The sequence below is a fragment of the Ostrea edulis genome, chromosome 1 (assembly GCF_947568905.1).
Source record: "Ostrea edulis chromosome 1, xbOstEdul1.1, whole genome shotgun sequence".
Taxonomy (NCBI): domain Eukaryota; kingdom Metazoa; phylum Mollusca; class Bivalvia; order Ostreida; family Ostreidae; genus Ostrea; species Ostrea edulis.
The window spans coordinates 74,643,446-74,753,162 of NC_079164.1; the positions used below are offsets into that span (position 1 = coordinate 74,643,446).

The 109,717-nt window shown below is 35.3% G+C and overlaps 5 protein-coding genes across 10 annotated transcripts in view; 2 read left to right on the forward strand and 3 right to left on the reverse strand.

Annotated features, from left to right (window-relative positions):
- Positions 1-9,053: 9,053 nt before the first annotated feature.
- Positions 9,054-47,726, forward strand: LOC125681461 (tyrosine-protein phosphatase non-receptor type 11-like). Of its 6 annotated transcripts, none has more exons than XM_056160439.1 (16): positions 9,054-9,210; positions 16,820-17,002; positions 25,493-25,615; positions 27,498-27,692; positions 28,232-28,400; positions 28,638-28,754; positions 32,694-32,810; positions 34,603-34,699; positions 36,543-36,622; positions 37,364-37,513; positions 38,486-38,653; positions 39,625-39,779; positions 40,298-40,365; positions 43,516-43,667; positions 44,359-44,498; positions 45,193-47,726. In XM_056160439.1, the coding sequence occupies exons 2-16, from the start codon at positions 16,923-16,925 to the stop codon at positions 45,254-45,256; spliced, it is 1,875 nt and encodes a 624-aa protein (XP_056016414.1). In that variant the 5' UTR covers positions 9,054-9,210; positions 16,820-16,922; the 3' UTR covers positions 45,257-47,726. The 6 variants fall into 6 exon arrangements, 5 of the variants coding, with proteins under 5 accessions (XP_056016414.1, XP_048777560.1, XP_056016421.1 ...); XM_056160446.1 differs by having other exon boundaries at positions 9,081-9,210; positions 16,820-25,012; XM_056160443.1 differs by lacking the exon at positions 9,054-9,210 and adding an exon at positions 10,973-13,840 and having other exon boundaries at positions 16,820-25,012.
- Positions 47,727-50,539: 2,813 nt separating this feature from the next.
- Positions 50,540-55,192, reverse strand: LOC125674374 (neurogenic protein mastermind-like). Its single transcript, XM_048911547.2, has 5 exons — positions 55,127-55,192; positions 53,910-54,932; positions 53,735-53,767; positions 50,918-53,605; positions 50,540-50,783 (listed from the first exon to the last, which is right to left on the reverse strand). The coding sequence occupies exons 1-5, from the start codon at positions 55,185-55,187 to the stop codon at positions 50,776-50,778; spliced, it is 3,813 nt and encodes a 1,270-aa protein (XP_048767504.2). The 5' UTR covers positions 55,188-55,192; the 3' UTR covers positions 50,540-50,775.
- A 4,435-nt stretch (positions 55,193-59,627) lies between these two features.
- On the reverse strand, positions 59,628-64,353 carry LOC125681482 (neuferricin-like). Its single transcript, XM_048921616.2, has 4 exons — positions 63,797-64,353; positions 63,241-63,381; positions 60,337-60,523; positions 59,628-59,849 (listed from the first exon to the last, which is right to left on the reverse strand). The coding sequence occupies exons 1-4, from the start codon at positions 64,101-64,103 to the stop codon at positions 59,645-59,647; spliced, it is 840 nt and encodes a 279-aa protein (XP_048777573.1). The 5' UTR covers positions 64,104-64,353; the 3' UTR covers positions 59,628-59,644.
- Positions 64,354-67,840: 3,487 nt separating this feature from the next.
- On the reverse strand, positions 67,841-83,503 carry LOC125681430 (uncharacterized). Its single transcript, XM_048921525.2, has 11 exons — positions 83,430-83,503; positions 81,437-81,503; positions 79,798-79,890; positions 78,935-79,483; positions 78,101-78,415; positions 75,689-77,329; positions 71,085-71,240; positions 70,253-70,599; positions 69,761-69,851; positions 68,978-69,060; positions 67,841-67,997 (listed from the first exon to the last, which is right to left on the reverse strand). The coding sequence occupies exons 3-11, from the start codon at positions 79,850-79,852 to the stop codon at positions 67,953-67,955; spliced, it is 3,282 nt and encodes a 1,093-aa protein (XP_048777482.2). The 5' UTR covers positions 79,853-79,890; positions 81,437-81,503; positions 83,430-83,503; the 3' UTR covers positions 67,841-67,952.
- Positions 83,504-107,564: 24,061 nt separating this feature from the next.
- LOC125681490 (voltage-gated hydrogen channel 1-like) overlaps positions 107,565-109,717 on the forward strand; it is a 7,994-nt gene continuing 5,841 nt past the window's right edge. Inside the window, exons 1-2 of the mRNA XM_048921627.2 lie at positions 107,565-107,750; positions 108,541-109,048. Coding sequence (XP_048777584.2) covers positions 107,745-107,750; positions 108,541-109,048 — 514 coding nt within the window. The 5' untranslated portion in view covers positions 107,565-107,744. The remainder of the gene's footprint in view (positions 107,751-108,540; positions 109,049-109,717) is intronic.

Genomic DNA, 109,717 nt, shown 5'->3' on the forward strand with positions numbered 1-109,717 from the left:
TAGAAGGAGAAGCGATAGAAAATCCCCGTTCGACACTGATTACAATTCAGCCAGCGCAAGGGCGGATCCGGGAATTATTGTTACGGGGGTGCAACTTTATGAGGCAGGGAGTCTGGGGGCCGCCTGGAAGCCCCAGGGGATCCAGGGCTAAGCCTTGGTGGCCGTGGGGGCCCAAGGGCAAAGCCCCCGGAAGCTCCTGGATTTTACAGGTTTTATAGGGCTTGAAATATCTCCTATTTTGTCATTTGTACTATTTTCTATCAATTTTAATATGGTGAAATTTATAAAATGACGCAAATTTTAAGGGTTTTCGAAAAAATTAAGTTCTCCCAATAAAGTAATTCAAGAAATCAAAAGATTTTGCCATTCATTTCTCCGGGAGTGGAAGAAATTATTGGGTTTTTATTTTTTATTTTTTTATCGTTTAGTACAAGAGACCACGATTTACCTTAATTTTGAAAATTTGCCCCCCCCCCCCCTTAAATCTGCCACTGCACTGGTGCTCGGCCATAAATTGAAGAGATGCCGTCGTATGTGTCCGAGAATATCTACCCGTCAAACAGGTTTATCAATCAGTCAGATCGGTTCGATGACAATAGCCACTTTGAAGATCCGCCACAACGCGGTATCATTTCAGATAAAGCACAATACTCCTAGACAAACAAGTCGAACATTATTCAATGATAACTATAGTTTCGTAGATCCGCCACGGCGCAGGATCGGCACGTGGAGTACAATATTTCTATGCAAATTAACCATCTTCACAAGTCAACGGTTATTGATTCGTCACCTCGCACAAGGTGAGAAACCCGGAAGTCGAAAGCGCATGTGTTCAAACGTTTGTATAATATGCACTTATACCATAGCATAGTGCGAGGTAACGAATCAATAACCAAGTCGAACACTTTTCAATGGTACCAATAGATTTGTAGATTCATCGCTTTATACAGATACTAATAGATTACTTAGTACTTATCATGTAATTGTTCTAATTTATTGAAGATTTTTAATTTTATTTATATATCTATTATTTAATTACAAGCCCTAGCTCACTCTATGCGGACTCAAACTTACTTGGAAATATCTTTCATTCATTTTATTCGCTAAAACCACAATGGAAATGGTACATGAGGTTCAATACAGAAATTTCATGTATCGATACAAGTAATGTCAGAGGAATGTATATTCATGTTCTTATTCGACCAGTCTCAAACGAACATAAAATATTTACTACCTGATTCAAAATCATAACACTTTTTATGGGTAATTGCTCCAAGACTTGCACATTTATTCGTGATAAGTACATATATCACGCGATCTGCCTTACTGCCTTGAGGAATAATATCTTCCAATATCTACAATGACATATACATGCATCTATAAATTAGTATCATGTACATTATATACCTGTATGATAATATACATTACACCACAATATCAATGTGTATGTAGAGGGTGGGTGGGTGGGTGTACAGCGTGTGAACAGCGCAAAGTCTTGCGCTCGAATGACTGAGAAACAGAACCTGCTAATCATGCTCTACATAACTGGTCTTACTGGTATGACACGCCTGAATCCCTTTACAAACTATAAATAGCAACCACGTGTTCGACGTAACAGGTTAGATTTATCAACCTGCAATAAATATGTAGGTATGCAAATAACCTACCTACCTACCTATCCTCTTCGCTCCAGTCGGAGCATAAGGTCAATACAAGACTTCGCCACTCAGCTCTGTTTTTTTGCTTTTGCCTCTGCTTCTCCCCAAGTTAAGGTATGCAAATAAACAAAGTGGAATATATACATAAATATGTACAAAAATTTGAAGTTAAGTGTTAGGAGAACAGACTAATTCGTATATCTTTAAAATAAACATGCATTGTAGGTTATTAAGGTTTTTAACATTATTTGTTGACATGATTTAATTACATTTGGTCTCGTACAATATTTTCTGTGTAGGTATTCTTTTCTTATACCGGATAAATACAAAATGATATTCATTTATCATTTTGTTTTCCTCTATATTTTGTCATATATATGTAATTGCATGTAATTAATATATCTATATTCAATCCCATAATGGGGAAATAAAGAATGAATGAATGAATGTGGTACGAAATTTCAAAAAGATGCTACTGACACTACATACTGAGTTTCTAAAGAAGAGCTAAAAACATCACTTGACCAAGTCTGGACAAATTGATCTATAAGACTTTGTTTTACAGCATTTGTTATCCATTTTTCATTTACAGTACCTTGTTCATACCATATATTACAGAGTCCACATATGTTCAAAATTCTATGAATACATTCAAACCATGGATTTTTAAATATGCCATTATAATACTGTGTATATAAATATTTGTAAAGAATATTTACTATCTTGTTTTCATGACTAAATGTTAATTTGGCCCAATAACAAATCATTCTAGTATACACATTAATATAAACAGGGAAACGTCCCGTTTCGCCATATACCATAAATGACGGCGTGGAGCTTTTTAAACGAAAAACATGTTTCAAAAATTAAAAGTTCTAAAAGGTTAAATACTTTACCACCGATTTTCACATGTATAAGCGTGAGATTCCCTCTATAGACTATAATACCGTCAGACGAAAGAAATATAATTGATCATCAATTCAAAGGATTGATACATGTCTAAGGAATAGATTTCCCAAGCGTTATACACTATTGCTCTAAAAATACCCTGTTTTGAATTCAAACCCAATGTAACTTACAAGTCTGTGACACTTGTACATTTGTATAAATAAAGTATAAAACTATATGTGTGGAATAATAAAACAATTGAATTTGCTACTAAACCTCTTTTTAAAAGATATAAGCTTATTAACTGAATTTATCATAGTACAATAACTTAAATAAACTCGGTGCTCAATATGCAAGTTCTAATAATCTACGGGACAAAACATTGTAATATACAGGACAGGATCTGTAAGTTTTTTCACGTGTGATGCCTGCGTGATTTCTCATTACACACACAATGATATAATAAATTTATATCCTCATTTGATTTATATGTATACATAAGTGCATAGTTCTTATGTGCAATAAAAACACAAATAACGGAGAGAAAAATCGCGTTACATATCTTGAAGTTTTCTGTCGACGATAACAAGGCAGTGATACTGTCATATATATATATACATTTAAACTCCGCCGCCATGAAACTTTTGATGCATACACGTGATCTATTTTGAATCTTTACGTATGTTTCACTCCATTTCCTCATATTCTCCCTTTAGCTAAAGTAATGGTTTCGTAGTTTACGTCCCGTAAATTAATTTTCAGCTTCAGTTTGTAAGTGTTTATCCCTCACTGTTCATCATTCAGTTCTCGGTTTTCATAAAGTTTTGATAATGTTAGGAGGAAAATGTAGAATCAATAGTTTCGGTGATATAAGTGTTCCGCATAATTACAATCTTATTGAACTTTATAAAGGACAAGGTACGGTTTTAGCCAAATTCTGCCCGGCGTTTATGGAGGAAAATTATTTTGCGTTGCAGATATTTTCCTGTCAAATTCCTAAAAGAGTAACTTATAGTAACTCTCAAAAGCATATGGAAATCAACTCATCTACGCGCATGCGTAGTACATAATCAAATAAAGTAAGGGCTTTCAGGCTATTTGTGGTGTTTTCATGGTTTTTGTATTGATAAACTTGTGAAATTGAACACCTCTTCCCTCGTCGCCCGGAATAATTTTTATATGGATTAAAAATTTACTAAATAACTTACAATTCCTCTTAGTTTCATCCCGGGCGACGATGGAAGAGGGGTTAAAATATCAGTTGAAAGATGCTAACAAATTCGCCATCGTGACGCAATTTGCGTTGATCGTGGCGGTTGAAGAGGAAACAAGAATCATTTGAGTAGTAAATATATTTTCAAATAATATATGCTCATATAGTTATTTATTTAAACACATTGACATTTATTAAAATCATCATAATAATAATAAAAATCCGGATAAATTTAAGCCTATCTTACAGACCGGATGCCATTTTTGTTGTTATGACTATAGTGTAAACAGAACGGTATATAGGTATCACACCGGTAATTATTTTCACTATATATTACTACAGAGGGGAAAAAATCATTAAAAATCAGTTTACAAAATTGATGCCGAATAACGCAGTCAGACACGTTCTATGTTGCCTATCTCGTCTGCCGACACCAGAAAAACAACACCCTACGCGGCATTTTCGAAAAAAAATTACCCGCAAACAAGACTACCCTCAAATCCACGTGTTTTTCACATGTGTGTAAACAGCCGGAGTGCACCTCAGGAAGTAGCCTCAGCTACCAACAGCAAATAGTTCCTTTGTATACACTTGATTATTTCTACAAATTACACAAAATTTCCTAATCAGGGGTACAAAAATTAAGAGAAAAGACGAAGAGGAAATGAGAAAAATCGCGCAAGGAAAAAAAAATATTTCTTTAAATATATGGAACTACAATTGACTAAGTTCATTTTGATTGGACAATTACCGGTGTGATACCTTATAGTTTAACTACATTTAAATAGTTTATATAACGATGGACAATTCTTTTAATAAATAATATATTCCTTGAAGATTCAAGCATTATTTTTTACCATTCACATTCATTTGATTAAATGGGAAACGGCATGTAACAGCAGACGACAATATCCACCTAGGTACGTACGTACATCAGTGACGTATTTAGCGCGAGTGTAACATTTTATATTTTTCAAAGACAACAATTTATGTCAGAAAGTTTACGATGGTTATTCAGAAATATAAAATTTTAAGCACACTATTTGTAAATTTACACCACCGCGGTGGCCGAGCGGTTAGAGCGTTTGCCTCGCAAGCGGAAGGCCCGGGGGTTCGAATCCCGGCCGCGACAGACCGAAGTCGTTAAAACAGGTAGTGACAGTTTCATCGCCAAAATGCTCGGCATCAAGTGTGAATGTCACGGGTCCTTGGAGATGACCAGTGCTCGAGCTGAGCTTCGCCATTTTCGCCAATGGCGAATTATTTTCAAAAATGGCGAAAAAAAATTGAAAGTGGCGAAAATCCCTTTTTGCAATAAATTGTATTTTAAATCCTTTGTCAGTGACGCATTATCGCCTATTTGTTTATGCAGTCAAAATCTGTTTATTCAGTCAACGCGTGCGACCGGAAATCTTGCGTCGCTCCAGTGCACACAGAGCTGGTCACAACCTCAGGTAATTTATGGCTGCAAAAAAGTCGGTGATTATGTAATAAAGTACATCGGACAGCTGTTTACCCTGCTGTGGTCAATTGTTTAACATTTAAAGTCTTATTCATTATCGTGTTATCATCTCCACATTAATGTCAATTCTTAACCAGAGAACCGACCGGTAATTAAATTGGCCTTATTATTGTGTATAATGAATATATGAATACATCAATTGTTTGTTTTTGCGGCCAAACTCGTTGATTACAAGATTTTGATGTGTTTGATTTTAGTTTGAATATTTCATGAACAATTATGTGGTCGGTCACCATTGATATGGACATAGCAATTTTAATAAATAATTTTCTTTGAAGTTCGGTGCGCAACAGTATAAAAATGCTAATCTCCTAAGACTATGCACCCCATTCTATTTTGACACTAAACTTGTAGCTTCTGACCCTAGTCAGTCTAAAATTAAAAAATAACTATGTTTGGCTTTACAGTCAACCCCACCTGCTCAAACATCTGATTCTGTCCAAATTGCAAAATCTTCCATACAAAAACGGAAATTTAATAGGGAATGGTTGAGATACGACTTTAAATTGGGTTTGATGTTTTGTGACATCTGCATTTCGGGCAATGTACACAATGTTTTCACTGAGGGGTGTAGCATCATGAAGTTTATATTTTTATGATTTATTATCTGAATTTTGATTTCCATAATAGAATTTATCAAACAAATCAACTTCTTATTATTTCAGAAAGAAGTGTTTAGGTATGGTAGCTGGATATGATTAAGTAATGTAACTGATTCAATGCTAAAATAAGTGTAATAAATAAAATAATATATAATATGATGGAAATAATTGTAAAGCATGTGATTATTTGTGCCGCGCCGCTCCCCGAAAAAGTGGCGAAAGGGAATTCTGGTCCAGTGGGAGCACTGGAGATGACCTTAACACCGGATGACCGGTGTCACAATATGGCACTGGGGGTCTTCAGTGTTCTTCTATATCTGCAATGGTTACAAAACTATTTCGTTGTTTGGGGAACACTAATTCACTTTCATTTTTGAAAACACAATACAAAACAAAAAATTTTTGTGTAGCTAAGATAGGGATTAATATACATTTCTTGCAAGGCACTTTTTACTAAGGAATATATGTTACTCATTAAAATTATTTTTAAATTGAGGTGCCTGAAAGATAATTTGCTCCATATGTGTTACTTGGATCGTATTAGGCCTACTATATGCATTTTAATTTACAATGATTGAAATAGGTTATAGGCGCATAGATCGTTTTTTGGTTTTTTTTTAAAAGGGGGGGGGGTTGACTTCTCGAAAACATTGACAAACACAAAAATAGGGATTTTGGTATCATTGGAGTGGGTTGATTACATGTATCCAATGTATCACTTACAATTACATTTCATCTATCTTTCTCTACTACTATTTAAAGTGCAGTCCGGGGGAGGGGGGGGGGTTACACAAAGCGAATACACAACATATGAATAGATCTATATATAAATATAATATTGAGACTCGCAGTATTGAGCATTCCGTCAAAATTTTGTTTTTCTCCATTCGAGATGAATATACGATGTATGTATATACTTGCATAATGAGAAAATGCAGTTTAGATTTGAATGGTTTTCTTTTATCATGGGGCAGGGGTTGGTTAGCAAGTCTTAAGTTTTATTTCTCTTGTATAAACTATCGAATGATTTTTGTATTTAACAACTTTTAAGAGGGTTTCTTTGAGCAAAAGTGGATACAATGACACTAAATTGCGCAAACCAAGTGTTGGGGTGTACCAGCTTTGTATCGCTCAGTTGTACAGTACCGAACACATTGACGATTTTTTGTGGAGAAGCGTGATAGTGGAGAGAGAGAGAGAGAGAGAGAGAGAGAGAGAGAGAGAGAAGAGAGAGAGAAGAGAGAGAGTTTTGTTTGTTTATTTATTTTACGTCCTTTCGAGAACTTTTCTCTCAAATTGAGAAATCATCAGCTGTATGTGAAGTACCACATATAAAACCTATGATTAGCATTTAAGGCTATAGCATTGATTTTTTTTTAACGTGCCAATACCTGTTGTGACACAGGACCTCCTTTTTTAAGGTCACGAAAAGCTGAAGATATTGAATAGTGATGAATTCGAATTTGCGTAATTTCTATAAAGAATACAAAATAAAGAGTAGGGCAAACACGGACCCCTGGACACAGTCGAGGTGGCATCAGGTGCCTATCTGAAAGACCCGTGATTCTCACTTTTGTCGAGCGTTTGTCGAAGAGCATATGTATGTCTACGTCTCAGGTTCGACGTGGCATGTCATGAGCGGGGTTCAAACACACTATACCTCCCGGTCACGAAGCGATGGCCATACCACTGATAACCCTAACCGTTTCATAATTATCTTCCCTTTGAAGTTGTGTTTCTAGTTTCTCAGAAACACTGCGTTTTTTCCTGAGTATACCTATGAAATGACATTTTGCTCCAACTTAATACCACGCATATAATATTGAGAATATACATATATGGAATATTGCGTATGCCAATTAAAAACAAATACCGTTGAATTCTATTGTGTTCCGATTCGTGAAGAATTACATTGGTGATAACCCAAACTTCGCATAAAATTCAGTGATTTGAATTTGAGCTGCCTTTGATGTCATCATTTTTTTCCGAATGCACGCGAGACTCTAACAAATATAAAAAAAAAATCTTAAAATTCGCCACAATAAAAGAAGTTGGAGACAGAAATAAGAAATCACTGTTACCAGCATATAACTGTTTCTTTAATTAATTTGGTGTTCAAACCATTATATTTCTGCACCAGAAAAGCTTTCCGCGAATACCTGCAGTTTTTGCCCCTGTGCGGCATATCTGATGTGGTTTCAATTTCCATTTAATACCCATTCAAATCAGTACAAAAACCAATAATTTCTCATTTATTAAGAATTAATAGTTCTATGTGTGATACAGTTTTTATTTCCTACTCAAAACATCACTTGGGGAGAACTCTCGTATATTACGTCAAAATTAACGTCAAAGTTGGTGACGTCGTCAGGTTAATATAAAGTTTTCCGTTGAATATATTACAGCTACTATTGTAGATAAAGAATAACAATGCTCATTTTCATAAATGGCACATTCTCAAATACCAGATTTAGTATTTTGGTGAATTTCCTTGACAGGGCAGATTTTGGCTAAAACCGTACCTTGTTCTTAAAAACTCATCTAATCCGTGTTTCTAGCTAGCTTTTTATTAAATTACCAAACGAAAAAAAAAAAAAAAACCCAACAACTATCATTCCATTTTGTTACACTTGGCGTTTACTATGTGACAAATTTATTGTACATTTTTATGATGATGCGACGTGCAGTTATGCCCCATTGAATTATTTTTATTAGAGACAAATAACCTACTTCAATGTAAAAGAAAAACACCATTCTGATCTTTTATGACCTAAATATTACGGTTATGTGAAAATCAGTGTTTAAACGTATTTAACATACAATACTTGGTCATAAATATTTTCCCAAAGAAAATTTCCTCTATATAATTCATACAAAACTATATATTTTAACATTTAAGAGTACTTACTTATGTGTAATTTTGGAATTTAAAAAAATCAACACGATGAACAAATTGTTATCTCATTGCAATATTTCATGACCATGTGATTTAACCCCAACCCCCCCGCGCTGACAATGTGTGCATACGGGGGGATTATGATACAATACAAAATGATATAGGCTAGCAAACCATACTACATTTTGCACTTTGAGTCTACATAAATACATGTGCACACACACAGAAAACAGGTTTCCAAAGCGAGATAACTCCAAATTCTACAATTGGAAACGAGGCTGAAAAACAAATGTACTTCCGGTATAAATCTCGAAGACACTTGGATGAATGAAGAAATTTAAATTAAGTCCACTTTGGACAGAATATGACATCAAGACGGTAAGCAGAATACATCTCCATGAATTGTAGATTTTATACTGCAGCAGTGTCTGGTGAGTCTTAACGAATGAAAAAAGAAATTTGAGGTTTGACAAACTGAATTCCTACAGGTTGTCGGACGTAAGGTGTTTTGAACAAAGGTTCATTATTTGATATATTGAGTTATTGTGCATAGAAATAAAGGAAAGTCGTGAAGAATATAGAGAGCAGTACAGCTTGTCTCTGCATAATTTCTTGGTGTGACAATTTAGTGTTCGACAGGCAGTTTCTATTCTGTGTCGGCAGTGCAGTACTTCCCACCCTTTCTGACACAGTGACAGCACAGGAAACGATACTATTGTCTGTAAAAAAAAATTATTATGGGATGCTATGGTATAGACCCCTAATATTATCATTACAGACAAAATTCAATACCGGTTCCTGTGCTGGCTGTCTAAACAATAACAGAATGTTGACCGAAATAGGATTATTATTACTTTGAACAGTCTTTTAAAAACACATATGAAATCAGTTTTTTAAAAAGGTTTCAGGAAAATATCTTGGGGTACAACCCCTTAAATATGCCAGTTTCGAGATAGAGCTCTTCTGAATAGGAGGTACATTTAGTGGAACTTTGAATGCCTAAGTAGAAGGGTTACAACGGGTACCCGAAATAACCGAAAACCGCGGATTGTGTTATTCTGGTCGGGATTGGGGGAATTTGGGTCCATATTTCGGTTCGGGTCTGTTTTTTAAAATAGAATAATTATTAGAAATCTGTGTAAACGAAATGTCATCAAAATCCTCAAAGATGGCTGTATTTTGATCAATTGTCAAATGATGGCATTTTAGACAAAACTGTATACAATAACAGTATGTAAGATATGTCAGACTCATTTAAAATACGCCACAGGATCAACGTCGTCAATGACAAAACATTGAAAGCATGGAATGGAAACGAGTAGAAGTGACAATGCTGTTTCTAGTACCATGGATGTCTAGTCTAAACCACAGTCCACCTCCCCGAGTAATTATTGTAACAAAATATAATGAAGGTTTTTGATTTTAACTGTATATTAGATTTTTTAAATAAGTTATATAGACCCGAACCGAAATACCCGAACCCGAAGTTAAAAATTTAGAACCAACCCGACCCGAAAATTTTTGGAACCATGACAGCCCTACAAAGTAGGACAAAGTAGGCAGTGAGAAAGATGATGAAATGCATTAAAAGAGGCTTCTGTTTAAATATGTAAATGAAGGGAATACTAAATACTATCGGAAAAAATGTTTTTCTAAAGTGGAAACAGAAAAATAATGTCATATTTGTAAGCAATATGGCTATTTGTATATGGTGTGCCCGCACGACAATCGTGGTCAGTGTATCAACTGCTGGTCAGCGTGTCGACTACTGATCTGTAGATCGCAGATTGGAGTCCAGCAGGGGTTTTAAATTTTTTCCAGATTACTTTCTCCTAAAATGCATTTTTTAAAAAAAAAACTACGGTAAAAATGAAACTTTTCAATTTCAAAATATTACTGTAAATATTATAATATTGTACATATCCTTCACTTTCCCTATCAGAATATTACTGTAAATATTATAATATTGTACATATCCTTCACTTTCCCTATCAGATTTCTCTGGTGTGTTATTCTTCCTTTAAACTATGTATTACAATTCTTACTTTCAGGATGTACTATGATACATAATCCTGGTCTGATACTTGCATGTATACACACCATAACTTAGTATTGTTGATATCAAGTAAATTAGGAAAGTAGGTGTAAAATTCTTTTTTATGCCCCGAAGATCGGGGGGGGGGGGGGGGGGGGGGGGGATACTGTTTTTGTCCTGTATGTCATTCTGCAATTCTGTCATTCTGTCTGAAACTTTAACCTTGCTACTAACTTTTGAACAGTAAGTGCTAGAGCTTTGATATTTCACATGAGTATTCCTTGTGACAAGACCTTTCCATTGGTACTAAACCTTTTGACCTTGACATTTGACCTACTTTATAAAAAAATTTGACATTGGTCATAACTTCTAAATGGTAAATGTTAGAGCTTTCATATTGCACATGAGCATTTCTTGTGACAAGATCTATCTACTGGTAGCAAGATATTTGTCCTTGTGACCTTGGCCATCTTCGGAATTGGCCATTATCAGGGGCATTTGTGTTTCACAAACCAAAAAAAAATTCATGTATATGTAAATATATTAGTTATTTATGTCAAGTTCAAAGGTCAGTGCTGTTATTGAGAAATGAAATATATTGAAACAGCTTAGATTTATTACTTACAAAACATTGTCAGATTTAGTGTCCTCAGTTTCCTTAACCAACCCAGGCCTACTTTTTTTCACTTCATGAAGTTATAGATCCCCTGACAACTTACAATGACCCGAAGAAATTTCTCCCTCTATTGACAGACAAAAACCTGTTCTTATATCTTACAATCACAAACGTTGCAGGTACTGAAACCTATCTCAGGTTTGTGAGAGGTTACATATTTGGATACATTCTTAATTTGAGGACAGCGGGTTACATATTCAGTAAGGCTTGACAGTATTATCTCCTGAACCACACAGGAAAATAATCATCAGATAATGGTTATGTATATTTTAGATTAAAATAACTGCACTTATTAGGTTCTTATGTCACCAGTCCAGCTGGACTGATGGGGTATAATTTCAACCAGTCCGCAGAAAAAATTGCCAGTCCAAGAGAGTTTTCCAGAAATAATTAAACATATTTCGTTAATGTTATTGAAATGAAATTAACTCAATATGCCTCAGACAATATCGAACACTTATGTGGGATTTATATTTACGAATCAGATTCGTCTAATATCTACAGAGCATGCCAAATGTGTTTATAATATTTCATAAGTATATTTTCCAAAATGATGCTTTAGAAAATTAACATTAACAAGTCCCATCGGACTGACTAAAACAAATGTCAGTCAGTCTGCCAGACTTATAACCAGTCACAGACTGATGGGAATATGTTAATTTCGAGCCCTGACTTATTTTGTTTTATTAATTGTTTGGTTTGAACATTTTTTATTGTGACTGGGTTCTCAAAACTTAGAATGCACTCTCCCAGTTGTTTGTTAATATTTCAGGGATGAAGGAAATGAATTATGAAAGTTTGATACACAGATTTTATTTATGTAACTGCGTAGCCATGCAATATGAATTATTACAAAGTAGAAACTCGTGCATTTTATAATTTGACATTTCTTAAAGGGGCATGAACACAATTTTTAATCGATTGAAATCGGGGTGGGTTTTTTTCTTTTTTCTTTTTGGTTATAAGAATAAAGGTCTTTTATAAATAAGTAGATAAAAAATATTTTTACACAGAATATATTCTTTGTATTTACATAAAATCTGGCTCCCAAAATCATATTTGTCAACACTCTTATCGTAGCCAGGAAAGTGCAAGCGCGAAGGTGAGAGCACAAGATTTCTAAAAAGTATGTCAAAAGCTTTCAAAGTTTCAGCACATGTTAAATCAATTTAGGGAGCAAACAGGAGAAAGAACGAAAAAAAAAAATTGTTATAAAAGCTTTTTACACCAAAAGCTGTCAACTTTGGTGACATGCTGATAGTTGAGTCATGTTGCAGGTTTTGTGCCTCGTTTTGAAAATGAAGTTTATATGTCTCAAATACATCTTTGTGTTAGTGTATGAAATTGAGGTTTGTTGCTATGTTTTACATGAATATGATACTATCATATTATCAATTATCAATTTAAATCATTTTTTGCACCAAAATCGTTTCCGTGCCCCTTTAATGCCATAATTAAGCTTAGATGTTAGATTCACTCACATGCAACACAACACAAGCATGTAAATGAAGGTCACTTTCTGGTGACAAGTCAATGCATGGCTAAATTCAAAAGTTGAAGAGGTTCACTTTCAGTTTTCACATGTATGCATTTTATATCCAACTCATGTATTTAAAAATATGTCTTGGCCATTAAAAGCTCATGCTTGCCACAATCCATAGGTATATCATTCCAGATAAGACATATCCTGTTTGGGACCACTATAAATTATCTAGCTAGATCTAAATGGAAATTCATCAATATCCATAGGTATGTTAGTCCAGTTAAGACATATCCTGTTTGGGACCACTATAAATTATGTAGCTAGATCTAGATGGAAATTAATATCTCTACATCCAGCTATTTGGACTATTTTTCATAACTTGTTTTGAAACTCCTTGCAATGTTTAAGATTAAAATGTTACCCTGTATTTCAACAAGTCAGGGCTGATAAAAAGTAAACTCTGAGTTTTTTTTCCCCTGGACATAGGTGTATGTTTATGCTGTTGTCACGAGTGTAATATACAATTATGGTATATGAACTTGAGAAAATACTGTATACCAGTGTTAAAGAGTGTCTTGAGTGTTTCATCTGTTTAGATGTTGCCGACAGGAAAGAGAGGCTGTTCATGTAAATATATGAACATACATACTCAGTATTAAGACATAAAGAATCTATCTAAGATGTACAAGTTCAGTATTCGACACATACATATATAAGGACTTAAATCTGTAAACTGACATAACAGTGGTTAAGACTTCCTGGTTGTGTAGAGAAGATACCACATAAGGTTTATCACATTACTCTGAGTTTCGTGATGAGTGAATTAATTTGTTCTTGAATTCAAACATGGAAAATTCATTTACCTAGGTAAACTTTTAACATGATTTTTTGTTGCTTTTCTTTCTGTGAAAGTTTTTTTTTTATGTATGGGATAAAAAATGGTCAAAGTGAATGTGGTTTTCTGATAGAGGGTCAACCTGTACACAAGTAGGTCATGGGGAAGGAGGAGCCTCGTAAAATGAGCATTATTTACAGTCATGTAGGAAGCATGTTGATGGAAATAGCTTGCTTTTTGTAAATATAAACCTTCATTTGTGCAGAATTTTATTTAGAGATTTTAGTGGTACATGTCTTGTATATGTGTTTTAAACATTGTAAATTGTTACAAAGGAATGAAGTTATCATGAGTTATCAAGTCAGTTTACATATTACATAATGATTTAATGTAATTTCATCAATAAAGTTAAGATATTCTGCATCAGAAGCAGATGTATGAGGGAATGTTCATTTTATGATCCAATATGTATCCTTTAGTATATGTATATCAGGTTAAAATATTTCATGCATACATGTGCATAAATGTACATACATATGTATATAGTTTGTCATTCATACGGTAACAAGTACATGTAAATAGCCCAGAGTAAATGTAAATTTTGATGACCCATTTTGAAGTAGGAGACGGACTACTTTGTGAGTTGTCTGTTGAAGTGGGCATGTGTGTTTTCCATGGTTCTACAAAATCTCCTCATGTGCTCCTCTTAGATATATACACAGACAGGTACTTAATTATCAACTGTAGTTTGCACGAGAATGCAAGTGTTTCCGACCGTCGAGTATGTGATGTAGAAAGCGAAAGAGAGGTTTGGAAATAAAATACATGTAGTAATGCAGATTTAGATGGAAACTTTGCAAACTCTAGTTATCTTGGCCAATCAGAGACTGGTAGTTTGTGACTCAATTTTTTATGAGCTTTCACCAAGCACCTGCTACATGTATTATGACAGATTCTCACACCATGACTAAGGAACACTGGAAATCATGTTTATTTCAGCAGTAACACTAGGCTTGTTGAACTGAAAGCTAGCATAACAAAATACATGTATATATATATATATATATATATATATATATATATATATATATATATATATATACTTGAATCAATATGGCATACAATGAAATAAATGTGAAAATTACAGTTTTAAAGATAAAATACCATTAATTTATTTTTATTTTTTTATTAAGGCAAGTGTTACCATGCTTAAGGTGTAAGTTTAATGAAAACCACCTCACCCACCCATCCATGTTTTTTTTAAACACTTAAATTGTTCATATCATTTGTTAATTGAATGGTACAGAATTCTTCATTCTTATGAAGAGGGGTGCTGTTTTGAAAGTTTGGGAGCAGACCTAGTGGGTTGGGGATTGGAAAAAGTATGTCCATTATCATACCCCCTACAAATGAAGTTTGGGTGTACATTAGTATATTGGAATCAGCACGTCTGTCTGTAGACATGATTTTGTCCGTGCATTTCTAAGAAAGCAGGGCATGGATTTTTCTGAAAAAATTTCCACTCATTACTCACCATATTAGGATGTACACCTGCAATTTTTAAACCATGTACTTAATATAATAAACAATTAGATTCTCTGAAAATCCTATTTACTGGTATAGTGCCATATTAAGCATCACTGGAAATATTTTGATGTTTGATTCATGGATTTTTTTTAAAGCAACATTTTCAAAAAAAAAAGAGCAATATACTAGCTAGATGACCATTTGATTAGACAACTTCTGGTTTGATCTGAAGAAGTCTGTTTTTATCCATTATATAGTGCTATAGTGTGTCCCGCAGGGGGAGGGCGGGGTATTAGTCCCGAAAGGACAGTTCTAGTTTAAAGTTTGGGAGTAGATCCAGTGGATTGGGAAATAAAAAGAATGCCCATTATTGAAAGTTTGGATGTGGATCAAGTAGAAAAAGAAGGTACTAATAAAGATTCGATAGCAAATCCAGATGTTTAAGAGGCAGGGGGAAAAGTCTCAAATCGTCTGTATTAAATAAGCCTATTGCTCAACATGCCAAATGCTTACATTACTGCAAATGTTTGAGTATGTGATTGATAAACAAGTGGGCGGGCAAAAACTTGTCAACCAACGAAATGCCATCTAGGTAAATTTTATGTTATTTGATATTATACATTTGTCCACTGTTAATTCTGAAGAAACATCAAATAATTAAATTCTACCCTATATGTGGAAGGTAGTTTTGTAAAATGAGCATTGTGTTTTGTGTTTTAGATTATTCAAAACTTTTGTTTTTATGCGCCCATATTGGAGATTTGGGGGCATGTAGTTTTTGGTCTGTCCGTTTGTTTAACTTCAAGAAATTTAACCATGGCCGTAACTTTTGAATGGATGGTGATAGGGCTTTCATATTCCACACGTGTATTTCTTGTGACAAGACCTTTCTTTTATAGTACCAAACATTTTGACTTTGTGACTTTTTCCTCAGAGTTTGACCTCCTTTTAACCCTTGCCATAACTTTTGAATTGTTAGTGATAGGCCATTCGTATTTGACGTGTGTATTCCTTTTGACAAGACATTTCTTTCTTTAGCAGAATTTTGATCTGATGACCTTTACATTGAAGTTTGACCTTCATTTGAAAAACATTAACCTTGACCATAACTTTTGAAGAATTAGTGCTTGAGCTTTCATATTTCATGTATTCTTTGTGACAAGACATTTTTTTTCAAACCCAAAAGTTTTTACCTCAAGACCATGACCTTGGAGTTTAGCTATTAGGGGGAGGGGGGGGGGGGGTCAGTGTTTCACAAACTCATCTTGTTAGACATTAGAGATTGGAGTCCCAGAACAGTTCGAACATGGCTGTACTATGAAACAGAACAAGTGGGTCAAAGTACTGATGATTATAGGAGCAGTCTGAACAGTAAGCATAGCTTTGTCAGGCGATACATGTTGTAGGGAGTCTGTTTTATATTCATGTAAAGAATAACTTGTACGTATTTATGAATATTGACTGTTTATGTTTTATGTCTACAGGATAACTTCAACAGTTTGTGATGAGTGAGAGATAGGTTTTCCTTCCTTGGATGATCCTTCCATATATTGTAATGACTTATTAATTCATAAAGTCTTAACAAATATGTCTGAAAGGAGAAGTGTCACTACGCTTCCAAAAGCAGAGGCTGAAAGAATCGCTAAGTTGATTGGTCAGCAGAGAAGGCAAGTCCACCAATCACATGGAAGCTAGAAATCTTTCTCTTGTACTCTTTATCAACAAATGCATTCTTCACAACTGCTTGCTACATGTATCAGACTCGCCATAAGGACTGTAAAGAGTTCAAAAATTCTTTCTTTCTGTAAAATGTGAGATGAACTATTAATTCATTCCCTGGATGCTAGAACTTCGTTTTTGCATTTGTGATACTCAGATGACACTATAACTTTTCGATACACTATATCATATACCAGAACTGTAAAATTTTGCTGCATGTGAGCACATTGCGTAATCTCAATTTCAGACATGGCAAATACTTCAGAAGTATAGGGTAGTGGGTAGGGGTGGGGGGGGGGGGGGGGGTATCACTGTATGCCATATTTCAAACATAGGGAATTTTGTTTCAGAATCAAATTCTATATTTGGTAAATTTCACTTCTATATCTTGTAAATTTCACTTTGATCTATACATATTAATGTTTCTGCATGATATATATTTGGTATATAATGATTATATCTTTTTGAATGAATAATTGTTTTTAGAATATCCAAAGACAGTGCATGGTTATTGATAAGACTATTTTGATTTTTTTGTGTAATCAAATAACATTACGGTACATTACAAACCCAGGAATCAGAATAAGACACCTGTCTGAAGCAGGTAAAGTGATGAATTTTCAAGCTTGCATAGATGAAAATTTTCAAATACAGAAATGCTGTTTGTAAAGGACAACACAAACCTATACTTGCTCATAAAACGCTTTTTATCCATCTCAATGTTTGTGTTACTTATGATATATAGAGGTGTACCTGGGAAATACTGCTTTCTTATTTGGTTATTGCAGGTTATCGGAATGCAATTTTATATTGCCTTCATCTATATGTGTGTGTATGTTTTTTGGTTTGTCTAATCTAAGACCCCATTATTTTAGCCTGTGGTTTATACCTGAGAAGTAGGTGTGGTCTGTTCAGTTTTGGTGTTATCTACCTGGAGTGTTCAAGGTCCAGAGAGAACACACTTATTACATGTGTTTAAAGATCTGTATCAGTTATAGAATACAAAGGACCTTTTGTTAGACAGCACAGGAATATTTGTTGAATTAAGCAATCAAAATGAACATTGAAATTACAATGTAATTTAATTACATTACGAAATTAAAGCAGGTTGAATTTTATTTCGTTCAAAATCATACTTTTATTGACTTTTTTTCAAAATAAGTAGTATTTGAAATAACAAATTTTATTTGGGACTAATATTAATCAACAAATTATTTGATGGCCTTATTACTCAAGAAGTATTTTCAGACTATGTGCTGAATGGTCGGTTTAATATTGGCATCAAAGATGTCAATGGGTATGCAAGACACATCATATGAAATTATTTTGAAGGCCCATTTCGAATGATTGCCCGTGAGCTGCATTAGAATAATTTTGCATAATTCATGAAAAATGCTGAAACAGAAGATGCTCTGTCAACTTGTAAGCATTTTACAGCTAGAAATTCTGTTTCGTGTAGGTAGTACTGACTTATGACAAATAAGAAACATACACATTGGTTTTTTAAAATTATTTTTGATCGAGAGATTACTGGTTTTTTCATTACGGATATCTACTAATTCTTGACCCTAATTCAAATTGTTTTCTAATTATAACATTCCTTATTCATAATTATGGACTTCTAGATTGAAATAACTTTAATCATAGTATTAATTCGTTAACAGATCAATCTAATGGGGGGAAAGTTACAGCAGACATGTAAATGTCAACAAAACACGGGTAACCCTCGCTGCCTCATGATCTAAGAATGCCGGCTGATAATTGTCAGCTTCTTCTGTTGTCAAAACACCACGATTAGACTGTCAATCAAACTGAGCTCTATTGTTGAAAGTTTGACTGGTGGCTGAACGTTGATCTCAATGCTGATAAATTTTTGGGGCGGTGACTAAAAATTGGGTCGTTTAACCCATCTTGTGAAATATTACATTTGTACTTATTTTAGCATCTTCAGACTTTAGCACAATTCAAGCTGCACTGTGTGGTGTAATCACAAATTAGTTCCTCTGTCCTATATGATTTTGTATAAGTAGGGAATAACAGGATCCCATTGGAACACTTCTGAAAATAATTAATCTTTGTGTAAGTTTCAAAGGCGAGAGGATATGAGTCCTGCTAGAATATAAGTATGCTTTTAGAATAAATACAGAATAATATTCCTGTTGGTTAAACAGCGAACAGGAATTAACTGGATTGTTACACGAACTTGGTACTTGGTTGTTAAATATTGGTTGTTATACTTGGGACAGTATTTAAAGGGGCATTAGTTGTGAAAGTGATAGCAACCATTATTTTTCTCAAAATCTCTCAATAGACAAGAGAAACCTAATAAACTATTTTTAGATAACCACTTTTAATGTAAAGAAATGTATAAAGAAGAATTCTTGACTTGCAAGACAATAATTATTTAATCACCAAAATTCATTGAATTAAATTTTTGGTGACAAAATTACAGATAATGTCCCTTTAAGTTTGATATTGATTCACGAATATTTTATTCACCCCTTCAAAGTGGACGAGCATACTGATTTGCATCTGTTGGTCGCTTGGTATGTTTATAATCAGTTGGTAGAAATAAAAATTCTGATTAAGAAACAATGAGATCCTTTTGTCCTGTTGTCCTGAAACTTTGGTGACTGGGGCCCTGTTGATTTTCAGGTCAAAGGGTCATTTAGCATTCTAGTAGAGAATACTCATTGAAGTCTGTAAACAGAGCTGTGTTCAACAGTGTAGCAGCTAGCCTAGCTATTCAATGTAGGAATTAATGCTTGTTATCCCTACAAAGGGCTAGATTAGATGTTCGTTCAACTTCATAGCACTATCTAGCACTACATAGCCACTAAGATTTTGAATGCAGCCCTGATTGGTTATGGCAATGAGACAGCTTTTATTATTGGTCAAATGTGACTTATATCATGAGATTTCTAGCATACAGTACATGTAGCATTAGTTGTCTTACATAACTAGAGAATCCTTTGGTTATTAAATGTCATATTAGGCAGGTTGGTCATATCTAGGAGATGACCCCATTTGATCTGTTAAGGTAGTACTCTACATCGTCATAATGGCTGACTTCCTTTAAAAACATGGATGAAGAAATCGATATCAGCAATATTTGACTTTTCCTTTTCCATTTAAATACCTAGCCGAGTAGCTCAGTAGATTAGAATACTGACTGATGAACTGTAGGTCGCAGGTTCGAGTCCAGCAGGGGTTTTAATTTTTTTCTTCAGATTACTTTCCACTAAAACTGCATTTTTGACAAAATAAAGTAAATTTGAAAATTTTCAACTTCAAAATATTGTTGTATATATCCTCCACTTTTCATCTAAATCAAATTTCTCTAGTGTAGCATACCTCCTTAACCAAAATGTCAATGGTCATGGTATTTTCTTACATTCACATAGCAATGTTGCCCAACAACTAGGGAATATTTAAAATGATTTTAATTATGAAATTTCATCGAAAAGTTTGTCAAATATAGTCAATCATAAGGTCACTTTCTTTAAGAATGCATACCATAATTTTTGTCTGCAAGAACCTTTTACTAAATTGCTATCAAACTTCACTGGCAAATTGAGAATCAATAGTAAATAACCCAAATTGGTTTTTCAAGTTGAAAGGTTACCATGTTTCAAGTGAAACTTAGGGAAGCATACATGTATTGCAAACATACTGTGTTTAGGAGTTCTTTTATTGAAGTTGCCACAGCTAGGGCCATTTATAACTTGACATATAAGGGCATCTAAATATCAATGGGAGTTAATGAAATATTATTCCTCTTTTAGAAAGGGAGATAATTATGAAAAAAATTCCCTTGCTTTTAATCTACAATATTTATTGAAAATGAATACATTTTGTGTTATATTTCCATAGTAATGATCAATGTATATTGCAGTATTATACGATTATTCTCTTTTTTTTTTAAGGTTATTATGTTGTTTTTAAAAGCTAACTGTCGTGAGAAGTATAATAATGACTTAGCCTAGAGGGCAAGATGAATATTGTACTTCTTAGCTAGTTAATGCATCTTATTGACCTAACAAATGTCAACAATTGTTTTATTATATGGTTAAATGATTTAATACATTTAAAATGGCTACTAGAGTCTATGATACTATACCTGGTAGACCTTTGTTTAAAGCTAGAGTGAATAGTGTTAAATCTAGGATCTAGAGAGGGCACACATATCATATGTTCAAAAGGGCATTTTTCGTCGCGGCAAGACAATTTCGGGGCACTTTCATTGTATCATATTACTATCATGATAGTAATAAAATAATCATTTAGCCTCTTTAAAAGTTAATACCTACTGCCTTGATTTTAAACTTTTCAATCAACCTTGTGAAAGAAAGAACAAATGTTTATGTTAAAGGACACATCTCGTGTTTTCAAAGTATACAGAATTATATGCATTTTGTCTTCCTTATGCTGATAGAAATTAATTGTAATAGTTCGTTCGCTGAAGTATTGCGATAATTAGCCACAATACGGATTTAAATCTAAGCCCTGATTTCAAAAAGCCTAGTTAATTAGATAGGTAGTCACGTGGTACAGTGACGTCATATGCGACCTTCTTCGATCAACTTGTTGTAAAAGTAGTGTTAGATATGTTTAAAAACTCGGGTTTTAGGGGCCTAATTTATCTACCATGGATAACATTTATTTCGATGTTGACAAATTCCCCGAGTCTTATATCTTTTAGCCACCAGTGCATACAAATAGCGACCCAAATGTAGCGAGGAAAGCGAGTATGAAATCTGCATAGATTTGCGAGTAAATGATGTTTACATGGGATCACTGTCTAAACGCTATTTGGTAATGCCATTTCTGTAAACAACTATAATTAGCGTTGTTGCTTTTCTAAAATAAACAGTGCAATTATTATTAAATTTATTTTTGGAGAAGTTAGATAGGCCTAAATTATGATACGATTATGTATCATTGACAACTAGGCCTACTGTCACGGGTGCATTTCGGGAAAAAATATATAATAAAAATGATCAAACTTATTGTGAAAATCACAATACTTTTCAATTATTTTATTCAAGCAATTTTATTAATCATTATTATTTTTTATCTACTTAGGAAGTGGGAGCGCGACATGCTGTTGTTGTAAACACACATGTACGAGTTCCTTAAAAACAACAAATTAAAGCATTATATAATTCAATTCAAAGCTGGGAAATATCATATTTTATTATTTATAATTGACAGTTCAATTATCTTTTATCTTTGAATTTCTTTTTTTAAACTACCAGTTGGTAGACACTGCTAGCAAAGTTCTGCCTATATGTTGTTACAAGGTGAAGGTCAGTTGGTGCGAGTGTGTATTGAATTTGAGAGCAGAACGAAAAGCATATGCCGTAGGCCTATATGTAATAGTGCGTAGCTTCGATAGAACCATTTTCTCGCAGTTTATCTACGTCTTTGTCCAAGTGCTTGTTTGAAAAAGTACAGGGACAAATTCTACTGGGGTTTTTTATGGCAAAGTCGTTGTGCCGACAAAAAATATTCACGTCTTGTCCCTCATACCTTCCATCGAAAATTGAAAAAAACACAGTCCAAATCCTCTCTACTGACAGCAAGTACACCCTTAAACGGCACAAAACACCCTAATGCAGTGTTATTTACAAGCCATTAATGTGATAATTGTTTGTTTGTCAATTAAATCTAATCTGTTTATGAAATGGCTAACAACTGTTTTCAAATCTTCAGGCTCGAGGTCGCATATGACGTCACAGATAATGGCACGTAAAATATCGAAGAAAATATGCATATCGCAAGATTTGAATTTCATTGCTTGCAAACTCGAAAACTACGCAAACTGTTTCATTTAAAACACATGTAAAGTAGTTTTAGGCATGAAATGAATTAATTTTGCTGAAAAAATCAAAAAGTTTAAAAACATGCGATATGTGTCCTTTAATTAACAAATATTTCTAAAAAATTTAAAGAGAAAAAAGGGCATGGTGCAATTAAAAAGGGCATGGCGTGGCGCCATGCTAGTTTGCTTTAGATTTAACACTAGTGAAAGACTTCGTCGGAAGTGAATAGAGAAGTGAATTGTTTGTTTATTATATGACTGAATAATTCGAAACATCAAAACTGGCTACTAGAACTAACCAGACTATACCAGATCAACCATCTTTGTTTACATCTATAGAGCAAGACTAGGTTGAAAGTGATTAGAGGTGCGTTTTCATTGGATGATCAGAAAATGATAACCAGTTGTATCAGTTTCAATATTCCCAATTTATTTCTGGTCCAATGTTGGAAAAATGTAAGGGTGATTTAATTTTGTGTCTCTTTTTTTTCAAATGACCTATAAAAAATGCCCTGACTCAAAATTTGTATTTGCTCTTGCTAAAAAAAATATGAAGTACGAAAAATTTTCTAGCACAAGATGACCCAAATTTTAGTGCATGCTCGATCATACACTGAACAAATTTATTAGAGTGCTATTTTCTTATGAATATCATTATTTTGAAGAAAAAAATTATAATGATATTTGTGCATTTTTCCTACCTTGATACCCATCAATAAGTAGAAATAGTACATTATAAAGGGGAGACAAAATACTGGGTACAGGTACTTTGATTTATTTGTGTATTGATAATGCCAAGGCATAGAAACTCTGACAACTAAGATTTTAAATACCATGTCATTTACCTGCGTTTTATTTGCCAAAAAAGAAAAGATAAGGGGGCCTGCATAGATTATGTATACCTAACAAACTTCATTGATTATATGTAGACTGTTCAAACTTCCGTGTTTCGGCTATTCTGGGTCCTTTTATTTTTTTAAAAGTATAACTGATAGAGATTTATTATTTCCTTTGTGTTAGCCATGTATATGGTTATACATGAACAAAATAATCCTTCACTTGATCTGTCTTCAGAAATTTCATCACCAGGAAATTGCTTGCCGGGTTTTATTTGTGTGTACTTTGTGTCACTACTTAATGGAGAAGATTGCTAGTTTGTTACTTCGGATTTTTCAATATCATAAATTGGAGGGGTTTTTAGTTGTGTGTACATGCAAGTGAAGCATATGTAGTCCTTTCCAAAAATAAAAAAAAAGCCGCAGATGAGTCAGTTGATTTGTTTGGGTTATTTGGATGAAAATATTTCTTCAATCTGTGTCATTCATGCATGATGATCTCGAACTTGTGTGGTGTTCATGTGCTGTTCTTATGAAATTTAAAGTCAGCTGATTTGTGTGTAACATTTTGGATTTAAATGATTTTCATATCTTCATATGCTATATGTGATGGTGATTTGCAATCAAAGGAGCTTAAAGGAAGAATTCGTCATATAGAGAAGTTTTTTTTTTGATATTGCAGAAAGAGGTAGAACCCTTTATGACTTGTTAGCAAATCAAGATTTTTATTTTAAAATTGGTTGTGGTTTATACAAGAATTTGCATAGAATTTAATTGTGGCAACTGTGTAATCAGTTCAGAGATACAACGATTATTAAAGTGTTGTGACTGAGACGGTGTTCTGGTTTCAATGCCATATCTTCTACACCTTTATTTCCCTGAAGAAGAAAAAAGAACTTTGATATATTGACATACTTACATTGCATTTATGGGGTTATTTGACAACAGATAACGTCGGAGTTGTGGACAGAAGGAGGAAGTCGGGGAAGTTTAATGAAGAGTGAGTTGGGTATTCCAAGTAACATTGACGATATGTAGTGAGGATTTGTTGACGTTGACAGATTTCTGTTATACTGAGTCAAGTTAGTACGAACTGAAAAAGAAACTGTGCAGCTTCCTTTCACTACAGTTGTGTTTCCTCCTTCCAGTCTTGTGAGGGAATTTCTAGGGAAGGCGCAAACCATTTATTATTCTTTTTGTGTCGAGGGTGGAATTATCAACTTTGTAGAGGTCTCACAGTTGTTTTAAACTATGAAAAGAGGTAACCCAAAGGAAGAAGCTCTTCCGATACAGAGGAGGTGAGAGCTTACCACCTGGAAATATTTGAAAGAAAATATTGCTCTTAGATATTTGTTGTATCACAGATGGCAGGAGTAGCGAGAAGTTGGCTGATAGCACATCTTTAAAAATTTACTGTCGTACAAATGAAATGGAGAATTTTAAATTTGGAATTAGAAAGTGGTTAAGTATGAGAACAGAAAGTAATGTTCATGATATCTTGATTCGAAATGAAAAGAATGGGATTCATTTTATGAGACAAAATTTTGAATATTTTGTGAAGTATTTGTATGTACACCAGATGGTTTTAGCTTCTGGATTTGATCAAATGATTTCGTGACATGTGCTTAAATAAAATGTTATTTGCTCTTTTTAGGACACTTATTAACATTAAACCTCCTCCTATGTGTAACAAATTTCTTCACTATTAAATGTATTATTCACTGATTTTTGTCAAATGACAATGGAGTTGATTGAAAGACTGCTTGATGACATTGTAGATGGTTTCATCCCCACATTTCGGGTGTGAAGGCTGAGGAGTTACTAAAGGAGCGGGGTTACGATGGCAGCTTTCTAGCTCGGCACAGCACAAGTAGTCCTAGTGATTTCACGCTCTCCGTCAGGTAAGTCTGCCATGGTCTTCTGGTATTTATATATGCATAAAATTTGCTTAATCTGATTTAAATCATAACTGATTTTAAAACAAAAAAAATCTTACTGTTCCACACTTGTAAACATAGAAGTCCTTAATCTCACGTAATGTAGATTAACCTACCTAGATTGGAATTAAGCAGCGAAGATTTGGAAAGTGAGTTGAAAGTCCAAACTTCATTTTTTCCCTGTATTTTAGCCTCAAACCCTTGGATATCTTTGAAAGTTTTTTCTTGGCTCCATTGAATTCAAAATAATGAGATTTGACTACACATAAAAAAAAATTGAAGTTGATACATGTACCATTGAAAATAGTTTTTTTTTTGTATGGAATAGTAGATGAAAGCATAGTGTTATAAAAAAAAAATTAAAAATTTATTATCATCTAAGCTGTCAATGCATGATACTCAAATTCAATGGGTCTAGAATTCAAAATAAGAAAATATTTGAATGTTTTTTAAAAAATTAATTAATTAATTATAAGGAAGACAATGTACATTAGATGAGGAATAGATGAAGTATGAATATTAAAGGATATGGAATGAAGTGGGTGACAATATATATTCAATTTACAAAGTTGGTAAGCAGAAGAGCCCTCAATACGAGCTGTTTCCTGTACTGTCCTGTAGATTTAATTTCTCCGCCGGCAATTTCAAATTGACTTCCTGTCAGTATGTGTTAGCCTGGGACGGGGTTATATGAAAGGATATAGTCAGATGGAGAGGGATGATGAAGTTAGAAACACACTTAACTAGTTGTTAAAACTCACCAATTTTAGTGATGAATTTTTACTGTGTTAGATAAAGTAAGGGTATGATAAAATTAGAAAGGTAGACTAATGCAATTACAGGTATTCCTCAAATGCATCCCCTTAACTGAATTCAGATATTATTATGAATTAACAGGTATATGATATTCTGTCACTTCTTGGTATAAAAAGCATATTAAGAAAAAACTTTAGAATTCCTTGCTGACCATATTTGGAAATCTCTGACTTAAAGTTTTATTATTTTCTGCTGCTCCATATTTCCTCAGAAATCTTAGTTCAGAAAGTAGCAAGTCCTGGATATTTGATGTTAAGTGTGGTGGCCCAATGGTTTCCATCTCCATTGTCAGATAGCTCTATTGATAGAGGTTCAGGGGGGTCAAATCCTGGTCGTATTCTTCTCCTCCTGCTATGTGTTTGGTGTTGCAGACCTATCTTGTTCCCAGAATTGAAAGAGGGGACAGATCATGGAATAATGTCTTGGAGACATGAAGACAATTTAAAAGGAGGAGGAATGTGGTGGTCAGATATGTTTGATTTCCCATGCAGCGATGCCAAATAGTGTTTTATTGTAGGACACTTATCCAGAGATTCAATCTAGTGACCATATTTCCCCCTTTTTTGCTGCACATGAACAGACCTACATTTCATATAAAGCACTTTTCTTAATTGACATTCAAAAATGAGATTCCTATCTAATGGCCATATTTTATTTTATCTGCAACTTTAAAAAAAAAGATTGTATCACTGCATGATTAAATATTTACACCCCAAAAAAAGCATGATTGAGAGATCATCCCAAGTACGGAAGTCTCCTTGTACAAAGTCTCTCTTACATGTACCAGCATAGCAAAGTTACTTACTACATGCACTGATCAAAAAAACAAAAAAAGCACCAGAAACAAGGTCATCTAGAGTTACTAGAACAAGTGCATGATATGCCAAAGAAATTAAAAGCTAGATTTACATTGTGTAAATGACAGCCCTTATATCAGATATTAAAGCAGAGAAAGAATCAAATATCATATTTGTAATAATAATCTTAATTTAGGAACAACTAGTGATGTTTTTGGTCTTTATCTACACAGGAGAAAAACTGAGGTGACCCACATAAAGATACAAAACAATGGTGAGTATTATGATCTCTATGGAGGGGAGAAATTTGCTACTCTGGCAGAACTGGTGCAGTATTACATGGAAAATCAGGGGCAGCTCAAGGAGAGGAATGGAGTGGTGATAGAGCTCAAATATCCCCTCAACTCAGAAGACCCTACCACAGAAAGGTCTGTAGAAGAAGTATTTCAAAAATAGTGTAAAAGCGCTATATTTATTATTGCTAAGTAATTAAAATGTTGCATGCTGTGTTGAGCTCTACATACTTGGGACTAATGGTTAAGACAGGCATCAGTCTGAAATTTCTTGTACATATTACCTGGTAGCTGCAGGACAGTAGCTCTTTGGAAATATAATGGGATAGATCAGATTACTAGTCTTTCCCATTCTCCCCCCCCCCCCCCCCCCCCCCATTTTTTCCCCAGAGAGCTACAGTTTTGCAGTTAATATACATGTTACAGTTCTGCAGTTAATACACATGTTACAGTTCTGCAGTTGATATACATGTTACAGTTCTGCAGCTAATATACATGTTTGTTAGCAATGGTAAATGAGTCCAGTCTTGTACAAAGTCATGGATGATAAAGTTTGAATTGTTGGACATTTTAGTACATGTAATACATATGTTCATGTATACCTAAAATGAATTTTGAATCAGGTGATATATATTGTGGTAAAAAAAAAATTAATGAGCACTTTTCTGTCTTAGATGGTTCCATGGCCATATATCTGGGAAAGAGGCAGAAAAGGTGCTTGTGGAGAAAGGAAAAAATGGTAGCTATTTAGTCAGGGAGAGTCAGAGCAAACCGGGAGATTTTGTCTTGTCGGTGAGGACAGAAGACAAAGTGACACATGTCATGATCTGCTTCCACGATAAAGTGAGTTTGAAATATCACAAAAAACATTGACCACAAGTGGATTCAAAGTATACATGTATGTTATTGAAATTAGATGCACAAAGGACACTGAAAATCTAAAATCTTTTAAAATTAAAGGATCACAAATACGGATTTCTGCTTTACAGTTTATTAATTTGTGTTGACCATGATAAATTGTGATATCTTGGTGTATTACCAGATATTTTCAATTTGTGATATATTGTTCTTGTTCAACAGGATGAAACATATGATGTTGGTGGTGGAGAGAAATTCAAAAGTTTGACAGATCTCGTGGAGCATTATAAAAAGAATCCCATGGTGGAAAAACTTGGAACTGTGGTGCATTTAAAAACTGTAAGTGTTCGAGACAGAAATCGTATTTCAGGCAGATCTACTTAGAATTTTTGGAACAGGTTTTTAAAAATAGAAAATGTCAGTTGTAACATAGCAGAGAATTATATGTCCTTGATTTGGTGTCCAGAACTTTAAACGTGGAAATTTTGCACCAAGTTATTTTTGTACAATGGACATTGCTCCTTTATTGCACTCTACATACATTTTAATGCACATCACAATTGGTCCAGCTGGTTCCAATAAAGACAAAAGGAAGTAATGTATATATACAATGTATGCTATTTTGAGATGTACCAATAATGTGTCATGACAAGGAGGCTTTGAACAAACTTAACATTACAACATAATAATCATAATGATAACATGGGTAAGTAAACACCTGTGGAGGTAAACTTCCTCCTAGAAAATAATCCATTCTGTCCTGGTTACTGACATCCATTAAAACTCCATTTCTTAAAACTTCTGATATTCTTCCAAGTCTTATCATTGATTATTGATTAAGTTTGGTTGGGTAAACAATTGAGACTTTTCCTTCAGTGGGAGGGAAAGACTTTGTGAAATTGAGAAAATGCTTGGGAAATCTCCATATGAATCAGTAAAACTTGCGTTTAAGTGAGTAAAGCTTAAATCAGTGTGTTATGAATAGAAGTAGTGAAGACATAAATAGTTAATATCTTTCTTTTTTCCAGACTGATCTAGTAAAGACCACAATTAGTCAGATAATTCCCAAACACAGTCACTGTGAATCATTTAACAATTTCTTTCCTGCATTCAAGTGGTAACACGACAGTAAATACTTTTCTCTATCATTGTAGATATGTTTGACATATTTTTAAGCAATAAATTTCCTGGATGTTTTGTAATGTTGACTTAACACACCCATAAAATGACAGTTTTTATGGTATTGTATTGCATGCTGATTAAAGTGAAATCTGCTGTAATAATATTAAGTTAGTATGAAATTGCTGATCTCAAGTGAGCTTTTCTGATCACCATTTGTCTCCGTCTGTCCATCAGTTTGTCCATAAACTTTTAACATTTTCTTCTTCCCCACAATCGCAGGGCTAATGTCAACCAAATTTGCCACAAAGCATGCTTGGATAAAGATAATTTAAGAAGTGCCACACCCTTTTAAAGTGAAGATAATTAAAAATTAGTGAAAATTTTGTGGCATGTTTTAAAAAAAATCACAAGACCAATTTCAATCAAACTTAATATGAATCATTTATGGGTAAAGGGAATTCAAGTTTGTTCAAATGAGGTGCCATGCTCCTTCTCAAAGGGGAGATAATCAAGAAAATGCAAAAATAGGGTAAGGTCATTTAAAAATCTTCTCAAGAACCACTGGGCCAGAGAAGTTAAAATGAACATGAAAGTTTCTGGATATAGAATAGATTTAAGTTTGTTTAAATCATGGCCTCCAGGGGTAGGGTGAGGATCAAAGTTTTACACATGAATGTATAGGAAAATCTTTTTAAAAAATTCTCAGGAACCACTGAGCCGGAAAAGTTTAAATTTGCATGAATGCTTCCTAACATACAATAGATTCAAGCTTGTTCAAATCATGACACCTCCCTTTATTGGGTGTAAGGTGGGGCCACAATAGGAGATCAAATTTTTATATGGGAATATGGAGAAACAATTTTAAAAAATCTTTTCAAGAACAAAATGGCCATGATTAGTCATATCTATATGCAAACATTTTCGAGGTAGTGCAATTTCAAGTTTGTTCAATTCAGAGGTACGGTGGGAACACAATTAAAGATATGTGGGAATATTCAGGAAAATACTTAAAACAAATTCTTTTCAAAAGTAGCAGGGCCATACTTCATCATCAAAATGCAAACGTTCCAAGTTGTATGGATTTATTTTCACCTTGTGACCTTAACCTTGGAATTCAATCTACTTTTAAAGAAAACCTAATCTAGGCCCCTGAACTATTTAAGGTAGGGCTCTCATATTTTTTATATGATACCTTATGGCAAGACCTTTCTTTTGATACCATGATGTTTGACCTTGTGATCTTGACCTTTGATTTTCACCCAAATTTCAAAATTTTCAACTTTGTGCAACTAGTTGTGAAGGAGATGTAGTATCACTAATAATATGTCTAATAATATGTGTGTGAGTGTGTGTGCAAGATTGTGGGCAAGATTCAAAGAGAACCATTAAACTGATGATAATCACAGTTTGCATATTACTTCTTTAACATTGAATAAGGAAGAACCCTATTGATTTTCAAGGTCACTTATGAAATATTTGGAGGGCTAACTTCGTGTATTTTGGCATTTTTTAAAAGTAGTATGTGCATAAATCTTTAGGCATTGCGTATTATTTTCTAACTTGAATTTGCAAGTGTCTAAACAGTGCAGAAGTTAACTTTTGACTTTCATAATTTTTACAACATACATTTTGAGGACTTATCATAAAGTTTGTGTGTATGTTGCAGTATAACTAAATGTTAGCATACATTAATCTTCATGCATTCTTCAGTATTTTGAAATCTTAAGTGATATTAGTCAACAGAAAATTATATGACGTTTCATAAAACATTGATATTTTTTTTAGAGCATCACAGTTACAGCTCGTACTGATAAGTTGTCACAAATCATAGACCTCTTAGTGCATCAATAAAATGTTTAGTATCCATCTGTATGTCGATAAAATCTCATTCTGTGATACAAAAAACTTATTCAGAGAGAGAGAGAGAGTTACTTTGTAAATTCATAACACATCTGGACTAATTTGAAACTAAACCTAACTCATATTTCATATTAGTAGTCCTTGTGACAATGCCTTTCTTTGAAAGTTTTTGACCTCATTTCCTTAACCTTGGATTTCGACCTACTTTTTTAAAAAAGTGACCAAAGCAATAGCTCTTGAACTGTTTAAGGTAAGGCCTTCATATTTTGTAAATGACAAGACCTTACATTTCATACCATGGTTTTTGACAATGTTACCTTGTATCATGGTTATGCTGTGATCTTTTTGGGCTATGTTAGGGCCACAACATGGGGTCAAAATTTTACCCAGAAATAAAGATTTTTAAAAATTTGTAAAAAAAAAAAAAAAAAAAAAAAAAAAAAAAAAATCACAACAGCATGGCCAAGTTGACTCAGGTGAGCAATGTGGCCCATGGACCTTGTGTGCTATATAGATTGAATGCACAAAACTTTACCAAATTCATTATATTTTATTTGTGATATGTTGCAAATTGGGCCACACCCAATGAATTCTCATTTATTAATAACTTTTGAGTGTAGATACACATGTTGTCAGCTAACTGAGAACTAGATAAATGCTTCCTTGTTTTTTGGGGGTTTTTTTTTTTTGTAAACTTACTTTATTTCACATACTATGTTTATATCCTAGACAATAATCTGTTCACAAGTACCTCTGACTCAATACAGTGAAAAGAGTTATTTCCCTTCCTTTGACTGGGAGCCAAGAAAAATCTAGATTTTTCTCCTCGGGAAGCTCATGAATACCTTACAATCAATATTTCAGAGAATTGTCAGTAAATTTTGAGCATTTAAGTAACAGAAGTATGATAATTCTATGTGAAAATTGCCAAACTTACATGTAGCTTGCATGTATGTACATAATAAGTCATAAAACCTAATGGGGAATATGAAGCGTATTTCCACAAAGTGTTGTCCAAGAGACTCGTAAACTTTATACACTGTATTATATACACAGGCACTTTATCAAACATATATAGAATAACCAAAAAATGAATTACATGCTTACTGATTGGTATAAAATGTGCAGGTACTTTGTAAGAACAGAACTTATGTTTGGGCAAGAGAAAGAAAACATGGCAAAAAATGTTTAGAATAGACATATTGAGGTATATGATGAACTTGTACATACATGTTAAAGAAGCTGACAAGCACTTCAGGAAATAGCTTATTGGTTGTTTTTTTTTCTATCCTCTAGCCTTTTAATGCCACAAGAATTTCTGCATCTGGTTTGGAAAACCGAGTCAAGCAGTTAGAGAAAGAGAAAGACAGTGCCAACACGAAAAGCAAAGGTGGATTCTGGGATGAATTTGAGGTAAACTCCTATACAGTTATTTCATGGAGATTTTCTATTTTGTCTACAAGCAAACATTATGGATCAGAATTAATATTCTACTGAGTGGCAACAATGTAGTAGTGGTCATTTTTCAGTTTATAACACCAACTTGGTGAAGGTATGGAATGCTGGAATATTAAGGAAGCATAACACATTTAATGGTCATGGATGTAAAGTGTAAGATACATATATATAATGTAATGGTATTAGAAATGAAAATCAGAAGAGTATATCTCATTTAGTGAAATACTGCTTTTTTGATATAAATCACTGTTCTAAAAATTAAAATCATTTGCAAGACCTGCTGATCTGTAGATTAGCAGCCTAAACTAATGACAAAGAGTGTGAGACATTGAATCACGACAAAGTCCAGCTTATATTTACTGCAATTTAGGAGTTATAATTATCCAGTATTTTGTAAGGCACTCATGACAGTATCATGTGAAGTTGATACATGTATTTAAGTGACATAAAACATAATGTCTTATGATAGAGCTGAGAAAACGACATCGATGTCTGTTCATTACTATTGATGGCACATCCTCCTTAAACCTTGTAAGCAACCAATACTATTCAAACATCACTGTAAAGTACTGATTTTTTTACTATGCTTTACTCGCCATCAAACAAAAATATTGATAAATTGTGATGAACAGTGTAAGAGGAGAGCGTCGTACATTTTGCCTGTGGTGTGAGATGATGAATTTATGAGCTGAAATGATTCGCCGAAATATTGATACTGATTAGTATCAATGCTCAGTTCAATGGTCGATTTTATGGACTCAATTTTTGTTTTGATACTATTTGAAAAATCAGGTTAGGATAAATAATTTGAACTCTGTATGTATTATTTTTACATGCATGAGGAACCAAATGTTGGCTGAAAATGCCCAGGCTGTTGTTAGCCGTGACTCTTGACACAAACAATTATGAACTTAAACAATTTAAACTACTGAACCCTACAGTATCTTACTGTGTGGAAACGTTTTGATTGTGACAGAATCTTTGGAATTAAATCTTTCTTCAATGTAATTACTTGTTTCTTCTATGAAATACATTGTATTGAAAATATTGAATTGTGCCACAAATATTGCAATCGTATCGTGAAGGGGTGTATTGTTTCAGTCTGGAATTGGATGTGTAATTGATTTTATATATGCATTTGTGACATACATGTACTACCTTTCAAAATAGAGTTATTAGTCACGAAGGACAGATTAAATTAAAACAACCATCACTCTCGTGTTGTAGTGGTTTTAATAGCTCACTTTGTTAGATCCTGAAATTAAAGTATGTGTGATGAATTGTACAGCCAGTCCTGAGAGTCATCTGCTACTGTGCATCACTTCTTCTGACATGTAGTACAGGAGGAAATGAACATAACAGCTGCAGAATTATGCGAGATATAAGTCTTGTGAAGGTTTATATCAGTGTAGATAATTCTCCACCTTTAAGACTCGTCTTCCCACAATCTTTGTCCATTTAATTACCGTAGCAAGACACAAATTTAGCAATTTCTCTTTAGAAATGAGTATGTATATTTAGTGAGAGATAATTTTAGCGACTTTATAATTCCAGGAAAGATAACTTTTACTTCGGATATGGAGTAAATTGTTAGCGATATTCAATTTGAGCGATCTCATTAATCTCGATAAAAATGCCGAAATTAAATCCTCACTGAAAGTTCTGCTTCTGTGGTATATCCTTTTGTTTCCTTGGCAAACATTAAAATACTTCAACTTTGAAGAATGTGTTTGGATTTATTTTTCAGCAATTACAACAGATGGAAGTCCGTCATTTGTACAGTAGGAAAGAGGGGCAGAGGATAGAGAACAAACCTCGAAACAGATACAAGAATATCTTGCCATGTAAGATGCTTTATAATATTCATCAGTTATTCAGTAGACATTGTGTTGTATATCGGGCCAAAGAATCCTTCACTTAATTGTCATCAAACTTGTAAGTCTGTGGGGGCTCTACTGTGTGTGTATGCAGGATTCTGTACAAGTTGTAAGTCTGTGGGGACTCTCTACTGTGTGTGTATGCAGGATTCTGTACAAGTTGTAAGTCTGTGGGGGCTCTACTGTGTGTGTATGCAGGATTCTGTACAAGTTGTAAGTCTGTGGGGACTCTCTACTGTGTGTGTATGCAGGATTCTGTACAAGTTGTAAGTCTGTGGGGGCTCTACTGTGTGTGTATGCAGGATTCTGTACAAGTTGTAAGTCTGTGGGGGGCTTTCTACTGTGTGTGTATGCAGGATTCTGTACAAGTTGTAAGTCTGTGGGGGGCTTTCTACTGTGTGTGTATGCAGGATTCTGTACAAGTTGTAAGTCTGTGGGGGGCTTTCTACTGTGTGTGTACGCAGGATTCTGTACAAGTTGCAAGTCTGTGGGGGCTCTACTGTGTGTGTACGCAGGATTCTGTACAAGTTGTAAGTCTGTGGGGGCTCTCTACTGTGTGTGTACGCTGGATTCTGTACAAGTTGTAAGTCTGTGGGGGGCTCTCTACTGTGTGTGTACGCAGGATTCTGAACAAGTTGCAAGTCTGTGGGGGCTCTACTGTGTGTGTACGCAGGATTCTGTACAAGTTGTAAGTCTGTGGGGACTCTCTACTGTGTGTGTACGCAGGATTCTGTACAAGTTGTAAGTCTGTAGGGGGCTTTCTACTGTGTGTGTATGCAGGATTCTGTACAAGTTGTAAGTCTGTAGGGGGCTTTCTACTGTGTGTGTATGCAGGATTCTGTACAAGTTGTAAGTCTGTAGGGGGCTTTCTACTGTGTGTGTATGCAGGATTCTGTACAAGTTGTAAGTCTGTGGGGGCTCTTAAGTCTGTGGGGACTCTCTACTGTGTGTGTACGCAGGATTCTGTACAAGTTGTAAGTCTGTGGGGGCTCTACTGTGTGTGTATGCAGGATTCTGTACAAGTTGTAAGTCTGTGGGGACTCTCTACTGTGTGTGTATGCAGGATTCTGTACAAGTTGTAAGTCTGCGGGGGCTCTCTACTGTGTGTGTATGCAGGATTCTGTACAAGTTGTAAGTCTGTGGGGGGCTTTCTACTGTGTGTGTATGCAGGATTCTGTACAAGTTGTAAGTCTGTGGGGGCTCTCTACTGTGTGTGTATGCAGGATTCTGTACAAGTAGTAAGTCTGTGGGGGGCTTTCTACTGTGTGTGTACGCAGGATTCTGTACAAGTTGTAAGTCTGTGGGGGCTCTCTACTGTGTGTGTACGCAGGATTCTGTACAAGTTGTAAGTCTGTGGGGGCTCTACTGTGTGTGTACGCAGGATTCTGTACAAGTTGTAAGTCTGGGGGCTTTCTACTGTGTGTGTATGCAGGATTCTGTACAAGTTGTAAGTCTGTGGGGGCTCTACTGTGTGTGTACGCAGGATTTGTACAAGTTGTAAGTCTGTGGGGGCTCTCTACTGTGTGTGTATGTCGGATTCTGTACAAGTTGAAACTGATTTTTAAACAAATTCTGTACATTGTCAAGTTGTAACTTGTGCAAGTCAAATTTAGATGGGTTATAATTTTTGTTTTTTGTATTGTACAAGTCTTATCGTACATAACAATTAAAGAGTTTATAACTCAAAATGAACTACTTGTACAGTACTGTTTTCTGTCTCAATAATTGGGGAAAATTAAAGTTGATCTACATGTAGACAGAAAGAGCATTACATTTAAAACCTTAGAAATACTTGTGATTTCTTTTTCAGTTGATCACACACGAGTTGTATTGAAGGATGGGGATCCAAATGTCATAGGATCTGACTATATAAATGCCAACTTCATCACAGTACGTAATGGGAAAATTCAATATTATTGCTAATCTCATTCTCAAGTGCTGCAAATGCAGTTTATTTAACAACTGTGCACATTTCAAAATTGTTTTACATCTCTGAACTGGTTTTGCAGCCAATGAAGAAATAAATTTCAGTTTTGAGAATACATGAGGATATGAAGTGCAAAGCTTCTCACTGGAATACTTCTCATGTTCACAAGCTTCTCAATGGAATACTTCTCATGTTAACAAGCTTCTCACTGGAATACTTCTCATGTTAACAAGCTTCTCACTGGAATACTTCTCATGTTAACAAGCTTCTCACTGGAATACTTCTCATGTTAACAAGCTTCTCACTGGAATACTTCTCATGTTAACAAGCTTCTCACAGAAATACTTCTCATATTAACAAGCGCTTCATGAAAAGTATGCCGTCATGAAGCGAGGCACTTCATACCCTCATGTATATTCAAAAATGACAATTATTTCTTATATTTACATTCTACTTTAATTGCTGTCAGAATTACCAGGCATTAAAATAAATGCATTATATTTATCTGTATGTGTGCACGCTTTGTTTACAACTGCAACACATCCGTTCAAACTTGCAGAAATGGTATCTTGCATTGATATGGTGGGATCTGTAGATTTACAAACTTTATAGGAGAATGTTATGATAACATGATTACAGTATGTAATTGACAATTAAGATTTGTCTATAATACATATATTAAGAACCTGAGGGTGTATTGTTAGATGGATGAAGACTCGGCCGAACCAAACAAGAAGAGTTTTATAGCAACACAGGGTTGTCTCCCTGGAACTGTCAGCGATTTCTGGAGAATGATCTGGCAGGAAAACACCAGTGTCATTGTCATGACAACAAAAGAAGTGGAGAGAGGGAAGGTATGGCTGTTTATTTTTGTATGATTGCTTCCTGTTCGAAGTCTTAAGAAGTTTATTTTTGATTATTATTGGTTCTATAAATAATGTTCGTGATTGTATCCCCTCCCCTTACCTCTCCCAAAAGGGAGATCCCCTACCTCTTCCAAAAGGGAGATAATTAGGAAAAAGATGATATAGACAGGAGGGGGTGTTTTAAAAATCTCAAGAACTACTGATCAGAAAATTACTGTAAATCAACTCTTATTTGCAAATCAATGCTTGGAAATTCAATCACACAGCAGTTTTACAGAACTATATCACAGTTTTGTATTAAGTGGTTGTTCTTATGCAGTTAAAGTATATCATTGAGGGAGTTGGCAAGATTCCAATTTCCAGAAGCCAGGGCAATTTCCTGAAGCAATGGTATCTTGTTAACTCCCTCAATGATTATAATTTAACTGTTTTATTATGCCGATACAAATTGAAAATATAAATAACAAATGTTTAAATCATCAAACCCTGTGGTTGAAGTTGTGACCATATTCAATCACTGAATCAGTGTTGTTGTTTGTAAAATTAGAAATGACATGCTGCACATCGTGATTTTTATTGGCTGAAAAACAATGGAGAGCATTTCGGGTCTTTTTCTATATTCCAAAGTAAAATCTTGAGGATTACGGATAACAGGGAATTATTGACTAACACACTTCAGAATGGGAATTAGTCCCACATCTAACGATCAATTTTATGTAGTGAAAAATGAGTATAGGTATGATAATTTGATATAAGATTGATGGATTATGTACTAAAGTCTTCACTCCAGGAAGGGGCAAATACTGCAATAGTTAAAGTCCTGTGAAGATTTCAACTGTGTTTTTGCGTTGAGATTTATATGAGTGACAGTTCTCGGTATTTTTGTGTTTAAATTTATATGAGTGACAATTCTCCATATTTTTGTGTTGAGATTTACATGAGTGACAATTCTCCACCTAGGTTAAAGCTGTGAGGTACTGGCCCTCTCCTGATGACCCTGATGATATTTTAGAAAGAATGTTTGAGACCTATGATGGGAAAATATTTGTCAAATTCATCTCTCAAAAGAATGAGTCGGATTACATCATCAGGGAACTGGAAGTCTGGAAAATTAACAAGGACAACAAGGTAATAGAGTGACAGTGATGGTCAAGGTGTGTAACTCTAGATGTAACAAGGTAATAGAGTGACAGTGATGGTCAGGGTGTGTAACTCTAGATGTAACAAGGTAATAGAGTGACAGTGATGGTCAAGGTGTGTAACTCTAGATGTAACAAGGTAATAGAGTGACAGTGATGGTCAGGGTGTGTAGCTCTAGATGTAACAAGGTAATAGAGTGACAGTGATGGTCAGGGTGTGTAACTCTAGATGTAACAAGGTAATAGAGTGACAGTGATGGTCAGGGTGTGTAACTCTAGATGTAACAAGGTAATAGAGTGACAGTGATGGTCAAGGTGTGTAACTCTAGATGTAACAAGGTAATAGAGTGACAGTGATGGTCAGGGTGTGTAACTCTAGATGTAACAAGGTAATAGAGTGACAGTGATGGTCGAAGTGTGTAACTCTAGATGTAACAAGGTAATAGAGTGACAGTGATGGTCAGGGTGTGTAACTCTATCAAAGGTATGGTATCATTTTAAGATATGTAAGAGTTGTCACATGGTCTTCAACTGTGTGTGTCCTAAAACAAAAGGGTAACACAGGAAGCCTTGCAATTACCCATTTGGGTTCTTTATTGATGAATGGTTTATGCATTTAGAGAACTCTTTTATTGTCTATGGTTAAAAGATAATATAATTATATTGACCCCCTGCATAAGTCTGCTCTATAACTGTTGTGAATATGATAAGGATAATCAGGTCAACACCAAATTACTACTGTCCATGAAGTTGATGATGGTAATGAATGTTATGCTTATTGCAACTTTGATATTGGAAATCCATTGTAGTGTATTCAATGATTGTGAAAATTATCACACTCATTGAGTAAAAAAAAAAAAAAACCCACCAACATTCATATAGTTTCCATACAAATTTACAAAGTCTTTTTTCATCCCCCAAAGTCACCACTTAGAGTCATCAAGTGCCCGTCTTTTTCAGAGGGAGGAGACCAGACCCGTGTTTCAGTTCCACTTTCTGACCTGGCCTGACTATGGTGTACCCAGTGACCCAGGCTGTGTCCTCAACTTCCTCAATGTGGTCAATGCCCAGCAAGAGAAGATCAAGGATGCTGGTCCTATTGTAGTTCACTGCAGGTACTGATCAATGTAGAATTGTTTTTTAGGTCACCTGAGTCAATCAGGGATGACCCACTGCTATCAGTCTGCATCCATCATCATGCGTCCATTGTGCGTTAACAACTGAACATTTTTAACTTCTTAATAACTACACATCCAATTTTTTTCAAATTTGGCATGAATCATCAATTTGGGACATAAGTTATAAATTTCAGGATTCCTGAATTCCTGGGGCCTTAGGGTCAAGGCAAAAACTGCCAAAAATTGGCAAATTTTCAAACAATCTTATTCTCTACAACATAACATCTGTAAGAAAAACTAAATGCATAGTGATGTACATGTAAAACAAAATATAGCTGGGGTATGGTGAGGCCAAATTAGGGGATCAAAGTTTTACATTGAAGTATATAGGAAAAATCTTCTCAACAATAACAACAGGACCGTGGATACTCATATTAATATGCAAGCATCATTTAGGAAAAGTTGATCATTGCTTATGTATCGGAATAAAATGTAGCTGATGTTTTGCTTTGTAGTGCTGGCATTGGTCGAACAGGGACTTTCATCGTTATAGACATAATACTCAACCAGATCAAGATGTATGGTAAGTCGCTGATAAGGAAATGCTTTCTTTTGCTTTTTAAACGAGAAATGAAGGTTGCAAACATTGCAGAGAAAAGGCATAACCTGCTATCAAAGGTTGTGCATTTTTTCTGTTATGTTTGTGACCTTCATATCCCATTTAAGGAGGTACTCTACATCATCATAATGGCTGACTTCCTTTAAAAACATGGATGAAAAAATCAATATTAGCAATATTTGAATTTCCCTTTTCAATTTGAATACCTACCCGAGTAGCTCAGTAGATTAGCATACCGATTGCTGACCTGTAGGTCGCAGGTTCGATTCCAGCAGGGGTTTTAATTTTTTTAAAGATTACTTTCTACTAAAACTGTATTATTTGACAAAATAAGTAAATTTGAAAATTTTAATTTCAAAATATTGTTGTACATATCCTCCACTTTTCATCTACATCAAATTTCTCTGGTGTAGCATACCTCCTTGACACATTAAAGAAAGGTATTTTATTATTTATGATTTTCTTTATTTTCTATATAAATACTTTCAAGTACGTAAAATATAAATACTATTGACCTCCAAGTTATTTAAATGTAACAGCTGAAAATCACCTGATCATGACTCGTCTCCATATTTTATAATCATTTCGATATTTGAACAATGATAAATGGAAATAGTCCAAGAAGGACAAACTCTAAACTCATAAAGTAAACCGTCATAAAGTACAGGTATAAGCATTATTTATTTTCCTAAATTCAAAGAAAAGGTGAATAGTAAACAGTAAAACTTATTTTGAAACGATTTCAAAAATGCCGTGAAATAGGTTGCAAAGTTCATGATATGTATATATTTACACATGGACAGAAGACACTAAAAAATTATCTTTTTAGATTGAAACAAAATGTGTTTTCATAGTTGCAAATGACAAGCAATAGATTTCAATAGGTCTTTCCGAAAACGTGAGTTATCTCTCTTTGTATTCTTACATTTAGTGTGAATATGACAACTTCCGGGTAGTAACACAGTCAGACTGCGCATATATTATATATATAGTTATATTAGTATGGGCGCTGTTCAAAATCGAGAACAGTTGAAATCATTTGTACGAGAGAGTAAGAAAATGTTAATGGAAAAAAAGAAGAAGAATCGAGTCGGGAGTGATTTTCGGGGGGAGGGGGGATTTTAAAAATTAAATTGGAAATCACCCAGACATTCATTTGTTTACATATGTCTCCAATAACGACTGACATAATTATTTTGTAGCAATTTTTTTTTATTATAGATATTTAAAACGTCGAGTGTCTGTGGTGAGAAGATCTTGCATACATGTAAAATGCCCCCCCCCCCCTCTTTTCAAAATAAAAAAAATCAATTAAATTAGGAAATCAACGCTTTCATTGTTTTATCAGGGCTAAATTTATTCCACCACCACCAATCGACTCTTTCAAAAATAAACCAGATTGCAATCATTGGGTAACTTTCTCCAAAGTACCTGGACGTGCAAATCATTTTGTACACTGCAGCATGAAGCTAGGATTGTTAATATCAACTGATATGTTTAAAATGCAGTAAAATAGGTAACTAAATAATATTTTTTATTAATTTTGTTGAATATTGCTAGACTGATATAAATTATTTTTCATAGACCTGTGTGATCCCGGAGGGGGGGGGGGGGTGTATTCTCAAATGTACTCTCCGGGGGATAGGTAAGTTTTACCCCCCCCCCCCCCCCCCCCCCCCCTAATACAATGCTTTTGACATCTCTGTATCTTCCCTCTTTTATTCGTTTTAGCCCCCTTGAAATCTACTTGATTATGTATAGGCACGTATCGCGTCATAAAAGAAATTGCAATGACAAATTTAGACACCCCCTTTATCCACAAATTTACAAAATAATTTGAGTAAAACTCCAAATATTTTACTCAAAATGGCTGTATTTTCAGGTACATACTCTTGCCGACTATAAATTCAGGGTGTTCAATTATACGTTATTTTATTTTCAAAGCATTGCATGTCTAAATGTCAGTTTAAAGATGGTTTGTGACGACGAATTTCTTTATGGTTATACTTGTATTTGAAACTGTATAAAATTTGTGGGCAGACAGCTGGAAATCTGTCAGTGGCCTCTGTTTCATTTACAAGTAGGCCAACAGGCTGGGTTAAATTTTACTCACCAATCGAAGGAGATGAACATTTTCAGAATCCAGATGTGTCAGTCCGACATACCTAGACGTACATCGTGGCAGAACTTTCATCACTGAATGTACATGTACTACATTGATATTGAACAAGTAACTTCTGATATTTTATTATAAATCTGACTGTATTAAAACACGGGCTAAAGATCCTGAGGAAACGTATGCAATATATGATATATACTAATTTTAGTTATAAAACACGTGAAATCCTGGAAAATGGGGGGGGGGGGGGGTTGTTAGTTAGAATAATCTTACTGCGTCTCGGGACAGGCCCGTCGTAGGAAATTACATCAGTTTAACGATAGAACATCCTATCGGAGAGGGGGGGGGGGGGGTGTCCTCCTCTACTTACAACATTAATTTTCTATCATTTTTACAGACGAAGTTGGTTATTTTCATGTGTATGAAGTAAACCTATGCAATGAGATCTTTTATTAACGTTAACATATTTGTTGGCGTGATTGCTGTAAAATTATACAGCAATATATATGCGGCCTTCTGCACTGTTGATAATGGCGCTTCTCGAATATACTACCCGGAAGTCTTAAACTACTGTTACGCAAGCGTACTACGTTCCGGATCAAGGAAAGATAACTCATGTTTTCGGATTGGCCTATAGAAATAAAACAGAATACACACAATATAAAGTAAATAAATTCTTGGAAAATAAGTTGGACATTTAGTTTTTGAAAGAAATGGAGAAGATGAGGACAGACGATAAGAAAAAAGTTCTGAATGAGTCGAGGAGATTTCCTCTATGAATTGTAGTTATATTTAGCCTGGCAGTACAATGTGTCTGGGAGATTTCCTCTGTGAATTGTAGCTATATTTAGCCTGGCAGAACAATGTGTCTGGGAGATTTCCTCTATGAATTGTAGCTATATTTAGCCTGGTAGTACAATGTGTCTGGGAGATTTCCTCTGTGAATTGTAGCTATATTTAGCCTGGCAGTACAATGTGTCTGGGTTTTTGTACAGGTCTGGAGTGTGAAATTGACATCCAGAAGACGATACAGATGGTGAGGTCACAGAGATCAGGCATGGTGCAGACTGAGGCACAGTACAAATTTGTCTATATGGCTGTGCTGCACTACCTGGAAACTGAGCAACAGCGCAAACGGGCAGAAGAAGTATGTACCAGGGTTTGTTAGAATGAGTCATTTAACAGTAGTCTTTAATATTTAGTAGTATGAGGTACTGCTTTGCCAATACTTGACCCTGAAAAGATTTAAGCTTCAGAAGGACTATTAAAAATGGAATTCTTTTCCCATAATGTAAATGTCCTTATGAGATCTTTTCCCACGATTTAAAAATACAAGGTCTGCAGAGTGTGTGATAAAAAAGCATCCTGCTATCAATCATGTATTTTACGTCTGTGATAACACAGCATCCTGCTATCGATCATGTATTTTATGTCTGATAACACAGCATCCTGTTGTAATGCTTGTATAGTATGTGTATGACATAATTTGGACAAATTTCTCATATTTTTTTGAGAAGGCGAGATAAGGAACAATTTCATCACAAGTGCTGCTTTAGAAAAAAGGACAAACACTTGTGTCAAGCATACAACATGATATTGATATATACATGTAATGTTCAAACTATGTAAATATCCTTTTGCTTAGCACTGTGCTCTCAATTTTGAATGTAGAAAATACTTCACATTGGCAAAACTCTTTTAGTCAATTTTGAACAAATTATAGCATGACTGGCGTATATTTGACATCTTAATTAAAGAAATTCACAGATACAGAGAGAAGTGCTGGTACAATAAATTTGAAATAGTTTGTGTTAACTTTAAAACAATGCATATTGTAGCAATCTGTGGGCAGGGAATACACAAACATACGATACACAGCCAACATGGAGTCTGCTAACAAGTCCCTGTCTGCCAGTACTAAAGCAGCCCCGCCACCCTTACAGCAGTCCTCAAGGCGAAAGGAAAAGGATCTACCCAAGTAAGACCTTCTATAAAATTATTTCATCAAGTGCAGATCCAGGAATTGTGGTTAGGGGGCACAACATTATGAGGCAGGGGGTCTGGGGGCAAAGCTCCTGGATTTTACAGATTTTATAGGGCTTGAAATATGTTTCCTATCTACTAATTTTTACTATTTTCTGTTATTTTTTATAAGAAGAAATTAATAAAATGATGCAAATTTTAAGGGTTTTTGGAAGTTTTTTTTTAAAAATTATTGCTTTAATCGTTTACATTTTTCTAAACAAGAGACCATGATTTACCTTAAATTTGGGGGGGGGGGGGGGGGGGGGGGCACTGGCTGTTTCCCCTTTTAAATCCGCCACTGTTCCTCCTGTAACATTTACTGCTGTTTCTACATAGAATGAAGAAAATTTGATTTTCAAGCAATTTTAGCTTTGCTCTTCATATCGTTTGATCTGATGATCCGCTCCTGTCAACTTGATGTGATCCGACTCATCAGATCTAGTTACTGTAGTGATGATATAATAAGTATCGCATGAACAGATATGAAATTATGTCCTTTTCAAGTCTTGGTTTTGCGGACCATACAAATATTTAGATGCGGTGCACTGTTTTTGAAACTATTACAGTATTTACCTTGTGACATTCTTAAACTTTTAAATTTTCGGACAAAAGAATCATGGTAAAGAAATTGATACATTTTTTTTCAGACTGCCACCAGCAGAAGATGCTAGACAGATCTACCAAAACATAGGCTCTGTGGGATCAAAATAGCGGATCTGTCATTCTACAGGTCAAAGTGGCTTCTCAGTAGCAGTGAAACTGCCATGTGATAAAAGTCAGAAGTGAATCGTTCCTCATACGTCATTTATCATCAAACTGATGAAAAACAAGCAGGTCTTTACTTGACTCAAGTCTACAACTGTGTATTTTCTTGACATTTTTCCAATGCAGAAAATATGCTTTCTTCAGATCAGTCTCAGCTGGCAAATATGCCATGATATATATATAAGATTGAAGACTTAGCATGTAATTGTGCTACTGAATCCAGATATGTTTACATGTTTGTATATAATAGTGCATCAGAGGTGAATTTGAAGCATTTTCATCCAGCCGCTGTTGTAATCCACAGAAAGGTTCAGCATTTGTTTTTGTCGAAAAAAATTCTATGTTGCAGATCTTTTCTAATTAATGATAGGTTGATAAAAATATATGGAATAGGTCACGTGTACAAATGCAATTTACTTTAAAAATATTGATGATTCCAGTTAATGTCAAATATTACTATAAGTGATGAAAATTTCATATGTAATAGTGTATATACATTGTGGTTTTTTTTTTAAGATTCAAAATACATGTATTCATAATTTTGAGAGTGGGGTGTCAAATATTGTGCTGCAATGAAAGAAAAAAATCTGTTTTTAAGTTTTGGCTTTTTATTTGGATATGAATTGGCTGATCGTAATTTAAAATTGAATGTGGAGACATGTTATATTACTGTTACTTATGTACATTTTAAATGTTTGATGTTATACAATTCCTTTGTCAAAATATGGTTATATTGTGTGTGTTATTTATATATTGTTTTCACTATACATGTACTTGTGCTACTAGAAAGAATTGCTTTTGGTATAATTTGGTGTATTTTTTTTTTTTTTTAGAGATCCTCTTCTGTTTTCTCCATGCCCTAACCCCTACTAGTTTTGTCTCAGACTGATATCTTACAATGGTCTTTCATAGGAAAGAGTTAACAGCTGATGAAAAAAGTTGCATGTATTTTGACAAATTGGAAATAACTCATTTTACCCATGTAACTTGTAAGTACAACTAGTATTAATATATTAATCAAACTTTAAAAGCTTTCAATTTTTGTCTGAAATTGTTGAAGACATATGTCATCATTTAGTACTATCATAAGATTTTTTGTGATCCTATTTTGCTGAATTCTGAAACAGATCTTCATCCACATTGTCTGTTAAACAGAGGTTATCTAAAAAAAGAGGGAGAGAGAAAAAGAAAAACTAGATACATTTGGTATGGATTTGGGTATATAGGTTTGCTTGCAGTAAATGAAAATTAGCTGTAGCTGCATTTGTTAATACCTGATTGAAATAATAGGCTTTCAAGTTTGTGCTTGGTCTCTTTTTTACGTAGTGGGTTTTTTTATATAGAGATTACAAACACCATGCTGCTGATTACTAAGAGATACATGTAAAGTGAAAGTAAAGCCAGGAATCTTATAGAGGCTGCTGATTACTAAGAGATACATGTAAAGTGAAAGTAAAGCCAGGAATCTTGTAGAGGCTGCTGAATACTAAGATACAATATTGTAGGATACATTTGAAATGAAAGTAAACCCAGGAATCGCCCACTAATAATTCAGTAACTGGCCAAAATTGTAAAATCATGCAATTCTGGCATTTTATGAAGATCACCACGTACAGTATATCTCTGTCTTAAAAAGATTTCTTAAGATATTTCATTCATAATTTTTTCACAGCAACAGGGTTGGAAGAGATATAGTAATTTAACTATGAAAGATGATGTGGGATAATGTGAAAAAGCATGCTTAGCTCTACTTGAAGATACACTGGTACATTGGGTTTGCTTGAAATTGCAAGTGCCCGTGTTGCAAGGGGATGTTCCCCTTCATGGAGTCCTTGATTTCCATTGCTTTGGAGAATTATCCTAGATTACTTGTAAAATTTGAAAGCACACAAAAGAATGAAATTGTAGATATGTAAAATAATTCCCATTTTTTTGTATATGTGTTCATTTGTAATCACATGATAAAAATGGCAGTAAATTATATGTACTTAGTAATTTCAAGGGAAGTAATATATGACTTATATTTGATGGTTCAATAAATCTGTTATATTTCAATTGTTGCATCAGGTAATTTACGTGTACATATTTTCTTGCATATTAAGAACACTATGTCAATTGTTAATACCTGTTTAATATATAAGTTGTTGGGCTATATTACATGTTACTTGCTTTTGGGATATAGACAGAAACTCTCGTTGAAATTTACTGATATTAAAGAAAATTCGGGGAATATTCCCACTTTCACTTCCAAATTGTATTTAATGTTAAATTCATGCTTTGAAATGATTTAGTGTGACTACTGTTGTCTAAACAGAAATGGTGTCTATTTCATTGCTTCAAAAATTGTCTTGTGATTTTGAGTTTGTCACCATCTGTCACTACTTATATCATCAATAAATGTTACATTGAAGTAGTAGAACTTATTTAACTTTTTTATTCTTAGGTCACCTGAGTCACTCAGGTGGCCTGTTGCTTCTGTTTTTGTCCATCGCAGTTAGTCGTGTGTCAGTCACAACTTTTGAGCATTTTCAGCTTCTTCTCTGGTATGGATGAACCAATTTCAACTACCAAAATTCAAGACTATAGGGTGGGGCTAGGTTTGTCCTGTACTTTGTCTATTGAATCTGCAGTAGAAAATCCTTACTACTGGACATCAAGTAGACAAACTTTCGATGATTATAATGAGCGACATAAAATTAATGACCCCCGGTTTCAGGCCTCGGGATGGGGCTTAGTTGATCATACATGTATAATGAAAATGCAATATACTTCTGTAGTTTAGATAATCTTTACTCTTGGAAACCAAGCAGTCAAACTATATTTGCATGATTATAATGAGCAATGTGAGATTTTAGGCCCCAAGGTGGACCTTAGTTGATCATATGTTGAAAATTTAGTATGTGTTAGAAAATCCTATTTACTCCTGAACCACTATTGCCATTAACTGTTCTGCATTTCTTCAATAAAATAATATTAAACAAAAAGTTTTCTTTTGAAAAAGAATTCATTGGCGAGTTTCATTCAACAATTGATCTTGTAGAACTCGAATAGATATATGTAATTGCATTTTTCTGTGATATGATAAAACTTGCTCTCCTCTACATGAAGTGTAAATTATTATGTATGATGGTTATACCAATACATCTATCATCTAGTATAAGTATGAAAATGGAGAAGCATAAAAAGGTAATGCAATGATTTCTAAAGATCAATAGTGTGCATACACACATGGCCATTAAGGCTCTCTTCAAATAAATTGATGATATCAACAAGGGATTGGATGCACGCCACAATTCAATTGAAGAGAGCAATAATTCAATTTGTGTGTGCAATAATCAAATTATTGCTCTCTTCAGTTGAAAGAATATTAATTCAATTAGTGTGCACAATAATTCTTTTAGAGAGAGTAACTATCTAATCAGAGATATCCTCAGTTCAACATATCCACAATTGAATTAATGATTTTTTAGCTCACCTGAGCTGAAAGCTCAAGTGAGCTTTTCTGGTTGTCCATTGTCTGGAAACTTTTTACATCTTCAGAACCACTGGGCCAATTTTAACCAAACTTGGCAAAAAGCATTCTTGGGTTAAGGGCTTTCAAGTTTGTTCAAATGAAGGGCCATGTTCTTTTCAAAAGGGAGATAATCGAAAAAATAGGGTGGGGTCATTTAAAATCTTCTTCACAAGAACCACTGGACCAGAAGAGGTGAAATTTACATGAAAGCTTCCTGACATAGTGCACATTCAAGTTTGTAAAAATGATGATCCCTGGGGGTAGGATGGGGCCACAATAGGGGATCAAAGTTTTACATACAAATATACAGGGAAAATCTTTAAAACTCTTCTTTTCAAGAACCACTGGGCTAGGAAAGTAGAATTTTACATGAAGGCTTCCGACATAGTGCCGATTGAACTTTGTAAAAATCACGACCCCCGGGAATAGGATGGGGCCACAATAGGGGATCAAAGTTTTACATACAAATATATCGGGGAAAATCATAAAAAATCTTCTGAAGAATCACTGGGCCAAAAAAGTTTACGTTTTCATGAAAGCTTCCTGACATAGCGCAGTTTTAAGTTTGTAAAAGCCATGACCCCCGGGGTGAGGTTAGTGCAACAATAGGGATCAACGTTTTACATGCTAATACAGTATATAGAGAAAATCTTTAAATATAAGCCAAGGTAACTGAGGTGAGCAATGTGGCCCATGGGCCTCTTGTTAATCGAACTGTTGCTCTCTTTAAAGAAATCGATGCGCATATTAATTCCGTATACAATATCGTTGTAGATTATTAGAAATATTTCCAAATTGAATTAAAGGGATCATCAGATCTTTTATATAGAGTTGCAAGCAATAATTTCACTACATTGATGCGCACATCAATTGAAATGATGGGAGCAATAATTGATTTGATGCGCAATAATTGCGAGTAATAATTGAATTGACGATATCTTCAAGAATCAAATATATCTTCAATTATTTGAGTTCGTGGTAATATGGCGCTCCGTGAAGTTTTACGCAGCCCTGGCTTGAGCGGAACTCGAACTCACAACCTTCCGGTCTATCCTTAAGGAATTGACAGTGTCCGGGCAGCGCAGAGGTAGTGCTCTTGCTTCTCACCGCTGCGACCCGAGTTCAATCCCCGTAATCAGCAGTGGTTGTATGTGAGAGGTTATGGCGGTCGGCTGCTCGGACACGTGGGTTTCCTCCCACATAAATGACCCTCTAGCGCAAACATCCGTGCATCAAAGGACCCCATTGGAAATAAGCTTTCGAGCTTTCATGGGTTATCCTTGGTATTTATACATGTATGTTTGCATGTATATACCGAATAAAGATTTATTTATTTCATTTACCACAAAATGGTACCTGTATTTTAATTTTTACAAGGGATATTTTGGGAAAATCTTTTAACGGATTTTCAAGAACCACCAAGGTTTTCAAATTAGATTCAAGCATACATGTCATCTTCGCTAGCCAAGGGTGACGATAAACGGTGGTTCCTCTTTCAGGACCACCGTGTATCGTCACCCTTGGCTAGCGAAGATGATGTATAGCCAGACCCAAAATACTAGATACAATATATAAAACTTTAACCTTTTTTTTACTTTGCTAGACCCATGACGTCATAGCAAGAAGAAACTTGAATCCTCGCTACATAAGGATGCTTTCATATTAATTTGTTTTCATTTATCGAACACTATTGCCTGGAATAAAGAAGAACGCTATTTGTACACAAGGATAACAAACTTCATTTAATCACAAAAGCCACATTTCCAGTAAATGAACAACAGGCGACAGCACACAAGGTAGGCAATCACAGTTTTTGCACATTGATTGGCACAAATGGGATGAATTCACTAAACTCGAGAGCACACAAGTCACTCTCCTATGACGGAATCGTTCTGAAGTGTTTGTAGATCTGCTGAAAGCTCTATGGTATCTGCCACGTACACTCTTATCTCTAATATACTGAAAAATCAAACGTTCATTCATTAACGTACTGAAGATTAATTACACACTCATTTTCTTTTTAAATGATTACGAAGTTTTAAAAAGTTTCAAGAAAGTTTTTAGGCTAGTTTTAAAAACAAAGTACTACATACCAGCTTTTCGTTGTGCATTGTTTGGCATACCGTTCATTGAAGATTGCTTTGTTCCCATATTTCCCATGTTACCAGGCTGGGGCATGTTATTCATTACCAATGAAACTGACTTAGGAAGCATCATATTTCCGTTAGATGACATCATTCCCATCATTTCCATAACACCCGCATTATTTCCATTCATGGATGACGGCGCTCCGTTTGATGGGGCCGGTTCAGGCATTGCTGGTTTGGGGGCTGGCATCATTCCCATGTTGCCCATATTCATTCCGTTCATCGATGGCGGCATGGCATTCATTGGCCCTGGCATACCATTCATTGCTCCAGACATACCATTCATATTTGAAGGCATACCATTCATTGCTCCAGACATACCATTCATATTTGAAGGCATACCATTCATTGCTCCAGACATACCATTCATTGCTCCAGACATACCATTCATATTTGAAGGCATACCATTCATTGCTCCAGACATACCATTCATGTTTGAAGGCATGTTGACAGGCATGGGCTCTGGCATTGGAGACAAATTATTTTTTTGTGGTGCCGGCATCATTCCCATATTACCCATGTTTACTCCATTAATTGGCATCGGCTCTGGGACTGCGGGCATCATGTTTGAATTTGGCACTGGCATCATATTATTCATTGGAGATGGCATCATTTCCATATTACCCATATTCATTCCGTTCATCGATGGCGGCATGGCATTCATTGGCCCTGGCATACCATTCATTGCTCCAGACATACCATTCATATTTGAAGGCATACCATTCATTGGCCCTGGCATACCATTCATTGCTCCAGACATACCATTCATATTTGAAGGCATACCATTCATTGGCCCTGGCATACCATTCATTGCTCCAGACATACCATTCATTGCTCCAGACATACCATTCACGTTTGAAGGCATGTTGTTTATAGGCATGGGCTCTGGCATTGGAGACAAATTATTTTCTTGCGGTGCTGACATCATATTATTCATTGGAGATGCCATCATTCCCATGTTGCCCATGTTCATCGATGGAGGCATTGGCCGGGGCTGAGGCATACTATTAATGTTGGAAGGCATGTTGTTCATTGGCATGCCCATGTTATTATTGTTAATTGGCGTTGGTTCGGGCATTGAAGGGGTGTCATGTTTGGGGGCTGGCATCATACCATTCATAGGAGAAGGCATCATTCCCATGTTCATTCCATTCATAGATGATGGCATATTGTTCACGGACAGTGGCTCTGGTACTGTTGGCATCATTTCTTGATTGGGTGCTGGCATATTCATTCCATTCATATTATTCATAGCACCCATATTACCAGCACTTGGCATTGGTTCAGGCATTGGGGACGCCATACCGTTCATATCTGCCATTCTCATACCATTCACTGGAGCCGGTTCTGGCATCTCCATTCCCATACTGCCCATCTGCATACCGTTCATTGGTGAGGGCATACCGTTCATTGGTGAGGGCATACCATTCATTGGTGAGGGCATACCGTTCATTGGTGAGGGCATACCGTTCATTGGTGATGGCATATTATTTGTTTGCACTGGTTCAGGCATTGGAGGCATCATGTCAACGTTAGGTAATAGTTTCGTATTACCCGAATTCACTCCATTCACAATATTCATACAAGCCCTCAAAATAGCGTCCATAGCTCCGTTTCCCATGTTATTTTGTTGTGTTGGCATATTCATCATATTCATGGCATTTTTCGTCAAATCTGCAGCCATATTAGCATTCATCACATTATTCATCTTTTGAGAATTTTGAGCATTTTTCATCATATTGGCCATGTCCATCATGGCATTCATGTTTGCTTGAGCGTTTGCTGCATTCATCATATCATCCATTTGTTTTTTCTGGGAATTTTGAGCATTTTTCATCATATTAGTCATGTCCATCATGGCATTCATGTTCGCTTGAGCGTTTGCTGCATTCATCATATCATCCATTTGTTTTTTCTGGGAATTTTGAGCATTTTTCATCATATTGGCCATGTCCATCATGGCATTCATGTTTGCTTGAGCGTTTGCTGCATTCGTCATATCATCCATTTGTTTTTTCTGGGAATTTTGAGCATTTTTCATCATATTGGCAATGTCCATCATGGCATTCATGTTTGCTTGAGCGTTTGCTGCATTCATCATATCATCCATTTGTTTTTTCTGGGAATTTTGAGCATTTTTCATCATATTAGTCATGCCCATCATGGCATTCATGTTTGCTTGAGCGTTTGCTGCATTCATCATATCATCCATTTGTTTTTTCTGGGAATTTTGAGCATTTTTCATCATATTAGTCATGCCCATCATGGCATTCATGTTTGCTTGTGCGTTTGCTGCATTCATCATATCATCCATTCCTTTCATTTGGGACATTTTCATAGCATCATCCATCGCTGCATTCATCATATCATCCCTGATCTGTTGACCTTTAGCAGCATTCACCATATTGTTCATATGTTTCATCATGTCGTCCATTCGATTCGTCTGGGACATTTTCATCATGTCATCCATATTCATCATGTTGGCCCTGTTCTGGTTTCCCATTGATCCCTTCATCATATTCATTGAAGCCATGTTGCCATTAGGAGAAGCCATGTTGCCATTAGGAGAAGCCATGTTGCCATTAGGGGCACCCATCATATCACCCATGTTCACTCCTTGAATTGGAGCGTATCCTACATATGTATACATGAAATGAAAAGAGAAAGTTGTGAGCAACAGTAGATAGTCAATAATACCAGTAATTAATATTCATAAATAAATTCTTAAATTTTTCACTTTCAAGTCATGAATCAAAACCTAACCGTTTCCGGATGCCGCTCTTCGAGCTCTGTACCCTGTAAATGAAAGGTAAAGATAACGAACAGTGATTAATCTTATAACTCCTATAAGGAATTCAAAATACAGAGTTGGGCAAATAGCGTTTAGAAAGGCAATGAATAATGCTATAAAGCGATCGAATGTTAATAAGGTATTTACGTCTTTTGTGCGGTGATGCGTTTCTCCCCATTGGCATCATTCCCGTACCCGCAGGCATCATCCCCATTCCAATGTTTGCGCCCATCACGCCTGCAGCAACAGTATTCATTCCGGCGCCCATTCTTGCAGCTACTGGCATCATTACCATTGGCATCCCACTGTTTCCACCCATCGCAGCAGAGGGAACAGGTTTCATTCCACCTGCTGGGGGCTGTGAATTTACTCCTGCTGGCATCATCACCATAACAGGCATCATCATGGCACCTGCAGCAGGATTCATAGCTCCAGCGCCAGGCGTCATTCCAGGTGCTGGCATCATCGGCATTCCCATGGCAGCTCCGTTATTGGCGCCCATCATGGCAGCTCCGTTATTGGCGCCCATCATGGCAGCTCCGTTATTGGCGCCCATCATGGCAGCTCCGTTATTGGCGCCCATCATGGCAGCTCCTTTATTGGCGCCCATCATGGCAACTGGCATTGTCATCATATTCATTGGGGTCATCATTGGAGCTGGGATCATAATCATTGGTGTTGGCATTCTCGGCATGGAAGCCTTAGCCTGGGATCCAGATCCTGCTGAAGGTGGGAGAGGGTCATCAGGCGAAATACCAGCAGCGACAGCAGCTGCGATGGCGGCCATTCCTTCGATATCGTCGGGGGGAGGTGGACCACCAGCGGAGGCACCTTCTCCACCAGCTGCTCCAGCACCTTCACCACCAGCTGTGGCTCCCTTTGCTCCTCCTTTTCCTGGCATTGGTTTACCTGGGTTAGACATAGACGGCGCCATTGGAACGTTCATCATTGGCATTTGCCTCATGGCACCCATTTGCATGTTCATTGGAGCTGCACCCATAGGCATCATTCTCATTGGTGATACACCGTTTTGATTTCTCGAAGGAACCATACCCATAGGCTTAGGTCTTTCTGGTCTAGGATAAGGGTATGCCATTACGTTTCCAGATGGCATTGGCTCTGCTGCTGGACCTGGTTCTGGCATAGCCCATACTCTACTATGAGGTAAGGCTAAAACGAAACATTTCAAATGATTAAGAAAATGATTCTATCGAACAATCCGAATAAACGCATTCCACATTCATTTGAAATTAAATATCTATCACTTTTGAAAAGCATTAATAGTGACTGTATCCGATTAAAGAACCTTGTTCATTTGTTCTGCTATTTACTGATATAAAGATAGTTTATTACATCACACGTACCTGTCACAAACACCGACGAAGTTGCGGCTAAAACCAAAACGAGGCTACAGTGGGGAAGCATCCTGCCTATTAAAGAAGCAAAAAAGAAATGCGCTCAGAATTTAGAAAATTCGAAAATTGAAATCGTTATACATGATAATTAATTAATAAAATCAAAGTCGTCGTTGAAAACGGTTTCTAGTATATTTAATCATTTTCATGCACTCTTTAGAACATTTCTTCTGAACTTGAAAATTGAATATTCCGAAGTGAATTGTCAACCACTACCTTATACCGGCAAATTTGACGTTGAGGATATTTCTAAAACAGTATTTTGAAATATTGGCGATAGATACATTTTTTTGTTTTTGTGGATTTACAATTTTACACAATTATATTAACAATTCATATAAATGGTGCATTCGTTTTTTTGGCAAATGTTCATCCTTCGCCAAAAACCGCAGCATTCCAAGTGCGCCATCATTACCCGATATACGACATTTCACTCAACGTGAAAATGTTTACGACTATATCAACCTTAAAATGTGAAATTTACTACAACTCTACCAATCTGACATGTATCCTTTTTACGCTTTGATATTATATAGCTTCCTACCTTTTAGATTTGTTCTTTGGCAAAGTGTGGCTTAGAATTGCGTCGTCTTAGGAGCAGTTCCACTGTTTTATAATCACTCCCGCCGGATAACGTGATCCTCTGACCAGCCCACAAAATGCTCAAACGTGCCAGTAACCAAACTACACACTGTCGGATGTGTACTGACATGTTGAAACACATTTTCACTGCTGGAATTAACTTTTTGATTGTTAGTGTAACTTTTCTTGCCAGAGGTGAAATTGTTACGAACATTTCATGATAGGTATTCTGTTGTTTTGCCTGTTTTCGCTGAGGGTTGGTGCACTTTGACCATGTCAAAGTGTTTGACTTTTGTTAAAAAACTGTGATTCATTCCATTATCGTTCCGTTCTTGTACAGACATCTTGATGCTTGTGTCACAAATTCTGATGCAAGAAAAACGGAATAAGAAAGACGTCTAAAGATGTATTCTACGCTTACGATAACCTTCACTCTTTCAGAATTTAAATTATGACTGATAATGTATTGCTGAAATCGGTAAAGATATCAAAGGAATCCTGGAAGACTTTTCATCTTATCTTATTTCAATGTAAGTGAACACTATAATAACTTGCGTTTACTGTATAATATTAATACATTTAATTTAGTAAGGAATCGTGGGTAACCCGTATTGACTGTATAGTATTAATACATGTACATTTGATTTAGTAAGGAATCGTGGGATGTCCATGCTGATCTTAATTAGTATTTCTTTAATTACATATTAATTTGTAATACAAGCCTGGAGACAAAGCATATGATGTATAACCACTGTGGAGTTTTCAAAAGGTCACATGAGACAGAGAATATATATATATTTATTTACATTAACATCGTTAATTATGCAGCGTGTTCACTACTTGTAAAAATTTACCTGTTCAATTTGACATGTTTCTTCAAAGGCTACAAGAAAAGGAACATGTGGTAACCTGAGAAGTGTGTGTTTGGAATTCAGATCAGCTCATTACGCACACAACTTTAGGCTCTCTTCTAAATTAATTTTATTACTGGTTCCCGGAAAGTCAATAAATAAACTGTTAAAAGTCGAATGTTTTGCATAATGCATGTATTTACCCCGATAAGCCATGTACATGTAGACCTGTAGTCAAAGTGTACTTCCAAATTTTATTCAATTGGAGTTTTATCTAATGTACATTTTCTGCTATTCAAATTCATCAAAAACAAGACTTATGATTTTTTTTAAAAAGTTGTTCTAAAAGGAAGTATCAAATTTTGTGCTCTTTAAATAACAAAATAACATTTTCAAACGCTGTTCAATGGCAAAAGACCTATCTAAATGGAGTCTAGTTTGCTGTTGAGTCGTAAGATGTAGTCATCCTTCTGGACGGTTTTTTTTTTTCACGTGTTGATATCAAGGCCCCGGACTTCAGCAATTGGGGGAAAATAGCTACATTTGCTTGAAATTGGGAAAAACGTTTCATAGAGTAAGGAATACCCAAACCATTGCATTAAGGTAAAAAAAGGACTCCTTCTGACTTTCAATTTGGTCAAAGCTTATCTCATTTAACTGTATTGGTAGAAGACATGATTATGTATCTATTTTATGTCATGATTGATTTCTGTTGCTAATATTGTATTGACACCAACAGACAAATCAAGTTTAAGTGAATAAATTTTAAGTGCAAAAAGGTCATGTTCAGAACACTGTAGCTCAATAAGCATTGCGACCCCAGTTTTTCTTTTCGATTTCCTAATTCTCCTTCAGCGTTGAAATAAAAATACACTTCCCAAAAAATTGACATTACTCCAAATGTAAGGTGCGAACCTCTTTAAGGTAAAATAGGACTCCTTCTGACTTTCAATTTGGTCAAAGCTTACCGCATTTAAATAATGAGAAGCCAAACAAATTAGGTTTACTTCACAGTTTTAATCCAAAATTATAATATGTGGGCCTGTGAAGGAGTTTATGAACAATTGGGCTACCCTGCTTTGATTTGTTTTCATTGTTTATGAATTTTAAAGCAAAAATTAGGTGAAATACCTGCTTTTTAGCATAAGGAATGGGGCCTTATTTTAGGCCCCCTGCAGACCCTATAAACACTGCTTTATTGCATCAAGACTTGTGTTTTTTAAAATTTGTTTTCGTACCATACAGAAATTTTTATTTATTCAAGTGCATTGACATGACATTGATAAATATTTTTTTTAAATTCAGTGGCGTTGCAAAGTAAGTAGGCATGATTTTTTTAATGTAGCTCCCTGGTAGGAAGAACCGAGGTGTATCTGATCTATCCCTATACCACCACCCAAGAGAAATATAATTCTACACAAATATACTATATCAATGATGAATATACACATAGATGGGTTTTGTCTGAGTATATCTTTAATGCGTTTATTTCTCCATTTTCAGGCATCTTAGTTTCTTCCCTTTCCCTGTGATTATGTTTCGTGAGAAAGAGTTAGTCCAATGCGCTCAACATTGCCTCCAAAAAGACTGCCAAAAATGGATGAACATTTAGGTAAACTGGTGTCTTAAAAATATGATAGATAGGTCATGCTGGTTTAAACATTAAACAATATTTACATTCACTCCAATTTTCCCTTAACAGTCTTGTTAACTAAACTGACGGTTAAAATCTCGTAAACTTTCTAGTTTTAAAATAGGCGAATCACTGCGTATGAATACACTTTAACCAAATAGTACCTCCGTGGCCGAGTGGTTAGAGCATCGCGCTCAAAATCACACGTCCTCTCACCTCTGTCGGCGCGGGTTCGAATCCTGCTCGCGCCGGTAAGTGAGAAACTTTCCCAGTTTACTTGCGGAAGGTCGGTGGTCTCTTCCTAGGTACCTTGTATCTGGGTTCTCTCTTCCACCAATAAAACTGGGCGCCACCAGATAACTGAAAAAATGTTGAGTGTGGCGGAAAACATCAACCAATCAACCAAAGAGTACTACACGCTCCATTCGATATCCTTCAGGTTTATTGTGTCATATATACCTTCAAAAAGTGAAAGATGTTTCTCAAATAACTGACCTATACGAAAACATCATTGATTTATTTTGCATTTTCATTTATTCATGTTTATGCTCCATCATCTTGCAAGTTCACATCTCTAGTCAGGAAATTGTATGTTAGGATAAAATTTGTTCGTACAGAACAATGTTACTATCTGTACACGTGACCGGGAGATTACGAGTTCAAGCCCCTCTAATACCCTGACTACGTCAAACTTAGGACCTGATGATAGGTATAGGAGTACGAGTCATTATTCCTTCGCCAAACGCTCTCGGCATTTAGAAGCGAGATATTCCATAGGGGCTCGTCTTCCGGATTGTGAATTTTTAAAGAAATTAAATAAAGATATGAACCTCTTTAAAATCACCTTTGAAGTGGTTTTCATAAAGATGACGACATATACATCATTCAAATTACATCCCATGCAAGGGACGAAAGTCTCCATCTTGGAGAACTATTACAATTCCAAGTTCAGAGTACAGAAACGGGTGCTGAACTGAATGGGGGGATTTTTTTCAAGATGGCTACTTTCGTCCCTTGTATTGATATGATAATAGTCTACTTGCAAGCGGTGTAGTTTGAACGGTGTATTAGGTGTATTATTTACCAATATGTGTCGGCATCTTTATCAAACGACTTCAAAGGTGATTTTGAAGAGGATTCATATTTTTATTGATTTATTTTCCACAATCCGGAAGACAAGCTCATGTGAGATATACATGTCTTTTGGATGAGACCTTTAAGATTTAGGTCCCGCGTCAAGACAGGCATTGGTATGATAAAGAACTCCGCTGCTACAAACCTGAGCATCAATCAAAGTTATATTTGTGGCACTTTACCTACAGCTGATGACGTCTGATAGAAGTAAAATAATAAAACAATAAAATCATTTATACAGAACAAAGGCTAATTTTGAGTTTTCTTTTAATCTTTGAAATTACATGATGTTGCAGTTGGTTCACATCCATCGTACACCTTCATGTTTGGATTATCTAAGTCGCCATTGTTGGAAGCACTGGTACCGAAAGATGGAGGACCTTTATCTCTCACGCATGCGCAACGTGCTTGTGAATGTCCTGGTTGAAAATATTGCCTTGGTACTCCGGTCCAATCTCGTTTTATGCCACCACTTGAAAAACAAATTTTGAAAATTAAGTTGAATAATGGTAGAGACAGGAATAAAACGATCGGAACATCGACCAAAGCGGGAAAACATCTCCATCTAAAAGTACTTCTACAGTAAGGGGTCACCTTTCAATAATCTACATTTATACCGTACCGTGAATCACATTTTCAAAACCAAAATATTTTAACTTGTAATAAAAAAAAAATACGCGACATGGAAGCTCCAAATATATTAACACGCGGCATAGAATCTCTAAATATATTTTCTCAGCTGAGAACGCCAATATTTGTTATAAAGTTAAAGACCAGCAAGGTGGATATATGTAAATTTGAAGAAAACTCTTAGATATAAGTTTTTGATAGAAAGATCAATTGATACCAATAAAATAAAAGATCAATTAATACCAGCAAAATAAATTATCAATTAAACCAGCAAAATAAATTATCAATTAATACCAGCAAAATAAATTAAGATGTTGCTCTAGCGTTACCTATTCTCCGTACACCACAGTCGTCTGCTGATGCCGACTTTGTTCTCCGAGTTGCATGGTGGGAATTTTCTCAGATCCTCGTTCTCCTCCTTCTGTTTCTGTAGTGCTTCCTCGTGTTTTCGCTTGAATTCCGCCATGGCTTCGGTGGGGTTGCCATTTTCGTCATAAAAATGTCCAATTAATTTCCCTGTAAAAATATCAATTGTCACATGTCAAGTCTATTGCTTGTCTTTAGAAATAATTGCATATAGAGTCTACACTACTGATTTCTTCAAACCTACATTTATGGTTTATGAAGGATTTATGGATTTTAGGAAATCGTAAAAAAAATATATATGAAAATCTGTAATCACCGATAACATGTAAAATGAATGGGTCACCGATCTGGAATAAATAAACTATCTACAACTTTTGATTGGATGCCGTGATACTGAATAGTAATATGGGAAATGATATCTACCTGTCTATAGGTTTAGTGTCATCAAATCGACGGCTTTCTCTCTTAAAATGTCGTTTTGTATATAAGTTTGTACATATGTTCATTTTGCAACTAAAAATTCCAATTCATGTGAACAAGTTCAGAAGATAAATTTATTTGATATTTTCTTATAGATCCTTTAAATTACATCCCTAAAGTGTAGAACTAATGCCAAATATAGATAACTCATAATCATATTTTACAAAAACCCCGTCATTTCGCTGACAATTCGTCTTCCCTATCCTTAACAAACCTGGCCTGTTGGATAAGAACACTGTGTCTATATAAATTTTTAAGTTGGTCATAGAAACACAATTTGCACTAAACTCGGGATATGTCGTACCATCCGTCCTTGGGTTCGGTTTTTATCTTTTATTTTCCTCATATTTGCACTGAATGGTTTAAAGGAAACCTGTCAGATTATTTCGATGGAAGACAAGTTCTACATTGAGAATTTGTGTACTTTCTAGAGATCATTTGAAAAGCTTACTATTTACCTGAAGGTTTTGCTACTAGACAGAACACTGGTTTTCTACATCGAATTCTATTTCTGAGTCTATTTGAAAGATTTACAAATATCTGAACTTGCCTTTTCTACAAAGCAACATGTTTTAAAAAGCTACTTTGATTTCATTTTGAGCACAATTCAAAAAAATTCTTACGGTAATACCGTGAAAATTTATCATGTAATGTTTTTGAAAATCGTGATTCGTTATGCAATGCCCTTTTGTACTGCATACATTTTCACGTATCACAATATAAGAACACGAAATGACGCTTACGATAGAATGACGCTTACGTTAGAATGACGCTTATGTTAGATTCACCGTTTGTTATGAGAAGGACGCTTATGTTAGAATGACGCTTCGCCGTTTGGTTTTAGAATGACGCTTGCTGTTAGAATGACGCTTGCTGTTCTGATATGCCGTGATGTCTACAAATATTTAAAATATGTTCAATGTATACGGTATCTTATATTTATAGCCATATTTCCTTACTAATGTGACCATGAAGAAAATATAATAATGCTTCAATATCAGATTATTATAGGATTAAACATTCTTTTTGAAGAATTTATCGATGTGTAAACTCCGGACATTTTACTCACAAACTGAATAAAAGTGCGAAGCACTTGCTTCAATATCAGATTATTATAGGATTAAACATTCTTTTTGAAGAATTTATCGATGTGTAAACTCCGGACATTTTACTCACAAACTGAATAAAAGTGCGAAGCACTTTTATGTTAAGTTTGTAAGTAAAATGGCCGGAGTTTACACATCGATAAATTCTTCAAAAAGAATGTTTGATTCTTATAATTCCAATTATTCATTCACTTCATTAACAATTGCAACAATTTGAATAGTTTCCCCCACTATGTTATTTGTTTTCAGGCGTGTATGAATACATCGCGTTTTCGGATTTATTGATGTATAAACTCTTGTTCAGCTTTATTTTTGTCCAATCAAAACACTTGTAATAAATAACATTGGAATTATACTACGATAAAAATTTGACTAGAAAAAATATCGATAGTTATTTTGCGGGTACAGATTTAATATATTAGCTCAGTTGTTATGGAGTTCTTTTTTTTTTTTTTTTTTTTTTGCGATTCTTAATCTCGGATGTTTCTTTGCCAAACGCTCGGCATTAACATTAAAGAAGCTACACACCCTTTAGAAGAAAAAAAAAACTTTAAGAGCAGACTTCTCGTGTAAATTTAGTTGTTGCCATACGTCGATAATATGAGGGAGAACCAAATATACATGGTTTTTGGGTGTGTTTTTGGGGTTGTTTTTTTTATCAACAAATATATAAAGTAATATAATATTTTGCCTTTTCAGCCCCGCTTGGTAAATAATTGTTTAATGATTAATTTGAACATGTTTGAACTCAACTTTGAAGGTGTGAAATTTTAACATCATATAGAGTCAGGAAACTAATATAAGGTTACTGTGTTAAAATGTTGTTGTTGGGTTATTTTTCTTCTTCTTAAATTCATATATTAATTTATTTATATACATATACTTTGAATCATTTGTAGACATACCACACAGAAATATTCGTATCATATCGGGTTCCTAACGCGACCATACTCTACAGGATGTAGACCCCAAATAGAACTTGCCTAACAGCATGATACGGGCGCTGGAGTTTTGTGTATTACGAAATAGAGATGAGCATTCAGTACGCTTTGTTTTGGGATAGGAGGCATTAGGCAATAGCTATATAGTTTGTAGGTCAAGGGACATCTATTTCTTGGAAGTTTTAAAACTGTGTTGTCACAAATTAATTATGATATTAAATGACACATCACTCGAGAAATATACACTTATAAATTAGAACATTTGAAGGTCATCACACTCATAATGGAAATCAAGTACACCGCTGTCAAATTCTACTAAACAAGATTGATCATCATGAACCTAGATATGTGTACTGCTCATGGTAGAAGTCCACCCAGCCGGCTAATCCTTGGATGTCCCTGAGAGATAGGCCAGTGATGTCCTCTTTTAATCCTTCCTTTGTAAAATCCCCCGACACGAAGGCTCTGGTACCCGCATTTCCTGGAAAAGAAAACCTTGATGATAAATGTTAATCCAATCAAAACCTCCACAAATATGCTTATACAGTTCGACTTTCAGACAATAACTGTTGGTGTTCTGGTGTAAGGAAGTGCCTATTGTTAGGTAAAATTTAAGACTTAAAATGGACAAGGTGAAGATCACGGTTTGATTTCCTGTAAAATATAACATTTATTTACAATTGATTTATTTCAATATGCATTATGATTAACAGATAATAAATAAAACCTGTTGATTTATTCATATTCATGACAGTCAAAATTATGATTAGTGCATGTATACGACAAAATTTTACCATATCGATACCAGCGACGTTAGATGACATCGATAGTTCGTAATCGACCCCCATTGTCACCAAAAATCGACACGTGCGATCTATAAGTCAACTTTTACTCACCTGTGAAGAAGTGATAGGTTCCTCCCGGTCCATAGTGCTTTCTGCCCTTTGTGACGTCAAACACTTGTCCCAGAACAGCCAAGTAAATGTCGCCTCCATCGTTGCCTCGATATTTTCCCAACTCCTCCACCGTGAAAAGTCTGCCCTTGAATTGTGACTCGGGGCTTCCAAATATACGGTCTTTGATGCTTTGTGGAATGTATGATATAAACTGATCTCTCTGATGTTTGAATACGTTTAGGGATAGCAGAAAGGCGACCCCGCCCACAACACAGGAAACTATAAACACATGTTTAATAAAAGACATGTTTGTAAACGTCTGTCGTGTTGCTTCTTTAAAAGCTTCAGGAATATGCTGACAAATTCCATAGAAAAGTTACACGTGGATATGTTGGAATGAAACCATGGTCATTTTATCACCAGATAGGTAGATAAGAACAGGTAGACAATAACATTCACAGGTGTGTATCATGAAAAAGCGTTACCGGAAACAAGAGATGCTTTTAAAAACTCAGGTCTGTGATCGCAGCCTAGCGATTATTTTTCCGGAACGCTAGAGCAACTACAGTTATGGAAATATTTTTTCCGAGTATACTCTCTTCATTTGAAACATCCATACGTCTTCAACGTGTTTTTACACAAGACTGGTTACTCTTACAGTAGTATTGTGATACAGCAATTTGTCTTCACTATACAAACTAATAATAATGATCAGCACTTCAAAAAATAATGCTTTTTTTCCATTATTATTTTTCAACAAACATTCTGTAAATAGTTCATGTAATATCTTCATACTATACATGTAATATAGAATTACAGTAGTGTTTATTTCTTTCAGAGAGAAAGAAAGAAAGAGGGAGAGAGAGAGAGCTATGAAAAAATTTGGTTCCATCTGTTCCAAAGAGCATCAAATTTTCAGTATCACCATTTTTATAAAAAATAAATTTTTGTGTTTCATAGAATAACGTTTAAAATGATATTGCAAAACGCACACTCAAATTTTTCTCTGTACACCTTAATAATTCTTAAGTTAAATAGGTTAACCTGTACATGCCCCCCAAGGGTCCTTGATTGGTGAATAAACAATAAACATATAATGCTTTAACCAAAGGATGAGAATATTTTGTATACCCTTGTTTTTCTCAAGGGTGCCTGCTATAAAAGACTTTTTTGTAAAGCCTAGTTGACAATTTGTTCTCTGTTCTAAATAAACTTCAAAATCAGCTAAAAATAATTGAACACAATTACATTCCCATATTGTATATCTATTGTTTCCTCCTCATTGTGACAAAAGGTACACATTTTGGAGTTCACTTTTTTGTTTTAAATAAAAATGAGTTTGTTGCTAAAATTTTATTAAGTATTCTCTATTGGAACCATTGAAGTTTACTATTTTTTGTTATTATGAAAGGTATTTTGTGGATAATTTTCCACTCAATATTATCTATTTCTAAGAGTCACTCCATCTTGTTTTGCAGTCACAGAGGAATTTCTGTTGAGAAGTTCATAAAAGCATTTGGATTTTTTTTTTTTTTTTTTTTTTACATTTCAGTACATTGTATATGTTTGACATAATAAATGGATTTGCCAACTTTATAAAACTAATTATGTTTTTGGAAGACTTTCTAATCCAAATCTTTATTGCATGAATGGTGCTTGCATATTCTAAGAAATTGATTTTCACATTCAGATAAGTATCACAAAAATTAAGTTTCATAGCTAAAAAAAACTACCATCTTGTTCAATAATATAAGTTATGTGTCTGATGTTACTGTCAAAGAGTTGTTTATTTAAAAAAAGTTTTCCCACCAATATGAATCAGATGATTATTAAATAGGTGTATCTGCAGTAGTATTTGATTCTGTACCAGCATTTTGTAGTTCAATCCGGGATTTGAATACATCTATCCAAAAGTTGTTTTTCAAGGATTTCAAGAGTAACTTGACATATTCAATCCCAAAAGAAATGAACCTAGTTAGTTCAAAGCCAGGTATTAAGTTATTCATTCCCCTGTTTGTAGAAATAAGATGTCGTATCCAGAATAATTTCATTGATGCTATAAAAGATTTTAGATTAATCATCTTTAGACCGCCATCTTCATATTTCTTAACAAGGACATCTTTTTTTTTTACTCTAAACGAAAACAACATTTTTTCTAATTCTTTACAATATAAAACACAGATGGGTTGGGGATAGACATAAAAATATGATTCAATAGGGGTAGAACTAATGTTTTGACGACTGTAATCTTGCCAATGGCCCCCATTGATTTAGAATGGATTTGATTTTTACTAATTTTGGATCATAATTTAGCTTAGCATTTTGTGCATATCAACATAAAAAATAATTCCTAACAAGGTAAATTTAGTAGTTCCCCATTTGAGATTACTCTTGGGTAATAAAACGTCATTGCTGTATTTTTTATCCAATCCATACGGTGTGAGTTTTAGAATAATTGATACAAGAGCTTGTTCTGGGTATAGTCAGTTTTTAAATCGAGGTAAGCTACTGACAAACAAGTTGATGGTACAGGGATTTCAACAGTCTCGATTGAAGTCAGCATTTCGCAAATTCTATGGTCGTTATAACGATCTAGTTCGTCAATACAACCTCGCATTGGGTCAAATGCTGTCTGACGTGTTTCATACCGATTGTTAAGCCGTTCTTGGCACACTGATTTTGACTGCGGATAACTCCGTTTACCTGATCAGGATATGGGGCTCACGGCGGGTGTGACCGGTCAACAGAGGATGCTTACTCCTCCTAGGCACCTGATCCCACCTCTGGTGTGTCCAGGGGTCCGTGTTTGCCCAACTATCTATTTTGTATTGCTTGTAGGAGTTATGAGATTGATCACTGTTCGTTATCTTCACCTTGCATACATAAGCCAGACATTTCTGAAAACCTTTGTAAGGTCTTTAGAGTTTCCAATAAACTCTGTTCACTTCCATCGAGAATAATTGAAGTGTCGTCAGCCCGTTGAGAATATATTTTTTCTCTCAATATTTCCAATAGTAATGCCTTTAATGTTTTTATTTTTTCTTATTTGTATTGATAGAATTTCTGCACATATTAGAAATATATAAGGTGATAAAGGGTCTCCTTGTCGGCACCCTCTCTGAATATCAAACACTTCAGACAGATTGCCGCCTTAGTTAACTGTAGACGAACTATATTTGTATAAAAAAGGCTAACCCATTTTCTAATAGAAGGACCAAAATTGAAGAAATCCAACGTTTTTTGTATGAAATTGCACGATAAAGTATCAAAGGCTTTCTCAAAGTCAATAAGTAGTAAACGGCCTGGGATATCATCTTCTTCAGTATAGTGCATAACATCATATATTAACCTTGTGTTTTCTCCAATATATCTATTGGATATGAACCCTGTTTGATATGGGTCAATTACACTGTATCTTGTCTAAATGTTTTTTCAAATCTAGCTGCAATAGAACCAGAGGCAATTTTGTATACTGTATTTAACAAAGTTATATGTCGCCAGTTTTTTTTTTTTAGATACTGCTTAGGTTTGTCACCCTTTGGTAACAATATAATTACACCATGTCTTTTTGTGATGGATAGAATATTATTTTTGTAACCATAGTTAATGGATCTAACAACATACACACCAATATATTTCCAGAAGACTTTTAAAAAAAATTCAGCAGAAAAACCATCAGATCCTGGCGATTTGTTTGATTTTGCTTCTTTTTTTTCCAAATTCACACCAGGAAGGACTTTGTATACATGTGTACAGATGGGCTGCTCTTCCTCTCCCCTCCATGAAGCTGGTCGTTTCAACAATTTTTCGTATATAACAATAACAAAAACTTTCTTCTATTTAATACTTTTCATGTGAAGAATGGCTATTCCCAAATGTTTGATGGTAATCAATTTTCAAGAACCCAATATCAAAATTAAATTTGTTATTATTATATTGTATTATTATAACTGAATGATATTGCTAAAATTATGTCTGAAAGAGTCGCTCGTGTTCTTTTGACACAAACTCTTTCGGAATGAAAAAAAAAGTACTCAAAACATCTCATTTTTATACCAAATTTTAATTCTAAAAAATGTCAATATCTACAATCTCTGTATTGAAATCTTAATGAATAAATAAAAAAAATAAAAAAAAATAAAAAAAAAACAGAATCTTACAAACTACTCCAAACATTTGGCACACAAAATAAAAGCTCTACCTGGAAAAAAAATGACACGGCTTTAATTGCATGTTAGAAAAATGATATTAAATGTCTTTCTGTAAACAAACTATTCACATGAGTAATTTGTTTACAGATAGACAAAATTTTAAATTATATATACATGTATATATAAAAACATAAGTCAAGCACAGGGTCTGCGCATTGCATGAATAATATTATGCACTAAACATTTACAAAATTTCAAATATGTCAAAATCTTTATGCATATGAGAGAGAGAGAGAGAGAGAGAGAGAGAGAGAGAGAGAGAGAGAGAGAGATTAATTTCTCGAGAGCAATCTAATATTTGTAAGGAATAGTGTTATTGCTTTTGTTTTTCGATTCGTTGGACGATTGAAAACGACGAATTTTGAAATTGATCGTCAGATGCCCACGGTTGGCTGATCACAGAAAGATGGAATCAACTGTGACGTGTATGGTATTTCAAATATGAAGTTTTGAACAGTTACAGCAGTATTTGTATATTTAAAAAACACGTGATTGAAACTGTATTATAGATGTACGATCTAAGGATATACATGTAATCAAATATTTACATTTCCGATGACTTTGCCTTTGATATTTGTACAATTGTAATGATAGCATTGTCCTCATGAATGAACAGCAGTAATGAACAATGTACGATCATGACTCTTGATAAATATAGTGCATCTATTTTAACAACTGGGAATTCTGACAGAAATAGTAAAAGAAATATTTTTTGTGTGAAGAGCCATTTCTTCTTAGCATCTGAACATGATATGTCACCAAATATACGTAGTTTTCCACAAAATGTAACTCAGGCTGAATTTTGTTTGACCTATTACCAACGAACATCTTAATATTTTATGAAAATATCCTAAATGCTATGTCTAGTTTAATCAGAAACATTGGTACTCTATACACCGTTTGTTAGTAAAACAAATATTGCGATTCAAGGTAAAGGTGTAGTTGACAATGTGCACCATGGTGAACTTACATTATCTATATATCCCTGAAATCCGAGCTTAGTCTCGTCACATCGTCCCACACACACTGGGTTTAACCGCTCCTCCACATTTCCTGGAAAATGACAAACACTCTACCATATATATTGGGACATATCTCTCTATTTACATTCCGTGGTATTTTCCGTTAATCTGTAATATAATTAGCTTTGTGTTTTGTCCCACAATAAAATTAAAAAGTATTCTAGTTCCACTATACAGACAAGACCTCTTCGTTGATTATAGAATTGTATCGTGTATAGGCCTAGACAGCTAATGCTGTTCTGTTAATTTCATATACATACATGTACGGTGTAAATTTCAAAGTATCAAAGCATTTTATTTATTTTCTTAAAGATTTAAACATAAGCGATTTTTTGGACATCTACTATGTAAATAACACGAAACGTTGTGCACAAAAATATCATACTGTGTGTTGTTTAATTTGTATGACGTCTCAATATGAGTGAAAAAACAACACCAAAAAACCAATCAATTTGTATGTTGCGTTTCGTGTTAACAGCAAATTAGGTTAAAAAACGTCTTAAAATTTCAATGAAGGAAAGGTAAGATTGTTTTATTTGTTATATCTTTCATAACTGTTACACAGTTGAAAAATCAAGCAATGCATAGGATTCGGTCTATTCCAGACTTCTCCTTAAAAAGGTGAAGCAAAATGAAACTGACAATATATAAGAAATGATGAATAGAATAAAATGAAAAATGAAGAAAAGAATAAATAATGTGCACTCTAACAAGAACGAAAACAAGTATACCAATGAGAGGAACAGCTTCTTTGTGCCCGTTCAGAATCGCTTTATAAACACTCCCATCATAAATCATAACCAAATCATTCCAATGAAACATCTGTAGAAAGAGAGTAATGCGATCTATTTTTTTGTACATAATATGCAATTTACGTCACACGTATGCAAAATTCAGCTGCAATCTGTCTACTTTTAGACTGCAATCGAACAATGATTGATAAGGAATTCAAATTGAGTTGAATATAGAATTAGAATGATAATGGAGATTAAAAGAGCTAAAACAAATTTTGATATATGTACTACATTGTGTAAATTTCACTGCAGGGTGTCAAAATCATTTAGCATGTGCCTTGGTTTTAAATTTCTGAATTCAATGGATTGTCATAACTAAATTTGTATTCTCTTTTACAATTCAACTGTTTATATATATTATAAAAATGTTTTAAATAGAGTATGAAATAATATGATCAAATCACCTGAACTATGACTAAGTTAACGAACCTTAAAATGGATTCTAATGGTTGCACTACCATTTTCCGTTTTAATGGTCATCACCATCTCACGTGATTTTGTGTCAATTTCAACACCATACGACATTGATGACCTTTTAGCGCAGTTGCCGACTAAAAGTTGCTTCTGTTTCTGAAACCTTGTTGGTTTAAATCTAAGTTTTATCATTAACTGGTTCCCGATGTATCCGCCGCTGAATCGCCACACGCGCAGTTCCCCGTCCCCGTTAAACACAGCGCTGCTGTTCTGAAGTTGGACTCGGTTAACTGCGACAGTGCTTTTCCCCGATACGTCACTGAAGTCTGTATCAAAAGTCAGCTGTAATTCTGGAGTGCAATCTGTAGCAAGACCAAGAAATATACACCACAAATTACTTTAAAAGGGTAATTAGAATGATTTAGTAGATAATTATAAACTTTCCATTCCTGACATAAACTTCAATAATGTGGTTGTACTTAATTATCGTACACCCTTTCTCTTTGACAATTTTTTTTCTAAGTCATTGTGTTTTATTTATAATGAGTACATTATCATTACTAATTAGTAGACGGCACTATTCCAAAGTATCGAACATTTCATTTTATATTCAGACAGTAATTACTGTAGTAGTACATTTTGAAGGAAAATTTGATTCCAGTGACAATTTTCATAATCATAAATCAAACGCTTTTTGTGTCTACAATATAAGAATTTTCTCAACAACAAAAAATTATTCAAAGGAGATTTTATTCGGTTCGGGTGAAAATAAATAGCACAAATATATATTTCTTAAATTGAACTTGATAACAGTTCACTTGTATATTGTGATAATTGATAAACATACCAAACTGATGAACAAAAGGAAACGATTTAGTGCAGCCACAGGTTTGTGAATCAAAAATCGTCCCGGGAGGACAAGGCCTGATTTCATGGCGCGAAATCAAGCTCTCCACATAGAACGTCGGATCACTGGTGTACGCTTTCTTTGTACAGTTTTGGTCTATGAATAAAATTATTAATATGTTCCGTTATGATAAATGTGGAATAAGTAAAAGTTTCTATACATTTGCTGATGATCGATAATTATAGGACCAAAATTAAAAGCATATGTTGATACCTGTACAGTAATGATGTAAAGGGTTTTAATCATGAGGAATTTAATTGCTAATATATGATCACAGTTCTTGAGAGGTTACTAGAAACATGGTAAGGATTTGTTCAAAATTTCAAACATCCATTATCCCTTGAGAACATACAGATATCTCTCAGCCACGTCAAACTGCACCGTCCTCACATTTGTAAGGTGCCCGTACGCAATGTACTCTATCAAGAATGGAACTAGTAGCGCGACAAAAATGTTAGTAGCGAGATAGTGCGCTATTTCTGTTCTATACGACGGTCAGTCACTCACTCTGAATGTCTAATTAATACGTTAACTAAAATTAATTTCCTACGTAACCGCCCCGCACCCAATACCAACAAAAGTGAACCGGCAGCAATTATGTGTCATGTTCACTAAAGCCTCGAAATGGAAATATGCTTTATAATCGAAACGGGGCATAAATTGTTTTAAATGACGTTAAATGTCATCGTTATTGATCTATGCACGTAAATCTAGAATAAAGATACTGTCACATTTATTAGACTAATTGAGTCTTAGAACACAATAACCTCTGAACGAGGCAACATTTAAAATACGAGGTCCATAGGCCACATCGCTCACCTGAGTCACTTTGGTCCTGTTGTTCAGTTGTTGCGATTTCTAAAATATTTTTATTAAAAATGTATTCCCTTGAAAACTTTTGAACCATGTTATGGCCCCAACATAGCCCCAAAGGGTTACGCCATAAAACCGAACCTGACTTCACATAACGTTAAGTTCAACACCATTATGATAAACATGTCTTTGCTCTTCTGGAAAAGGTCAAGGTCACAAGAACATAAGTCATGGCAAGGAATGAAATATCTCGTCATAAAAAATTTAAATACAAATCAAAATGTGAAAGTTCTACCGTAGATAGTTCAAGAGCTATTGAATAGGTTAGGTTTTCTTAAAAGTAGGTTAAACTTCAAGGTCAAGGTCAAACAACGATATCAAATGAAAACTCTTGCCATAAAAATTATATACTAAATATGAAAGTCCTACCTTCAATAGTTCAGGAGATACTTGATAGATTAGGTTTTCTTAAAAGTAGGTCAGACTGCAAGGCCACAAGGTCAAACAACATGATATCAAATAAAACTTTTGCATAAAAATTATACACAAAATATGACAGCCCTACCTTCAATAGTTCAGGAGATACTTGATAGCTATAGGTTGAGTTTTCTTAAAAGCATGTCAATCTCCATGGTCACAAGGTTAGAAACTTTGGTGACAAAACATTTTTTGGTACCAAAGAAATGCATATATATGAAATATGAGAGCCCTGTCAATCATCATTCAAAAGTTATAAGTAAGGTCAAAATTTTAAAATACGGGGTCAAACCCCAAGGTCAAGTTCACAATGTCAAAAATCATGAATGAATTGTAAGGCATTACCATAAGGAATCTATATGCAAATTTTGGAAGTCCTACCTTAATAGCTTGGGAGTATTAAATAGGAGAGGTTTTCTTAAAACTAGGTCAAACTCCAAGATCAAGGTCACAAGGTTAAAACATTATTAGCAAAATAACTTCTTGTCACAAGGAATGTATGTGAAATATGAGAATCGTGAAAGGTAAAGATAACAAACAGTCATCAATCGAACTCCAATAAGGAATAAAAAAAAATACAGAATTTGGCAAACACCCACCCCTGGATATACCACATATGTCACGCGCCGTTGGATATACCACACATGTCATGCACCCCTGGATATACCACACATGTCACGCACCCCTGGATATACCACACATGTCACCCACCACTAGATATACATGTCACTCACCCCTGGATATACCGCACATGTCACCCCACTCCTGGTATACCACACATGTCACGCACCCCTGGGTGTACCACACATGTCACCCACCCCTGGATATACCGCACATGTCACCCACTCCTGGATATACCACACATGCCACGCACCCCTGAATATACCGCACATGCCACGCACGCCTGGATATACCACACATGTCACCCACCACTAGATATACCACACATGTCACCCACCCCTGGATATACCGCACATGTCACCCACCCCTGGATATACCGAACATGTCACCCACTCCTGGATATACCACACATGTCACGCACCCCTGAATATACCGCACATGTCACGCACTCCTGGATATACCACACATGTCACCCACCACTAGATATACCACATATGTCACACACCCCTAGATATACCACACATGTCACGCACCCCTAGATATACCACATATATCACACACTCCTAGATACACCACACATGTCACGCACCCCTAGATATACCACACGTCACGCACTCCTGGATATACCACACATGTCACGCACCCCTGGATATACCACATATGTCACACACCCCTAGATATACCACACATGTCACGCACCCCTAGATATACCGCACATGTCACGCACCCCTGGATATACCACAAATGTCACCCACTCCTGGATATACCACACATGTCACCCACCACTAGATATACCACACATGTCACACACCCCTGGATATACCACACATGTCACGCACCCTTCGAAAAAAAATTATTCACAGACAGACAGACAGATAAACAGACAGGATCAAACAATATGCCCCTGACTATAGTCGAAGGGGCATTAAAAAGAACTTGAATCCACACAACTTGGGAACATATGCATTTAGACCTGATTTAGTGTGGCCAAGATATGATCAGGACGCGAACCCACGACCCCCACCCCACCACACCCCACCCTTACACACAGTATCCTTTTTTTAAATACCAAAGGAGGGGGTATGCCAGACATTTGAAAAACGGAGGTTTTTGAAGTAACATGCAAACTGAGAGAAGCTGTTTCTTTAATTTTATTTCCAATTATCGTTATATTCACTTACACAAACATGCATGTTCTGTCACGTCGAAAACAAATATAATGCGCTCTACATTGAGATGCTAAAAAAGAAATTTCTAATATTATTTGTATCTTAAATCATTTTGGTAAAAGCGTTTTATTTCCTGAAGATTAGTTGGGATCAAGCCTGTCTGACTTCGGTGTAACGTTCAAACAACAGAACAAAGGGTTTACACCTGTTCACGGTAATTACATAAACGCTTTAAATAACGAATACGTTTTCTTTGATGGTTAAGTGAACATAAGAGACATTACATGCATTTGATATGAAAATATTTGATAATTTAAAAAATGCATATTTACTGGAGGACCTGCCGGGCTCATTCAATGAGTTTTATTTAGACGTAATGTCCTATGTACGGTTCCAGTGATATCTTTAGAGGACGACAAACAGGCAAATAAAACGGAGATAGGCTGAATCAGGCTTAGTGACAACTACTAATGATTCAACGCCTATTAATGATAACCGTATCATTAATCATTTGAGTTGCAAATCCCACTCACCAACTGTTTGACTAATGTTTGAAAATCAAACCGCCTCATGATACAACTTTATATCCCTGTAAACTATCAATGCTATAATTTTAATTTGACTATAACGTTTTATGGTATTTCATCATTTAGAGGTGTTGTATCATTTACAGTTACACTACAAGAGGCGTTTTGCAATCAGTAACTGCTCTAAAAGGTGTTGTATCATAAACATTTCTACAAGAGGTGTCGTATCATCAACAACATTTCTACAAGAGGTATTGTATGATCAACAACAGCTCTACAAGAGTTTATATACCCAACAACCATCCTACGGTCGTATCATCAACAGTTGCTCTAGAAGTGTTTATGGATCTAAGTTGGCATGAATACTCAATTGTTCTTGCCTTCCCTTTTCGGGATGTTCATAGCCCCTTATAAGGAAAAATAATAATTAAAAACACCTTTTTACGCAGAATAGATTCTTTTAGCACTGAATTGTATCTACATGTAATTAAAATTTTATTAACATCCTCTATCTATTCATTTTGTACGTTGTGGCAAGACTTTTTGACAGTATTCATCCTGAAATTACACCTACCCGAGAACTTGCTTCCGAATTTACACCTACTCAAGAATTTGCTTCCGATAGTCTCTGTATTCAGTGACTGTGAAACAGAGTGGCACAAATGTGAAATATTCGTTGTGTTTTCAGTTTTATTTAAAATTTTCACACTGGATATATCTACCTTGATATATCAAGTGCCAATAAATATATTTAACGAGAAGAAAAATCACACATACAAAAATATTGTACACATCTTCAAAATGAAACACACACAAATTACCCTATTTCAAGTGAGTGACCGACTTGACGAGGAAAAAGAAAACCCGCGACAGATATATCGATCGATCTTCTACACAGTTCCATTCTCACAATTTGAATGCAGGCAATTGAATTTACCCGTAAAATTTATTTCCACTTCGTTCATCTTCTGTAGAAATTGCTGTGGAGGAAGCTGTTGTGGGAAGCTGGTTTGTTGGATCCAAGGAGAGGGAAGATACGAAGCCTGTCTGAAAAAATGAACATCGGTTCCCTGGTGGTGGTATTCTTCGGCATTTTGGGGCATAGTAGGATATGATGAACTTTTCAAATTTCTGGAATGTGGCATTAGGGATTCCTCTAAGGAAATTCCTAACATCTCCAAAAAGTTTGGTGGGAATGTGGGATACTGTCTAGTCGTCAATTTTTCTGTATTAAACATGCTTGGCTGGGTAGAGGACTCTGGGATGGACGGAATGAGGTGACCATAGTTTGCATCAGTCAAATAGAATGGCCGTTTGTTTTCACGACTTTGTGAAGCAGGTGTAGAGGGATATTGCGTTGGGATAGGCTTCTGGTAAGCTTTATCATGGGAGAGAAACAATGGTCCAGAAGTCCCAGTAGAGTATATTTTGGAACCGTCGAAAGACAATGGTGCTTTGGGAGTATTAGACCTCGGATTCATAAGCTTCTTAAAATGTTCTTTATAAGATATCGAATTGACTCCTTTTTCGACGTAAAATTCATTAGATGGACTGTATAAATTACTGGCAATTTGTGGTCTTTCGTGAACGATTTTATTCTGATTGAGCCCATTGTCGGATAACTGACTATCATCTTTGTTGCCGTCCATATCGGAAAGCTGGAAACTATTCCTACCGGAAAAGACATTATTATCCATTGTTCCACTCAGGGTGAAAATAGGACGGACTTGTCGACCAGACAGAACGCTGTCAGTAAACGTTGGATGATCTCCCTCGGACTTCCGTTTGGGATGTTCTGGAGTGTTTGGGTGCACTTTAGAAACTGTTTTTTCAGCCTCTAATGAAATACTATTTGTTCTAGATTTGGAATCTTTGGATGCTAACACAGTTTTTAGAATACTGTTCGCAATTGGAATACCAATTCTAGTTTTTGGAGTGCTTTTTAAGTACTTGTTCGTATTACGTTCTTCAACGTTATAAATTACGTTATCCTTCTTCCGTAGAGAGGAATGCAACTTTCTATTAAAGTTGGTGTTTACTTTCGTGTGTTGTTTGGATTTCATTGTATTATTATATTTTCTTTTTAACACACTATCTCGTGTTTTAGTTTCAATTTTGGGTCTTGTATTATTTCTACTAAAACTTCTCGTTTGATTTTGTTGGGTTTTTTCAGGCCCGGGGCTACTATGTGTAATGACGTAGCTTTGAGTTGCACCCGAGTCCGTTCGCTCCTTCTTAACATGTGAGTTGGATTTTCCACGAAGTTTAGCATTTGTGTTTTGTTTGCTCATAAACAGAGTCTTCAGTTTCGAATTTCCTCTTGGAAGATGATTCGTGTTTTCCTGTCCTGATTTATCAAGGTTCTTAAGAAGCTCGTGAAAATCATTCAGGCCCTTGGCCATCCAATACATGGGGACTTTTTTGTCCAGTGATTTTTCACTTGGTTTTGTCGTCCATGACGATTCTGGAGAAAACGTTAACATCTTCGCGGAGGGTGTTGAGGTCGGTGACCAAATGTCATTGTCAATAATGATTCCCGATACTTCTTTCTCCATTTTGTGAGGTGAGCTTGCTCTACCTGAAATATGCATAAAATTTAGAAATAACTTAACATAAATATATTGCACATAAATAATGCATTTTTATGCAAAATAAGTAAAGTGATAATCATTAATGAGGCTTAAAATTAAAATGAAGTTTTTCATTTGCATTTTGTGATTCATAGATACAAATATGGAAGAATACGTTGTGTTAAATGCAGTGAAATTAAGTTTCGTAGAAAAAAGTCTACTTTGCAAGAATGAAACATGAATTGCATGATTCATACAAACTAAGGCTGAATTTCAAGCAATGTCACATGAACGAATTTAGATACTATGGTCAGATTTGGTTCAATTGATATAATTGATAATTCGATTTCTAATATTTGATATTTCAATACACCAAACAAGTTTATCTAGCAAGCAATGAAAAAATAGAATTGATATATTTTGTCAGTCAAGTAGTGCGTATACATGGACCAATCAAATTCAAATAGCTGTTCTCGAATCAACATTATCTGAATGTAGTATTTCAGCTTGAAATGATTTGTTCATCACTTTATCGAACGTGATGCTTTTCTTCATTACATTTAATTTTTGTCCTTTTTGATATTTTTCCCTGTTACCGCTGCATGTATTAATATCTTTGCTTGCTTTTTTGGGCATTTACTTTATTTTCTTACAGGTTGAATTTGTTATGAGATGCTAAATGTTAAAAATATAAAATGACTCATCAATGTATCTAACATGAGAGTTGCTACTACCTAACATACTCTACAATACATAAAAATCCGAGTCTGTCGCATTACCATATTCTGATTTCCTAGTGCTCTTCTTTTTAAAGCTCTTGGTGCCAAGCAACGAGTAATTGATGAAGTATGGCCTCACTGAAGGCTGTTTGTCAACCATCTCTCTCAGCACTGGGATTTCAATCTGTAAACCCCTCTCACTAACGTTCGATTTTGGATCTCTTTGTATCACATATCTTGTATGTTTTGTATATGTGTGCATTTGTTTTGTAGATAAACTTTCGTTATTAGAATTGACGGTCTCGGTTCCGGCGCTCAGCGTTGCATTATTTTCAGATTGCGGGAATGAGGTTGTACCAGAGATTGTTTCTCTCACTGAAATTAAAAAAAAAAATCATGTAAAAATACAATATTTTGATACATAAAGTGACAACTGAAAACGTCGTCTGGATGTTTTAAAAAATACTTAAAGAACACCTAATTTACTGGTTGATAATTCTATTATTAAGTGTGTCAGACTGACAGATTGCAATGTATGAAAAAGGTAGATGTTTTGAAAAATTTATGCAATTTGAAATTCTGTGTTGTTGCACAGGTAGGTGAACCGGAACATTCGTGAGTATCACCTGACCGAATGTTATTTATTGCAATTATATTCATTATATGATGATGATAATTGAAAACCATGTTACCAGTTCACCAGGAAATGTACATTCAGGTCATATGAATTTATCATGTCTGTTGTATGTTAAAAAAAAATCTCCCTTGATTTATAGTACATAAAAAAGATTTAAAGAATAGAAGAATCATATTAAAAGTAGTCTAGAGCAAAATTCAAATGATTTCGTTTTGATTGATTCCTTGTAGAGAATATACGGATTTAAGAGTACTTACCGGGACATACAAAGTTGTGTATTTCTGCAGATAATTGGAATAGTTCACTAAAGTTTCTTATACTGTAGAATGGATTTTCGTAAGTTAACAAATCCTTCAAATCCCTTTCCCGGGTGTCTAATCCCACGCCAATAGGTATGACAATAACTCCTGCACTTCTTAGAGACCTCGTTTCTCGTAATACAGCATTTCTATTATGCATTTTATCACTTATTATCACAATGGCTATCCGTCTGCTTCCGTCACGGTAAATGTTGGAGAGATCCTTCCGAATTTCTCTCAAAGCACGGAAAACTAGAGGTTTCCCTCCTGTCTGTTTTAACTGTCTCACTTTGTTCACAAACTGATTGTTGTCTATGCTTGGGACTATATTGATTTTATCGGTCACTTGGGACCCATACAGGACGGCGCCAAACTTCACGTCGCCGGAAGACCCCTCATATTTTGAGGGTTCTGACCCCACAAAAGTTACTTCATGAAGAAAATCTACTGGCGATACATTGTCCGAACCATCTATCACAAAAACCACATCTGCGGCTTCTTTACAACCTATCAACAACAAAAGAAATTAGTGTGTTTAATTTTCATTATGGAGGTGAAGATAACGAACAGTGATCACTCTCAACGGAGAAAGTCAATAATATAACAGTATACGAGCATCGGGAGCCATACAACTAAAGTCCTATTCTTATACAATGTATACATGTAGCAAAATCATCGACAAATGAGACTTGCAAATTCTGTTAATATTCAAGGTATTAGATGAATAAACTTTTTAAAAAAAATAACTTTTAGATTAACTTTATAGGAAACAACAATTTAATTTCGCAAAATATAAGTATTATTAAAGATGTGAAACTTACCTTTACATATACACAGCAATGTAAACCAATAGATACAAAGACACTTCATTTTCATTTCTTGGATTAATCATCTCATCTCTTCATTGCGCTAATCTACAACCACTCTCAAGCGTTATCAACATATATTTCGTCATTTTCAAGCGTGACACATAGAACGAAAAGCGCCTCTTAATGGTAAGACTCTTCAAGTGCTATGAAAACTAAATCTCAATTACATATAAATGCAAGAAAACGCTACGTCTAATTACCATTCACACTGTCAAATGCTATCAAAGTCTGCGGAATCGCTTTATATATATGCAGAGGTTTATTTGAATACCTCCTAGTCTATATAAGGATTTGATTTATTAACTATCCCTGTATGACATACGAAGAAGCCTGTGGCTTTAAGATCATATACGGGCAACTACCATCAATTAAAAGCTCATTGTCACAAGTCTGTGCAAAGAGTTACAATTTGGATGCAATGATTATCAAGACTTTAAAAAACTATATTGTCGGCATGGATAAATCATATCTATGAAAGAGTGAAGATAACGAAAAATTATTGATCTCAATACATATAAGGAATACGAAAATAGAGAGTAGGGCAAACACGAACCCCTGGACACACCAGAGGTGGGATCAGGTGCCTAGGAGGAGTAACCACCCCCTGTCGACTGGTTACACCCGCCGTGAGCCCTATATCTCGATCGGGTAAACAGTCAAAAGTATTCAAAATCAGTGTGCAAAGAATGGCTTCAATTGGTATGAAACATGTCAAACAGCATCTTGCCCAATGACTGGTTATGGTGGTAAATTAAATCGATCTTTTAGACTAAATTATATCCTTCATGTTTAATGAATAACAAAAGATGAACTAAATGAAAATAAAATTCTAATTTACAAAAATGCTACTTTCTTTCGTTTCTGACAAGTATTACATTTTAATTGGTAGACAACATTGAACTTTTTCTGTTTCAGGATTCTATCAACGCTGACATTTATTGCAGAAGCGTTTTAATGAAAATCATACTGTTAATCTGTCGGGAACCAATGGTTTGACATAAACATATTCATTTATTATAATCTTTACAAAAGTATGAAAAATTATGACTAAAGGTTTTATCTTTAGATACATTGGCTATGAAGCGCTTCCTAACATTAATTGTCTTTTACCATTCAGAAAGGCCAATTTTGAATTGTAAAATACAAATATATTACCACTGCAGTGCCATTTTCTTTTGCAGCTGACAATTTACTATTCTCGCCCAAATAAAATGTTATACGTGTGTGAATTATGCTGAGATAAAATGAGTAAATGAAATACTATACTTCATTGTCAGTTAATGGTAAAAAATTTATTGAAAGATTAAATACAAAAGAAGATGGATTTCAAGTAAAAGTAAGAATACAACCTTCATGTATCAAACAATTCTGCAAAAATACGTGACCACGCAGACGAAGGTGACTTAGAAAGACGGGTGTTAGATAACTAACAGTATCGCGTCCCTTGGTTATCAATCCACAAACCGTTTGTAACGAATCAAGAAAAAATGTAGGGTTGCAACTTATCTCCAGATTTGTTGTTTACACATGCATCTAATATAATTCCCATATTACGCACAAACGAACACTAAATCATAATATATGCACTCACTTCTTTCACTTTCTACTAAAGAGGTCAACAGCTTACTTGGTTTGGCAAAATGTTTCCTCGAAAAACACTAGAAAAAAACACAAACCAAAATATAAGATTTTTATCCGTCAGCTGATCACGATGTCCGTTAGACAATAGGATGTCCTAGCTAATGTTTCATGAATCCTTGTTAATAAAGTGACTGTGATATTTATTTATAATCCCATTGCTTGTGAAGCCAAATGCCAAGGAGACACTGCCAGGTACCTGATAGTCCTGAACTTTAAGATGTGGAATATGAAATTAAACAAATCTTACACTTGTATTTTCTTATAAAACAATACTAAGTTGAGACCTTTGAGAGTAAGCAATGTTACAAAATTAACCAGCCCCTTTCTGGTCTTCCATAATCATGTATGTTTTCCAATTTTATACATATATTGTAATTCAAAAGACAACAGACGCAACAATCGAATTGTCAGAATAAGTCATCCACAAGATGAAAATCGTTACTGAAATGGTCATTTTCATTTGACATTATGCCAAACATATGTAAAATTGGGCATTTACAGATGTACGTTATGCATTTGGTGAGTAATATATCATGACAGCTGCAAGCAAATTTAATTAATATCTTGTAAAAATGATAAACAGCAATACGATGAAACAAAGTTATTTCTTTTGGCTGAGACAAAGGTTGGGATTATTGCACTTTAGATATACACGATATCAAAAACATTTATCAGAAAAAGTAATAGTCCAGGACGTTTTAATAGTATACAACCACTAAACATCTTGAAAATACACAGGAAAAGTTGGTGTTTGTTTTATAAAAAGTTGAAATTGTTCTGTTTAAAAAAAAAAGATTATGTTTGTTGTTCTTGAGTTTAAAACCGATTATTTAGACAGTAATTGAACAATTACAAAACCACATCCTAATTTTTTATGTACATTGTCGTTTTCTCTTCCTCTGTTGGAATGTCGCAGCATACCAGAAGTTTAATAAAAGCAACAAAAAACAAAACGGTGTTCATTGTAGCTTCCAATTTATGAATAAGGATGTGGTACGTATTATTCTATCAATGATTTACCTTGTGATAGATTTCATTTATTTTGATGGATGTAAAAAATACAATTACCTTTGAAAGCAATAGGAATAGTATATGACAACCTAGATACGTCATGATTCAAAGAAAACATCTCGGCATAAAATTTTGATTTATTCATTTTGACTTTCAATTGATATAATTTAAACATTTTAGCTATGCTTATGAAAATGTTGTTTTTATTATGTCTGAACGTGTCATGACTTTAGGTTTTCATTTCATGCTTGTTTTATATGCTCCCTATAGTGCTGTAAAGTAATTTATCAATATTTAATCTATATGTAATCTCAAAGACCAATAAAAACATTTCTTTGATTGATACTTACGATTCGTCTGTAACAGCTATCTTTATTTGTTTTTAAATACATCTGTAATCACTTTTGTAAAATATTGGTTTTCACTATTATGTGTTTCTATGTCCAGAACAGTTTTTGCTGTGAAATATATCATTTTTCTTAAAATGTGATGTGATAGCTAAGAATAAAGAGGAATTGATTTTAAATTAAGCTTGCCAATTCCTGTTGTACACTTAGACTATCAGAAGTTGTAAAATGCAACATGCATTTAAGTACATGCAAACCCTATCTAACCCCATAATGACAAATATGCAAACATTGAACAAGACTGTAATTCCAACCTGGTTTAAGTAAATCTTTTACTCATTCTTCAATTTATACATAAAATAAATGGGACATAAGTGAAGTAGAAAAGGTGTAAGAGTTCCATATAGGGTCAATAAAGTAGACACGATTCTCGTTATTCGCGTTGTTAAGCACAGTGCTCCTAATGCTAATATACAAGCACAAATAGTAAAACTAATGTACGAGATCTTTTAAAACACAAAGAATATGAGTCCATTATTTTGAGGTGTTTTTTTTTTTTTACAAAATGCGAGAAGTATGACTTACCACCTGCTGAATTTAAATCAAGCCAGAACTCCTCCTCACGTCCGTGTAACTAATGTTCCACATTACCACATGTCCACGACTAAACACATAATCTGTTGACACAAAAAGTAATTACTGTAATTATTCATTTTAGAAAAAGATTGTGTACTTGCTTAATGATGACTAGCACATTAAGTTTGTATTTTTGAAATAAATGTCTGTGGCAAAGTGATAGATGGCATTTCGTGTTACATCGGGTACAAAATTTGAAATAGGGAATTTTTGTCAAGATTTGTTTATGGTTTTTTTTAAACATCTAAAAAGTCTCTGTTTGTGTAGGTGTTTTTTTTTTCAAAGAAAACCAATACTGTAAGTATCTTTTTTTGCGGAAACAAACAGAATTTCATCAATTAGTTATACTAATCAGTTTAACTTCCACAGATTGCACATGTATCCTTACAGAAAAAAGTTGATAATACAAACCCGCTTAAATCTTTAAAATAATTCATCTGTTTAGAAATTTTTCTCCATACCGAAGGCAAATGAAAAAACAAATGTGGCGTCCAGGCTTAGGACAGCACCAGTAAGGTGACACTGAATTGTGTAGAACGTCAAGAGCGATGATAAAGGTGAGGATCTACAGCGCAAACTATCAAAATGTAGTTCTAAACTTCCTATCATAAGGCTATCATCTATAGCTGTTTATTCTTGGTGAAAATTAACAGTTTGTGAATGGATTCATAGAATATCTTTACGTAGATTTATCTGGGGGTATATTTTCAGGTTCATTATAAATAATCTAAAACCTTTTTCTTTATGTAGAATGAAAAGCTCGATTGTTTATCTAACATTCATATATACCTGTAATCGTTTAATCAACAGCAATCTAACAACTCAACTTTATGACAAACGGGATGATTTCAGGTTCTCCGTCGTCAACGTTCCATATTTATTCTATGGTCGTTCTAACGATCTAGTTTGTCAATACAACCTATCATTGGGTCATATGATGTCTGACGTGTTTCATACCGATTGTTAAGCCGTTCTTGGTACACTGATTTTGACTGCGGATAACTCCGTTTACCTGAACAGGATATAGGGCTCACGGCGGATGTGACCGGTCGACAGGGGATGCTTACTCCTCCTAGACACCTGATCCCACCGCTGGTGTGTCCAGGGGTCCGTGTTTGCCCAACTATCTAATTTGTATTGCTTGTAGGAGTTATGAGATTGATCACTGTTCGTTATCTTCACCTTCATGTATTGCAATATTTCATTATCACTTGCATTTCTGTGTTTCTATCTATCAGCTTATTCAATACACAAGAGCTTGTCCTGCGTATGATCAGCTTTTAAATCAAGGCAGGCTACTGACGAACAAGTTGATGTTACACGTGTTTCAACAGTCAAAATTTTATGGTCATTATAATAATCTACTTTGCCAATACAACCTACCATTGGGTCAAGTCTGTCTGACGTGTCTCATACCGATTGATAGACCGTTCTTGGCACATATTTTAATTATGGATTACTCCGTTTACCTGGTCAAGATATAGGGCTCACGGTGGGTATGACCGTCGACAGGAGATGCTTACCCCTCCTAGGCATTTGATTCCACCTCTGGTATATTTAGGGGTCCGTGTTTGCCCAACTCTCTGTTTTGTATTCCTTACAGAAGTTATGAGATTGATCACTGTTCGTTATCTTCACCTTTTATTCAAATAACTTAGGAACATTTATTACTGACAAATATTAGTAATTTGAATGTCTATATCGTCAAAGTCAACGAAAAATCAATCACCACGAATTTTCCTTGTTTTGCTGTACATTATCAATATTGGTACAAACCACAAAAGTCTTCAGTAAATCCTCACCGTTCTCTTTTTACAAAGAATTAATTTGCTCGGAGTTAAGACTTCGAATGGCTGATAAATATCAAATTGAACTTCGGTCAGTGAAGTAAATTATATTTCAACGCACAATACATCCGTTTCCTTGGCCTAGAGCATTATAGTTAAAGGATTCTTTAGAGAGATAATTAAACTATCATAATAATTATCATAGTATGTTAATGCTGAATTAAACTTAATTGAGATAAGGTTTCACAAAAGATTTCATTTCTAAATTGCATTAAACAAAGTCATAAGAATGGCTATTAGCTGCATTAAACATGTTTCTATGTATCAGTTTCTTGAAATTGACTACTCTAATTCTAATTGTCTTTATTTTAAGTGTTAGCAATTCTAATTTCAGTGGTAGATGACCAAAAATAACACTGCACTCACTTAAGAAATGTAAAGTACAATCTTAATGTTACAAATATTGCAGCGTAACAAAAAAATCTTCCTCCAAAGAATTTAAATGAAATTGATTTAACTTATCCAATTAAAAATAGAATGAAATAAAATGTACATTTATAAATCTAAATAAATTTAATGTCATGATTCATATTTTACGTGAAAACAAATTCAATTTAAACACTTTTACATGTTACACCATATGTAGATATAGATTAAGGATATAAATTCTTCGATACATTAATGAGAAGAACAATATGTTGGTGTGACCTTCAACTCAACATTTACATGAAAAGAGGTGAAGATAACTAACAGTGATCGATCTCACAACTCCCACAAGGAATACAAAATTAAAAGTTGGGCAAACACGGACCCCTGGACACACCAGAGGTGGGATCAGGTGCCTAGGAGGAGTAGGAATCCCCTGTCGACCGGTCTCATCCGTCGTGAGCCCTATATCCTAATTAGGCAAACGGAGTTATCCGTAGTCAAAATCAGTGTGTCAAGAACGGCCTAACAATTGCTATGAAACACGTCAGACAGCATTTGACCTAATGGCAGGTTGTATTGGCAATCTAGATCATTATAACGACCATAGAATGTGTGAAATGCTGAATTTAAACAAGACTGCTGATACCCCTGTGACATCAATTTGTTTGTCAGTAACCTGTCTCGATTTAAAAATAAAAACAAGCATGCGCAAAACATGATCTCGTGTATCGAATCAGTTGAGACACAAACACTTTATGCAGGTGATAATGGAATATTGCTACAAAAATATGGGAAGTTGACGATGGAGTCATCCCGTTTGTAACAGTTTGCCGTTTACTTCTATGTTCAATAAGATATCCAGATATGAAGCAAAGATGGAAGACTGTTGTCTTTTATTTTGAGTTCACTAGGATACATCGAATTGACATATGAATGAAAATGAGTATTGTTGATGGATAAAACGTCGTTGATATATCTAAATGCCGAGCTGCAGGTCACAGTCAGAGATTTTTTCTTTTCTTGTAGAAGCTTTTGCTTTATAAATATAGAAAAGCAGATCAGCTAATAAAGGTGCACAATTTATGCCCATGGGGAATTTTAACAGACTGTTTGAAAACCTAATCACTAAAAACCAGGTAGATATTGTCAATGAGGAACTCAATGAGCATCTTTTGAATATCAACTTCAAAGTACTTGTGCGTAGAATGAGAGTGGTGTTTAACGATGTAATTTTTTGAATGACTGAGAACAAGATATAAATACAAAGATATATAGACAATGGTTTGTCTAGTAGTGAAGCTATCATTGGGTCAAATGCTGTCTGACGTGTTTCATACCAATTGTTAGGCCGATCTTGGCACACTGAATTTGACTACGGATAACTCCGTTTAACTGATCAAAAATAGCGCTCACGGCGAGTGTGACCGTTTGACAGGGAATGCTTACTCCTCCTAGGCACCTGATCCCACCTCTGTTATATCTAGGGGTCCGTGTTTGCCCAACTATCTATTTTGTATTACTTATATGAGTTATGAGATTGATCACTGTTCGTTATACACACCTTTCATTCACATTTGTTCATATGTCGATTTGATATATCCCAGTGAACTCCAAATAAAAGACGCCACAGAACTGCAATGAATATAACAATTGAAACTGTGAAGACTGAAAAACTTTTGGTGTACATATTGATAACAAGCGTCAGTAAACAGGTAACGTAAATTGTGTGTGTAGAATGGAATTATTTACATTATACAAGATTAATTTTTTTTCCACTACATACCAGATTGATTCATTGTATATTGTTTAACGTCCCTCTCAAGAATCTTTCATTCATATGGAAACGTCACCATTTCCGGTGAAGGGCTGCAAAATTTAGGCCTATGCTCTATGCGTAAGGCCTTTGAGCAGGGAGGGATCTTTATCGTGTCACACCTTCTGTGACGTAGGGCCTCGTTTTTTCTTAGTCTCATACGACAAGCAAGGAATACTGAGGACCTATTCTAACCAGGATCCCCAATGGGATACTATATACCAGAGAGCTTTATTACGATGTCTGCATACACTTCCTTCCATCAGTTATTGTTCGACAGTTTAAGGCAACACCATGAAATCTGGTATGGACAGAATATACATGTATACAAATTGAAAAAAACGAGCAGCTAGAATTATTTTTAGATACTCGGTCTGATTCTCCGTCAAAACCATTATTCGAAAATCTTGGGTCGTTTATAGTATATGAATTAGTCAACTTCCATAAATACTCATTACTGTTTAAAAAATTTACTGACATGGCCCCTTGCATATCTCTCTGAACTTCCCAGTCCACCACATTGTACAATTTGCGGTTCGAATCAAACCATGATCGTTGCTTATCAAAGCACCGTACAAACATATCCATATTTAGATGACGACTCTGTTAACTAGGAAAATTAATGGGTCAATTAATAAACTTAATATGAATTAGCAGATTGATTAAGCAAACAGTGCAGAAATTAACTTAATGCATGTGAAGTCCATGATTGAAGAAAAAAATAAGACCCACATCCGGAACACAAACTGTGCTCGGTTGTGGTAAGGGATTGTCTTAACTTCCCTCAACCAATAGCACCACGGTACGCTTTATGCAGTTAGACATCAAAGGTCTTCAGTCCGAGAACATTCCCTCCCGTAGCAGTAGCCCATGTCGCTGATGGACACCAAGCAATTGGATAACATGTTTTCTCGTCCAATGGCATTGAAAAAGATAAAAACTAACTTTGGTGAGATTAATGTTATTGTTATATAGAAGGAAATGAAATTTCAATTTGATTAAGTGCGCTTTCAATATGAACAACAATTTTGCATTTAAGTATTACATGTTTGACTGGATTGTCTGTAGGTAGATAATACTGTTATCGTATTATCCCTCTGTCGTGATGCTATTCAATTCATTTAGCAATTAATTGAGCGAAGAGACATTTTGTCTTATTATGATGATAAATGAGATAATAATGACCCTGTTTAAGCATATCTTTATTTAGTTTATTTTTATTTGAATGGCTGATAAAGACCAAAAAATTAATTTCTGATTACTAACTCTTTTAACTTCATAAACAATGCAGTTTTAAAAATAATGTTTTGATGAGGTTTGATACAAATTAACAAATAGTAAAACAGAAGGGCGAGGCTAAGGAAGATCATCTGCTTTAACTAATAAGATGCTTCATAAATAGATAAAAATCTAACCAAAGGTTTATCATTCATTAATCAAAGCTAATGTGGTGAAAATATAAGGTATACTGAAATTAAGCACCTGCATACGTACAGGTATGATTGTACAAGATAAGCATAAACAAAATTTACTGGGAGGGTGTAATCACAAAGGGGCAAAACCATTTCTCATAATTCCCAATATCATGACTTTAAAATTAGCGGGTTGCATGGTGCTTCGAATGACAAACCATCAATTTTATCTATATATTGACAGCTGAAACAGAATACAGTGTTTTTTCACTAGTTCTGATTTTCTCAAATTTTGAAAGGAACGCTTTTTAAATGATAAATAATTCCAACTGATATTTCCTGTTAAAATGTGCAGAAAAAGAGAAAAGGTTGCGGTAAGCTAAAATGGGAATCTTTTTAATTTATATATTTATTCACTATGGTTCAAACCCAAGGAAACAAGTGAGTTACATTTGTGAATAACCATGAAATCATCATCCCCAAAACACGCTTCATTTTATCAAACCATGAAAACCGTATTCCACCAAAAGGCATCGCAGATTTTGTTGAAATAGTTTTAAAAATATCACACATCTTCTTAAAATAGTTTGAAAAAATGTCAAACATCTTATTAAATAGTAGCGGAAACGGTACATAATACGCCCGTCTCAAGTTTATGTAGGGTGAATACGGTATATAATACACCCGTCACATGCTTATGTAGGGTGAATACGGTACATAATACGCTCGTCACAAGCTTATGTAGGGTGAGTACGGTTCACAATACGCCCATCACAAGCTTATGTAAGGTGAATACGGTACATAATACACCTGTCACAAGCTTATGTAAGGTGAATATGGTATATAATACACCCATCACAAGCCTGTGTAGGTAATAAGCTTAGGTAGGGAGAGTACGGTGCATAATACACCCGTCACAAGCCTATGTAGGGTGAATACGGTACATGTATATAATACGCCCGTCACAAGTTTATGTAGAGGGAATACGGTACATAATACGACCGTCACCAGATTATGTAGGGTGAATACGGTACATAATACGCCCGTCACAAGCTTATGTAGGGTGAATACGGTACATAATACGCTCGTCACAAGCTTATGTAAGGTGAATACGGTACATAATACGCCCCTCACAAGCTTATGTAGGGTGAATACGATACATTATACGCACGCCTCAAGCTTATGTAGGGTGAGTACGATACATAATACGCCCGTCACAATCTTATGTAGGGTGAGTACGGTACATAATACGTCCGTCACAAGCTTATGTATGGTGAGTACGATACATAATACGCCCGTCACAAGTTTATGTAGGGTGAGTACGGTACATAATACACCCGTCACAAGCTTATGTAGGGTGAATACGGTACATAATATGCCCACCCCAAGCTTATGTACGGTGAATACGGTACATAATACGCCCGTCACAAGCTTATTAGATTGAGAACGATAAATGATACGCCTGTCTCAACCTTATGTAGGGTGTGAATACGGTACATAATACGCCCGTCATAAGCTTATGTTGGTTGAGTACGGTATATAATACGCCCGTCTCAAGATTATGTAGGGTGAATACGGTACATAATACGCCCGTCACATGCTTATGTAGGGTGAATACGGTACATAATACGCCCGTCACAAGCCTATGTAGGTTGAGTACGGTACATAATACGCCCGTCACATGCTTATGTGTGGTGAATATGGTACATAATACGCCTGTCACATACTTATGTAAGGTGAATATGGTACAAAATGCGCCCCTCACAAGCTTATGTAGGGTGAGTACGGTACATAATACGCCCGTCTAATGCTTATGTAGGGTGAATACGGTACATAATACGCCCGTCACAAGATTATGTAGGGTGAATACGGTACATAATACGCCCGTCACAAGATTATGTAGGGTGAATACGGTACATAATACGTCCGTCACAAGCTTATGTAGGGTGAATACGGTACATAATACGCCCGTCATAAGATTATGTAGGGTGAATACGGTACATAATACGCCCGTCACAAGCTTACGTAGGCTGAAGGAGAAAAGGTACATAATAAGAGAGAGAGAGAGAGAGAGAGAGAGAGAGAGAGAGAGAGAGACCGACGAGAGAGGCTAGACGAACAAACCATGTTCTCGCTATGTAATACATGAAAAAGTGAAGATAACGATCAGTCGTCAATTTCATAACTCATATAAGGTATACAAAATTAAGAGTTGGGCAAACACAGACCCCGAGATATTTCCTAAAATTTGAAAATCAAAATTCTAACCACATACATATCTTTAGTACTTATATCAAAACTCCGTAAAATAAAAAGGTCCTTACTTGAAAACTATGAAAGAAGTTAGACGGCCAAATTATGCACCCTCAATATAACATAATGTTGAATTTGTTTAATAGCGATTCTTCTTTCAAATAGATCTAGAGTGACACCATTAAGAATCTACACAGCAGGTTTCAGCTATATGTGCGACATAGAAATGAAACCTCAAACGGCAGACCAACGTACAAACATCACTGTACCATATTTATGTCCCGTCTAAAAACCGACCTATCAAAACTATCATATATACATATTGAAATAGTTAAAAATAATAATAAACATCTGATTAAAATAGTTCAAAAAGCTTCATACATATTTTTGAAATAGTTCAAAAAGTTTCATACATCTTTTTGAAATATAGTTCAAAAAGCTTCATACATCTTTTTAGAATAGTTCAAAAAGCTTCATACATCTTTTTAAAATACAATTGTAGTTCAAAACGTTTCACACATCTTTTTGAAATACTTTAAAAAGTTTCACAATGCTTTATTTTTGTACGTGTGATCTGATGGTGTAAGTTGTGTCTGAATGTTCAAGTGTTGGGGGGGGGGGGAGTCTTTGAAAGTGCAATACATTAACAAGACGATCAATGAAATTTCGTCTATAAACTTTTATTCGGTAAAGTTTCGCATCTTTTACTACATATATATCACTCCCTGGTCTTTTAAAACTACTCGTAAACCAAGTTTAACATAAACAAAAGATAAGAAAAAATACTCACCTTAACCTGCTTGGTAATCTCGGACAAGGAATGAAGAGTGGTGAACTAAACGCATCTTACAATTCAACAGGAGTTGTTAGAACACAACTAGGCTTCAATCTGCAACTAAAAGCAAATGATAGTTAGTAGTCAGAAATTCTCAACGGGTCCTACTATATCAAAAATTTGATCATCCTGTAATTGACTCGATAATTACAGAATTGTAATTAACGGATAATTCTTAATAAAACTGAGGTAACCTTTACAACTTTTCTCCATACATAACTAGACAAAGTGACGGTACCTTGTACATAACGGCTGTAACGTTCTGTAAAGCATTTCATTCTTATAAAGAGACGATCTTGAATTTCCTTTATTTGTTGTTTAGTTGTCTCTTTTTTTCTAAATGTACTTTCTCTAAATTTCTCCTTTTACAAATGAGTTGATCAAAATTTTAGAATAACAAAAAGTTTTCATGTCCATATCTATCGTGTGGTCACATGATTCTATCAGACACTAGTACCATTCCAAACATAAAAATATCATGTATACATGCATTTATGTTATTATCATAAAACAATTACTTGCCCATGAATTTTGTAATTTTAGAGGATTGTTTTTAGGCCTCTGTGCATTTGCACTCTGGCTGCTAATAAATATTCCTTGTTTCATCGCCGACTTTTATGGTACTTGGTATTCAGAACATTGTTTGACGCCTGTCTTGTGTTTAAACTGTGCATCATATCTCATGGACAGAGACATTAACGTAAGCGACCGGTATAACGTGGGATATCACGTAATTATAGGGGGGAAATGATATATCATATTCGTTTCAAGAAATATACTGACCGTTGACGACTTGGAATTTTAAGTGTAATTACCAAAACGTCATGGTTTCTCCATCATCTGTAATCTATCTTTAGATATTTTTGCGTAGGATTGATTTCCCAATAATGCTTGTCTCAAGTGATTGATTGTAAAGCAAAAGTGTAATATGTTGAAACAAAATTACTTTTTGCTGGATTTCCCTACATCTGTCTAGAAAATGTAAGACCCCTAACACAAAGAATATTAAGAATCCCAGCTCTTGTAAACAGTCAATAAGTCAGTGAATGTATATAACCATAGTTTATGAAACCAAACTGCATTTGATGTTTAAATTGTATAGGAGTCAGAAACACTTAGAAAGAATTTGCTGTATGAGAACAATGGGAAATTGCAATCCTGCTTTCCTAATTACTACCAGTATATTTCCTGTAAATTGCAAATGGATCGTGCTACCAGAACTACATGTACAATATGTGGAGAGAGAGAGAGAGAGAGAGAGAGAGAGAGAGAGAGAGAGTACACCTGAGAAAATATCTCACCACACTCTTTCTCTTACCTTAAGTACGATGATTAATTTCACACTTTAAGATACAACTAACAGTTTTTGACGGGTTTTTTTTCTAATTGACTCATTTGATCTCTAAAAACGTAACAACACCATCAATATAAATGTATTTCTTGTCATTCTTTTTTTAAAACATAAAAAGACGTGATATTTTGCGGATTACAGTAAATAACTATACTTTTGTATTGATTTAAATGTCTATCATGAACGAAATAAAGTTAAATAAGGTTAATTTTACGTGTTGTAAACTTCAGACAAAACAGGTTTATTCATATCTAGTGTAATTTCCGTTCATACAAATGACAGACTCTGAGCGTCTTCTGAAGCATCTGATTAACTGTTTGATGTTGTGGTATACCTTGCCACTCCTAGTGCAGTGCTTATGTCAGTTCATCTAATGCTTGAATTGGAGATGTCCTTTGACGACCTCGCCGGCCAGTGATGTCCCTGGTGTGCTGAATAGGATTTAAAACTGAACTTCTAGCATGCCATATTAGTGTCGCAAAACGTCCTGCACAGCACGAGCCTGATGTGGTCTGGCATTGTCATCCATGAACACTGACCTTGTTAGAAGTAAATTGTCAAAATTAGGCACAACACTTGCAGCAAAAATGTCCCTTTGGTAATTTTGTGCATTACATTTATCCATCACTGCGGTAAGATCCAGCTTACAGTCGTAGGAAAACGGGTCTCACACCATAACTGATCCACCATCAAAGGGAATCGTCTCTACAATATTTCGTTCAGCATATGCAGTTCTAGATTGCCATCATACACGCATTCGTTCATCTGTGATATGCAGCAAACGCAATTCTCGTCCATCCAATGGGCTTCCCTCAAAGAGGCTAAGTTCCAATGTATGCATAGTATACGTGTTGCTTTGTGGTTGGATGAAAGCTAAAGCCTCTTTGTGGGTTTTCTTGCACGATAGCCAAATGACTTCAGTCGATTTTGCACTATTTTCGTTGAAAGCAAAGGATGTGGCAACCATTCCCTTTTTAAAAAACTAAACTAATGGTAAAAACGTTTCATCTAACTATCCTGATGAGTGCATTGTCCTCTTTGAACAGATGTTTTACAGGGTCTTCCAGATCTTGCACTATCTTTGACGTCTTTTGTTAACTGGTACATTCTGACAGCTCTACAGATGGTTGAATGGTGAATACCCATTCGATGACCAATTTCACTGGGGAATAAACGACAACCCGTAACTGAAGTTACGGTTATCCAAAAATGGAGGTGGCAGAAGCAGATGTTTTCATCTAAGAAATAATGATTGCGTTTTTGTATATGTTGCTGGATAACCTCCGGGGTAGAGAAATGCTGTTTTTAAATATTAAAGCCGAAGCTTTTTTATTTCAAACAACATTTCGAGACCAAGGACGTTATCCTGCAACATACACACACAAAAAAGAACCTTACTTCTATTCTACTGCGAGTCCTAGAATTACCAAGGGTTAAAGTCCATAACTTTTGTTTATTAATTTGTTTGATTTCCGTAACTTTTCATACGGATGTGTGTAACTGTACAAAATGTGTTTAAGACAGAAATACAGAAGTGATGAATAATTCGGAGTCTATTGATATCTAGGTACTTTATTTTAGTATTAAGTATTGCATTCTCACGGTATCAAAAGTCGTGAAAAAAATATGCTGCTCTAGTTTATCGTAAACTTGTAAGTACTTTCAAAAAATGAACAATTGTCTATTTTAAGGGTATGGGGTGATGCTGTTAGCTAACAGTATGCTTATGGTTCTTTTGTGAGCATCCAATAAAGCGAAACAGTTATTATTCAATTTTTATCTATTTTTATGCCAATGTGATAGGATATTCGAGGGCATATAGTTTTTGGTTTGTCCGATCACGTGTGTTCGTTTGTTTGTCCGCAACCCTGGTCATAAATTTTGAATGGATGGTGATATGGCTTTCATATCCCACATGTGTATTTTTTGTGGCGAGACCTTTCTTTTGGTACCAATTTTTTTTTAACTTGTGGCCTTTACCTTGGAGTTCGAACTTCTTTTGAAAAACTTTAATCTTGGTCATAACTTTTGAATGATTCATGCTGGGATATTCATATTTCACATGTGTATTCCTTGTGACGAGACCTTCATTCGTATATAAATGTTTTACCTAGGAGTTTGGCCATACGGGAGCATCGGTGTATCACAAACACATTCTGTTTGTGACCACCAAATGAAATACCGACATTTGGTCATATTTCTGTTCAATGGTAAACAGCGTGGTAATATGATGCCTCATTCGAACACATTTCGTGTTATCCAAAGAAAAACGGATACAAGTCGTGTTATGGATAAAATGAACAGTTTTTGATTTTCACAACTAGGTCATATTTGATATAAAAAAAGATAAGTATGTTAAAGAAAGTCGTTCGATTATTTTACAACACATGCTCAAAGGAACAAATGAAATTATATAACGCAATGTATTTCCTTCGTGAATGATAGATGTCCTCAGTCTTGGGTGAGTTTTCCTAACCTTTTATATTTAGATGGTTATTTAAGAACCATTAATAAGAGTAATAATTCGATTTGACATTATATAACCTTTCAGGAATATTTCACTTTAGGTGCATTTTCTGCGAAATATTGCACCACAGGGTGTGTTAAATGAACTTTAATTTCATTTATAAAATGCTTCTCCGGTAGAATATATATATATATATATATATTTAAATATATATATTACTTTAATGAGCAGATTATTGGTGATCCTTTACTATTGTGCCCCACCCTAATCCTAAACCATCACAAAAAAATTAAAGAATTTTTTTTTAAAGGTAAAAGAAATTCACTCTTTCTGGCGTATGTTTGGATCCAAAACAGAAACCCCTCCTTTTAAGTCGCTTATCATAAACAAAGGACATAATAAGGAAGTAATTCTGTAAATGATTTACGAAAACTGTGTGCTTCAAAACAAGTTATAATCTAATAAAGAAATCGTAGATCTGTGTACTATTTAGCAACTTTTGCGTCAATAATGAAAAATTAATACTCCTGTTTCTCCCACCTCCATCTTGGGATAACCATAACTTAATTCTCAGCCATCTGAGTGTACAACAGACAAGAGAATACAGGTATATGGCAAACAAAGGTAAATATCGAATTGTGTTACTGAATTCAAAATCATTGCTGTTTTCAAAAAAATTATAAAGTTACATTTTTTCCAGAGAGAGAGAGATCCTTACTCACAAATACATAGAGTCATATCATAGGCTAGAAGTACCATTCAAAAGAGTTTTGTTTACACCTATGCACGTTGCAACAGTTTGTCTTTTGACCGATAACATCATTGGAAAAGTGAAAGATGATGCTACAAATTACATTACACGTGTTAAAATAAATTTAAGATTATTACAATAATCTCTACAGCATACCAGTACATACACGTGTACCCTCAGAGTTCTCCTAAATGTTCATCTCCACCAGTACATACACGTGTACCCTCAGAGTTCTAAATGTTCATCTCCTTGTTCCTGTTTTGTCGTTCAGCGTGCCTTTCCTCCTCATCATCACCGCCATCATCATCATCATCATCATCATCTCAGTTCCAAAGACGACTGGATACACAACTACCGAGATCTCTGCAGAAAAATAACTTGTCTGGGTCTTGCTGTAAGAAACGGTTACGGCGTTTACGAAATGCTCGCAATATCATTTTTACTGTTACATGTATTTTAGCAATCATTTGTTGCTTGATTAGAAATAATCAGTCGCTTTCCTTTGATTGTTGTTTATTATGAGCAACAGCCTTGCTAACTGTAAGCGATAGGGGCGTTTACCAAATAACCATGAAGCCTATTTCAAATAGAAATATTTTAAGCCATGAGTTGTTTTGGGCTGAAAATATACAAAGGTACATAAATGTCATGGGGAAAAATATCATGAGTTATCCCTGATTGCAGTACCATGCATGTGTATTATTTTCATTTTTTTTTTAAATGTTTGATGTGTTAAAACCTGATTGTTTGCAATAAAGAAGCTTCAAAGTGTATAATTGGTGAAGTGTGCAATTATAGCCCAATATTCATGATATTATGATGAACTTTACAAAGATTAAACCACTGATAAAACATATGCCACTAATTGAGGATAATATATTATTGTCAATTTACACCACAAACTACACCCAAAATGTAAAACACGACGGTCGATCCATGCCCAAGTGATTCTCAGTGAATTTAAAAACACCTGATTGATTTAATGTACACGAGGTGAGAGAAAAAAACAACCAATACAAATGGCTTCTTGTTAAATCGTTCGCAGTTACTTCAACAGTCATCAATCAAATTTGTAACCTGCACAAATATTCGACGTCCATTTCTTTTGGTGGTAAACTTTTTCATTATTAAAATTAATTTATGAAAGCGAAAATACAATAAGGCATGTATCCATAGTACCTCGCAACCCTGCACTAGTACTTTTTATAAGGTCTTTTTTCATCATTAACTCAAGAATTAATTGATGAATTGCATTTATTAAGACAGGTAAATTAGAATATATCATAAATTGAAATTTCAGACAGAAGTAAGTCCGCAGACGGAATTGTATAGAACGATCCAGCGTCTGTATTCTGCAAAGCTATCAAGGTTGAACAAGAAATTATTTCCACAAAATTTTCAAACTGATATTATCACTATCAGATTTTGCGATACTGGTTCCTGGACGTAGTAAGACAGTTTCAAACCTATCGGAAAATATTAAGTCAACCCCAAGATTAAAATTCGAATATTAATATTATCATAGGCTGGAGAATGTCTATTTTCCATTTCCCGGAAGCCTCCGTGCAAAATATATGTAAATAGATAGATAAAACGCTGAAAAATGAATAAAATAAAGGAAATATTGGAAAATAAAAGAAAAATTCCAAATAATCTCTTGTAATACCTCATCTGAGTCAAATGCTTCCCAATAAATGTAAGATTTTGTTTCTTGTTTGTTTGTTTGTTTGTTGTTTGTTTCTTTGTTGTGTTTAGTTCTTTGTTCATCTGAAACTGCTTGCTTATCAGTAAACAGATAAGATGTTTTACCCACAAGTTGTTTTAAAATCAGTGCATAGAACATACAGAATTATAGAATTTAGAGGTGATTCCGTCTGCGAATAATTCTAAAGTAGTTTTTCATATCATCATCTAATGCAATGTATAGGGGACACACCTTCTTGATATGTCCAATATCATTCATCGAAGTTAGCCAACATGGAAATGGCGCTAACGGTGTCACAGAGTAATTCGTGTTTTTTCTGAAAGAGTACCTATTTTTCTGTGAATTTTTATTTATATATATTTTAGAACTTTAAATATAGAGAAATAGAATTGTAAAATGCATAAGATCTAAATTGATCTGTTACGAAAAATATTAATGTCATAAATTTAATCGGACTATGCATAAAAAATGAGTTTGCTACATTTTCACAAAGTGTTAACAGCCCCAAAACGTCTTGTTACGGCAGAACAAAGGCTGACAAGTATTTTTATTCAAGACAGAAACGCTTTCCTTGAAAACTCTTCTAAATGTCTTATCTACAAATACTTGTTTGATACATTCAATCTACAATATTACCTTAGAAAAAGTTTCCCCAAAAATCTTATTCACTATCTTTCAAAATATAGGCTATCTTCACATAAATTGGGTATAGAGCAAGGTTGTTACAGTCGTACAGACAGCTCGTCATATTTGTAAATTATGAATTGATAGAATATCATTTATTTCCAGTTTTGACCCATTAAGGGTATTCAGACCCAATATAGCATGAGTATTGAAAAAATGAAATTACTTGAAATAAACAGGAAAAGAAATCCAAATGATAGCGCTCAGTGAACCTTCATGTATAATAGATAAGCACATTAATAAATGTACAGAATGTTATAACAGTAGATGGCACAAAACGCTATATAAATGGTATGCTACTTAATTAGATCTTGTAAGTTTTGTTCACATTTATGTTTATTCATTATTCAGATATATATCCCGCGATAACATTGCATCTTTTCTCATGACACTTATATATATAGTCAGCAAAACAAGTTATTATATTACTATTTTCATTTGACATAAACCATATCAATTTATCTTTATTTGAAAGCAAGGAGAAGTTGGTATTTTCTTCTATCATAAGATTTACAAATTCTTGTCTATATTGTTCATAAGTTGGGCATTCAAACATAAAATGAATTTCATCTTCTACAGAGTCTGAATTACAAAATTTACATTGTCGGTCTGATGCAGGGCCTTTTCTGTTCCTGTCAATTTCAATTTCTAGTTAAGTAATCTTAACAAAAGCGAAGATAAATATCTCTTTATTTTGGAAAGTCCACAGTATAGTCATTAGTGTAGTATATACATTAAGATATTATTGGACAAGGTCAGCTTGTTCAGTTAGTTAGTCTTAGAAACAGAAAACAACTTCACAATCTTTGTATCTTTCTTCAGAAAGCTACTGCCCATAGAGATAATGTCGGTCATAGTGCATATTATATACTCAACTTTATATCATATAAAGATATATCAAATGTTCAATATATATGCACATATGCTTATAAATGTTAGTACGAGTATACTAATGATATAATGTGTGTCGTGTACACCACTGTACTCGCAGTATTATTGTATGTGTACATTGATGTCTATCTGCTCTCCGTGTATGTGATGTATAAATCAATACATGTCTGTAAACTGTATGATTTTGTGCTAATAAACTGAACTGAAAAGCTGTTTGGCAGTATATGTGTAGCTGATGTTTAATGCACGGTAAATTTTCTGTAGATCCTCGGTTAGAAAGAAATCTTAACAGAAAATTATTAGGAATTATCTATTGTAATGAAGTGGTAGGGCATCACATTTAATCCCATTCGTTATAAAATTTCTTTATTCACATGTCAGGCCTCCAAAATTTATTTCTATGATAGAGGAAAAGTATGTTCTTTTCGGCAACAATATGCATTGTAGTATATGTTACTAATGATAAACGTTTATCAATTGTAGACGAATACAGTAACTTATTTTAGTGCTTGTTATTCAGAAGACTCCAAAGTCCAAAACATGACACAGATTCCAAAGGAAGAAAAAGAAAGAAAATCATATAATCAAAAGTGTAGTTAACACTCCAGAATTCGTTGTTTGGGATATGATCCTTGACTGAAACCTGGAAGGAAGTGAGTTTGGGGGTTGTCGTGTTAGCTAGATATGGGACAAGGAAGCGATGCAATCTCCCGGAAACCCCCGAGATCTTGCAAATAAAAAAGGACCTATCTCTTTAATTTTTTCACAATTTGATGCCTTGATTGTCTAACGAAGGGCTTTGAAAAATTATAGACTTAAGAGGAAGCTGGGGACGACCGGAGTGCGAAAGCTGACAAGGTAAATCTGCTTTATTTGTGAAATATTCAGCTGCTGAAAGTAGACCTGTGCACAGCTGTGATCGATTTTCTAAAATGAATTTTATCTTCAAGATTTGAGCTTCTTGAGTATGAAACCTGTGTCCTGATGACTGTTTTATATGATGGTGTCATTAAGTATATATAGCTATATACCTAGCACGTCCAATACAGGGCCTTACAGTTGTAAGAAAAAATGGAGTGGGGTTGCTATGCCTACGGGTCTAAGAAATTATGATGAACACATGTACGCACGCATGCATGCACGCACGTGTTTCCACGCACTCTCGTACAGATATATATTTCATAAATCTGTATAAAGGTATGTATGGATAGTCTTTCGTATTTAACCTTTTCATAAAAAAGTATTTAATTCAATTTTCTTGAGACACAGAATATTACAGAAAACAAGCAGAAGTCTCGTTTTACATCACCCCAAGGGAGTGCACGCATCCCCAGGTAGCTCACAAATGATGACCCCGGGGGATAGGGTGGGGCCACAACTGGGCAACAAAATCTTATTTGGAACTACATAAGGGGAACAGTGCCATGATTGGTCATATTGATATACAAATATCTACAGGTAGTACACAAATCGTGTTGTATGAGGGCTGTTCGATATGTAATGTGTATTGTACCTCTTTTGTCAACAAAGCCTTCCGAGGCCCTTGATTGGTCAACCAAATATCTTATATCTTGTATCTTGTACCACAGCGCGATAACGCTTTGCACGATTTCGCGGATGATGATACTGTTGAATAGCTCTATCCAATACCTAACACGAGCCTTCGGCTTCACATCGTTTTAAACTTATAGTCATTTCAATATAGCCAGTCGTTGACCACTGTTGTAAAATTGGTTGGGAAACGGGTTGAGAAAATTGCAGAAATTAGACCTTATAGAAAAGTACGAACAAACTCTCGGTCATTCGGTAATGCAGATTTTTACTGAATTGGGGGAAGTTTATGAGCCTGATAAGATATCTTATGAGACAGTTCGCAGGTGGAGAACGAAATTTCTGACTGGCATAGAGTCCGTCAAAGATGCAGCAAAATCTGGCCGACCTGTGACTGTAACAGGCAAGGCAAATGTCTCAAAAGTTAGGGAAATAATTGAAAGTGATGGCAAATACACGATTCGTGAAATTGCCAAAGCCGTTGGCATATCGCTATCGCGGTTGCATTTCATTTTGAAAGTACGAAAGATTTCTGCCAGATGGATACCGCGTATATTGACAAATGACCAAAATCAGGTACGAGTACAAACCGCTAAATGCTCAAAATGTTTCCCAAATTCAATCAAAGACAATTTGCAAACATTGTTAATGGTGACAAAGTATGGGTTCACTATTTCGAACCAATAAGAAAAATTGGAAACAAAATATGGCTAACTAAACACGGTAGAAGGCCTGTAGTTGCCAAAAGAACCATAAGCACAAAGAAGGTTCTTTATTGCAAATTCTTCTCAGGTGATGGTATAGCCGTACAAATTCCGGTGCCGAAGAGCAAAAGTGTTACAGGTTGGTATTACCGAGATGTTATACTAAAAAAGTTCTAAAAATATTATCATAAATGACGCCCTATGTCAGGATTTAGGCATGTTCGTCTACTTCATGATAATGCTTCATCACATACATCTGAGCTTGTGAAGCAATTTTTGAAGTCGGAGGTTACCGTCTTGCCACACCCACCTTACTCTCCAGATTTAGCCCCATGCGACCTTTTCCTTTTACCCAAACTTAAAACGTTATTATCTGGTCGTCGTTACAAGTTCCGACAAGCCCTTGGCTCAGCCATCAGTCAATGCCTCAGAAGTCTACCTAAATCAGCGTATCGTGACGCATTTCAGAAATGGATTTAGAGATTGAAATTATATATTTCAAACCGCTGAGAATACTTCACAGGGATGTAATGTTCATTTCAATATTTGAGTAAAATGCTTTCGAGATATCGTACAATACACATTACATATCGAACAGCCCTCGTAGGATGGGGCTTCAATAGGGAGATCAAAATTTTACATGTATAGGAAATCAAATTTTGACTTTGGAATATTTGTAATCTTTGAAATTTTTCATATCAAAAACAACTGGCCATGTTTAGTGACGTCAGTATGTAGCATTCCAATGTTTTATTGACTAGGGTTGGGCTTCAGTGGGAATTTTAAGTTGTATACATGAAAATACATACAACAGAAAATGTTGAAGAAACAAATTTTTCAAGAGTAGCAGGGCCACACTAAATCATGTCAATACGCAAGTTTCGAGATAGGAACGTGTCCAAATTGTATTTTTTCATTAATCTTTAAGTTTGAACTAAAAAGGGGGATCAATTTTTACACAATACATGAATATAGGGGGAACAGCTTTCAAATCTTTGTTTTTTAATCTTCTTTTCAAGAACATCAAGACTATGTTAGCCATATTGATATTGAAGCAATTCCATGTTGTGTTGATTAAGCTTTAGTAAAATCATACATAACCCGGTGGAGCTTGGTTAGGGTCATACTATGGGGTCAGATTTTGTCATGGAATTAAAGAGGGTAAAAATATTCTGATGAAGAACAGCAAAGAAAATGTGACTCAGGTGAGCGTTGTTTCCCATGGACCTCTTGTTAGAATTGCAGTCTTATTTTGTAGTGTAGACGTATATAAAAAAAATATTCTAAAGATGTTTGTAGAGGTTTGTTATTGATTACTGTAGATCTATGGGCTTAGATAAGCGATTTGACCCTTGGGCCTCTTTTTATTTAGGTTCAGTTACCGTTTGACTTATGCCTCTTGGTTCCCTAGGGAACAAGGGACCGCAACAACGGATGCGATTTTGTGCGATCCTCTTCAGCTCGGTCCACGTCATTCCGATGCTGTCTTTGCCTGTTTCTTTTCTTCTGCGCTAAGTCTGTTTAGTCGACCACTTTCCACTTCTCTTGTGGGATCCAGTAAAGACCCTGAAAGATGACGTTAGAAGCAGGTTTGCAGAGTGTGTGGCCCATCCATCCCCATTTTCGTTTCCTTATCTCGGACTCGATTTGGGTTGTCCGGTCATTTCCCATAGTTGTTAATTGGAGACAACTTCCGGCCACCTAATGTTGAGGATGTTTCCGAGATATCTGGAGTTCGTGGGTGTTGGTCTTTCTTACCTGTCAGGTTTCTGAGCCGTGAAGTAGGACCGACTTGTCATTAGTGTTGAAGATCCGGATCTTGCTGTAGAGTGAGAGGGCTGTTGATCTCCAGATGGACCTTAGGATATTGAAGGTGAATTTTGGATTTCTTGATTCAGCACTTGATATCTTCATCTGTTTCCCATTTTTACTGACGACACTGCCCAGATAAACAAACTTTTAAATTTCCTTGATGTTTTTTTTTTTTTTGGCGTAGTTGCATTGGGTCTTGTTTTTTGGGGTTTTTTTGCTTGTTTTTTTTTTTTGTTAATCACGCTCATGACCTCCGTCTTCCCATGCATTGTTCATTTGGATGTCAGTCTCCTCTGCTTCTTCTGCAATACGGCATAATTACTCTTATGCATCTTGTGGGAAATAAGGCTGATGTCGTTTGCGAGGTCAAGGTATTCCAACTGATTCGTGAAGGTCCACTGAATGCCAGTTCTCCTGCCTGCCATGGCCTACTGTATTATCTAGTCAACCACCAACAGGACGATTGTTGGTGACCGCAGACAGTCCTGACGCACACTGGTTTGTAAACAGAAGGTCCGCTTTCAGTCACGGATGAATTGGCAGGTGGCATTTTCATGTGGTTGATGGATGCTATTGACAAGCATTGGTAAAAAGCCATAGTGTTGAATCAGTCTCCAGATGATTTCTCAGTCGACGCTGTCAAACGCCTTTTGAAAGTCAACGAAGACTGAGTAGATGGAGTGCGCCACTCCCGGGACTGTTCAATGATGATGCGCATTGTGGCGATGTGGTCTGTGCAGAATCTGTTTTGTCAGAAACCTGTCTGTTCGTCCCGAACTGCCTTGTCCAGTGCCATATTCAGTCTCTTTAAGATGATTTTGCCAGTACTCTCCCTGGGATAGACAGCAGCATTATTTCTCTCCATCTGTTACAGGAGGACAGGTCGCCTTTCTTTGGCAGTTTTACAAGATGGCCTTTTTTGCAATCTTCTGATACCCTTTCTTGTTCCTAGATCTTGTGCAGGAGTGAGTGTAGCATGTCAGTTGAAGTCTGGGTCTCTGCTTTCAGTGCTTCAGGTGGTGTGCCGTCAGGGCCTGCTGCTTTGCCTGACTTGAGGGCTTTGGTGATCTTGTTCTTGGTAGAAGGCCAGTATTGATGGGAAGGAGTTCAGTAGGTGGTGAGATGTCCGGTGGGATGGATGGTGCAGGTATGTTAATTGTTTTCTTGAATCTTACTGTCTGGACCTCCTGGTCTGGAATGACATTTCCGTTCTTATCTTTAACAGAGCGACCATGTTTACTGGGGGGGGGGGGGGGGGGTTCAGAGAGGATCCTTATGATCTCGTACAGTTTCTTGGTGTTTCCTTGGCCCACTGTAGTCTCTACTTCTGGAGTCAGCTCCTCAATGAAATTTCTCGTCTTTTCTTGCGCCTCTTTTCACTTCTCGGTTCTTGTTCCAGTAACATGCTTGGAGTACCAACTTATTTTCTTGGCCTTGTGTTTGGTTGATCTTGTCTTTCAATTGTTTTCTCTTGGTGATATGTGCCCATGTTTCTGTTATCAGCCACTCCTCGTGTTTCTTGTTTTCCTTACCAGGACTGTTTGGCATGTTCTCGTCCAGATCTCGCGCATACTATACCACAGCTCTTTAATTGTGTCCTCTGGCAGCTGGGAAAGCTCGCTGAGAGTGTTCCTTAGTTCGAACTTGAATTCTGATTTTCCTTTTTCTTTCACGCTGTGCAAGTTTAACTTGTGTGATGGTCTTCCTGCCCAGTCGTTATAGGCTTTCATTTTTATCTCTAGGACGGCAACAACCAGATGATCGTCCGATGCTGCGTCTGTTCCGCGCTTCACTCTTACGTCTTGCAGGCTCCTTCCCCATTTTCGCCCAATGGTATTGTGTTTTATCTGATTTCCTGGCTTGTCACCAGGGGAAGTCCATGTGGTCTTGTGGGGAAAGACGGTAAAGTACCTCCAATGACTAGGTCGTTGAAAGTGCAGAACTCTGTGAAAAGTTCGTCTTTTCCATGCTGTTCTCTGATGCCATGTCTGTCCATACTTAGCTCTGTCTCTATTATCTGGTCCTGCGTTCAGATTTCCCATGAGAATCTCTCTTTGGAGTTTCATCCATGATGGTTTGTACTTGTTCATGAAAGTTCTCTTTGTCTACTAACTCTGCGGTATTTGTTGAAGCGTAGCATTGTAAGATGGTAACTTTCGTGCCCTTTGTGTTAAATAGCGCAACTTAAGGATCCTTGGTGACAATGGTTCCCAAGACAGCAGTATTCGTGTTGCCGAAGGTGTCATCAGCAGCGCTACTCGGGGGGGGGGGGGGGGGGGGGGGGGGCTTCCTCTTGTCCTGGATGATGGTATTTCCATTCGCTAGTCTCATCCGTCCGTGTGTCTGTGTGTGTGTGTGGGGGGGGGGGGGGAGGGGGGCTTCCTCTTGTCCTGGATGATGGTATTTCCATTCGCTAGTCTCATCCGTCCGTGTGTCTGTGTGTGTGTGGGGGGGGGGGGGAGGGGGGCTTCCTCTTGTCCTGGATGATGGTATTTCCATTCGCTAGTCTCATCCCTCCGTGTGTGTGTGGGGGGGGGGGGACCTTCCTCTTGTCCTGGATGATGGTATTTCCATTCACTAGTCTCATCCGTCCTGTTTCCCTCCATTTGATCTCACACAGGCTAAGTATCTTCAGGTTGTACCTATGCATTTTTCTACAAACTGTTTTTCGGTCTTATATAAGGTTCTTTGTTCCAGGTCTATATCCTGGTTGTTGACTTGGTCGTCAGAAGACAGGTGGGCGCACTGGCTTCTTGAAGGCTTTCATAGACTCTTCTACAGTGTAGAGAATACTCTTCCCTAACCATGTCGTTGTCTGAAGATGTCGTTGCGGTTTCTGTTTTTAAGTGAGGGGGAACTGCACAACCCCCAATTAAGCTGGAGGACCAGGGCATATCGTTTTGTGTGGCTCCTACCCCGTATACCTCTTGAGCTTGGTTGAACCTGCCGGGGAAGGAATTCCCCGCCCACATAGTTCTGAGAGTCATCGGAGCAGGCAAGCCTTCCTGTCAATACAAGGCGTAACACCATCGGGACGGTCCCATTACCGTTTACAGATCTATGTGCATTTTTTTTTTTTTTACCGTTGTGCAGTCAATAAAAATGTTGAATGATATTTCGGTTTTTTTCCCCCAACATTCATTGAAATGTTAACAATCATGTATGCTGTATGCCCGAGAGGACCCTAATTTGGAAATAAATCATATTCTATTCTATTCTATAACGTCACCTGATTCATTCAGATGACCTACGGGTACTTCGATTGGTCATGAACTTCAGGCTACCGACGAGATAGCTAATTCTCACTATATTCACCCATCTTCAGAATTAGGAGAATATAAAGACTTTAAGCTTAATAAGAATAAATCTTTTCTTCAATACATATGGCCAATAAAATGAATAAATAAATGCAGGTGATATGAGCACTATTAATCTACATCATTGATACTTGTGCTTATGCAAAATTAACCGGTCAGTGAAATGAAGAAAAAAGTCTGGCCGTTCTTTGACTCTTGTATTAATACAATCTAATTAATAGTAGCTGTTTTGAATCCGTTACCAGAACACGAGCGGATCTAACATCTAATTTTAATCATATTGGTGTCAATAGGAAAATTAATCCGGGATCAGATTGGTTTGGATTTTATTTATACTTGATCTCGTCAAATATCGCATCGAACGATAAGTCAGAAACCATAATATTGTTCTTTGTTATAAACAAACAATATTGATGGTTATCTCCTTTGCTTTGTCTTCATTAATATAAGTGAAGTTGTCGGCTTTTTAAAAAACAAGTATTAAGTGATCGTGCTATAAGAAATGAAGGTAAGTTGAAGTAGAACGAACTCAACAGTTGTAAATAAAAAGGGGGTGTGACCTCGGGCTCACGTGCAAGAAATAGATTATCGTGACCTATTTATGAATAATGTACATGTGGATTTTCTTTTGTTATGATTACTGTAATGTGAATAAAATGTGTCAAATCATGTTAGGGCTCCATGTTGATAGATATAGTTTATATGAAGTACCCCCAGTAAGTCTTACATTTGTATCATTTTGCAAAAACACAAAAAACAAAAGAAAACAAAAAACAAACAAAAAAAACAAGCAGATGGAGTAAAATTATTTTAAATCTTTCATTTAAAAAAAATAATGAATAAAACATTAGAAAAATTAGTCACTAAAACTGAACGGGGGGTGGGGGGTCATACTACAAAGATAAGGTCTTGTCCACAGCACCATTGTTTTAATTAAACAGTTAAAGGTACTGTACATTTGTTAAAAACGTGCTGTAGATGCTCAACAACTTTGAAGAAATCCTGTATATGAACTCTCAATTATTCATGGGCAAGGAATATGTGCAAATTTTATAATCACCTTTTCTCATGAAGAAATCAGGAACACTCATTACCAGTTTTAATGTTATGTATAAAGACTTTACTTCCCAAGCAATTAAATTAATTACTATTATATATATCTGTGATTATGTACAGAGTATCATTTTGTTACTGATAACTATAGTGGTAATGTTCAGAACATTGCTATTGAATTAATTAATTACTTGTCCATTTGTTTAGAAATTGTTCCAATTAACAAATCACACTTTTAACTTCAGATTCAAATGGAGGGTTTCCAAAAACTTCAAGATGATCTTGAGAAAGTCATAGAGAAGGAAGACTCGAATAGCTCTATCACAACAGATTCAGATGACAAGCAAGAGTTTCGAAATTTGCGAGATCGCCTGGTCTACATACTTCATACAAACAAATTCCACATCATTGTCGTTGCACTTGTGGTTCTCGATTCACTTTTGGTGATCGCAGAACTCCTGTTAGACATGAATATCATTCAAGTATCGGAGCATAAAGGGGACGGCGATCTCGCTCCCAGAATACTGCACTACTCGAGTCTTGCCATTTTAAGTGTGTTCATTGTCGAAATTTTCGTCAAATTGTATGCTTTCCGTCTGAGTTTCTTTCGACACAAGATGGAGTTATTTGATGCATTTATTGTGATTATCTCATTTGTGCTTGACATCATTTTCCGCAACAAAGAAGGGCCTGAAAGTGGTGCTGGACTGCTGGTTGCTCTGAGATTATGGAGGGTTACTAGGATATTGAATGGTTAGTAGGTTATAGACTTGGTCAATAAGTTTAATGCTATACTACAGGTACAGTGTGTAAGTGATTCATGTTAACCAGCAGTACATTATTGTTATGTATCGGGAGATCAAGATTACTGTTTTTAGTTTGTTTTTCTGTCACTGTGCCAACAATTATAACTTGGTCATAGCTTATGGAGTATACAAGATATAGACTAATTAATATTTGGTTAAATGGAAGGTCAGTTATGAAATTAAGGACAAAGTCAAATCAAGGACAATTTTTGCCACAATTAAACTTGGAAACAGGAGAATAATGTTTCTCAAGCCGTTAATTGTAGTATGATAAATTGTTCAGGATTACTTATTTATACTGGTATGTATATATTGGAATTTATATAGATAACTATTTTTGGGTATGCTCTTTCTGGCTGTCTATTTAGTTTTTGCATACAAGTTCAAATGGGGATTTTGACCAAATTTAAAGCTCCTGAATTAATGCACTAAACTATGGATAAAACATGAGAAAAATTATCCTTCACTTGAGTGGGGAGTATATGGAAATTCCACTTCAGGGACAAGGTCTGCTGTTGGGGACTGGCAAATCCTTTATCTTAGACTGCAAATCTTCTCCCCTCCATAGAATTTCTCAACCCCACACTCATACTAAAGATGGATTCTATTGATATCA

Bases quoted from the DNA above. Each gene is read 5' to 3' on its own strand.
- LOC125681430 (XM_048921525.2), bottom strand. From the start codon at position 79,852: ATGAAAATGAAGTGTCTTTGTATCTATTGGTTTACATTGCTGTGTATA. The intron at 79,484-79,797 runs GTAAGTTTCACA...TGTTGTTGATAG, and splicing joins ATTGCTGTGTATATGTAAAG to GTTGTAAAGAAGCCGCAGAT. The intron at 71,241-75,688 runs GTAAATTCAATT...TTTTATTCATAG, and splicing joins AGTGGAAATAAATTTTACGG to ACCAAAACTGTACAAAGAAA.
- LOC125674374 (XM_048911547.2), bottom strand. From the start codon at position 55,187: ATGCTTCCCCACTGTAGCCTCGTTTTGGTTTTAGCCGCAACTTCGTCG. The intron at 53,768-53,909 runs GTAAATACCTTA...TTTCATTTACAG, and splicing joins CGCATCACCGCACAAAAGAC to GGTACAGAGCTCGAAGAGCG. The intron at 53,606-53,734 runs GTTAGGTTTTGA...ATACATATGTAG, and splicing joins AAGAGCGGCATCCGGAAACG to GATACGCTCCAATTCAAGGA.
- LOC125681482 (XM_048921616.2), bottom strand. From the start codon at position 64,103: ATGTCTTTTATTAAACATGTGTTTATAGTTTCCTGTGTTGTGGGCGGG. The intron at 63,382-63,796 runs GTGAGTAAAAGT...TTTCTTTTCCAG, and splicing joins AACCTATCACTTCTTCACAG to GAAATGCGGGTACCAGAGCC. The intron at 60,524-63,240 runs GTTCATGATGAT...ATATTTTTACAG, and splicing joins TGAGCAGTACACATATCTAG to GGAAATTAATTGGACATTTT.
- LOC125681461 (XM_056160439.1), top strand. From the start codon at position 16,923: ATGTCTGAAAGGAGAAGTGTCACTACGCTTCCAAAAGCAGAGGCTGAA. The intron at 34,700-36,542 runs GTAAGATGCTTT...TTTCTTTTTCAG, and splicing joins ATACAAGAATATCTTGCCAT to TTGATCACACACGAGTTGTA. The intron at 38,654-39,624 runs GTAATAGAGTGA...CGTCTTTTTCAG, and splicing joins AAATTAACAAGGACAACAAG to AGGGAGGAGACCAGACCCGT.